This window comes from Antechinus flavipes, chromosome 4 (genome assembly GCF_016432865.1).
Source record: "Antechinus flavipes isolate AdamAnt ecotype Samford, QLD, Australia chromosome 4, AdamAnt_v2, whole genome shotgun sequence".
NCBI classification, from domain to species: Eukaryota; Metazoa; Chordata; class Mammalia; order Dasyuromorphia; family Dasyuridae; genus Antechinus; species Antechinus flavipes.
Window position 1 is genome coordinate 272,615,070 of NC_067401.1, and position 144,179 is coordinate 272,759,248.

Sequence of the window (144,179 nt, forward strand, 5' to 3'; positions counted from 1 at the left end):
CAGCAGTGACCATTGTGGAACTAGACTTGACATCTGAAAACTGACAAACTGTTCAGAAAGAAAACTCAAATTGCATTTGCCATTCCTAGCATGATTTCATTGAGCATAAGCAACATGAATGGAAAATTAATAATTACTTCAGTATTATTTTTGTGGGTAATAAGCTTGCCCTTAAACCATATCAGGGCTCATGATATGCGGTGACTTTGGGGAAGGGATAATGCATAGAACTAGCAGTGAAAAAGATACACTGAATTTTTTTCCAAATAGCTACTCCTGGATATGCAAAGAGAACAAAGCTATGCCATTATACATAAATGAATAGATAGCTATATGTTTAGATAGACAGATATAGATGTAGAAGTAAGTATTATATACAATTAATCCATCATTCATAATTTCTTTGATTATGTGTACATATATCACTTATTGTAGACTTTAAAAAGTGGTGTTTTGTTATAGATTCAGAGGACTTCAACACCAACATGCAGATGGTATTTTAAGAGTGCCATGGCAAGTGTTATCTCTTATAATTATGGCATTTCTATGACAAGGATTAATGATATCATTCTTACTTGTAGCTATTTGAGTTTCAGCATAGAAAAGAAACATTATTTTCAAATTTTCAAATAAGCTTATTGTTTTGGGAGATTGGAAAATAGTAGTTTAAAGCATTGACTCAAACCTAACACCACAACTAAGATAAGGTTTAAATGGGTTATGATTTAAACATAAAAAGTGATATTAAGCAAATTAGAAGAACATAGGATAGTCTACCTCTTACATCTGTGGAGAAGAAAAGAATTTGTGACCAAAGAATTGGAGTTCATTATCGAACACAAAATAGATAATTTTGATTATATTAAGATTAAACATTTTTGTACAAGCAGAACCAAAGCAGACAAGATTAGAAGGGAAGCAATAAATTGGGAAAACATATTTACATTTAAGGGTTCTGAGGCCTTCTGATAAAGGCCTCATTCCTAAAATATATAGATAATTGTCTCAAATGTACAAGAATTCAAGCCATTCTCCAGTTGATAAATGGTCAAAGGATATGAATAAACAATTTTCAGATGAATAAATTATAGTTATTTCTTGTCATGTGAAAAAGTCCTCTAAATCACTATTGATCAGAGAAATGAAAATTAAGACAATTCTGAGATGCCACAATACACCTCTCAGATTGCCTAAGATGATAGGAAAAGATAATGGAAAATATTGGAGGGTATATGGGAAAACTGGAACACTAATACATTGTTGGTGTAAGTGTGAATGGATCCAGCCATTCTGGAGAGCATTTTGGAACTTTGCTCAAAAAGTTATCAAACTGTTCATCCTCTCTGACCCAGCAGTGTTTCTATTGGGCTTATCCTAAAGAGATCTTAAAGGAGGGAAAGGGATCTACATGTGCAAAAATGTTTGTGGCAGCCCTCTTTGTAGTGACAAGAAAATGGAAACTGAGTGAATGCCCATTAGTTGGAGAATGACTGAATAAATTATGGTATGTGAATGTTCGGAATATTATTTTTTTATAAGAAACGATTAGCAGGATGATTTCAGGAAGGCCTGGGGAGATTTACTTGAACTAATGCTAAGTGAAATGAGCAGAAGCAGGAGATCATTATGCACAGCAACAACAAGATGATGCAATGCTCAATTCTGATGGATACGACTCTTTCCAACAATGAGATGATTGAGGCCAGTTTCAATGATCTTGTGATGAAGAGAGCCATCTATACTAGAGAGAAGACTATGGGAACTGAATGTGAACCATAACATAGCATTTTCATTCTTAAAAAAAGAGAAAAATAGTAGTTTATAATTATTTTACAGTCATTACCTAGACTGTAATGAAATGTTACTACTAAATATATGAAAAATTTAATTTAGACCTTAAGATGAAAAAAGTTTATTGAACTTATAAAAGGTGTAATATCACTTTTTATGTTTAAATCATAACCCATTTAAACCTTATCTTAGTTGTGGTGTTAGGTTTGAGTCAATGCTTTAAACTACTATTTTCCAATCTCCCAAAACAATAAGCTTATTTGAAAATTTGAAAATAATGTTTCTTTTCTATGCTGAAACTCAAATAGCTACAAGTAAGAATGATATCATTAATCCTAGTCATAGAAATGCCATAATTATAAGAGATAACACTTGCCATGGCACTCTTAAAATACCATCTATTCTATGAATACTTATTCTATCAATATAGATTACAACCTAGTAATTCTTTCTATTCTATTTATCTCTTGTCCATATTCTTCTATATATCCATAATGAAAATTCCCTTTCCCCCTCATATGCTAAATGCTTTCCTTAAAATATTTTAACATTATGTGGGTACTAGTGCTTATTTTCTCCATTTGTTATCCCTTGCTTCCTCCATGTCTCTGCCCAACTCATTTTCCAATCTCTTGTTTCCTGGATTATAGTCCCATGCATGCAAATCTCACCATATATATGAGTGATATATAAAGTGTCATTACTTTCACATATCACACACACACAATCTCTTGCTTAAGATTTACCATTATATACCCAGCTTCATTTATTTTTCACCAGCAACTTTATATGATAAGCAGTGAGCCATTATTTCCTTGGAAAAAGTAGACTTTGGGGTGACATTAGTCAGTTAATATCTTCATTTCACCTTAGTTAAATCCAAGTTTTGATTTCTGAGAAATCATCTCACAAAAGATTGCAGTTCTATTCTCTGAAATTCCTCCATTAAATTGTATTTACTTTCTGTTCATGGGGGTTGAGGAGAGAGGTATTGAAATGGAAAAGACTGGACCATGATCTATGATAAATAATTGATTTTGTGGATTAGTTCTTATGATATAGAAGAGCTTAAAAAGCAAATGTTATTTTAAGACTAGATGTAAAGCACTTGTTACTTTTAAGAAGTTACATAAGCTTAAGCTATTCTTCTAGCTGTGATAATTATTTCTATAATAAATGGGAACCAACATTACTTTCTTTCTATGTCCTCTAATGTGGGTGATTGCTGATTTTATTTCTGGTAAATTCTGAAGCTTTTTCTGACACAATCAAAAGTTTACCATATGTAAGGGAAAGACATTGGATCAATTTAGAACTTTTAGTAGTTTTGTGTAGAAATGATCTCAGTCTATTTAGTACTGGCTTTTAGGATATATATGTTAACATTTTTGGTATATAAATTTGCTCTATTCTGCTTGGTTAAATATATTTTTGACATGATGCTCCTTAACTGCTCATGGTGACAGCAAAAGTAAAAAGTAAAACAGAAAAAATGTTTCAATAACCTTGAAAATTACAATTTATTCAATATATTATAAATATATTCTTATTAAAATTAGTTTAGTATCAAATACAGGCAAGTCCTGATTAGTGTAAATAATGAATATCACTAAATAGTTAAAACATTCAAATTTGTAGTATTTGAAGTTATAATTAAGTGTAAAATATAATACTTGATTCCAAGAAATAGAAATAAAAATATGCACTATTAATTTGAATAATATGACTTTTTCATGGGGTTTTATTATTTGCACTAATCAAGACCTATTTGTATCTTCACTTAGAACTTTTATATTATTATTTTGTCACTTTAGTTTTCTCTTAGTAACACTGGAATTACTGAGAGTTACTAGAATATTGAAAAGTTTTTCTCCTATAAAAAGAAATTTTAGCAATGGTTTATACTTTATTGATATATTATACTTCCCATTGTATCTCTTTTCCTCCCTTTTCATCAGTGCTAACAGTTATAGTGAATATTTTTTTAAGAAAAAGAAAGAAAACTCAACAAAACTAACAAATGAGTAAATTATATTAAGTAAGTTATATACAGAGTTTCATACCCATGGTGTTTTACCATATTTCATTCTTAGTATAAAACTTAGTCATTATATTTCAGACATTATATTATATTTCAGTTTATTTTTGGTAGTATTTCCAATGTAGTGATTTTGTTTATTAGTTTTCTGGTTCTGCTTACTTCACTTTGCATTGATTCATATGAATATTTCCATACTTCTTTTTCTTAAACATTTCTTATGATACAGTAAAGTGTCATTACTTTCATATATCATAATTTGTTTAGCTTTTCTCCAATTTATGAGTATCCATTTTATTTTCTGGAATGTTTTGTTCACTTTAAATAATATCTCCACACTCTACTTTAGGCTATAAAAATATAATTTCTTTTTCTTATATTTCTACTGAAAAACACATGATCTTTTGCTAAACTCTGAAATGAATCTGTCTTGTTTTTGTTTATTTGTTTTGATTGTCATTTTAATAATAATCCTAGATAACTTGCTTTCTCTTTTTATAGCAATTATATGAGTATAATTTTATATTTGTATTATCTTTTATGTTCTTAAAAGGTACTTTTCAATATTTTCAATCAATTGGCATTTATTAAATACCTGCTGTCTAATAGGTACCTTGCTAAATGACAATGATACAAAAAACAAATGTAAAACTCTCTCTTCTGCTCTCAAGAAGCTTACCTTCTATAAGATATATGTATAGTCTCTCATTAGATTCTCACAAATAACCTAGAAAGTAACAAATATAAAGCAGGTATTATAATGCCCACTTATAGCTGGAGAAAAACAGAATAAAACAAGATCATGTGGCTTGCTCAAGATCATATAACTACTAACTGTTAAATCTCAGGTTGGAGTCTAGGCTTTCTGAATTTTAGTTAAATGATTTTTCCACACCACTTGGCTTTCACTCTGTTGGAATTACTGTAACTTATTTCATTTAAATATCTTTTATATTTACTGAATTATTCTGGTGATTTGTTATTTTCTTCTAGTTAGTGTACTTCTGGGTACAAAGTCAAGATGATCTAGGCACTAAAAATCCCAGGAGTGGATGGTGCTGCTTGTAGCCCCTATAAACATGATTAATGGAGACTGAAGGCAGTAGTGCTAGTGCCTCCTTTATGGTCTAGAGCTCCTTCCCAGGATGATTCCGTTCCAAAACAATATCAACAACATATTCACTATTCAACTAGGCAATGGGTTATCTACAAAATGAATGATTTAGAAATCATATCTAAATAGAATTTAAAGGGATGAACCCAGAGTCTTTTTCCTTCTTTTGTTTTTATCCAAAGCATTTAAGGATATTCCTATATAGCAAATATCTTAATATCTTAGAGTGAATAAAAACAAATGCAAAAACCAAGTAATTGTCTTTTATTCTATTTATTTGACCATGTATATCACCTTAGTATTTTTTCTTTTAGTTCTTTTTTTCATATATAAAATATAAATGTTTATGATTTTTCAAAACTTTTGACTGGGCTTTGATTATTTATTACATTTAGAATTTTAAGATTCATATTAATTCTTATTTGCAATAAACACTATACTTTTTGAGGATATATATGAGTTGCAATATATACAAAAATGTGTGTATGCTTAGAATTTAGCAGTTTTCCATGCTTTCACATATATATATGCATGTGTTGTTTCTAAATTTTTCATTTAAAAATTAAATAGTCGTAATAGTGAATTATTTCTAGAAATATTAGAAATTCTAGACAAAGTTACAGTAATTAATGCATAGGCACAAAAGTTTTAGACTGCTATAAAAGTGCAGATGTATTTGTATATATGTGTATATACTTATATCCATGTGGTATATCATTAAACATACATATATTGTTTTATGTGCAGATGCATGCTCATATATGCATAGATATACATATATTTTATATACATATAAAGGTTTTAGTAAATAAGATAATTTCCCCTAGAATTTCAATTTATTTAAGCAATATATACATGTATGTGCATATGTGCACATACAGATTAGTGCACATATGTTGCTTAAATAAAATTGAGTCTTTGTGGAATAGAATCTTATTTTTAAAAGTTCTGATGGCCAGGGAGGAGATTTTTTTGGAAATAGCAAAACTGTTTCCTTTTTCATCAAAAAATATACCTAATTATATTGAAATAATTTTTTTTCATAAATACTATTTTTTTCCAATTATGTGACAGGATAATTTTTAGCATTCATTCTTCTAAGATTTAGAATTTCACATATTTTCTCCTTTCTTCCCTCTCTCCTTCCAAAAATGTAAGCAATTTGATACTGATTATTAATTTGCAATCATGTTAAAATTTCTACATTAATCTGTCTTGTGAAAGAAGAAACAGAACAAAAAGGAAAATTCCCCCACCCCCCCATGTAAAAAACAAACAAAAAAGCAAACCAAAAAGTGAAAATAGTGTGCTTTGATCTATATTCAGATTCCATAGTTCTTTCTCTGAATGTGAAGAACACTTTTTACCATGAATCTTTTAGAATTGTCTTGGATATTGTATTGCTGAGAAGAGTTAAATCAGTCATAGTTGACCATTGTGTAATATTGCCATTACTATCTTTTGAAATAATAATAATAAAAAAAAGAGGATAGTGTCCTATACTTATATCCAGGTGATTATGTACAAAAATCCTTTGAACCGCTTCAAAGTACTTTATTCCTTTTTCTTAAAACAACATTACAATGTAATGAAAAAACAATAGACCTGACATCTATAGATATTGTATATTCATATTCTAGCTCAACTACTTTGTAGTTTTGTTTCTTTAATCACTCTGGGCTTCGTTTTTTTTTTTTCTTCTTCTTTTGTATAATATGCAAAATAATATCCATTCCTACATACCTCAAAAAGTTGTTGTGCCTTATAGATGATATAAAAGTGCTTTAAAACTGCAAGTCATTTTTATACTTTTATATTTCTAGTATTAAACATCAGAGAAAAATGTCTTTTCCAGATGTTCACAAATAATAAGTTTCATTATATCTATAATTAAAGCATACATTGACTGAGTTTAGTTTTAAAAGACACAACTTGTGTGTGTGTGTGTGTGTGTGTGTGTGTGTGTGTGTGTGTGTTGTAAATATCAGTTCTAGAAAACTCAAGGGAAATAATTTTAAGGGGTGAAAAATGAATAGAATTTCTAATTCTATTGCAAAGAAATAATTATCAAAACTATTTGGTACTTCTGAAAGCAGAAAATTAGATTAATAGAAGTTACTAAATAAGGAAGAATTGGAAAGAATTAAACCTAATATCCCAATGATAGATAAATTTGAAAATATGAAAAATTCTCTTTGAAGTTTTTTGACAGAAATTAAATATAAACTAACACTTCCCAATATATACAACATAAGGATTTATTATATGCCATATGAATAAAATGATTATATAACTTGGATATTAAAGTTCATACTATGAAAATACCAGAAGTGAACCATATTGGGTACCTTTTTATAACAATAGCTAAAAGAAGAAATTTTAACCAAACAAAAAGTATAGGAAATTACAAAAGATAAAATTCATCATTTTAATTATGTGAATTTGAAAAGCTTTTGTAAAAACAAAATTAACAGAACTATTATAAAAAATGAGGTCAATTTGTGGGGAAAAGACCTACGTATAGACTCTCTAACAAGCATCTTACATCTATCTTATGTAATGAGAAATGCAAATTTGGCAAAAGTGACAAAATACATAGTTTACATATATATATATAAGAATTGATGCAATCCTTCTGGAGATAATTTGAAATTATATTGAGAAAATTACTTAATTTCTCCTTACCTTTTGACTCAGAGTTTCTATTATTAGCAAATGATAAAAAAGAAAATTTTCATGTACACCAAAATATTTATAGTAATACTTTATGGTAGCTAAAGAATTGGAGCTAGGAATGGTTAAAACTATAATATATGAATTTGATGACTAGAGAGAAACATGGGAAAATATACAGAATGATGCAATCTGAAACAATCAAAAGTAGAAAAAACAATATTTACAATGATGACAACAATATAAATGAAAAGAACTCAACAAGAAAGTGATTAAAATTTAATACCATGATATTTTAATAATCAAGATTAGTTCCAAAGATGTTCTTTATTTGATGTATCTCCAGCTTTTGGCACAATTCCTGGTATATAATAAATTCATATTGACTTGATTTGATACCAAATTTTTGAACAGGGAGATTAGATTTGATTGGTATACTTCTGAGTACAGAAATATGAGCAAAGAATAGAAGTTATAGTGAGGCAGATTGAATCTTGTTTTAGGGCAAATGGCATGGATGTTTGAACTATCAAAAAGTGGTATGATTTTCAAGTGAACTGCTTGAAAACCACTTAATTAGAGATATTTAATAGAGAAAAGATTTTTATTCAGGTGCAAATAGAACTAGATGTTGGTTTCTGATCAAATGGGAAAGTGATAAAAACTTATGAAATTAATGCTTTTATAACTTAGGTGAAAAGAATTATATATAGAATATTTAATTTAAAAATTACATGGAGAGCACACAGATAAAATTTTTTGTAATTCTTAAATAGAAGGGAATTAGGGATCATCTACTATAACACCTTCATTTTATATGAGAGATAGGAAGGCCCATAGAAGTTGGGACTTGTCTAAGGCCAAAGAGCAAATTAATGGCAGAAATAACTAAAGGAAACTAGAGTCTGATTATAGTACAAGCTGTTTTCTTTCACAATACACTACTGTGCCAGAGGTTTTCAAATATTATCAAAATTTAAAAATCTTATTCTGTGGAGTAGCTATATCCTTTTGAAAGAGGACCACTAATGTTTCTTCTGATGTTAGGAACCTGTGATTCCATGATGTGGTATATGAGTTTATAGTATCGACCACATTTTCTTTCTGGGGACTTTCAGAGATATCATGATGCAATGCTAAGGATTGAAATAAGAATGTGGGAGAGGCAGCATTTGAAAATTCATTTGATAAACAGAAATCCATTCTGAAATTTAAAATCCTGAATAGTATATAAGAAACTTGGTATTTTTTATGTCAGGATGCTTCAAGATAAACACATAAAAGGTTTTTTAGATATAATACCACATAATAAAGATTGTTTTAAACTGATCACTTGGTCCTGGATCTGGTCAAATGCAGCCTGATCACACATAATAGAATCAAATCTCCCCACATTTTTTGCAGGGGATTGGTTCTATTGTATACATTCAAGTTAAATCAAGTGCACATTTCTTATAGTGGGCTGAACTTGGGTGGTCTTTTCTTGCTTTTGAAGGAAAAAAAGACCTAGATGATTTTACTCTATTCTATAATGGTATGAATCTTCTACATTCTGAAGTAGCCATACTTGTTTGCTTTTTCCAGAGAAAGTTGCAAGTTTACATCATCTCAAAAAGTACATTGCAACCATAAAAAATGTTCCCTGGTATTCAAATAGGAATCTTTTGTACCCAGGACCCCAACTGAGTTGTGAACACCCATTAAAAAACATTCCTCTAAATGACGATAATGACAGGGGAGTTGAATAGTCAGTGAAATTTTGTATTATCTTATTTTGAGTGTATTTTCATTAATAATTTATTGATATAAAAACAAGAATGTTTCATTCCCACAAAAGGGGATCTGTAATTTGTTCTCCCTCCACAAACATATTGAGGATGCCACCCGGCAGTGCTGATTGAATATTTATTTAAACAAATATCAGTATTACGCAACTAGCTGGAAAATCCACGAGTTTGATTTTGATAGTAGAGCATTTCTCCACAATTTATGTGTACATGCAAATCTTGGTGCTTTGGATATAGGCTAAAGTATTTGCTTTATATGTATTATTTTGTTTGAATACAAGAAAGCTGGTTTGATTTGTATGTTTCCCCCTTATAGAATTGTTCCAAGGCTCTGTCAGGGATCACGTAGAGTAATTTTTCCCATCAATCTTTGCTGTGCAGCCATGCACGAATGCAGTAGGAAAAAGGGGGCAGAAATCAAATCACTTAATTGCAGCATTTTTCATCTACATCTTTTGTTTTATGGTGGTAAAGGCCCCGAAGTAGCCTACCATGATTCATGGCTGTCACTGCTGCCGTTAGCAGTTCAATCCTTCATTCTAGGCATTTTGGTACTGAAAGTACCTACACAATTACTTTGATGAATATGAGTTGTTTGTTTTTTCCCCATTTTTAGCAGAGAGTGGTTGTGCTTAATACAGACATTTAAATAAGATAGTATTCATGCCTACTGCATCTGCACTGTATTTCAAAAGTTGTGTGTCTAGTTTAACAATAATATTGCCATTGTCACCAAGGTATTTAAGTTTGCTGAGCTCATGGGCTTTTACCTCCTATTTTTATGTTTATATAATGGGAAGGCCTTAAAATAACCCCCACTCTATACAAAAGGAATAATTCACCTTTAAAGATCTATGAGGCTGTGACAGATTCCTCCTAAACCTCATTTAAAAAAAAAAAAAAAAAGAAAGAAGTCATTTCATGAGTGTGGCATTACAAAGCCAGCAAACTAGTCTGCCTCTGCATTTATGCCTAGTTGATCATAAAATAATAACATTTTTGGAAATATATGCATGCATCTTAGGAAGTGACTTACAGTATTTGCATATTTGGAGAAAATGTCAGTGATGTCAGCAGGGGTTCTGAGGCGAGCTAAATGAGCAAGCTTTTCAAAAATTGCTATTTTATCAGCCATGCACTGTCAGCACAAAAATGCAACCTCTTTAAGGACGAGACAAGAAAAAGGCAAGTGATTTAATTTCTTCATTAGCGTCCCTGGTGCTAAATTACTAGAATACCTTGCAGCTTAAGACTACAGGCAGTAAACCTAAAGAAACCCATTCCACATCCCAATTTGCTCCTCCAGTCAATCTGGAATGTCATAAGTTTGGGTTAGGCTTGGAGGGAAGAATCCAAAAATGAGAATGGAATTGAAGTTTGCTCCAATTTTTCAGTGGCAATTTGTCACTATTTCTACTACTAGGGTACCACAGATCAACTTCAGGTCTTTATTTGGTTGTCTTTGCTTCATTCCTTTCATTTCTTTGTTTACTTTTGACTTCAAGCTCTAAATATATGTTCTGAATAAATGCATTCATGCCTAATGAGTGTATATACAGCTAGGAGATAGAACATGTCTATTATCCTGCAATGATAACAGAGCTCATTGCATTTGTCACCAGAGAGTAGTAAAAACATTCTATAAATAAAGTCATTTGAGGAGAGGGGGGAATCACCTTGCCCTAAACAAAAATAAACCCTGAGATTCAAGGAAAGCTTCAGGAACATACTTTAAAAATAGTGGATGTTATTAAACTTGCTCCAAACCCAAAATCTCACCATAAATCACATGCCTTGAAGAAATAAAAAATGAAATATCATCTATTCACTAATTAAATGAATTTTCAGCACCTTGAAAACTCATCATCTCAACCTTGTCATCACACAGATTACTGATCTGAATCTCAAACCAAAGGAAGATGGTGAATATGTCTTTTCTCCATTGAAGTTCATTTAAGAAAAAAGGAACTTAACAGGAATAGAACTACAGCTTTTCATTGTAGGTTGACCTTTCAAAACTAATTCACGTCTATTATAGTAAAACAAGTTCATGGCAAAATCTTACTGAATAAACAAATGACATACCATTGGTGACCACAATCTCTGTATTAAATAAATACAATTTCGAAGATTATTTTTGTTGTGCTTTGAAATATTAAGTTAGCAAACATTAACTTAATGTCACATGGCCAAAGCTAATCAATGAGAATTTATCATTGTAGCATTAATTTGCAATAATGAAAGCATTTTTACAACATTAAATTAAGATTTTATTTAGGTATGAATTAGGGATGCACTATCATAAATATTCAGCAATAGATGAACAGAGACACATTTTAAGTTATTTTCATTCATCTTATTATATTTTTTGATGATTTCTATATTGCTATCCTGATACTGTGGATTAAGGTATTTCATATTTTATCTAAAGAGAAATAAGTCCAAAAATAATAATAGTAATAGTAGTTCAGAATGTCTTATTGATATACCTCATTGAAACAATGGAATTGATCTTGAGTTTCAAAAGTTTTCAAAAGAGCTTCCACTCTGGAAGTTGCTATCAAGCTGAAAATTATTTGGACATATTTGTGGTGGTAACAAATTCAGTAGATCTGAAAGATCATCCTAGAAAAAATAAAGAGGCACATCAGTAATCAGTTATTTTACAAGCATGTATTAAGTATTTAGTTAGTGCTAGGCATTGTGTTAAATGCTATAGAGGAAAAAAGGCAAAATGAATCCTTCCGTCAGGGAGCAGACAATAGAAACATTTAGTTATACATATACAAAGCATGTACATGTATGTTAGAAGATAAGATTTAGTACCTGGAGAGACTGTGAAAGGACCTTTGCAAAAGATGACATATGAGCTTATTATTGAAGGATTGCAAGTATTTTTAAAAAGCACAGGTGAAAAGACCTAAATAACTGGGCAAAATGCAGATATAAAGATATGTTGCAATTGGATACATGACTGATATAAAAATTATATCACAACTAGAAGAGAAAGGTGAAAAATACTTTGTACAACTATGGTTTAGGGAATAATTCATGACCAGACAATGGATAAAGCATTTAACAGATGATAGAATGAATACTTGTGAATATACAAAAGTTAAATTATTTTGCACAAACAAAATCAACAAAGTTAAAATTAGAATGATAACAGTTAACTAAAGTGGTAGGATATGAAAATTTTGCAGCAAATTCCTCTGTAACAACAGGTTCATTTCCAATATACATAAGGAAAATATTTAAATTCATAATATTAAAGCATGCTTTTGTTGATAAATTGTAAGGAAGTAGGAACTTGAATATTTTAAGGTAAAAAAAAAACTGCTCCAAATCACTCATAACCAGAAAAATACAAATTAAACCAACTTTATACTTATGAGATTGGTAAAGATAGGGGGAAAATGGAAAGGCTTTATATAGAGGGTTTATAGAACAGACCACACTGTTTATGAAGCTGTGAATTGGTCCTATCATTCTTGGAAAAACTGGGCATGCATATAACCTTTGACTTTGTGAAATCAGTACTAGGGCTATATGCCAAAGAGATCAAAGAGGAAAATAAGCCACATGCATAAATATATTCTTGTGGTAACATTTATGGGTTGTCTTAACAAATTATGGCATATGAATATAATGGGATATTATAGTGCTGTAAAAATGATAAAAGTGATAATTTCACGGAAATCTGGTAAGACTTGTAAAAGCTGATATGAAATAAATTGAACAGAACCAGGAAACAATTTATACATAGACAACTTTGTAAAGAAAATGACTTTGAGGGACTTAAAACATCTGATTGATATTATGATTAACTTCCATTTAGAGGACCTATAATTATACACCTGATCTACTTTCTCATCAAGAAGTGATAGACTTAAGAAGATGAATAATCTATATATCTTTCACATATGAAGAATATAAAAATTTGTTTTGTTTTACTGTGCATATTATATGTAAGGGTCTTCTTTCTTTTTTCATCTGGGATAATGATTAAGAGTTAGACTGTTTATAGGGTGTGAATGTGAATGAGGTAAAGGAAGAAAAGAGGAGGAAGAAAAAGAAGAGAGAAAAAGGGTCACCCAGAAGGGAATAGGAGGACCCAAAAGCATCATGTACAATCTGCACTGCCTTGGAAGTTGCAAGTTAAATTTATTATGTATTTGGAAAACAAGTTATACAGAATAGAGATTTTCAGTTTTAAGTATTTACTATGTCATAGGTATTGTGCAAAGTACATTAGATAAAATACATGCCAGAAAAATAGTCTCTGATTTCAAAAAGCTTACAGTCTAATGGGGAAAAGAAAAAACCATAAAGGGAAGTGGAGGAATGGGGTATTTCATAGTATGGAGATAGCTGGGAAGTAGCATGAGAATCTAATTCAGACAAGATAATTTCAGTTATGAAAACTTGGGTTCCATAATTGGAGTCCCATTGTGTTAGAGGAAATGGATAGGTAGCATGGCATAGAGGTGGCTGAGAATTGATAAGGTATTGAAAACATTGCTCTTTCTTTGGGGTAAGAAAGTTTTGGGGAGGATATTTCTCACAGAAAAATTCCATTAAAAGTGGAAAGACATCCTTAGAGCAATCATTAACTTTAAAAATAATAAAATGCTTTATTAAGAAAGTGTATATTGGAGATGGCTGGAGAAGGCAGGATGGCTGGAGGTTCAGGGCATTCTGTCCAGCAGTGATTCCAGTGGGGAGTGGTATACAGATAGTAGAACCTCATGGTGCCCTTGGTCCAAAGACAAGGATGTTCTGAGTCAGTTCCAACATCTCGTTAGTGACCCTGTTCACATAGATGCAGTTGTTGTCTGCTTCCTGCTTTAAGTCACAGTTTACATGGGTAAAGAAGGATGTGATTCTCCTTTTTCTCTTTGGGGTAGAGCATGTTCCAACACTCCTGGCAGTAGCAGAATCTTCTGACAACCAGCTCCTATGTCCCATTGGGCTTTATGGCAATGGTGAGTGAACTGTCAGGTGCCTGGGTCCCATTGTTCTTGGTATTGTAAAGAAAGTAAATTCAGGATTCTTTTTGAGGAGAAACTAAGTTAAAAACCCTATTTGAGAACAAGGTGATTTGAATCTTTTTAAAGCAGCCCGGTTCTGTTGGTAAGGTTAAAGAGGGCCTGGAAACTGGCTAATTTTAGGGCACTTTAGTTTGCTGTGGTTTACAACCTGCTTAATGCAGAGAAGAAAGCTTGGGACTGTTTTGCCACCTCATCAGTATGTGATATGAAACAATCACAGTGGTTACCTAACAGTGATGAAAAATCCAAGCAGCGAGGGGAAAAAGCCCTGCAAATCTGATTGAACACAGGCATTTCAGGTTAGGAAATATGTGCTACCTACTAAAATGAGCTATCGACTAATTCAGAAAGAAATGTTATATGGGCTTAATGTTCATCTTCATCCACACTATAATGAGAAGGATTAGACTGGCTTCCATATGTGGAATATTTATTTCAGCAATACAAGAAAATGTATTTCCCTAATATTTTTTCTGTATGCACATGGTCCTAAATTTTGCAGATGTGATTAATGTTTTAATTTGCTGTTCTAGTTGGATACAAGTTTACCATACAATATAAATTACTTACAAAGAAATTTGCTTATATGGAGCTTAATTCATAAGCTGTTTAACCACCTTGTGTGGTGAAGCTCGGCCTTCTCTATGGGACTTTGCAGCTGTATGGTTTGATTTGAAAAATAAAAACAATCAAAGTCTACAAAGCATTTCTTGAACAACTAAAATTGACTTGTTAAAGAAGTATGCATTTGCTCAAATTAGTGCCATTTCCATTGGAATCAGATGAAAATTGAAATGTAACCACTAATTTATAGTTTTGTTGTGCTTTTTAAACCAGGCATGTTTTATATTGATTGGATTATCTTCACTGGTTTCTTCATGGGGTGATTATAACTAGAAAAATGAGGGTTTTATTTTTTATTTTCTTTTGTTTTGTCAGGAAACTGGGTGTGCTGATAATTGTAGAATTATTTGCAATCCATGATCACATTAAAAGGTGATTTAAGTTTGGTTCATTAAGTTATCACACATTTATTACTACGTGCCAGGCCCTTGTGTCTGACTCTTTATGATACCATAGCACACCAATACTGTCCATGGAATTGTCTTGGCAAAGGTCCTGGAGTAGTTTACTATTACCTTTTTTGGGGGGGAGGGGATTAAGGAAAACATAGTGACTTACTCAGAATCACACAGCTAGGAAGCATTAGAGGCCAGCTTAAATTCAGGTCTTCCTGACCCCAGGCCCAGCAGTCTATCTATTGAACTACCTGGCTGCCTCTAGACCCTAGGAATAACACCGACAATAAGTGACAGCATGTGGCACAATTCACCTGAAGTAAGGAAGGACTTACTCAGAGTCTTAATAGATATGTGATTCTGGCCAAAAAATTAAAACTCTACTTGCCTCAGTTTCCTGTCTCAGTGGGTAGTTACAATAGCACCTGACTCACATTTTGAGGACAAAATGAGATATTTGTAAAATCTTGCAAACCTTATCATATAAATGCTATTATTATTATTATCATCAATTAAAAGAATTTGTTTTCAAGGACCTTACATTCTATTTATTTCCCTTGGGGGAAACACAAAAAAACATAGGCACATTATAAGATATGGTGCTATCAGGCAAGAAAGCTCACATGTTCTCTTGTCACATATTCATAAGAAAATGTTTGTATGATAATTTTTGCCTTTTGGCATCAATCTATTTTGAGTATTTTTATTCATAAGATTGTACTCTCTTTCTCTTTCTCTCTCTCTCTCTCTCTCTCTCTCTATATATATATATATATATGTATGTATATATATATATACACACACATATATGTGTGTGTGTGTGTGTGTGTGTGTGTGTGTGTGAGAGAGAGAGAGAGAGAGAGAGAGAGAGAGAGAGAGAGAGAGAGAGAGAGAGAAATTTGAAAAGATCTGATATTTCCTCTCCTCTGTCCCCTCTCCCCCAAGAAGTAGATGAGGGTCCATTTGCAATAGGACCCTGGTTTTTGGCCATTATCTTGCCCAGCTTTCACAAGTCCCATGGGGATTTTTTGGTCTATAGGAAAGGGAAATCCCTTCAAACCAAAGAAATTAAAAAAAAAAAAGATTTAGTTCAAATGCACGAAATACTTAAAAGCCAAGGAAGAGAGAGGAAGTGAAATAAATAAGCCCTATAAAACTTTGGATACCTTGAAAAGAAGTGGATTTTCTCCCTCTAAACATCTGAAATGTTTTACCATATGAAATAACTTGGAACTCACACAAATAAGACATCTGCGGTGCTTCTGGCTGGTAGCTTAAGTCCCTAGAGCAGCTTTTTTTCCTCTCAGACCTCCTGTAGAACTGTTTATACCTCTCTGATGCACTAACTATGAAATATTGCATATTACAGCTATATATGTTATTTTGCTTCCTTCATAGAATATAAACCCCATGAGGGCAGGGGTCCAGGTCATATAAATTTTGCTCTGCACATAAGAAATGCTTAATAAAGGTAATTTTAATTCTCAATTCTGAAATAGCTCCTTATGCCCATACTTTCTTCTGAATGATGGTAACCAAGGCTTTATTCACCTTTTCAACTTGGGAGCACAGATCCTAGATTTAGAGCAGGAATGGAATTGACTTTATTTATGAGGAATTGGCCTAGAGTGGTAAATTGTTTCATTCTATCTCACACAGGAAATGTTTTGGATTGAATCAGGATCCGGATTCCGATCAGCCCCTTGGTAATTTATGATCAATATTGGAACAAAGTGAGATATTCATAGATAACTCATTAACTCAAAGATATTTACTTTACCAAAGCAAGAGAAAGATCAAAGAACTTATTGAGAACATTCTGAATTGATTTAGCTGAGCAAAATTCCTTTACCTTAGTTGTCCATTCTTTTCCATCAGTATTTTGAGCACTTCAAAATTTTTCTATTGTCAGGTAATCAGGAAGAAGTGTTAACAGTCTGTTCCGCCTAGCTTCTTCTACTATCCTTTAAAGAAAAATATGTTAATTTACATGGTGACTGGAGTTACAATTCTGGTTCTATCACAGGTAACAATTGGCAAAGCAAGGATTTAAACTTAGGTCACCAACTCCAAATTCTTCCCTCCTGCTACTGCACTACATTATTCACTGTCATAGTTCTTTCCTCCTTTGTTTCTGTCTCCTAAATCTCCTTAGAAAGGAATATTGATTTCTCTAAATTTTCTCTTACCCATCTATCTTTGAGAACAAAAAACAATAAAAAGCCCAACAACACAGAATTCACTTTTGAACAGGTACATATGAGGCAAGCCCTTTCTTTCCTAGGATATATTTATGCCAATCTCTCGATAATTCCACCTATGTAGAATAATTTTACCTGGACTAATAATCCCACTTGTGTGAGTATTCTCTCCAAAGAAACACATCATGGCCTTCTATGCTTGAATTCTATCAATTCTATCAATTATTTTCCTTCACATAGTTTATCCCTTGATGTCCAAACCTCTGGTGATAAACTGAATTTAGACTTATCCCTGGACAAGAGATACCTAGTTTCTTCCCAATTTCATACTGTATGGTTTCTGTGTTTTTGTTTTGTTGGTCCTAATAAGATCTTTCATTACAAAGTTTGTTAACATAACTTCAAGGAACTCAAATTTACTTCTATGGAAGATTAGATATATAAATAAGACTTTAGGGAAAGGTCCTACCAATAGCTATCTAAATATAGTAGTTTTTTAATAAAATGAACCATTATTTATGGTAATCAGATAGAATTATCAAAGATTCAGAAATAAGTAAAAAAAATCTCAAGTTCGATATTCTACTATATATATGTAATTATCTTCTAAAAGTATTTATTTTAACTGTATTTAATTTTCTCTTTCCTTCCCTTTCTGCCCTTGCCTTGGAAAGATCTTAATAATGAGTGCTAAATTGAAAAAAAAGAAAGATGAGAAATGGTTCTGAATAATCCACAAATAATTAGTTCTTGGTTTATTTTGAGATTTATATTAATACTATAGATATTCAGCATAAAATAAATTAAAACAGATTTATAATGATAAAAAATGGATCTCATTTATGGAGGTGTACCTTCTACAGATGTATATTACAATCCATATATATTTCCCCATCCCATATGGCAGTCATCCTTTCACAAATTTATCCATTGTGAGTTTATCCATGCTGTCAGGATCTTTCCTCTCTTCCTCTTGACAACATGGACCATCCATATTTTTAACCCCAATTCTATTTCTACATCATATTTTTGGATATCTTTTACACTATTACACTTTTATAAGTGTTTCTATAAAATATGTGAAACCAAAAATCCAAGAAATCATGGAGAGATTTAATTAGATGCCTTTATCAACATATACTGGCCACATTCAAAAATGACAATATTATAATTATTTTGACTAGTAAACTAGTAAGCACAAATAAAACTATTATATTATTTAGAGTCTCTAATTTCCCTCTCAAGATCTGCAATAAGGAAACCTATTCCCCAACAACAATTTTTTAAATTACTCTTTAGGAATCTACTTATATAATTAGTTTTACCTAAGTATATATTTTCCATATCCTAATATTAAAAAAATTATTATCAATATTTCATATTTTAGCCTTATCAGATCAGTCTGAATAAATAAATCTTTAATATTTGTTGCTTATTGAATAGGAAACATCCAATAGGCCGTAAATTCATAAGTTATTAATATTTTGATACTAATAAGAATTATGAAAATGACAACACCATTGAATTTTTTAGAATCTAAGAATAGAGACTGGCCCTGTTGTTAGTAGAAATAACTGCTTAAAAATGAGGACCACATACATGTCAGAGAATGGAAACAGCTTCATTTTATAGAACATAAACACCTTGACTGAATTGGGGTTTGAACTCAGGTCTTATGACTCAACATGTGGTGCTATATTCACTACATCAAGCTGTCTTCATTGTGGGTCCCTTGAAAATTATTTCAGCAGCTAACTCAAAACCATAACTCAAACTCTGGTTTATTATACTTCCTCTATTAGTTTAAAAAAAAAAAAGAGGTGTTATTACATCACATAATAGAGGTCAAGGAAAATATGTGTGTACTAAACCAGGGAAAGGAGGAAGGAAATCAGTTTTTTAAAAGCACCTGATATGTGTCATACATTGTGCTAGATACTTTATAAATATAGCATTTTTTTTTATCATAGCAACAACTGTTGGTGGTAGGCACTATTATAATCCCCATTTTATAATTGAGGAAATTAATACAAAGAGAGATTAAGTAATCTGCCCAGCTTCACACAACTAGAAGCAAGGCCAGATTTGAAAATAGCCTTCTATCTTTTATACTGCTCAGCTCTTTCTAGTTACAGGCTATTCTTCTTGCATATTATAAATCCAGTTCCTCTTCCATCTTGTAACCACTTTGCATCAAAGTTGAGCAACTCATGCTGCTTGCTTGGTAGTTGCTAAAGCTCCCAAATATATTTCCCAAGAAAGCAAAAGGACAATGGGAAGACTTTACTTATGGGAGGTGGTAAAAATATTTCTAGAGCTCTTGAGGTAAATTGAGAATCTCAGTACCAAAATTGCAAAGTATAGGAGTTGATAGCATGGCTAAGACAAGAATCAAAGTTGATGGATAAAACATCCTCTTCCTGCTTGGTACCATTGCATCTGATTGGCCCATTTGTAGCAAAGGAAAAAAAAGTCTAATGGGAGAACCTACCACTTATATCTTACTGCCCCAATGCCATTATTACTTTTCCTATTGTTTCCAGTTTTAAAGGGGATTAGATTTAAAGGGGATTCTTTAGCTTTTCCTTTCCCAGTTCCATTTTCAAAGCATGCTAGCTCAGATGTTTAGATGTTAGGTTATCCTAACATCTATGTTATCCCTCTGGGGTATAATGGTCACTAATCTTTCACTGTCATTAGAGTCATCTGGGTCCCCAAATATTGTGAGTGATATGCCTTTCTGTCATGGCTCCCTTACACACAGTATAGAGATAAAAATGGAAACAATTATTATACGACAGTCCCTTATCTTTAAGTTGTAGCCCACCAAAGATAAGTTTGTGATAATGACCTACAATTTATATAAGATCTTAGATTTAGATCTAGAAGGGACTTCAGACTTTTAGTCCTTTCATTTTATAAGTAAGGAAATGGAGACATCTGGAAGTTACAAGAAATGTTGGCCATGACTCAAGTGTTAAGTGTCATAAGGAGAATCTGATTTGTGTCCCCTGAACATGCCTCTAGAGCCAGTACTATGATTTTCATTGCCCTGTTTTCCTTTGATTATAATTGTATACTTTATTCCTCAATACTCTAAAGGCCCACAATTTTATAAGTGTGAATATTTTTGTAGTAAAACATTTCACAAATTCAAACTTTTTTAGATTTTCAAGAATTCTTATAGTTTAAAAAATAAAATAAAAACACTTCACCAGCTTTGTAATAAGCCATACCACACACACACACACACACACACACACACACACACACACACACACACCCCTTGTCATCAAGTCTGTATCTAAAGCTTTTCTGGCTTGATAACACCTGATAGGTCAAGGACATGGCAAGCATAGCCTTGGAGAACAAAGTGACCTCTATTTTAAATAAGGTATTTCAAGAGGACTTAAGTGTCTGTAACAGACAAGAAATAATATCTTAGTTGAATTAGTTCCTCTCATATAAAAACTGATGATTAACTACTTGTAGGGCTACCTGCCCATTGTACCAGCATTTTGTGAGCTATGCCAAGGAACCACCTGGCAGAAATAAATTTAGCATATTGTCTGTATAAAAGAGAGTGGTTTAAAATGCATGCTAGTGCCATTGTACCACTTGTTTAAAAAATGAGAAATAAAGAAAGAACATTTTTCCTGTGATTAGGAGATGTATGCTCTTCATTGAAATACACTTAACTAAATGTGCTAGGTTAATAGGGTTAAAGGAATCATCTCTAGTGTTTTAGAAGATTATAAAAAGATTTAATGATCAGTAACCAATCTCTATTCCTTTTGCCTTTGTAGATAACATAGCAAGGAAATTGCTGTAAGCCCTCTTTTATATTATTCTCTTAAGAATTATTTGTTTAAAAAAATAAAGAGGGGAAAAGAACAAAATGGAATTAAAATTATTTGTTAGGTATATATGAGCTTTGCATGAACTTATTTATAGTCACTAGGGAGGTCTATAAGTTCCATTCTAAAGTTATGCTGTTTGAAACACTTCAGAAGCATAAACATTCTATTATATAGGAAACCAGACATATATACAAAAATAACTTGGCAGAAATATATGGTTGTGGCTAACAGAGTGTGCACAGTAAACCCAGAATGAAATACAGAAAGAGTGTGATACTGACATCCCAAGAACAGCAAAGTACATTGAGGTGTCCTTTGTAGATGATAAAACAATCTCTTTTCCCCTATCCCAGAGACACAATATTTTCTTAGAAATCAATGTAAAATTAAATATTTCATCTGAAAATTATGCATTTAATATTCATTTTCATATTTACATGCCTGGGAAAATCTCCCCCATTTTAATATTACCTAAGGTGTCTTTTCAGCTTTTTATTCCCTCAAGACTTCTAGATGCTATATTACTATTAGTCCTACAGAATGAAGAAGGAGTAGCAATTGCTAGGAAAAAAAAAAACACAGGAAAGAAGGAATCAGTCACAGAGGTCATATTATTCACAGCAGACAACAGAGCATATAATCACAGCAAAAATATGGAGTTCTAAAACAAACATAAAAAAATAAGTTGACCAATCAACTAATTTATGACAAATCTTTGTCCCATAAAAATTGGAAGAAAGTAAATTTTAAATATGCCTATCTTGATTTAAAAGTCTCAAATATAGTTTGTTCTATAAAATGTGTCATCATATGTTCATAGACATATTTTATTAAGGAAATTACCCAGTGAGTCATATAGTAATTTTATTTCTATTCATGGATACCAGGATGCATGTTTATTCCTTGTATATAAAATAACTTTAAGTTACATGAGACTAAAAATGTGCATAATACATATGAACATGCATACGTATGAATACTCTACTCAAAATTCTGGAATCTGAGTTCTAGATATATGCCCCATACCCACAATATTTCTGATATTTTTACCATACAATAGTCTTTTACTATTTTTCAAACAGATCAATAACAACAGATTTACTAGTATTAATAAGCACATCTTCAAATAGATTATAAACTAGTCATTTCATTAGATGGGTGTTGGCCTTCCTACATAAAGAGGACCAAAAAAACATGACTATGTTGGAGTCAAAATATGTATGTCCTATTGCAGTTGATCAGATCAATAAAAGTTTAGAAGCTTCTACCATAGGTAGGACACAAATAGTTCATATGAGTGTTTGGTTACAGAGCATGTAGGAACTAAATTGAAAACATGCCCATTTTTGTTTAAAACTTTGATATATAATTTGTTCTATTGTTTTTGATGTGAGCATGCTATGATGGGTAGTCCTCTGCCATTCTTCCATATCTTGCAATCAATTCCAGAGTTGTTCAGAGAGACTTTGAAAACATCCTTGTATCACTTCTTCTGACTTTCTGGTTTTGTGAATTCTCCATAAAATAGACTTTTAACAAAACATATATTTGGCATTCAGACAAAGTGACCAGCCCTTCAGTGAGGTTTGAATACTAGGCAATTCAGCTTGATAAAGGATCTCAGTGTCTGGGACCTTATCTTGCTCAGAATCTTCTTGAGACAACTCAAATGGAACAATTCAATTTCCTGATGCTGGTATATTGCATTAGATACTATGGAAGAAATAGATATTTTTAAATTGTCATTCAGTGTTAGAAACCTAAGAATTATAGACTCGCATAATAGAAGGATTTTGATTGTGGTGGAAGGAAGATTTCCTAAAATAGGTGGATTTTCTCTGGGGTTTTAATTAGGGATACAAACATGAATTGGGGTGTTTGCTGTATTTATGTGTCAGCTAAAATTATTACATCTGGGAGGAAAGCTATGTTTGATTTAGAAGCAAGAATCAGCCTGGGGAGGGATCATATATAACTGACTGGATTCTGTCTAGATTAGGGACAACCAAAAAAAGAAGCTTCCTACTACAAAATATGCAGTGCAGCACAATAAGAAATATTCTTCTAGTTATTCTTAAGAAATGTGCATATTTGTAATAATATGAAGTATTATTCTATATGACAGGCAACTATTCACTTTGTATTAATAAAATTTTGTGTGCTATAATAAAGTTTCAAAACATCATATAATAATAATAATGTATATACCTATATAGTATCTAACAAGGGGTGAGAGCCTTCCTCTGAATACATTTTTAACCTTTGGGTTCATAGACATCATTTTGCTTGAAGTCAATTTTGGGAAGTATAAAGAGGTAAGGTAAATGACAGTGGGAATATAGCCTAATAAACACATTTTTATAGGTGTTTGTATCTATCTATATGAATAGATAAATAGGGTGTATATGTGTAAATATATGACTATATCAAAAAGGTATATATGCATATATTATATGTCATATACATATACATATATATACAGCATATATCTGTAGAGAGCAGGAACTCTGGAGAAGTATACTTGAAACAAGGTGTTAACTCAGTAGAATTGATGAGATAATGGTTCTCTAGTTCACATATATACTTAGTCCTTAGTATGGTGATGTAATGATTCTCTAGTTCACACATATTCAGTATGCTGTAATGATGTAATTATAATAGGGTATTTAAACTGGGGACAAAGTCAAACTCAGGGGGAGACTGGTTGAGACTGGCAGACTGGCAAACTGCTGGAGAAGACTAGGTCAGACTGAGACTGGGTAAGACTATGATAGATACAGATTGTAGAGGAGACAATAAATACTTTGGACTCTATTCTTGTCCATCCTCATGGACTATCCTGCTAAGACCAAGGCCCTTCTGGAGGACCTCCAGAAAGCTAGCCCAAACATTACATTTGGCACCCAAATGTGGACATAAGTAGTTTGACTAACGTGATCATAAGTTAAGTAAGAACAAGAAAAAAGGTGAGTAATCTAGTCATTTTTTTAAAGCTGAAATGGGGCAAATACTAAGAAAAGAGTCTCCACCATCCCAAGGGAAATATGAAGAATATATAGTTGGTTAATAAAATGGCAATGTTTGATTGCAAATTGGGAGCAGATTATTAAACATTAGAATACACATTTCCTTGGTTCTCTAAGGAAGAAACAAATAACACTAGATAAGTGGAAATTAGTGGGAGAGCAACTAATTGAATATTACAATGATAATGGTCCTGATTCAATTCCTGAGGAAACATTCTCTATATACAACATAATACAATTGGCTATAAGGAATTACATAAGTTCTAAATAAGGAAAAAGGAGAAAGAGCAGGAGGGGGATAGTACCGACAAAGATGCTGAAAAGCATGAAGAATTGGACAAGAAAGAAGTTAAATGCAGTGCTGATGAAATTAAGGAGTGTGGTGCTTCTCAGTCAGCACCACCCATGCAGCAGCTTTGTCCACTCCCTATGACATATTTACAAAGGGCACTAATTAAAGCTAAAAATGAAGGACAGGATATATCTGATTTAAAAATAGAAGCATACTCTGTGATTGAAGAGTTTGACTTTTCAAGTCAAGAGAAAAGAAAATACACTCCATTTAATTTGGAAGTTATCAAAGATCTGAAAAAGACTTGCACTCTTTATGGGTCTACATTGTCTTATGTTAAGATGTTATTAGAGAATTTGGCTTTTGAAGTTTTAACCCCTAATGACTGGAAATCTATTGCAAGGACATATATAGAACCTGGACAAAATTTGTGGCTTTCTGAGTATAATGAACTCTGTAGAATATAACCCAATGAAATAGGCAACCTGGAGTTAATATACCAGTCATCTCTGACCAACTAGCAAGTTTTGGTCTTTATGCATACATTTTAGCACAAATTAATTACCCTATAGCAGCATATGAGCAAATTGCTGCTGCTGCTATCAAAGCATGGGACACTCTTCCAGGAAGACAAGATAGAGGGGAAGCCCTCAAGAAAATAGTCCAAGGTCCAAATGTACCTTTTGCTGATTTTGTGGGACAACTGTAAACAGCTGTCATACTATTGGTGAAAATGTATCAACAGAAATCATGACTTGTTAAACTTTCTAAAGAAAATGCTAATGAGATTTGTAGAAGAAGTATATTAGGATACACAAGGATGCTCCTTTAGAGGAGATCATAAGATGCAGTGGGCACAAATACCTTTTATACCCAGACTATGATGCAGATTTTTCAAGATCTGAACATGGGAAGACAGGGTCCCTTTTAGCAAGGGACTTCTAGAGAGACTTGTCAATACTTTCAATGGGGTAAAATAGGGCATTTGAAAGCTCAATGTTGGCATAGAAAACAGGGTAAGAGAACAAGACCCAAAACTCTATGTCCAAAATGCAACAGAGGCTTCCATTGGGCATCAGAATGTAGAATGACGTAGGGAAATGGGAAGTGGGGCTTGGCTCCAGGACCTCAGGCAAAAAACACTTGGAGCATGATGTCAGCTTATGTTTACACCTAGAGAATCTTTAGAAGTTCAGTACTCCAACATGATCAATCAGCCAAGAAGCAACCTGATGGGGAAAAAAAGCAATGATCAATCCATCCAGAAGCAATCTGATGGGATAAAGAAATTACAATTGGGGAGAATAGAGTTGTATGCAACTGGGACTACGGAGATATCTCTGAAGAGGTGAAATCTGTTCCTGTCTGGCCTATAGATCCTTTCCCTCCAGGCACAGTAGGCTTGACCATTTTACCTCTTGAAAGTATTTACAAAATAGTATTCATCAGTTCATATGGGAAACTGGGGAATGTGTACTTACTATCTCAGTCACTAATACAGGTAGACAATGTGTGACTTATCACCCAGGAGAAGTAGTAGCATCAGATTTACCGATACAGACTCCTAATAGGTAATTTGGTGATATTTGCCCAGATTTTGACTCCCACCAACAGAATCCAGGAATATTCTGGACTGCAGCTGTTACAGCTGACCTTCAAATGCTCACTATTTATGTAAATGGCATATTATTGAAAGGATTGGTATACACAGGTGCAGATTGTACAGTCATTAGAGATGCCAATTGGCCCAGTCACTGGCCAAAGATTACACACTGGTATACCTTTTAATACTCAAGGACAGACAGTGTTAGAAAGGAGAAACAGAGACATCAAGACACTCCTCCAAAAACAAAAGAAAGGAGGAGTCACAGGTAACCATAGAGAATTTTTTAATTTAGCTCTATATACTATTAACTTTTTGATTTTTGATGGAGATGCATTGGCTCCAGAAGACAGATTTCATAACCCACCAAAAGTGTCCAGTGTGAGCAGCTCCACTATCTTTAGATAATCACCAGGTGATGTGGAGAGATCGAGAAAGTGGTGAATGGAAGGGACCAGATAGGCTAACTGCTTGGGGGAGAGGGTTTGCTTGTATTTCTATAGACGGAGAAGGAATCAGATGGATGTTAACGAGCTATATTCACCTTGTCCATCAGAGAGAGATGGAGGAGACCTTGAAACAAAGGAAAAGACCAAGAAACATTAGATGGTTCCATCTCTGACTACATGTGCCACTGAAAAAGCATGGCTATTTACTCAATGTGCATGACAATTGACTCATGAACATCAAAAATTGTTGATAAGGTTGTTACAGACTAAAAATCTGCAGGAATCATTGGATTCCCTGACATATGAAGTAATAGACAATAGATTGGTTTTGGACTATTTCTAGGACTTATGGACATGTATAATTCCTCATGTTGAGCCATGTTGTTTGTTACATCACTACTAGCCTGTGTTATATTATTATGTGCGTGTGCAATACTTCCCATGCTGATGGATTTATGTATACCTGTTTCAAGTAAGACCCTTCAGCCCAGAGGAAACCTGTTAACAATATCTGGTTTGGTGTTCTCACCTCCCTGAGAAATCTGGGAGGGCATGATTACCTCCTTTTTTGGTGTTTTTCACCTCCCTTCCTGAGAAATCAGGGTCACCTCTGTTCTAAAACAAAAGAAAGTGGGAGATGTAGAGAGCAGGAACTCTGGAGAAGTATACTTGAAGCAAGGAGTTAACTCAGTGGAATTGATGAGATAATGGTTCTCTAGTTGACATATATACTTAGTATTTAGTATGGTGATGTAATGGTTCTCTAGCTTACACATATTTAGTATACTGTAATGATGTAATTATAATAGGGTATTTAAACTGGATAAAGTCAGACTCAGGGGGAGACTGGTTGAGATTGGCAGACTTCTGGAGAAGACTTGGTCAGACTATGACAGACACAGACTGTGAAGGAGACAATAAAGACTTTGGATTCTATTCTTGTCCATAATCATGGTGACTATCCTGCTGAGACCAAGGCCCTTCTGGAGCACTTCCAGAAAGCTATCCCGAACATTACACATATCTATTGCATATATTTTGGTTTGTATTTGTGTGTGCGCATGTGTGTATATACATATATGTATTTATATATGCATGTATGCATGTATACATATATGCACTATACACACATACACAGACACATAAATTCAAGGATCTTTGTGCTTGATACAAGCAATAGGTAATCAGAAGGGACAAGGATTATCTAAGATCATGAGATAAGTAGGGAGTCCATTCGAGAGATGGATGACAACCTATTCAAGGTTGAGGAGACAAGAAATGTCAGAAACTAAAGTACTCTAGCTACAGAAACAACTGTGTAAGACTTATGTATGATAATGTATAATAAATACAGAAAGATGGTCTAGGGACATTTTTGTGAAAGGTCTTAAATACCAAATATCAATATGTCTTTGATAATAAAGGTAATGAGTTCTTCTAAGAGAATGATGTGATCAACTGATTTTTGTCGAACTATGCTGAAGACTGGGAGATGTAGGGTGGAGAAAGACCAATTAGAAAGATATTAGCTATTTGAGTTATAAGTTGTGATCTGCTAAGAACCTGAAACTGGATGACTAGGAGTGCAGAGAAAGGGATAAATTCAAGAGATGTTACAGAGAGAATATAGGTTGGCAACATTACTGAGCCTTGAATCTTAGTTCATAGGTCTTCATGGTTCCAGCTTCTTGGTCTGGGAATTTATGCTTTTATAATCATAAAATATGACAAAAACCTTAAGCCAATCCCTTGGACTCTGAATAGGTGATACTTTTACCTCTCAATACCATCAGGAAGAAAAAGACTGACTGACTCTGTCAGAAATGGAAAGAGACTGCTCCTACAGTGAGATGGAGGAAATCTTCCCAAAGCAGGTCTTTGATGACTATATTAGGTGATCTGAGCACCTCCTAAAAGTCTGCTACATATCTAAAACACTTTTCAAACTTCAGAGTGCTATATTAATGATTTCTATTATTGTTATTAAGTATTAATAATGCATATATGATCTAAGGCAGAATACATGGAGGTTATTATACTTCTGCTCTTTTGAACATAATTTATTCTTTACTGTAACCTGAGATTTAATATTTTTGGGCCTTGCAGTCTCACTGCCGACTTAGTCCATTGACCCTTTCTTCTTCATCCCCTCAATTGCTATACTTATTTAAAAATAAGTTTTTTAATTAAAGCTTTTTATTTTCAAAACATATGCATGTATAATTTTCAATATTCACTCTTGCAAAACCTTATGGTCCAAATTTTTTCCCTCCCTTCTCCCCACACCCTTTCCTAGATGGCAAGTAATCCAATATATGTTAACCGTGTTCAATTATTCTGTACATATTTCCCTAAATATCACGCTGCACAAGAAAAATCAGATCAAAAAGGAAAAAAAAAGAGAAAGAAAACAAAATGCAAGCAAACAACAATAAAAAGTTAAAATATTATGTTGTGCTCTCTCTGGCTGCAGATGGCACTCATTATCACAAGACCACTGGAACTGGCCTGAAACATCTCTTTGTTGAAGAGAGCTGCATCCATCATAATTGATCATCATATAATTTTGCTGTTGCTGTGTATAATGATCTCCTGGTTCCACTCATTTCACTTCACATCAGTTGATGTAATTCTCTCCAAGCCTTTCTAAAATCATCATTACAGAACAATAATATTCCATAACATTCCTATACCATAATGTATTCAGCCATTTTCCAATTGATGGACACTGGTCAGTTTCCAGTTTTTTGCCACAACCAAAAAAGGCTGACATGAACAATTCCTATACTTTTTGCATGGATTTACTTTACAGAGTTTCTGGGTGGCAAGAACTTCATAAATCTTATAATACCATATAAAGGTGAGTTATTAAATCCCTGCCAGCTCCTCTGGCTTCTACTGTAAACCTTGTGATCCTGGTCATTTTCTCATGTCTATAACTACTATATGTTAACAGTGAAGCCTGCCTGGATCTCTCTTGCTCATCCAGACTCAATGGTGGGAGTTCTTTAAATTCAATAACAGTCTTTTCATATTTGGAATGGAAAACCCTCTCCTGCCAGTTTCAGTATCCATTTCTTCTCCACGGAAAGAGGATATATATTTCATGAGGGTTTACATTTGATGACATTTTGCTCTCTAAATATTGTTGAATTTTTTTGAGATAAGTTTTCTATTTTCATCAGAGCCATGTTTCACACTATTAGAGGGCAAAGATTAAATCTTTTTAGTTCTTTAGAAATCATTTCTCCACTTTTAGCATTAAGTTCTGGCTCAGCTTTAACATACAACACACAATAAGCATTATTTCTTTATTTTATTTGGCCCAGCAGTCTAATGCATCTAGGGCAATTCTTAGGAGAATTTTAAGAAGAAGAAATTTTAGGAATACAGTGAAAAAAACTGGATCTGAGTTAGTAGAGCCTTATGGGTTCTCTTAGGGCAATACTTCTTAACAAATGTGGTCCAAGGAAAAGATAATGATGAGTATTGGAGGGGATGTGGGAAAACTGGGACAATGATACTTTGGAACTGTGTGGAATTGTGATCCAACCATTCTGGAGAGCAATGTGAACTATGGGCTCAAAAAGATATCAAACGTTGCATATCCCTTTGACTCAGCATTGGTTCTACTGGGCCTATATCCCAAAGAGATCTTAAAGGAGGAAAAAGGATCCATATGTGCAAACCTTTTAGTAGTGGCTAGAAACTGAAAACTGAATGCATGCCCATCAATTGGAGAATGGCTGAATAAGTTATGGTATAGGAATGTTATGGAATATTATTGTTCTGTAAGAAATGAACAGCAGGATGATTTCAGAGAGGCTTGGAGAGATCTACTGATGCTAAGTAAAATGACTAAATCATTATACAGGGTAACAACAAGACTATATGATGATCAAATTTGATGGATGTGGCTCTTTTCAACAATGAGATGATTCAAACCAATTCCAATTGTTCAGTGATGAAGAGAGCTATCTATACCTAGAGAGAGAACTTTGGAAATTGAGTGTGTATGACAACATAGCATTCTCACTCTTTCTGTTGTTTACTTGCATTTTGTTTTCTTTCCCAGTTTTTTTTTCTTCTTGATCTGATTTTTCTTGTGCAGCAAGATAACTATAAATATGTATACATATATTGGATTTAACATATATTTAACATATTTAACATGTATTGGACTGCCTACCCTCTAGGGGATGGGGTGGGGGGAAGAAGGGGATAATTTGGAACAGAAGGCTTTGCAAGGCTCAATGTTGAAAAATTACCCATGCATATGTTTTGTAAATAAAAAGCTTTAAAAAATGTCATCTGGACTGGGATATATGTATAATAAAAACTTAAATGTCTCCCCAAGGGCTGGACTACCTAGCTCCAGATTCTCTCCTTTGAAGAACACTATCAGTCATGTGCTCTAAGGCGATCAATGACAGAATAGAGGTCCCATATTATCAAAATTTTCATAGTCATACCTTTTGTTATAGGAAAAAAATGGGAGCAATGCAGGTTCATTGATTGAAGAATGGCTGGAAATTTGTGTCATATAAATAAAATGGATTATTACTGTGCTATAAGAACTGATAAATATGAAAAATTAAGAGAAATATGGGGAACTGAATATGAACTGATACAAAGTATGGTAAACATAACCAGGAACAAATACACTATTCATTTTTGTAAATAATAACAAACAAAAAAGACGAGAAAATGAAATCAGACACTGTAATTATAAAGACTAATCTTGCTCCTTGGGAAGTCAAAGGAAAGTGTACCTTTCTTTTTTTCTTGAAGATCAAGACCCATGGAGTAGAGTATGAGGCAATGGGGAAGACACTAAATCTAAGGGCAGAGATGTGGATTCAAATCTGTTCGCTTATGCTTCTACTTGTTTGATCGTAAACAAATTCCTTAGCTTTCCTGGGTCCCAATTTCATCATTTGTAAACTGAGGGAATTCTATTAGATAGCTTCTGCAGTCCTTCCCATGTTTAGATATATGATCCTATAAAATTGCATAAAATGGATATTGGTCTCTGTGTTGATTGATTTTATGTAACTTTTTCTTTTCTATAAGAAAAGGCTCTTTGGGTGGATGGAAAGCAGTGGATGGTCTATTTAAAAATAGCTATCAGAATATCCTCCCTAATTTATCTCCATGGATCAAATTTTTCCCTCTTCAAATTGTGAAATTTCTATTCCTGTAGTACAGATTTGACCATGGGACATCTCTGCTCAATAAACTTCAGGTGCTCTTCATATCCTCTAAATAAATATTAATTCTATAACAAAACATGCAGTTCTTTGAAATATGATTATTTCTAGTCTTATTATATAACTATTACAGTCCTTCATGTATACTGTAATTTTTTTTTTTTTTACAAACTGGCCTACTTTCTAAATAACATCTCCTGTCTCCACGCTTTTTTATAGGGTGTCATCCAGATTGAAAATGCTGTCCTATCTTCCTCCTCCTTAGCTCTCACATTTAATCTCTCGCTTCCAAATTCAGCTCAGGTACTATTTCCTTCAAGGAGCCTTTCTTAATTTCCCTACTTATTAGTATTGCATCTACTGAGATAACTACTTTTTTATATTGAAGGTATGCTAGATTTATTTATCTTTGAACCTATTGTAATTCTTGTAAAGAAAATAAACTATCAGGGCAGTATCTTTATTTGTTTATTTATTTATAATTTCTGTGTGCCATCCTAATGTTTGGTACATGTTAGGCACTTAATAGATGCTTGTTGAAGGAATTATTTTACAATGAGTTGAAAATAAGATATTCATTTAAAAAAATAAGAAAAAACCAACCTTCTTAGATCATTCCCTGACTTTTGGAGGGATTATGGCAAGTTCCTTCTTCTTCATTTTCCATATGGAACTCAATTAAAAACTGACTTCAAGTGGCTTATGAATCTTAATCTGAGGCATCTCTCCAGGAATGGCCTAGTTATGATTGTGCTGATTTCCTCATGTAAGCAAACTTCTCTCTTCCTTTAGTACTCTAGTCAAATTATATGGAACAGAGATTATGCTGATCAGCATGGGAAGAAGAAGCTCCAGGAACCCCTACACCAATGAAACCACAGATGAAATCCTTATCTCTTATTTATTTCTTAATGAGAATAAATATTTATCTATTCATTTCTCAATGAAATGGTTTCTGATTTTACTTTATGGTATAACTTTGGCCAAATCACTTTTCTTCTTTAACTCTCCTTTTTTCCTAAAATAAAGTTTTAAACTACATATTCATTCCTTTCTGGTATCCTAAATTCCCATAACTGAGATGTTACTGGTCTTCTCCCTATCTTCCTTTGTTTATTATTTAGTTGCTGCAGTAGCTGGGGGTCATTTTCTTTTATTTGGTTTCCTTAGGTACAGTTGTATTCTTAACAGAAACATTTTTTTTTCATTTTATTTTATAAAATGCCCTGGAATTGAGGGAAAAAAATGTAGTTTCATGGATTGTAGTATTTTTTAATTACCTGAAAACTTTTGTGGGTTAGAATGTTTTAATCCTAAAAGCATTTAATTTTATTTCAAACATTTATTTTCATGCATTTTAAATTAACAGTGCCAATTTCATTCTTACAAATTAATTTGTTTTGGAGATTCCATATCCGAGAAAGACATTCTTACTAATCAGAAAAACAAAGTGAATCCTGAAAGTGGGATTAGCAACATTTTCTGGCTAAGTGACTAATCACAAGTATATTTATTCTTTGCCCTCTGGAGGAAAGGTAACTAGTTCACTGAAATCTTTTAAGATGATTCAAAAAATGGAATAGAGCCAGGGCATGGTTGTAGACTTTATATTTTGGCTGCCGTTGTGTTCTGAATTATCTGGTGATATTTGACAGTTTATGATGTTCAAATTAATTATAGATGTATAAGCAAATCTGGCCTTTTGAAATGATTGTTCTTTTCTTCCCCTGCACTTCATAATTAAAATGAAATCTTTCTAATAGATTTAAATGTAAATACTTTAAGGAATGTTGGCTTTTGAAAAGATCAGGTTTTCAAGATTCTTTGACCCTTCTTACCAGAAGCAGTTAGTTGTGATTGGGACAAATAGTATGAAATAGAAAGGCTAGCATATTTCTAATAGTCCTATAGATAAATATAGAATTTTTGAGAGAGTAAGAATTTCCAAAGATTGTCCCTGAAAGGGTTTCCATGAGCAGATAGTTTCCCAAACTAGTCAGAAAGACATTCTATATGTTCAATTAATTCTTGCGTATATCCAGTAAAGGGAAAGCATAATCACATGTCCATCTTTGAATTGTTACTTCAAAAACGTAGACAATTTTTAAAAAATCTTATACTTCTTAGCATTCTCATAACATTTAATTTGTTGTTTCATGAGTTTGCATTAAAATGATAATAGTATAGTTTAAAACTTCTAAAATATAGGAAACTGTGGAAATTGTTTTAAAGGTCAAAGGAGAGAAAATACATAGTATTTTCTATTAATTCAATTGACAACTCTTTTAAAGCTATTAGAAATTTAGTGAATGTGAGATGTACAAATCTATATCATATTAATTTTTATTTCTAGACTTTTAATTGTGAGAATTTTGTAATTTCTTACAGTTTTAGAATGTTCCCAAATGGTGAATAGTCATTAATTTTGTAAATTTTATCTAAATTATTAGTACTCATCAGTAGATTGAATAATTGTACTTTGGAGAAGTTGGTTGCTTTTGTAAAGAACTTTTAGTAAACTTGCTTTAGAAAAGTTCTTCTGAGATAAGCTGTAAAAGAAAAACAGTACTATATCCATTGAGAACTATATTCTAGTGAACTTGTCTACTCTTGGAAAATAGTTGACCTGCAAACTATATTGGGAACTAAAATTATTCCCTCACATTAACTGTTCACTAACCCTTTGTCTTACTTCTGAAATGCAGAAAATTATATATGTAGCTTGAGCCAGATTAAAAAAAAAAGGTTAGGTGTTTATTTTATGGCCATATGATATGAAACACCTGTTTGTAATTGTAGCATTATAAAGGAGAGGATAAATGGGGGGAATTTTTTTTAATGGGTTGACTCCTAGGAAAATGGAAAGTTTCATGTGGCATTCTTGAAGGAGATTGTTGAACAAGGTTTTTGTTTACATAGACTGACATGTAGTTATCAACACAATCAAAACTTTTTAAAAAAATTTAAAGTGATTAGCCAGGGCTGGGAAATCACCTTATCTCCCTAGAACACAGGTACCAACACAGAGTAAATATTTTGGTAAACAGTTCTTTTGCCCCTTGCATATTCAGCAGTGTGCTAAATTATGCATAATCTTGCATAAGTAATAAGTGAAGGTAGCTTAAATTCAGGGTTGTGTGTGTGTGTGTTTTTTTACCTGACCTATTTCTTTCAGTGCTGTTAGCTGCTTAAATCATGTATGAGCTTTCTGTAAGGCTTCAATGAGTTGCTCGAGTGGAGAGACTTCAGTAATAAATTTCAGGAGAAGACAAGTTTTTTGACAGGCATAATGCAACACATACAGAGTTTGGAACTCACACTCTGGGAATTTAGAGCAATCCTTGCAAAGCAGCTTTTCCCTGTTACATTAATAGAGAAAATGAAGTATGAAAGTCCTCAGGAATTACTGCTAGGTGTAATTTAAATAATTTACCAGAAGACAGTTCAGCACATGCATAGAACAGGGGCACACAGAGTTTGCCATAAGCAGTTTATAAATAAACTATATTCTGCTGAAGTAAGTCAGGCATAAATTATAACTATTCCTTTTGTGGCTGTACTCGGTTCCTCATTGTAATAGTTATTTAAAAAAAAATTCTGGGTTATGACCTTCTACTGGAAATCACAGACATTGCCTGCCTTGTACCTTGCTTATGAGCATGCTTATGTCTAATGGTTTGGCTGCTCCGAGATTAAAGTAAAATTACTGCTCCTGAAAATAAAAAAGAAAAAAAAAGGTATAAAACATCTTTAAACAGAATTCAGGGGGAATTCTTCAGCCTGGTAAGGGGAAAAACTGTCTGTTGCCAAAGAGTATGGAAGGGACCCGGACCATTTTATGGAACCTTTTTTTACAGGTGGTTTTAAGTGAGTTAAACTATTCAGTGCCACCAGTATCATAGTTTAAAGTGTCAGGTGAATGTGAGGGAGTCAAAAGGAAATATGTCACACAAGGGCTCAGACTATGCAGAAATTGTTTGTAAAGCATGATTGTGAAAAGCATAAGACATCTCTGGTTTGGTGCATTCATGTTAAAGACAGAGCATTCTCTCATGTCAAGGAAGGTTCTCATAAAATATACTGTTAGTGCTTTGAAAAAGGATTTAGAGGTAACATGTCAGAGGATCCAGAGAGCCTAATTTATTCCCAGTGATCAAATTAGAGCACAGCATCAGATATATTTTACCTTCACTTCTGGCTGTCTTAGCAAAGAGTAGGAAGTCCTTTGAAGAAGCCACTGGTTCTTCCCACTCTCTTTTGGCTATGTCCTTGTGCAACCTGTGATACACTAACCTGCACTCTCATTTTGATCTCCACAAATCTTTTCCCACAGTGAAACTGTATCCTTTCCTCCCTTGCCTGGAAGCATCGGATTTATTAATCCCCTTGGAACAGTACGCACCATGGTTTTCTTGACTCTCCACACATGAGTATGTATATGTATCAGTGTGCATATAAATCATATCGTTGTGCGTGCATGTTATGCATGCATATGTTGTAATGTGAACCTGAATACCTTCCTGGGTCCAGAGTAGAAAGAACAATTGCATAATATGATCGTTTTTATTTTCCTTCATATTTATGTTGTCATTAATTGTATCACTATGAATGAATTTCTGAGATGTATTATTACATTTGAAGACTTTGCTAAGTCTTGTTCACCATATGAAATGCAAATATACTTTAGCTTTGTAAGGACTATAATAAAAAAAAATCCTTAATTACATAATAATCTCTTTCTCTCAGACACTTCCCCACCCAATCCAATTTCATTTTGTTTGTTTCTTTTGGCACTTTTCCTTTGTGCTTTATGTTTGTGGATTTTTATTTGTTTGTTATGTGAGGATCATGAATTACCTATTTTTTATACTCTCAATAGTACCTAGTATAGTGTGTTGAATTTATAGGTGCTTAATAAATGTTTAGTGAATTGCATCCAATTATAAAACAAAAACATAATTCTTTAATGCCCTAGTTATTATGTGATTCCTTCTATAAAGCATTGCTAGCATTCATTTATTTTTGGCTGTAAGACATCTCCATTTTCATCTGTGCATGTAAAAGTGATACTTACGTCACTAGGGCTCATAGTTTATTTTGATGAGATTCCACTAACAAACTTTCTCAGTCCTCCTACTATATCTCAGCATGAATTTGCTAGATACATTTCTAAGATTTTTTTAAGAATCTAATAAAATGAAATGTAATAGAAGTAAATATAAAATCTTAGACTTGAGTTCAAGATATGAACTCTCTAGATTTGGGAGGAGGGGACAGGGTATGTGAACAGATTGTCTGGAGAAGAATCAGGGATTTTCATAGACAGCAAGCTTACCATAATGTAACCAGTAGGTTAGGGCAGCCCAAAAGTTAACATAATAATGAGTGGCATTGTGAGACACAGCTTCTAAGAATAAGAAAATGATAGTCTCATCATATTCTGGCTCTATCAGAGTATTTTTGAAATATTGTGTTCAATTATGAGTATAGTATTTTAGAAAGGATATCAATAAGCTAAAATCCACCCAGAGGCATGCAAGCAAGTTGGTAAGAGCATCCAATTCATATCATATGAATTTCAATTCCAAATGGAGGAGAAAAAAACTAGGAATGTTCATTCAAGAAAAGATTCTGGGAGAACATAACAACTATCAAATATGTGAAGGGCTTTCATATGAATGAAGGATTGGAACTAGAGGGTAAAAATAGGACAATAGGTATAAATTACAAAGAGAAAAATATAGGCTCCATGTCAAGAAAAACTTTCTGACAATTAGAAATTACCAAATTTGAATGGTGATAGTGCTCTGCGTCCAAAATTACTTCTTATTGATTAATTTAACTGATGCTTAATACAATGTTCATATATAGTAGACATTTAATAAATAGTGATTAAATTTGTATTTTTTTGACTTAATATTTCTGGTATTTGGTAAATAGTAGGTATTCAATGCATGATGATTCAATATGTATTGCATTGAGTTAATATATTTGGTACTTAGTGCCTGGCACATAATAAATAATGTGTATTATATTGAATTAGTATATCTGGTGCTTAGTATACGGGCTTGCATATAGTAGGTATTTAATAAATGATGATTGATTATGCATTATATCGAGTTAGTATATCTATCTAGTGCTTGGTATTCTGCCTGACATATAGGAGACATTTAACAAATGATGATTGATAATATATTTTATATAATTTCATATCAATACAATTTTCTCCCTACTAGGATATAAGAATAGTGACTAACTTTTGTCTTTGTATTTCTAGATCCTGGCATGTGGAATTATAGGAGTATAAATTTAGAGCTATATCATCTAGTTTTACCCCTTGCCTCACAGATAAGTAAACTGATGCCCAGAACAGTTTAAGTGATTTTCCCAATATAATAAGGCAAAGTCATAAAGTCAGGACTTGAACCTAGATCCTCTGACTCTGTTATCAGCAATAATTGTACTGTCATGGTCTTTGAAGCAAATGATTCATAAAGACTTATGGAATTAAATTGAATTACCTCTTTTGAATTTTATATTAAAGCTAGATGACTACTTATCAGAGATGCTATTGCAAGTATGGTTTAAACTATGTGTACCTTTAAGAACAGAACAAACTAGATTCATTTACTGGCATATCCAGGATTGCCTCAGTCGATCTGGGAAAAATCTAGAGGTAACTCTCTGTTCCCAGTAATAATGGGCAGCAGGAATTTCATCACCTTTTAGGGAAAAAAAAAAAAAAAAAAAACCAAAACCCAAAGCCAAGGAATGCTGATTAAAGTGGTTTCAATGACGTTAATATCGTTCAAGTGATAGGGACATTACAATCTCCCTTGTCTGTATTCTTTATAAATCTGGCTTTTATGGGACAGTAAAAATTCTCACTGATTGTCAGGTAGCATTGACAGGGATGATAATATCTAGAATTACAAGAGCCAGCATTGGCCAGGACCAAATTTTTTCTATTAGGCATAGCTGATTTTGGTGCTAAGGAAAATTTTGGTTTGCTCTAATATTCTAGATGTTCCTAATTTGGGTATCCTAATGTATATGATACATGATGGAGAGAGTTAGCATACTATCATGACTGGAGGGATGCCCTTACAGTTTGGAACATTTAGATTCTTGTTTTATCTTTTTCACCCTACCCAGGTTGTATGATCCTTAGCAACCATCTAACTTTTTAGGGCTCTAGGTCAGTGATATCAAACACAAATAGAAGAGGGTTCACTAAATCACATAGAAAGATCCTCATAAGTTGTATTAATTAGATTGTATATTAATTTAGATTGTGCAGAATTGTATATTAAGTTAGAAAATTAAAAATTAACATTATTTATGTTCTGCATTTAGGTTCTATATTTAAAATATTAAATATTTCTCAATTATGTCTTAATCTGATTTTTGTTCCCCCCTCCTATATCACTACCACCCTTCAAGACTGTTATCAGAGACTATGTAATGGTATAATTGACACTTCATTTTTGTTTTTGTCTATATTCTAGATAGTTCTTTCTGAATTGCAGATCAAAGTTGGGATTACATTGATATGTAATTTAGATATGTAATTTAGCTTATTATGTTAATAAATACCTGAAAAGGTACTTATACCAATGAAATCGCATGTTCAGTACCCATTTCTTTACCAAATAATGACAATTATCCAATAGTCATCTATCATATGAAAAAATACATAGATTCACAGGCTTATGTAGCTAAAGCATAGTTAGGTTGGATTGATTAAAAAACAGAACATCTTTCTGCAAAAGGTTATTCATCTAAGATATTTGTGAATTAGCTTTACAGTGAAATGGAAATCACAGTGGAACTGAAGTTGAGTGTAGCTTTAGCCTGTCATTACCAAACTGGATATTAGAAGACACAGAAAAGAAAAAAAAAAAAGGAAAGACCTGAAGTACCATCATCATCATCATCATCATCATTGCTAATATAACTTTTTAAAATGCTTTACAAATATTATATCATTTGATCCTCATAACAACCATCACAGGTTGGTGCTGTCATTGTCACCATTACAGATGGAAAAATTGAGGCACAAGTTAAGTGATTTTCTTAGGGTCACAAAGTAAAGTCAAATTTGAACTCAGATCTTTCTGATGCCAGATCTATCACTTTCTCATCTTTTTCAGCTACCTAGCCATGATACAATCATGATGCCCAAAGAGCACTACTCTTAGGACTGAGGCAAATGAAGGAGAAATGTGCAAAAACGAGATAAAATATCTGATTGTTCTCTTGGGTTTGTGTCCTTATTAATGTCTACAAAATTGTAGACAAAAAGTCTATAATTTCAACCAAAACACAGATTTCAATTCATTCATGTCTGATCTTATATGATTCTAGTTTATATCTTGAAAGTAAATGATAATAAGTAGTATTTTTATAGTGCTTTAAGATTCATAAATTATTTGATACATATTATTTCACTTTATATCTACAACAACCCTATGGGGTAGGTGATGTTGTTATCTTCTTTTTTCAGATGAGGAAACTTTAGCTTATAGAAGTTAAATGACTTGTTCAGGATCACTCAGCTACTAAAATTTAAAATCACATCTTCTGATTCCACGTCTAGCTCACTATCCAGTAAGGGAAATAATGAGAAATAAAATCAAGTTTTCCACATGGCTAGATCTGGGTTTGGCAAAGCAATTTAACTTCCTATCATTATATTTGTTCATCTATAAGCATATCATCTTAATAATAGAGTCCTTCCTTACCTATTGATAGGTCAGACACTTGTTTGACATCTTAACTCATTTATTGCTCTAATAGAAATGATCCTACTGATGTATATTCTTTATCAGTGATTCTTTCCATGTTAACATGGTGAACTTGTTACTCTAATGGAATGTTTGGCAGCTTCTCTCATGCTACTTAAAGAATCCTATCAGAGAAATAAATCAGTTTAAATAGTGGGCTGGGATCCATTGGAAGCTAGCAGTAGTAAGATGTAGTATTTTCATATTTTTATTGAAATCTCTGATGTCTGCTGCTTTGAAGAATGTCATATGTGGAGAGATCTCAGCAAATCTGATCTTGGGTCCTCTGTTTTCCTATTATTTCTTTCATCTACTTCCCTGAATTTTCAAAAGCCAGGTTTTTGTGGTTAACTCATCCCCTCCCCCATTCTTTTTCTTCAGGGAGCAACCCTGAACTCTTGGGATTTGAAAAGCTAGAATGCATTCACTTGTCATCTACTCTATTAAAAGGCCTATGAAAAAATATATCTGCTCTTTGCCTGATCTTCACTTAACTATAGTTTTTTTTTCCTGATGACTTAACTTTAAAACATGATGTGAATTAAAATACCCTGCTCCTGGTTAAAAGGTCAACTGGTTTGAGTTACTTACTTAGGGTACGGAAGGCACTTTAGTTGTTTTCTTATCCAAACCTCTCATTTTACAGGCGAGGCAACTAGGGTCCAGAGAAGTTGCATATTTGCACATGGTTATGTCATGGCTAATAAATGGTTCAATGTGGATTTGAACCCAGATTCTCTGACAACATTTCAGGGATCTTTCCACAACAAACTGCTTACCTCTTACTGAACATTCAAACAAAATTAAATCTTTAGTTTGTTAAAAGAAGCAGGGGCAGACAAAAATCATAAATGGACAATAAAAAAGACAGAGGAAATGAAGAAAGATAAAATACAAGAAACATAGAGCCAGAGAAGAAACTCTAAGACACCCAGATAAGAAGAAGCTGATTTCTCTTTATGAGAATGTTTTTTTTAATATCAGACCAGATGGACTTAGAAAAATGTTTTGCTTTTACTTAGCAGTAAATCAATGTAAATGCAGTATGTAACTATTTTGATTACTTAACAACTAAAATAAAGTGAGATAGAGAGGACCAAAGTGGTAAAATAGAAGAGAAATAGCTTACATTTATGTAGCATTCTTAGAAGATTCACAAACTACTTTCCCAAGAGTCCTGTAAAATAGTGCAAATATCATTATCCCCATTATATAAATGAGAAAACGGGCCTAGAGAGGTAAAATGAATGAATGAAAAAGCATTTACTCAGTATTTTATATGTGCATAAACTGACTAAGCATTAGGGATACATAGAGGAAAAGGAGAAGGTCCTTGCTTTCAAAGAACTCATATTCTAATTGCTAAATGAATAGATAGAAGATCAGATAAATATAGGAAGAGATAATAGATAGAAAATAGTTGAGAGAAAAAGAAGACAAGATAGACCAATGATAGAGAAACAGAAGATAGAGATAATAGAAGATAAGTAGAAATATAGATTGACAGACCAACTGACAGACTAACTGCTAGACAGACAGGTAGATACATAGATAAATAGATAGATCATGCTTTACTATTTGCTAGGTATAGTAATAGAAGGAGACAATATAAGCTATAAATTGAATGAAAGGAACCTATAATGCTAAGGGTGAAATAGAAAAGCACATACAAAGCATCTTCCTTAATGTCATTTCTATTGATAAAATCATTTTCTTTTTTTTTTTTTTTAATATATTTAACCATTTGACATTGGAAAGGACTTTGCTGGAGAGAAGGATTTTTCAAGTTTTCAGTACTGGCTGCTGAAGAGGCAGGGGCCACAGAACTTCTTGGGGGCATTTAGCAATTTTCATTTCTGCAACGGTTACTTCCCTTTGTTGGTTAATTAAGGGGAAGAAAAGTTGATGTTCTTGGGGAGAATGTAGTTCCTGGGGTTCTTGGTTTTATCTGCTGGTGGTGGCAGTAATGGCAGATCCCTTCTCCATTGAAAATTACATTCCTATGAATAACCTAAATAAATGATCAACTAGAGCCTGATTAGTTAAAATATGTCAAATTTTGATATTAGGAGGAATCACTTCATCTAAGACACTCATTTTAGAGACTAGTGCAAAGCATATTAGAGTGACCAAATAACTTGTCCAAGATAGCAGAGCTAATTAGTAAAATCCAGTTCAGTGTTGTTTGTAAAATACCACAATCTCAGCTAGATGTTTGTCACTTTAGATATATTATCATTAGTCTGTAAATATGTTCACATAATTATTATCAAAATTTTCTGGTGTGGTAGAAAGAACAACTTTCCAGATAACTCTGTTATCAATAAACATTTGTTTAGTACCCAATATGTGCCAGTTATAGAATGAGGTATGGAATTCTATTTTTATGCTTCACTATATTCTTATCTAAGTATTTAATGTTGCAGTATGAATGCATCAAAGTTTTTTTTTAAATTTTATATGTATTTTAGGCTATAAAAGTGATTTATTTCTGTCATATTATCACTATTAATAATGTGTTTACATAAAATTGCTGATGATAATATAAAGTGGTAGAAGCTTCTTTTTGTCACTTTCTATGTCCACAGTTTTTAGTGTTCTATTTACTGCCATCCAAAGGTTAGAAAACACAAAGGAGTGGTAATTAAAGATAAGGATTAAGTACTAGAAGGAATTATATTGCCTCTTTAGGACAGTCTTAAAACCTCAGGCATAGATGGAAAAATATCACAAAACCATTTGGGGAAAAGAAAGTGGATTATTCTACCTGGAAGCAAACCTCAGAAGTGTTCTCTACATAAGCTTCAAATCAGCTATCATCTAAAAAGTAGATTGAGGAAATCAAACCAATTATTTTAGTTTGATTTAGTTTAGTTTAAACTGAGAGAATCAAACCAATTATTTAATACATCCTCTGATATCAGTTTTCTAGGGTGTTTTCTCAAAAGATGAGTCTAAAGAGCATCATTTATTCTTTTAACTTATGAAGGATATACCAAATAGTGGTGAATGTGTCTCTTAATGTTTCTTGTCAATCATTAGTACATAAATTATAGCATTATCTAATATTAACAATGCATATTCTCAGTGGCTTTACCTTTGAAAAATAATCCTTAGAAGGTACTTCTTTCCACTTAATTAAAAGGTAGTTAGTAAGTTACTTGTTACTTCTACAGTGGAATGCCACTAGGTACTTTTGTGTGTGTGTGTGTGTGTGTGTGTGTGTGTGTGTGTGTGTGTGTGTCCATAATCCAAATGCATAGTCTTACGATGCACTGTATTTATTTGTTCTCATTTGTACTCAAATTAGTTGGAAATGGCATTAAAAACAGGCTATTTGAACTCTGATTTAACGGTGATGCTCTTAAACAGGGCTTTTTATTATCTTATTGAAAAGACAGTAGATTAAATAATGTTAACAAGAAATTTCTTCTTAATATGCAATAAATAGGCTGTGGACCCAATAAAAAATAAACAATTCAGTTCAAAAAAATTCATTAACATCATCATTATGATCGAGAAAATAATGTGCAAAATAAAATCACTGTCATGATCCTGGACCTTGTTTTGCAAATTAAAAACAGATCAAAGTGTCACACCGTTCCATGGTTCAAGCGGGGTTCACTGAATAGAACGGTGACAAAAGCAAATGTTTTGTCATTTGGAGTCTCTTGCCATGAACGTTTTTAGCACATCATTAATGATAATCTGCTCTTTAATGTGTGGATATAAATGAACATCAAGGTGCCACTGAAGCCACAGAAACAGTATCTTTTGCGATGTAAAAATATTAAAGCTGTTTCTGCTAGATAGAAACTTGGGGCTAGGATAATGGAAAGTGTCAGAAGTACCACAGTCAGAGGACTGGAGTGAACAAGGACAAGAAAAAAAAATAATGTTGACTTCACTAGAACGTCCAATTAAGTCAAGTGATGAAGCATTTATTAAGTTCCTACTCTGTGCTAGGTATTGTGCTAAGTGCTGGAGATGCAGAGGCAAAAACAATTCCCTCTACCAAAGACCTCATAATCCAATGGAGAAGACAACATGTAAACTGGATATTTATCTCAGAGAAAAGATTCTCTGGAATCTTTAGGGAGGATTAGAAAAGGCTTCTTTCTGAAGGTAGAATTTTAGCTGAGACTTGAGGGAATCCAGAGAAGGTGAAGAGGAGGAAAATTGTAGGCAAGAGGATGCCAGTGAAATTGCTCAGTTTTGGGAGACAAGAGTACCTTGTACAAGAAACAGCAAAGGGGTCAGTGTCACTGACTTGTGGAGCATAAAGGGAGGTGGGAGATAGAGGCTTTGAAAGATAAGATGGGGTCAATTAGTAAAGCAAAACAAAACATTGTCATAGCTCTATTTCTCCTTGCTACCCTTACTTGTTTGTCAGCCTCCTGGAGTGAGTATTTTCTAATTTGCTTAGGTACAGACTATAGGATCATAGATTTAGATCTGGAAGAAACCTTATGAGTGATCTAGGCAAAATCTACATTTTATAAAAAGGGGAACTGTGGCTGAAAAAAGCTAAGTAACTTGTGCATTGTAAACCAGAATAAGATGAAGCATTATTTGTTTAATTCTCAAAGGCACCTACAGGATGAAGCACTTAGCTTACTTCTGTGGTGAATAAAATGACACTGAAGCAAACTGAGGCATGATTTCCTGCAGGATTTTAGTTTGTGAACAGTGATGCTCATAGCTGTTAATTAAATGAGTCAGTTACCATCTCAGCTAGCCAGAGACCTGAGCATGATCAGTTTATTGGTTAGACTGGCAGTAACCAATAAATTGGATCAATAGCCTTGCTTATTGACCAAAACCGTCTAATGAAGGTTAGCAGTGTCTTTATCTAGGTGTCTTCTTTCTGACTGACCTGTTGCCCCCTCCTAGGAAAGGTTAAACCATCTATTGGTAGATATTTCAATGAGGAAGTGAGTTCAGTTATCTCATCTCCTCCCTATTATTTCCTCTTTGTGAGAAGGGAGTAATCAGGTGATAGGATTAGTTTTTACAGAACAGCTACTCCAATAATCTTAGCCAGAAAATCACAACCAATCACGAAATTTTCCCACATCTTTCTTTACCCTTGGAGACCAAATCACTCTTAACTGGGATTTGGAGAAGGAGGGATTATAAGCTGTCCCCAGGAGAGGGGCCCAGCCCAAAATGGTTCTTTGTTTACCTATAAACAAAGCAAAAGTCCCACTTTGTAATTCTTCTGCATAATTCCCATCCCCCCCTCAATTTTTCTTCTACCTTTCATACTTGATTTTTAAAATCCTTTTTGAGGATTTTTGAGCTCTTTCAAGAGGACTTTTTAGGCTTGAGACCAATTCATATATGTAGGTATTTTGACATTTGTGTTTTGAGCTTCCCTATTACCAATAGTAGCTTTCTATAGTCAGAGCTTTTTGCTTTGTTTTTGTTTTGCTTTGGTTCATTTTGCTTTAAAATGTGAGTGCTTTGAGCACAGATGGCATTGTCCCAAGCTTCTTATGCTGAGGGGCAGGAGTCAGGTCACTGAGTTTCTGAGCCAGAGCCTCAGGTGCTTGCAGCATGCCCACTGTGCTGAAGTGGCCCAGTCTAGTAGCCCCCTTGTTTCATGATTCTGTGGCAGGCAATGCTCTGAGGCTGGAGGCCTCACAGATGATCTACTGAACCAGGATTGTGGGACTTTGGTTGCTGATCTGTGTTGTGACTGAGCATCTACCTGGCTTTACTGGACATTGTCTGAACTGGATTGTGCATCCCCTCCCCCCTTTTTTTTAACTGAAGTGAAACAGATTTTTTCTGAAGTTCTTCTAAATTATCTTAAACCGTAAAGTTGTTTGCTCTGTCTTTCAGTGGGTTCTGTCACTCCATAATCCATTTGATTTTATGTTGTTTTCAAGGAAAATTGTGGAGAGATCAGACAACTTCCTAGTTTCTCTTTTCCATCTTGCCTCTATCTCCAAGGATCCCACTTTTAATTATTAGCCAACAAATGCACTAGAAGCTGATCAAATTGTTCAATCAAGTCTTTAGTTCAATCAAGTACTCTCCAAGTACTTGGAGAGACTGTATTTTGAGTTGATAGGGTTTGACAAAGTAGGAAACAGTATGGATTGTAGAGTGATACTGATTATTAAATGATATAGCCTAATATTCATTTTCCTTACTTCTTTAGATGGATATCAGGCAGTGTAGTATAGGGAACACAGAGCTGGCCTCAGAGTAAATCAAATTCCAACATTGACATGGTTATTGTGCTGGCCAAGTTACTTAAAATCTCAGTGTCCTAACCAACTGTCTAAGACCTTAAATTGCAAAGATGTGGGACTACCCTGATAGGAGTTTCCTTGCCAAGGATTTTCCTATGAAAGTAAAATAAAATATTCAAATCCTATTACTTTCATGCTTCTTTATTATTCCCTCCATCCTCCTACACATGCTTTAACACCTAAAAATCACAATATAACCTCCTACTCATCCCTACACACACACATACACAAATACACATACATACACACACACAAACACACATCTACATGATGTGGTATCCACAGTGACAGTCATCCAATACTCTAAAAAAAGCACTTATTTGTTCAAAATGAGAACTGCTTTTTACTGTTTTCTACTCATATAGGTCATTTTGGCTTTGCCGCGTCCCCATTAGTAAAACAAAAAGTTTGTCCTGCTATATTGCTGATGAGGAGCAAGACTAACCGAATTCAGTCTTGGTATTGATAAGCACTGGTGTTTTTTCTCTCTTTTAGAAGAACTCCAGTGGCATCATAAGGAAATGGCTTGATTCAAGCTTAAATTGGATGTGAGGCAGAACTGCACAAACTCACCAGTTTCACTCTCCTTTCTGAAGTAATCCAAGTCTAGTGGCAAGACAAAAGTCAGAATGATTTGAGATGGTCTGGGATTCAGTGGGTAACCTTGGCATCTTAGATGTCTTAACAAGCTCTAAGTCCTCCATAGTGCCTACTTCAGTAGCCTTCATGGTTGTTGGAACAAATTATTCTTATCTGTTCATTCTTCCAGGGGATGTTTAAACATGCTTCTAATTCATCAATGGATTCGAGTGTTTACCCCCAGCCTGGTTTAGTCCATTTACCAAAATAGTTTGCCAAGCTGTAGCTGCTATACATGTTATATAGCTTCTTGGAGCCACAGATGAGAGTTGAGTGCCAGGTAAACACCAAAAGTTGATAAACATCCCTGAAAAGAAAAGCAATCCCTCATATTAGAGGTGTTAGTCCTTCTTGAGCACTCCAATAATCTCAATAAACTGTATGACCAGAGAGGAGCCAATGATCCTCTCCAAGCATTCTGTTCTCGTCTGCAAAATTTAGGGATTGAATATATGAGGTTCACCAAGTAGGAAAGGATCTCAGAGATCTGACTGAGAATCCTTTAGGCAATTTAACAGGATAGTCAATCAATCATTCAACAGCTGCTTGAAGGGGAATTTTCCAGCAATTTGAAGCATCTTTCTCTCTTTTTGCATAGTCCTATTTGGCAGGAAGTTTTCCCTGCTATTGAACTTAAATGTGTGTCTCTGTTACTACTACCTATTATTCCTAATTCTTCCATTTTGACTTGAAGAGTCATATGATAGCCTTTAAATATTTGAAGATGATTTATGTTTTATTGTATTCCCTGGGTTGGTATTAAACATCTTCCAGAATATTGTAACTTTCTATCTCATCAACTTGCTTAATTACTACTCACTTCCATGGATTCTCAGCTCTCATCTGAGAATATTCCCCTAGTATACATCACTATAGCTCTTTTTTTTTTTTGAACCACAAATCCCAACCCTCACTTATATATTCCTTTGTCTTTTGGAGTCTCACTTAAGTACAATGCCCTCTACAAGGTCTTCCTTGAGCAGCCAATCAATAATGACCTTTGCCTTTTCATGTTTTAAATGATGCTTGAGACCCTCAAGGTCTGAGTCTTATGATCAGTGCTTCAAGTCATTCTCACTAGATCTCTTAATTGGAATAGATCTTTTCTGCTTTCCAACCACTTGTTTTTATGATAAATTCCAAAGTGATGTGACATGCTTTATGATCCAGAAGTGACATTATTGTACTTTTCAGAGCTATTCAGCTTTTCCCATGCACAAAATTTCCTAATTTCATCCATACACTATCTTCAGCAGCACATTCTATTTTTCTTTTAATTATGCTAATTCAAGGTATTTCTTTACCAAAGATCATGCCTGTGAGGAAAATTCAATGCAAATGTCAAGGCAAAAAGTGTAAGAAGACTGGTCATGATGTTCTCAAAGATAGACATTACAGTTCCTTAGTATTCTAGAATTCAGTGAAGGAGATGGGGCAATCAGGAACCACTGAAGAGGTGACCAATGTCCAACTCAAGCTTTAGTGTACTTTTACACTCTCTTTCAAAGAGAGTGAGGTATCTTAGTTTAAATGACATTATTCTCTTTCTACATGATTTGCCAAATCCTCCCTTTTATTCCTCAATTTATTCTTCTGAAACTCTAGGGGTTGGAGGAGGGAGGGAATAAGAAGATCTCAGAGAAAAAACTTCAAAGTCTATCAGGTTCAACTTATTCCTGAATTTCTCCAAAATTCCTAAAAAATAGTCATCTAGACATCTAATAAAGATTTCTAGATAAGAACATTACCTACTTAAGCTATTCTGGTTACTTAGAAACCACTTTATTAGAAAAACAAATTGTTTGTATTTACCTGAAACCAGATTCTTTCCAGTCTCTCTCCAAGCTTATTTCTCCTAGTTCATCTCTGGAAGATCAAGCAGAATAAGACTTCTTCCATGTGGCCAGTCCCCCTATCTTTTCTTTTGCAGGCTGAGTATTGCTAATTCTTTTAAACTTAATTCTCATTTGGCATGCACTCAAGTTTTTCAAGCATCAGAGTTAATGTCCTTCTTAAATTTTTGTCAGCCATTTCTAACCATTGGATCATAATGAGTTTTCAGTCCATTAACATTTCTAGATCTTGTTCAAACCACTATCTGGCTATTCCAGTCATACCTGCTGCCTCTTATGAAATTGATAGTGCAGACACTAGTTTAGAATTTTACATTTATCTTATTAGTTTCAGCTCAGCATTTGATTCATTCAAGATTTATTTTTGGAACGTGAGTGTCCATCTTACCTATTTTTTCCATTGCTGAGTGATTAGAAAGCTTAATAAGCAAGATAAAATTTGTTTTTATCAAAATAATTTATAAAAACCATGATAAAAACAAGACAAGGATAATTATAGATCCTTGTGAAATAACATAAAGATTTGCTTTTGTGTCAATATTAACCTATATGACTACTTCATTCCATATTATTCAACCTGTTCTAAATTCACGTCACTGTAATTTTATCTAGCCCACATTGCTCCTACTTACTGTCCGTAAGAAGCAAAAAAGACTTTACCAAATTTTTGCTGAAATCTAGGCAATCCTTTTCTTGATATACTAGTCATATAACACCATTAAAAAAAAGGAAATTGGCATTATCTGTCATAGTTTTTTAATTAACAAATTTGATTTCTGCTACATGATAGTGCTTTCACTAAAATAAAAGTATAACAGCTAATTTGTTTTCTTTTTTCCATTGGTATCAAATTATAGGATGAATTCAGTTCTTTTCCCAGTTCAAAAATTTTCTTCAGCTCTCCCCAACTTGTTACTGGCACATGCCTGACTATTTTGTGAGATTCTTATTTATATTTCCCCAAAATTTACCATATAGGGTTTATCCATCTTACCAGAGGCCATCTTCATTTTCTCCTGACTTTACTGTGGTATCAGTGGATCCTTCTGGTTGTCAACTTATCAATCTCTTCATTTGAAAAGTGATCAACCAAGCTTTTCTTCTTATCATACTGTACCTAAATGATGTCCTTCATTCTTGTTTGTTTTTTAAAATTACTTTTCAGTTGTACATTGTGGCTTGCTCATGCTATTGTGTGGCCCTCTACTATCTTCTTTTTAATACTTATCTTTAGTTCAATCAGTGACATACCATTACTTTCCATAATATGGCAGCACTATTAAAATGGTAATATTAGAAAGAAGGATTTTTGTTTTCATGGAAAGTTTGTGATCAGTAAAATCACTTAACGATTTCCTGAAACCAATCTAATCTACTCTCTTTCTTTTCAATTCTGGGTCTAGCTCATTGCATAGTATGGACACATTAAAGCAAACTCAGACCAAACTAAAGACCTTAGTGGACTTAGGAGTGAGCTTAGACATTCTTTATCTCTATAGTATATCTTAATGACATTGCTTTACTTACCAGACTTCAAATTCCTTGTGTGGCATTCATAGACATCTATAATTTGATTCTGGCCTTGATCTCTAATTTTATTTTACATTTCTTTTTTTATATCCAGGAAAGCAATATTTGTCATGTATCCCAAATTGTTTTTTCCAAAATTTTCCACCACTGTGCTTTTGATTATGCTATTCTTTTTGCCTGGAATATCTTCCTTCCCTGTGTATTCCCTTCTTGAATAGTTCATTTCTCCTTATTGAAGATTAGCTCAATTATCACCTCTTCTAAGAAGCCTTTTTCTTATCTCTATAACTGGAAATTCTCTTTCCTTACCATAAACTCACATATCACTCTTATTGGCTTATCATATTCTATTGTGTATAATAGCCTTCACGTAAAATTCTATGAATTTTATTTCTAATATTAAATTGTGAAATCCTTAACATCTAACATGATCATAGAAATATAAGATTTACTACAAAAGATACATGAGGAATTGTCTGATATAATGACTTATTCTTCACATGAGGAAACTAAGGCCTGAAATAGTGAAGTGTTTTGCCTAAGGTTACACAGTAAATAGCTGAGTCAGACTTTGAATTCAAGTCCTTTGACTAAATTTATTTTACTTTCTGATACTTTACTCTTCCATGCATCTTACTTTTGAATTACTTCCAATATCTTGCATATTTTAGGTGATTTGATGTAGGTTTATTGAATACATTAACCAGGCTTAAAATTAAAAGACAAAGTAGAATTATTAGCATCTATAAAATGCAAAAACTCACTAGTTTGGTCTGATAGGAAATCCATGTGAGAGTAGTTATTATAAGATTTTAAAATAATTATTATATGATATATGTAATGCTTCGAAACAACATGGACAGAAGAAATGCTTTCAGGACATTTTTATACTCAGCTTCAAATGATGAATCATAATTATTGAAAGCCAGGAAGTGATAACATCCAACCAATCCCCAAAGACATCAGGAATGGGATAACTCTTTTCCAGCAAAGCATCATGTAGTACATGAAATAGGGAGACAGATTCATCAATAGCAGTAGGATGTATAAAGTGTCAGTAGCTACAAATCAAAGCACAATATTTGCACACACTCGTTCTGGAAAAAAAGTTACTCATATTTTTGTAGCCTTTTAACTTGTATTCACAAAGAGTTGTCTGTGTCATTTTCTTAAAGGAGAAGGAAGAATGATATACTAAAATATCTGTCAGGGGTTTATCAGAAAATCTTGTATGAAAGAAGTTGTTGACCTGTAATGCAAATGGCTCATTGACCATTTATTTCTATATTCTAGCACCATGCATATTTCCACTACTCCCAGGCTGTATATGCATAGAATGATATTCTGACTATAAGAGAAACCAGAACATCCTTGAAAATATCATCTGGCAGGCCTTTACTTACATTTATTCCAGACTTTTAATGTTTTTTTCTTCTCTTGTTTATATTTATTTCTTCTAAGTTAAGGGGAGTGGTATAGAAGAAGAGAACCAGCATTTTGTTTATTAAACACTTTCTATATGGTAGGCACTTTCTTAATCACTTTACTGGTATAATCTCAATTCAAGTAAGTAAGAATTTAAAAGTAAATTCTATATAGATACTGTCCACAGCAACTCTATATTTCATTTCTTTCTTTCTTTCTTCTTTAGTTCTCTTCAAAATGAGGAGTTTCATTGTGAGACATTTTCAATATTTTGCTGAAATATTTCTAAACTCTTTGTTTTCCAAGGTCTTTTTTATTTTCCATTTGTTGCTGATATTATTATTAACTTTTTCTAGAATTTCCCTTTGAGGCTGAAAATATGTCAGGCTGTAGGCAATAAGTTGACCTTATCAAGACCAATATCTATAAGTAGAAGTTAGAGAAAGTAGAAATAACTAAGAAAAAACAGGAAAGCATTGTGGGAAAATATGGATAAAATCAAACAGTCATTCAATGTGCCTTTACTACATACTTACAATATGCCAAGCACTGACTATATGCTAAGCACATTGCACTTTGCACTGGGGGTACAAAATCCAAGATGACCAGACATAATGATTTTTAAAACTCTAAGTATTTTGGCTTTAGAACTAATGCTAGATTATAGTTGGGTAGAATTAGGAATTGAATCCAAATTGATCAAAGACTAAAAGGTAGATAATTACAAGGATGATCTTACTTATAGCAAAATCTAAAAGGAAAAAAAAATCTTGTTTTAAGAAGGAGTCATGATATCTGGTGTTGTATCCCACTAACGGAGCTTTTACCAAAAAGAAAAAACAAATGCAAGGAGATGAATTGAAAAAGAAATAAAGAAGAATATGGAAATCCAGTGAGAATAGATGCATCAGGGTAGTGACAGTAACCTTTCTGTGAAGCATCTGTGATTTTTTCAGTATCAGAAAGTGCTGGCAAAGGAACGCTCTTTGTAGTGCAGATGGCCATGTTTGTGACTTAAAAGATAATCCTAGAGAGTTGTCTGTAGTATGTGGATGTTAAATGATTTACCCAGGATCATTCAGCTAGTTCCTATCAGAGATGAGAGAGAGAACTCTTATCCTCCTGACAATAAGTTCTCTATTTATTACCTTTAGCTGTCTTTAAGCATTTTGCTAATATCAATAATAATTTGCTAATATAAACAATAAAATCAACAACAATAATAAACCATATAATCCAATGGTTCCAAGACATGTTTTTTGTCTGTATGGAAATTGCTCTAAAGTGACTGAGGCAAGGAGAAGTTAAGTGACAAGCTCCAAATCACACAGCTAGTAAATTTCTGAGGCCAGGTTTGAACCAGGTCTTCCTGACTCTAGAGTAGAATTCTATTCTTGTGTTAAATCTATTTGCCTCAATGATGGTCATCAGAATATACTTTAATAGCTGATGTTATAGTATATCTTATTTACAATTTATAGTTTAAGAGTTACAAAAGTACTTTCCTCACAATGATGTGGAGGCTCAGAAAGAGAAAGTGATTTGACTGCAGTCCCCCAAATAGTGTAGATTTGGCATTTGAACCCAGGTCTCTTATTTTCAGTACTTTATCCATTTTGTCACACTGTACCTCACTAAAATAAAATTTCTTCTTTTTTCCTCTTCCTTCTCCTTTCTTCTTTTTCTTTTTGTTTCTTCTTTCTCTCAACATCTCTGTCTCTCTGTATCTCTGGCTGTTTTGTCTTTTTTTCCTGGGGAATGAAGTTGGTTGGGGTGGGGAATGAGGGAATGGCAGCTCGCAGCTGACCATATTATTCATCCTTTACCTTTCTTTGCAATGGCAACTTCTGGTCCTATCAATTCCAGGAGGTCCAGCTTCCATATTAAACTGGGCTGAGAGGTTTATCCGTTTGCAAATGGGTATGGACTCCTCAAGTTCAAAAGTTCAATCCCCACACTGCTGCTAAGATTTAAAACAGGAAAAACAGAGCATTGTGCCACACATCTGTCATTCAAACCGAGTACACTTAATGGAACTATGACAAAAGCAAATGTTCCCTCCTTTTCAGACTGTTGTCATATAAAACGGTAGTGCCTTCTTAATGATATTCTACTCTTGTCATCCCCTGCCATAAATGCTACAATAAGCATTAAAATGTGATTATTGTATAATATAATAATTTCTTGCTTCCAGCCCCACATTGCTCCAGATGTAGCTCTACTTCTGATACATTGGTGGATTGTCACTTATTTTCAGCTCCTGATGTTCCAGGTGCCACAGAATCGGCTCAATTGCAGCTCATTTGCAAGGTGTACCTGAGGCCCCAGCATAAAGTTTGTAGCTACAATTCCATATATTATTTTATAGTATACAAAGTTTGTAGACACAATTCCATATATGATTCAGTGAATCCTGAAATTCATTGAGACCAGGAGCTATGGCCAAGAGCCATGTCCTTTCCTGGCATTACTCAAATGACCTTTAATGTACTTGATCTGCCTATGAGTCACTGTTTCTGAGAATCAGACTTCCTGTAGACTGGTCACCTTGTAGGAAGGGGAATGAAAATATAACTTTTCCTTAATCATACCTCGATGATCTCATCCATTGCAGAGAAAATTCTATAAAGTTGTAGGAAAAAAATTTTTTATATAAAAAAGCATGTCACACTTTTTTTGATTAAAGTAAGAGTGTTTTGTTGAGTTTTTTGAAAGAAAGAATAATTTTTAAAATTAGCTAGCAATTTAAGGTAGACAAAGAGCTTTATAAATAAGTCATTTTAAAGAAGGTTGATACTATTATTACCATTATTATCAAAATCAGGAAATTGTGTTATGTATGACAGGCTAAGTAACTTGCTCAGAATCTCCCAGGAAGTGTTTGAGACTGAATTTGAACTCGATCCTTCCTGATTTCTCTATCCACTGTGCCAATCTAACTGCTCAAAATAAAAGAAAAAATAAAATAAAGATAACTAGCTCCATTGTTATACCTAAGTTTCAGTTCTTTGGTGTTTCAGGATACATAAAAAGGGAAGAATTTATTAAATGCTTGACCAGCTATGCTAGTGTTGCTTTGGATATCTCTTTCCACTGGTCAAGATCTTCCATTTTATAATGCTCAGACTTGATTATGTAAGTGTGAGACTATAAGATTAGAGATTCTAGAAAAAGGAAGCAAGAAAGCAGCCAATAAATATTTTATAATGCTTTTAATCAGTCCTACCATATAAACAAATCTTATGTTGCTTTGAATAGGAACTTACATATGGTTAATTTCTGCTTTCTCTACTGGGTGCGGATTGGGGAGAGGAGGGGTGAACTGAGGAAAGAAAATGTAAATGGTGGTCTGGCTAGAAAATAATTCTTAAAACATTAATTAATTTTAATGCATGCAACTTAAAAGTTTTAAAACATGACATTATATTAAAATATGCAATTTTCTAGAGAAATTACAATGAACAATTATCTACCTCTTGAAATAATAATTTTCCTTATTACTTAGCTTTATTTGGAATGGTCTGTCAAATATCCTTAAAAATCTTTTTATTGATTCAATGACAGAAATGCAAAAATTAATAATAGGAGAAGGAGATATAAGCTAAAAGGATAAAATAAGTAAACAAGAAAAGAATTTTTCCCGGGTCATATTTATATGGAAAATATTTAAGAGGTCAAGGAGACAGAAAATGGCTTTTCTTATTTTGATTTTTATAGAACATAGAGTCCCTTCCATTGTAAGGAAATAAAGAAGGACCAACCCAGGGAAAAAAGGAGACATAATGTCATTTTTAGAGTTTAATCTGGGAAGTCATTTAGCATAGACAAAAAAATGAAAAAGCAGCTTAAGTATGATAGTAAAACTAGTATTTATTGTAGGTAAAGTCTATTGAGCTTATTCAGCATTTTCATTGTCTTACCCCCAAGGCAGGGACACTGCCTCTCATTCTCCCTGTCTCCTATCTTCTCTGGTGTCCTTCAGATACCAACTAAAATTCTATTTTCCACAAAGAACCTTTTCTAATCCTCCATATGTGCCTTCCTTCTGCTGGTTATCTCTGAGTTATTCTGCATATTTCTTGTTTGTACATCCTTTTTTTCATGTTGTCTTCCCAATTAGGCTGCGAGTTCCTCAATAGTAGGAACCATTTTCTGCCCTTATTTATATTTCCAATGCTTTACTATAGTGCCTCACATATAGTTGGTACTTAATGAATATTTAGTGACTGATGGACCTTTTTTTTTTCAATTAGAGCTTAACATGATATGCTATCAGCAGGTATAGTTATCCTAAGCACAGGAATCTAGAAAAATTCCCATTTATATCTGTGTGTTTCAAAGTAAACTGTTTTAATCTTATATCATAAATAGATCTTTATGATGACAATCTTACATATGGGACTTTAGTAGTTTGACTTAGGACTACAGGTTTCTTTTAAATGTATAAGATATTTTAAGACACCATAGAAAATTACTTAATTGAGATACTCAAGTTGGTGGGATGTTTTGTTTTGGTTTCTTTGAAGGAATGAGAAGATTGTTTACAAAACTTTTCTAAAAATTATTCTTCTAATTTTCATTTTCATGAGTTGTCTCCTCATTTTCTTCTAATATGTGTTTGTGGGCACAATTAGTATATATAAGCATATATGTATCTGAAGGTATACATACTTACACATATGTATACACATATACATGTGTGCACATATGTATACCTTGTAAGAGACAAACTAAACTATAGATATATGTCTACATGTACATATATGTATAAGGAATAATTCACAATAAATAACCTAAGAACTCTTGTCTGCCAAGAATTATCCCTAAAGTTTTTCTGTAATTTGCATATCAAACTTGTTAATTTCAAAGATTTAAAAGACAAATTATATAAACACAAATACTGTTGTAATGAAAACTTTCTTTTTTTACAAAAACCTCAGTGGCACATATGTTCTAATATTGGTACAAAATTTAATAGAATAAGCTTTATTTACTTTACTTTATTTATTGCAAAAGAATTCTAATAGTCCTTTTGACATTCATATTGGAATTTTCTAATAAATAAATCAATGATAAAATAGAGTTCCCTTTATGCTATTGTAGAGCTAAGATATTTCTTTAAAATTTCCTAGATGCAAGTGACCATGGAATGTAGGGGAAATTATTTATCCTTTTCAACTTTTCCAAATGATCATGTTTTCTAAATATCATTTGCATTTTAAAAAAAAAAACTTACTCAGAGATTTTCTCATAAGTTTTGATTGGAAGGGTTATTATAAATGTTTTTTTAGAGATTCACCAGTTTTATAATTCTACCCTGAAACTGTTATTTATAGAAATATCCTGAGTTCCTTCCTTAGGTTAGGTCCACCTTTCACCTCAATCAAGAAAAAAGCCATCTATTATGCCATAATCCAAAATCCATACTCAGCAGAGGATTCCTGTACTGCTAGTCTTTGGATGCTCAGGGAGATCTCAAAATTGTATCTCTTCAGCAACAATTTTGAAAGATGACTAGATATCCTGCTTCCTTTGTAAAGAACAGGATACTTCAATACAGAATATGGAAAACTTGAAAACTGAATCTTTACCATTGAAGTTTTATTAAATGTAGCTTAGCAAAAGCAGAGTGGAAAATTGCTAGAGAAATGGCTATTCAAGTTCTAATTATTAGCATAAAAACAAATAAGAAATAATTTTCGGTAAGTGAGGCTATTGACAAAAGTATGATGGAAAGATTAATCTATTGGATTATTGAGTAAATGGAGATAGCTTGAGTAAAATTCAGCCCCTTTGCTGTTCAATCTTTTTTTTTTTTTTTTTAACAGATGGCTAGTTGAAAAGTGAGAATCTGTGAATAATGTGAGGAAAAAACAGTACACAACTGCTAAAAAAGCAATACTATATTTACATCTAGTTGTTCTCTAAAAATGTAGTTGGTGATGACGTAGGCTTTTGAACTGTTAAATAAAAAGAGATTTCCTAAAACTTTATAAAAAGAGTGATGTTCAGAAATGATTAAGGATCTGGGTTAGAATAATAATTGATTATATTATGCAGAACAGATTTCCCTATTGTTCTTTTTTCCTTTGGAACTTTTTTTTTTGACCTCTTTTGATTTGTCTTTGTCAAAGATTATTTATAATAAAGACAAAGAAGATAGTCATAATTTTCAATCACTATTTGGAATATCTAAAATCATAGGATCACATGCTAAAATCTTGAAGGTGCCTTAGAGTTAATCGAGTTTACCTCCACTTTTTGTTTATTAAAGAAACTGAGATCTGAAAAGATCGACTGAGTTGCTAAAAGTCTCCTAATTAGTAAGAAAGAAGTCTAAAATCACATCTCACTTCATGCCTGAGATTCTTTCCAGTGCTGTATGTTTCTTATATATGAGAGTGAAAAAAAAAAATCTCCATCTCAGGATTTCTGGATCAAAATAAAATGTAGTAATTATTGGTGGGAAAAACATATTAAATTATTATTAACCATTTTAGGAAACCTGTTTGAGGAAGATAAGAAATTGATGGTAAGAATCTTAAATTCTGATTCCAAAAAGATTAATTGTGTGCTTTAAGAATAGTGTACATGTGAAGACTTAGGCCAGTCTAGACTAGTAGGGTTTTCACATGACCTAATTTAAGTGTACATTTAAATCCTTTCTCGTTATGTAATATATTTTATTTTAGCCAAAAATAAGGTATTGCCTTCGCTGGAAATTTTACTTCATAGTCCTTAGAAACATTTTCTTATTCTCTACTACTCTACCCCTGAAAGCACATATAAAAATTGGAAGGTGAAACAAGTCTTAAAATTTTAAAAGACATTGTATAACTTAGGGTAAATTCTTTCATTTCAAAACTGTATTACTTAATCTTCTGACTTTGATTAATTCTATTTTTGATTGATTATCTTTTGTAAATAAAGTTTAATTGGCAGATGTTTGGTCTGACAGATACTGATAAGATCTATACCATTATCTAAAATTATTAGCCTTCTAAAACATGTGACAGAAAATAGAAGACAAATTGTTATTATTTCTGAAATCGTATTCTCCTTGGTCCTAAAATTCCCTTCATGCTTAGGGTGCTATACAACCCAAGATATCTGGAGCTCAAATTCAAAATTCTAACATCATAAAATAAAAGTGTAGAATTTAATTTGTATTAATGATGGGCATAGGTGCCTGACTGAGATATCAATAGAGGTGATCAAGAATGTAATACTTGTTACAGTACTATATGTTGCATAGCATAAGCCAACCCCAATTGTCCATTAGTCTGAATTTATTATTCAATTTTTAAGTCAACACAAAGATAGAGGAAATTTTTTTAATCTTAAAAGTTGTTTTTATGCACGATATATCACAATATAAAGGCAATGAACTAGGGGATTATGGCATTGTTTTGTCATTTGGTTGTATGCACATGCTTTTCTATATAAGCTTCCTAAGAAACCAGGCAGAATACATTTAAGTCTTATATTGAAGAATATGGCTATGAATTGCCTTGAAATTTTCAGATTGTATGTGAGAACTTGGATAGGGCTTTCAAAATCATTTCTTTCCCAGTATGTCTATTGTTTTTATTCATATAATTTATTCTGCAATTTTGATGTTCTTGGATGTTCTTTTCCTACCTTGATTCAAATTTTTTTTTCACATTCAATACATGATCATCTAAATGGTAAATGGTAAAAATGGCCTTAGAAACAAAGCAGCATTTATTTGAAGAACTAAGTATAGTTTTGCCTCAGTAAGCTATGATACTTTTTCTCTCTCATACATATACATATACATACATATACTTATATACTTAGGCATACATTCATGTATATGCATATATTATTGAAATATAGATTCTATTGTTTATGGAAATGCACAGAGTCAAATCAGTATCTCTCAAGAACCAGACAAATCCATGCAATTCCTAAAACAGTGACTCTCATGGGTGGTCATATAGTTTCTGTGGTCTCCATCAAGAAACACTGCTGAGACTCTTCATCTGTATGCACCAGTGAAAAATATTTTTACCATTGATTTTCCTCCAGCATTGATCTGCCACCTGACGCCATCAATAATGAGGTTTGTCAGCTGATTTCTCATGCTGTCTGGAAAATGTTTTCTTCAGGAAAAAGAGAAACTGGTACAAAAGCAGAAAGAGAAGTTGATAACTTGAACTTGAGCATTTGCAACCAAGGAAAAGGTTTTGCTGAGTCATTTTTCCTCTACTTATGCTCAGCTTATTTCCATGATGGAAAGTATTCCAAAAGGGCAGTCTTGCCAATAACTTTGTTGCTAGGGTTTAGTGGAATTAGAATGCAAAAGAAATGAGAAACATACATGGGAGTTTATTTGAGACTTGGATGAGGATTTTCTTGCATGTTTTTTTTTTTTTTCTTCTTAAAAATCTGATGGGATATAGAAAGTTGATTCATTCTAATTATTTAGTGACAAAACTATTTGTTTATTACCAATAGCAATTTTGTTTTTCTAGCAAAACAAACCTAGACCACATAACCATTTCCCTATAGCAGAGCAGAGCCCTTAACAAAACAGCATATGGAATAAAAGTAGAACGTGGAGAGCCAGTACTCCCATATCTCTTATAAAATATAATGAGAATGCAGATACCCTTCTGTCAAGGTCCTGCTACCAGACAGAATAATTTATCAAAATTCTGCAAAGCACGTTCTGGGAGCCACATCTCTATTACTATGCATGAACTTAACTAAGTATTGATCACTCTGAACAGAACAGATGGAAATAGCCATTTTCCTGAATTCAGGTTATTGAATTACGAGGGGTCAAGGGAAAAAAAAAACTCACCGACAGGTCAAGACAAAATTGCTAAAGAAACACCATTATCTAGCAGATGATTTTGTATGCAGGGTGTCTGAATGAAACCAACCTTTGATGACTTAGGACACATTAGGAAACTTTTAAGCATAGTATGTGGTGTATTTTTATTGAAAATGTAGATGAGAATATGACAGCTGCCAATAATCCACTCTCCAATCAATGTTATGAAAAACATACACACTCATCTGTCTCACTTAATTATACACATTAAGTTATCTCTAAAATAGTGATTGGTGTTTGGTGTATGTGTTCGGCATTTTATTCTACTGTGAAGAAAGCTGAAAAGGTTCCTCTAATTGGTTGATCTGCATAAGTTAAGGCAGGCAATTTTGTATGTAGTATATTTTACTAGAAAGTGAAGGTCATTCATCACTGAGGTCTATTTAAGTCACAAAAGTTTTATAACCATTCCTAATTCTTCAAAGAATCAAGGGTCTTCCCTTAATTATTCTTTTATTTTCTTCCTCAAGCAAAATGTAGAACCAAGGCAATTATCTGGATAATCCTAGTTTTAAAAAAGACATTTCTGCTTAAAATGTCTTGCAAAGAAGAACAAAATCACTGATGTGCTGTTGTTTGAATATCTTCTATCCTTGGGGAGCCTACAATTCAAGAGGTTAACTGAGACAATAAAGATTACTGTTAGTGTCCTTCTTAGGGTTAACAAAGAGACAACTCCATAGGTTCCCCATTACCTCCAGGATCAAATATGAATTTCTCTATGTGACATTTAAAGCATTTTTCACCCTAGATTCGTCCTACCATCCCAGGCTTTTTATATTTTATTCCTTTCTATCCATTCTGCAATAATAGTCTCCTATCTGCTATTGCTTACACATAACACAGCATCTCTTGCCTCCAGGCTTTTGTCCTAGTTGTCTCCTAGGCCTGGTACGCCCTCTGTTTTCTTTCCTACTTTTCGGTTCAAATTCCACCTTAGGAGAGGGGTCATATCCCAGTCCCTCTGCCTCCTTCCAGGAGACCTAAATAGTTGTTTTTAAGTGTTTCTGGCCACAAAACATTTTTGATCTATGTTGTGATCTAAGTATGGTGACAAAAACCAGAACTGTCAAGATCTATAGTCACAGTTAAGCACTGCTCTGATGAAGATTTCATTCATGAGCCCTGAGCAATGGTAGAATTTTATCAGAAGGTAAATATTTCTGAAAGGAAACCACAACCAAAAAAAACCGTAGTATAGGTCTTCTTCAGCTTTTCTAACATTTTTGGATGGGTATAGGAAGGACTAGCCACAAGAGAACACAACTTTGTGAAAAACTGTAAAAACTGAGATGAATAGCTTAGCAGGGAAAGCTAGGTGAATAAGTCAAGAAGTCAGAACAGAGTAAAGTGAGTGAAGGCTGGGTAATAGTCAAAGGAAATCTTCACTAAGATTTTATTTTGAAAACCTTGGCAATTTTTCTGGAATTGATATAAACTCAGGAACCTGTAGTTCAATTTATTCCTGAACACTAATCCCTTCTACTATGAAGCTAGCCTCTGCTTGAAGACTTCCAGAGATAGAAGAACTTATTACCTTCTAAAGCAGTCTGTTCCACATTTAAACAATTCTAATTATAAGAACGCCCCCTTTTCCTCTACTGAGAAAATTTTGAATTACCCTCTTACCATTCCTTCTTCTCTGTTTGTCCCATTGCTCATAATTCTGTCCTTCAGGACCACTTCAAACAAGTCATCTTTTTTTCTTCAGACCAGTGTGTCAAATACTTGAAAATAACTAATGGATTCCCTGTAAGCCTGCTCTTATTTATACTAAATGTCTTCAATCAAAAAATACACAAAAAACTGATCTTCTTATGGCATGGTTTTAGATAACCTCTATAATCTCATATCCATATTATCCAGTCTGAAACACTTCTCCAAATTCTACATAGGAATTGGAGATATGCAAGTTGGAAATGTTTGTAATTTTTACATTTCTGTTGATAGCACAATCATCCTTCCAGTCATTTAAAATGAAACTTTGGCATGATCTTTGACTTGCCCCTTTCTCTTCTTACCCCAATATCCACATCCACATATGCAATCAATTGTTAAAACCTGTTGATTTCTCACATTAGTCTTGTAATCTCCATTTAGACTTACCAACATTGTCTAGTCTTCATAATCTCCTGTTTAGATAATTAAAATGTCCTCTCAATTAATCTCTTTGCTTTCCTCCTCTCTATTCTCCAAATGCTTCTTACCAATGTTGCCAACCCTACTCAAGGACTGTCAGAACCATTCTTTATTTATCTAGGTGAAAATACAAACGCTGTAGCTTGACTTTTTATCAACTGATCAAGAAATCAGAGTCATTTGACGATAGGTCCATTCTGCTGATAAGCAGATGAATAGATCTGTGTGTAAAATGTATAAGATCTTTTAGGATCTTATGTAAAATACATAAGATCTCAGAAGAACTAAATCACTGTACTGAGGCCAGAAAAGATTATTGGCACTCATATTTAATCAAGAAATGATAGGTAAATCTTTGTTCTGAATGAATATTTAGTTTATTTTCTGCATACTATTTTCAATAACAGCTGGTTTCCATGTTTTGTTATGTTCCTATATACATGAATTCTATAGCTAGTTAAGGAATACACATAAAAAACCCAAGATTTATATGTCCAAGTATGTGTGTATCAATATATCTAATTGTATGTATTTCTTCTTATTTAATAAAAGTTAAGATTTATTGGTTGATTTGTGTGTGAACATCCATTTGTCCAGAACAAAAGAGGAAAAAATTATACCTATGCCCATATGGATCAAATTTCTATGCCACTTACCACTCACAAATACAACATGGAATTAGCCTTAGAGCGTCCAAAGCATCCCTTGGCAAATGACCAATTCTTACTACAACAAGTAATCTGGATGAGGAGATGCTACATCTTTGTTTAAGCATCTCAAATTCAACTGTTTAAATTAAAATTCATTATATTAATCTCCAAACCACTCTTTCCCCCCCAACTTCCTTACTATTATTAAGGACAACAACACATTTTCAGTCATCCAAATTAGCAAACTCATTTCATCCTTATTTCTCAAACTCTTATCTCACAACAATCCAGTCAGTTACCAAATCTTGTCATTTCTATTGCCATAAAATCAAGACAAATCCCCTTCTTTCCACTAACATAGTCATTGCTTTAATTCAGTCCCTCATTTCCTCTTAATTGGAATATTACAATAAGTTCTTAATTGGTTTCCATGCCTTGAGTTGTTTTTCACTCTCTTACAATCTCCATCCAGTTCTTAAAAGGATTTTCCTAAAACTCAAAGATAATGCAAAAGACAGGTTTCAGCTGCAAGTCAAATGAAAATGTCTCATCAACTTTAAGGTATTGTATCAAAAACATTTCATTAATGTGATTTCCACAGACAAAATCATATCAGACCCTGATATTGAACCGTTGATATTGAACCACTGAAGACTGATGGGGGAAACAGTATTTTCTAGGTCTTCCATAACTATGGCTGTAGAACCTTCAGGAGAAGTTGCCAGATTGTATCTCCATAGGGATTGCTTTTCAGGATGATGCTTGAGAACACTTGAGTTGGGGCTATTGCTATTTCTAAATCTCTTGTGTAAAATGGTTATGAAATCTCTCCATCAAAGTCTGCAGGAAGGTTGTTGTCAAGGCAACCAGATAACTTACCTAGCACACTGCCTCCTATCTCTCCCTCAGATGCCTTGCTACATCTTTTAGGGTGATTTTCCTGTACTGTGGATGACAGCTGCTTGGCTATTGATAGGGATGGATGATTCCTTTTTCATAGGAGCTGCTTTCTTGAATGATGGCCATAAGGGCAGGGCTAAAAGCAGGGCTGGTGGTATTTTGAGGAGAGGCAGTCCTACCAGTCTTAAGGCTCATGTATCTACTTGCTTATTGGTGGCAGTTGGTCATAACTTATTACTACTGGTACAGGGATGTTTATAAATGGGTATGTTCTTTCTCACCCATTTATTTAATTTATTTGCAGATAATTATATACTTCTTTTTGGTCTTAAGGAGTTCATAAGGAGTATCATTTACTTTTTCCTTGGTGAATTCTTAATTTTTTTCTTTATCCTTTTAGCATTGCTACAAGTTGTCTAGAATAAGTGTGTGTGTGTGTGTGTGTGTATACACACATATATACATACACACATACACCCACACCCACACCCATAGTCACCCAGCCACACCCATACACATACACACACTCATGTGTGTTAATAATAGGTTTCATTCCTTTTACTGTTCCCCGTAGGTATTATTTCCCTCTTCTTCTTATAGTAAGGACATCATTTTCAGCTATGTAAAGCTTTATCTCTCTATTTTGCCTTTCATTTTTGATATGAAGAGTATATATAAAATATAATTTTATTGTACAATGTTGCATTCCTTTCTGGTTCTTACCGTTATCTTTCTGTCAATGTTGTTAAAGTAAAGGCTTGTCTCATATTTCTTAATGATGTGCTTTCAAAATGTGGGTGACATCATTAAACACATGTATACTCAGCTATCAATTTTACAAAGCCCTGCATTTTAAGATCTCTCCCTCAATGCTACCCAGAGGGAAATTAAAGCATATCAAAAGGATAACTAAACACAATATTTATGTGTAGTGTTTCCCCCCATTTACCCAATTCTTTTCAACAGGACTGAAATTTAATCAAGGGACAATGCCTTAAGCCAAAGCAATAGGTCTCCAATGAGAAAATTATAACAACAAAAAAAGCCCAATGAGGAAGATGTTTATTGTGGAAAGATCACTGGATTGATAGTCAGGAGAAAGTATTTCTTAAGTAAATTATCTGTGAGACATTGGGAAAATCACAAATGAGCCACAGTTGCCTCATCATTCATATGAGCAAGTTGTATGACATGGTCCCCAAGATCCTTTAGAGTTTTAATTTTATGTTATTTTAAAATTTGAGATAGAGGGATCTTTCTCTCTCTCTCTCTCTCTCTCTCTCTCTCTCTCTCTCTCTCTCTCTCTCTCTCTCATTCTTAACATCCTGCTTGCTCTCTCCCTCATCTTGACATACATAGAAAGCAATAGACCATGTGAGTTATTCATCTGCATATCACTATATGACAGACAAAACATTTTTAAATCAAGTATCTGTGATAATATGGTTTATACAACATTGAGGAATTAATTGTTATTAATGTCATGGGCCACTGATGAATCTCTTCATTGTCTTTTGGATGATTTATAACTTTTACTACTCAGACATTATAGTATTCCAGAAACTGCACCCATATAACCTCATTCAAAGATGAATATTGTCATCAGAAAGATTACAATTTGTTTCAGAGAGAATTTTGATGATCACTGAGAGTATAAAGGCAACATACCTCATCGTTTTCCTCCTGTTAAATTCTGAGTCCCACTGCTTGTACATTCTCAAAGGATGTCCAGGTTACATCATGATTGAGTAACCAGTGGACCATCTATCAAACTACATATGGAATTTTATATTTTGTATTTTCATCTAATAATTATTTCTCTGTAGTTAGGATAATTTTTTGAGTAATTTATATCTCATTATGCAACTACATGGTATAATAGATGGAGTATTGAGCCTAGAGGAAGATTTGCATCAATTCTGGTCTTAAATGATAAAATAGTTTCATGACTGTGAACAAGTCACCTGTTTGACTCAGTTTCTTTATCTGTAAAATGGGGACAAAATATCATCTATTTCAAAGGGTTACTGTGAGGATCAAAATGTAAAGCATTTAGTACAGTTCTTGGCTTCTAATTCTGCTCCTTTTCCTTTCATTTTAGAGATTCCATAGTGTACTGAAGTCTGAAACAATCAACTCAATATCATCCACAGACTGAAGCAACTAGATGATCTTACTTTTTATAATGAATTCATCTTCTTTTTGGAGTCTTCTCCTGGATATCATCCAAGAAGGTGGCAAATAGTTTTGGTGAATATGTTTCCATGTTTTATGCCTTGTTTGACATTAATAATTGGGGTATAGTTCAGCAAGGACTCATAAGATATTAAGACAGGCATGTGAGATATATTATCTGATGACAACCTTTGAGGCTAAATTTTGCCTTAGCATAAGAATTACTGATAAATTTTTTATTTTTGAGACTTTTTGTCTTTATATCACATTATTTTAAAAATACATTTATCTTTATTCTTTCATCCTGAAAATCACCCCTTTCAACCAAAGTTTTAAAAGCAAGAGCTTCCAAAGAAGCATGGAAAAAAACTCATGTAAAGAAAAGTAATTAGATCTAGGAAAACAATATACATAATAACTAAAACCATGTAAATGTTGGAAAAAACCTCCAAACCTCCCCCCCCCAAATTTAATGCTGTAAAGGCAGGACAAGCAACTTTGGTCTCAGAAAAGAAATATGACAAGCCATATTCCCTTCACAGTGGTAAGTGGACTATAGGTATGACAGCTACATATAACATTTCTGGGATTTCACTATACATAATTTTTCTTATATTAAGAAATAATTCTTCAGGAAAGGGAGAAAAAAGTGTACATTAGGAAATGTATGTTATATAAAAACACACAAAAATCAATAAAATTTCCAGAAAATGGTTTGATAAAATTAACCCATATAGCTACCATACTTGAAGGTATATTCAACATTCCTTACTCAGAGACGTTCACTTCTGCAATAAAAAGGAAAATGGTTACAGTTAACTAATATTCAGATTAGGTCATTATAATTTTACTGCATTAATTTTTTATTTTAAAAAATTTTATTTCCATTATTGACATTATATAAATTGTCCCTAGTTTTGCTTACTTTACTTTTTATGAATTTATGTTTTCCCATATTAATTTGAATTCTTTGTATTCATTATTTCCTATAACACAGTAATGTTCCATTATATTCATATTCTAAAATTTGTTTTACACATCCAAGAGATTTTACTTTATTTCTAGTTCTTTGCTACCACACTAAAAAATATGCTGCTATAAATATTGTGATGTTTATCACATGTCTCTTTTTCTTTTTGACCTCCTTGAGGTATATAACTAATAGTGGAATGTGTGATAAGCTTTCCAGAATGATTGGAACAATTGATACCCCCGACAACAATATGTTATTGTACCTGTGTTCCTTGAACAATTCCACATTGACTCATCTTTGCTAGGTTTCTGTGAGTGAGTGAAAATTTCAGAGTTTCTTTGATTTTCAGTCCCCTAAATACAATAATGTGCCCCAAAGTAATAATAGAAATCAAACAAGACAGATGACCAGAGAGTGGCTTAATAAGGCTTGATGATATTTTTATAAAGAATAGAAAAATAAAAGAAAAGCATATTCCACGTAAGATAAGTAGAGGAAAGATAGGGGAACCTAAATCATATAATCAGAATGTAAAAGTAGAAGTCTATGTAAATGAAGAAGTAAAAGAATAGGGCATCATTTAAACATCACAGTTTTATCTGAACTGATCAAAGAAAGAGCAAACATATAAATAGAAATAGAAATATATTCAACTAAAGAACTAAACAGTAAGGGCCAGGTAGAAAGGATGGGGACTAGGAACAAAGAAGATAGATCCAGAGTAGGGTTAATATAAAGCAAAACAAATCCTGATCTTAGAGAGGGGATAATGCATTCTAAGGAAAAAAAAGAAAGGATAAGAATCTATGAGAAATAGGTGTTAGAAAAAAAAAACTTGAAAAATTATAAGAGAATAGGTTGGAAGTTTATACATAATTAATGATCATAACTGGAAATGGGAATGGGAACAGATAACCCATAAAATGGAAAAAAGGATAAAGGAATGGATTAAAAAGTTATTAGAAGGAAGAATTCAATAATATTTTATTTTTTTTATAAGAAACCCATTTGAAACATAGAGCCTCACCATGGATTAAAACAAGAAGCTGGATTAAAATTTAAAATTAAAAAAAAAAGTGATAGTAATGATGATGTCAAACAAGATAGCATAAAAATGGACTTAATTCAAAACAAGGAAACTACATTTTGCTGAAAGGTAACTTAGACATAAAATTGAAAAAAATGCTAATATGTATGTTCTAGGTAGCATAGCATCTAAACATCTAAAGCAAAAAAAAAAAAAAAAAAGAATTATAAGAAGAAATAGCAGTAAAATTACAGTACAAGGGATGAAGGCTTAGTATACCTCTTTCAGATCTAAATAAATCTAACATAACAAAAAAAGAATTTAAAGACAATGAAAAGAATTGTGGGAAAGTTAGATATGGCAAAGCTATGCTGATTATTGAATAGGATTACAAAAAAGTATATAATAATCACCTATTCAACTTTATAAAAACTGACCTTACAGTGAGGCATCTAAACTCTCAAAGATAGAAAAGCAGTTATGCTGATTATAAACTTTAAATACTAAAAATCAATAAAATTATGTTGTATAAAGGGTTTGTAAAGAAAGAACTAAAATTATGTGAGGGTTAAGGAACTTAATCCTAAAGAATTTGTGTGTTCAATTCCAAAGGACTGCTGTTGAAAAATGGTATTTTTATCCAGAGAAAAAACTGGAAGAATTTGAATTCAAATTCAAAGCATCCAAAACTTTCTTCTTTTTTTCCCTTTTGTTTTGGCCTATGTTTTCTTTTGCAACATGACCAATATGGAAATATATTTTGCATGAATGAACATATATGACCTCTATCAAATTACTTGTTTTCTCAATGAATGAGGAGGGGAGGGGTTGAGAGAATTTGAAATTTAAAATAAAAAAATGATAGAAATTATTTTACATGTAATTAGCAAAAATATTTTTTTAAAAATAATTTTGTTCTGAAGAAAAAAGTCATATAAACAGTAGACAATTTCATTAAATATAGAGATAACAATATGAACAATATATGAATATTGTTGGGATATAGCCAAAACTGCCTTTAGGAAAAATTTTATTAACTAAGGAGAATAGATAAATAAAAGCTGTGTAACTAAAAAAAAGAATAACTTGAAAATTAACAAATTAACACTCCAATTAAACACTAATGAAAAATAAAAAAAAATTATCGATAACTAGCAAAATCACAAGCAATATATCGACTTAATAATTGGAATCTGTTTGGAATAATACAATATATAAATCATTTTTTAAAAAAGGAATAAGAAAAATGAACTATCAATATCAAAAATGAAAAATAAAAACCATTTTTGTACCTATCTAAAAAGAAATAAAGAAGAAATAGCTGATGTTTTTAGAAATGTTTCCCAAATAATATATATGCAAGTAAAATGACCAATGAATTAGATGAATATGTAAAAGATAAAGTACTCATGTTAATAAAATAAGGAATATAGAACTGAAACAACATGATCTCAGAAGAAAAATTAATAAGGCATGTATAAATTCCCAAAGGGGAAAAATAGCCCAGGATCAGATAGATTTCCAAGTAAATGCTATTAAACATTCAAAGAATAATTAATTTCAATAACACATAGACTGGTTGTAAAAAAATAGCTGAAGAAAAGATCCTAAAAATTCTTTCTGTAGTGTGATACTTTAACAAAAGAGCATCAAAAGAGAGAAAGAAAATTTATGGATCAATATTATTATTACTATTAGTAATAATAATGATAATAGTTAGCATTTATATTGTGTTCATTATATGCCAGGCACTGGGCTAAATGCTAAACAATTATTATCTCATTTAATTCTCACAACAAAACTGGGAAATAAGCTATTATCTTCATTTTATAGATAAAGGAATTGAAGCAAATAGAGCTCGTGACTTGTCAAGGAACATATTGCTAGAGATATCTGAGATCAGATTTAAACTCAGATTCCTGGCATTCTAAACACTCTACCACAGCTACAAAAATATAAAATTAAATATTAGCAAAGAGGCTACACTAACATATTAAAATCCTTTTGGAATTACAGAATAAATGCAGCATTCATTTAAAATAGGAAAATCATAAACATAATTAAACACTTTAATGGCAAGAATAACAAATTGTAGGAGTATTTCAATAGATGCAGAAAAAAAAAAAAACTTTTGACAAAATATAACACCTATTTCTGTTAATTACAAAAGCAACCACTAGAAATAATAGGAAGAATTTGAGCTTCCCATAATATAGGAACAAAACAAAATAATAGCTTTATGTATGATGGAATAAGCTAGAATCTTTTCTAATAAAATCCAGGGTAAAGCAAGGATATCCATTTCTCATGGCTTTGATATAGTGCTAATATTAATTATAGCAATGAGAAAATAAAAAAAAAAGTTAAAAGAATAACAGGCAGAAAATAAACAAAATTTTCACATTTTGTAGATAATATATATATATGTGTATATATATACACACACACACACACATATATATATATGGAGAGAGAGAGAGAGAGAGAGAGAGAGAGAGAGAGAGAGAACCTTAGTCAACTAAAAATAATTCAATAATGATTAAGCATAAAATTTGAAGTATATAAAAAAATACACATGAATCTTCTGCATTTCCATATATTATTAAGAAATCCTGGAAAGAAAAGGTAGAAAGTGAAATTCCATTTTATGTAATTATAGACTGTTTAAAACAGGAGTTTATCCAACAGCAGCAACCATATGAAAATAACTATACAAGAAGTATATGAGTACAACTACTCAAAAGTTTTTGTGGAAAGAAAACAGACCTAAATAAAGAAAAAATGTTCAGGTCATTATAATAAAAGTGCTGAGTCAATATCATAAAAATTCATTATGGCCTAAATTATTTATTCAGTGCCATTCCAACCAAACTATCAAAGGAGTACTATCAAAGCATAGGAACATAGTAGTAATAGATATTAAATTACATTACAAAACAGTAATCATCAAAACAATTTATTAATGGCTTGAAATAGAAAGGTTTATCAGTGGAACATATTAAGTAAAAAAAAAATAAATAAAACTACAGAAGTAAATGAATATTTTTGTTGATAAACAGAAAGAATCCAGCTACTGGAGTAATGATTTGCTTATGTCAGAAAAAATGCTAAGAAAATTCAATGGTTTTTCTGAAATAAGTCTTATTCTATAAATTCATATCATAGATCACAACATAATAAAATTACATGTATAAATAGATATGTAAATGGACACATGACATTTGTTATTGTCTAATGATTTTAGTCATGCCAGACTCTTTGTAACCCTACTTGGGTTTTCTTGGCAAAAACATTGCAGTGATATGCCATTTCTTTCTCTGGTTCATACAAGATAAAGAAATGGAGGCAAACAAAGTTAAGCGACTAACCCAAGGTCATTCAGTTAATACATGTCTGACATAGATATGAGCAAATTAATGCAATAAGAAAGAATTTACTGTTCATATCTATGGATAGTGAAAGAATGCACAATATAACAAAGATTAAAATAGATCACAGAGGCCAATTTTGATTACATAAAATTTAAAAAGGTACTGCACATACAAATACAGTGTGACTAAAATTAAAAAGAAACAATTAACTAAGGAAAATTTTTCTTTAAAGAATTTGCAAATTTTGCAAATAAATTTTGCAGAATAGGGGCAGCTAGCTAGTTCAGTGGAAAGAGCACGAGCCCTGAAGTCAGGAGGATTTGAGTTCAAATCTGGCCTCAGACACAGCACTTCCTAGCTGGTGACCCTGGGCAAGTCACTTAACCCTAATTGCTTCAGCAAAATAAATAAATAAATGAATAATTTTTGCAGAATGTTTCTGATAGAGGCCTCATTTTCAAGATGTATAAAGAAGTAATTCAATTTATATTGAACATTTATTTATAAGAACAAAAGTTTATAAGAATTTTTATAAGAATAAAAATAAAAGCCACTGACAAATCAGTAGTCAAAGGATATTAACAGGTAGTTTATAGTAATAATCAATAATTTTTGTTGTTGTTCAGTCATTTTTCAGTTTTATCTGATTCTTTTTTATAAAACCATTTGGAATTTATTATATTATAATGCACTATAAAAATTATCTTTTGAAAAACTTAAGGACTGATGGCAAAGAATGCTGCTCACAAATTCAAAGAAAAATAAAACACATTTTTGTACCTATCTAAAATGGAAATTTGTTTTTCTTCTTTATGTATATTTGTTTTGAGGGTTTTTGCTTTTCATCTTCCTTCCCCCCACTCACAGGGAGAGGAAAGTGAGAAAAATAAATACTTGATAATTGAAAGATATTAATTGACAGAAATATTTCACAGTTTTAAATATTTAAAAGATGTTAATTGGTATGTGTATATGTGTATTATAATAGTTTTTAGTTTTTTACATTTCCAGTTCCTTCTGAGTATTCCCTAAATAAAGTAATAACAATAATAAAGAATCATGGAGTCTCTATGTAGCTTGCGAGCCTTTACATCTTTCATTTCTTGAGCCTGAGTTACATTTCTATTTTTTCCTATATCATTCCCTCTTTTTCACTTAAGTGAAACTTAAGTCTCCAAATATTAATGCACATGTTGACCCAATTTGCATGATCTTATGCCAGTCAAATCAACAAGTATTTTTTAAAATTTTTTACTATATGTCAAATAATATACCAAATGCTGGAAATACAAAGAAATTTTAAAAAATAGTTTCTTCCCTCAAGGATCTAACAATCTAATGGGAAAGATAACATATAAATAACTATACCGAAACAACATTTATAGAGAATAAATTAGAAGTTATCTCAGAGAAAAAGCACCAGCATTAAGGGAGATTGGGAAAAGCCTCTTACAGATGGTGAGATCTTATTTGAGACTGAAGAACTGCCAGTAAAATCAAGAAGTGGAGATGAATAAAGAGAGAATTCCAGCCATGGGGCACAAAGAGTGAGTCAGATGGAATAGGTCCAAGATGGCAGAGCAGAAGCAAATCGTTACTCTCAGCTCCTTAATTTTCTCTTCTCTCCATTAAATAACAACCTGATTACCTAACAGATATTGTCTTGCTTTTTTAAAGAATAAAAAAGAAAGGAAAAGGGGCAAGGGTCAGTGGGGACTCAATGGGAAGGTATGCCTGAGGGATGAGAGTGAGATCCTTTGGTCTGAAAATCTTAGTGTTATTTTTTAAAGATTGTAAACAACAGAAGTAAATGAATGATATTTCATTAAAAAAAACGGACCTGGAAAGCACAGCAAAGAACATGGAACTAGATATTCCAAAGGGCAAAAGATAAAGGTGTAAAACCAAGAATAATGTACTTACTGAACAAATTGAAAATAATCCTAGGATGGAAAAAAAAGGGGTGAAGAGAAAAATAAAGTTGTATGGTTCAATTAATACAAAACCTATAAGGGAAAAATATTTACTATTAGAAGAAAGAAACATCCCCAGATATGACTACATGAACATTGAATCAACTAAAAAGAATTATTCATTTACACTTTGTGGCTACATTTATCTTTATTTGTTGATACTACAGTCTTGGAATCTGAGTTAAAAATGAACCTACTATATTGAAATTATTATATTAAATATATATATTTATTAAATATATATATTAAAATAAATCTTTCTACTTGTATTGACTTTTTTGGAGACTATTTATAGATGTGACCTTTTAATCTCTTTAATTCCAGGAAGTGTGATATTTATAAGATAGTTAATAAATTTGAGTTGGGATGTGTGTGTATATGTGTGTGTGTGAGAGAGAAAGAGAGAAAGAGAGAGAGAGAGAGACAGAGAGACAGAGAGACAAAGACAGAGTGACAGAGACAGACGAGGAAAGGAGAGGGGAAGAGAAGGGAGGAGAAAGAAAAAGATAGAGAGAGAGAAGATAAGGGAGAATATTATGTAATACTCTCTCTTTATATATAAAGAATGAGAATATTTTTTCAAGGGACCAGAAAAGTTTAGTGCTGGATTGTAGAATAAGTAGAAGAGAGTAAATTATACAAAGACAAAAAGATAGGAAATGGATAGATTACGAAGGCCTTGGAAGTCCAACAAAGGATTTCATCTTTGATTTCAGAAAAAAAGGGAGCCTTTGGAGTTTATTGAATAGAAGCTGACATGGTCAGATCTATACTTCAGAAAGTCCTTCAAAAATATCTTTACTTTTTCATTTTCTGAAGCACATTTTGGTTTATATGATTCGGAGTGTCAATTTTAATGTTAGAAAAACTAATGTAAATCTCATTTGGCCCATTTCTGCCTTTGTAACTTTAAGCCACACTGTTCTTTGGGCAGATGGATTTAGATGAATTCTAAGGTAACTTTAAGGTTACGATTCCATGAGCTTCACAGTGATGACTTTGCTTATGCTTATCATAAAAAACTATAATGTAAGAAGGATACATGTCTCACGAGTCCCATTATGATCTTTGTGTACACACATGCATGTGCACACACACACACACACATACACACACACACAAAACCTCAATCTTTCAAGTTGTCTGCTTGAAATTTTTAAGACAATGCACAACTCATCCTTCCACCTAAATTCAACTTCTTTGTTTTTTTTTGTTTTTTTGTTTTTTTTGGCTTAATTTACAGTGAATGTCAATGTTGACATAATTCAAATACATCTATAATATGTTATTTCATTTGTCATTAGACATGCATTTAATGTTTAAAGTTAATGCTTGTGTGCAATTTAGAAAGTGAATGATTCTTAATACTCTGCCTCACCCCTTTTTATCAATGTGTTGTTTCAAGAGAATGGAGACTGCACAGGACTAAGAACCAATTTTTATTTTTCTGTTTCTTGTATTGCCATGGTCAAAGAATTGGAAATTTTGGGCAGCAAGGTGGCACAGTGGATAGAGCATCAGCCCTGAAATCAGGAGGACCAGAGTTCAAATTTGGCCTCAGACACTTAACATTTCCTAGCTGTGTGACCCTGGGCAAGTCATTTAACTCCAATTGTCTCAGCAAACAAAACAAAAGAAAAAAAAAAAACAATTGGTCATTTTGCCAGTCTACTGGTGGGGAGTATTCCTTAATGCCTAGAATTTCTGTGTAAATAAAAATCGATAATTTTCTATGTAATTTAAACTATGGCCAGAAGATGCCTAACTCACAAATCTCCCTGTTGAAATTTTACATTTTATTCTTTCAGGTTCAAAAGTTATTCTATTAAAGGGAAAAATGAAAATACTTTTAGGAGAGGATACACACTAAGCTTATTAGTAATCCATACTTTGATCCAATTTGATTTTTTCTTTCTCTTTTTCTTCCCCTCCAGTCCTTAGAGCTGAGATTTGTTCAGTGAGAGAACAAAGATTTTGAAGGTATATCGGGGGGAAAATGAGATAATTTTGAGAGAGATAGAATCTGAGAAATACAGACTTAGGTGGGGTATGACACTGAAAAACTTGGATATTTAGGAAGATATTTGACGTTATTGGACATCTTGAAAAGAAAAAGGGAATGAAAAGGGCAACTATTAGATAAAAAGAAAAATGCAGAAAAGAATGTAGAAAACACTGAAAAAAATTACCATAGTTTTGTGGAGACTAACCTAGCATTTCACATAAGTTTGCATTTCTGACACTTGGGAAATAATGTACCTCAATGAATTCTATTGGTCTATCAATGTTCAATAAGAGTTCCATTATCTACAAACATGAATTTCAAAATTTAAAATAGAACTCTCAATAGACTCCAAGAATAAAGAGACTGAGAAGTCTAAAATAAGTGGTTAGTGTTTACATTGGAAATGATATCTTAAAAGCATATGAGCGATGTGAGAAAAGCCTGCATAGAAAACAATATGCTATTTAGTTGAACAAGTAAATTGCAAAAATAATCTTAGTCTAATAGTCTACTTATAATAGCCATTGTAGCTGAATTGATGACCTATTTTCTCATATGACTATTATACTTGTAATCTCACTTCTAGAAAAAAAGCCTAATATCTGAACCAAATAATTAAATTATACAGTTTTATTTTAAAATTCTTAAATTTCTTTTAGATAGTAAAATGTCACTGTCTCGGGCATATCACATTTGATTTTTTCTGTTTTTTTTTCTTTCTTTTTTTCCTTCTACTCCCCCTCCTTCTTCTCTTTCTTTCTTCTTCTTTCTTTTCCTTCTTTCTCCTTTTTTTCTCCTCCCCCTCTTCTTTCTCCTCCTCCTCTTCCTCTTTCCCCTTCTCTTTCTCCTTCTCCTCCTGCTGCTGCTGCTGCAAGGTAAATGAGGCTTAGTAACTAGCCCATGATTTCAAAGCTGCTAAGTATCAAGTGTCTGAGGTTGGATTTGAAAGTCCTCTTGTGTCTGAAGGACGAGTGCTTTATCCACTATGGCACCTAGGTGTTCCCACATTTAATCTTATTAATCCTAATTACCTAATCACTACTATTGACTGTGCTCAACTATTTGATTTCAGGTTTAGTACTGTTCTGTGCTATGCAGAGTATAATAAATTATGTTTTGAAATTTTTGAATCAAAATGTATGATAATGATAATGATTTTGAACTATTAATCAGTTTTTAAAAAAAATTATTAGCGATCACATATAACACAGATTATATTTTACTTGTTTCCTTTTTTTTCATCAAATGGTACTTTGAGACTGCTTGTTATACTACTGCTACTGGATAGATAGCAGATATCTTAGCTATATTTTCAGGTAAGTAAAGGGAGAAATAAGTATAAACTCACTAGCTAATATAAACAATAGTAGAAACATCTGAATTTTAGTTTTAACAATTAAAAATGGGAAAATAAATTAAACATGGTTAAAATAAAAGACTACCTCTTGAATAAAATGGTGTTTAATAGAGGATAGAGAATAAATTTCCAATTTGGAACTGTTTTAAATCTTATTTTTAGTGTTGAATGACCTGTATGCTTAAGAAATTTATTCATGGGGCAGCTAGGTGGCACAGTGGATAGAGCGCTAGACCTGAAGTCAGGGAGGACCTCAGTTCAAATCTGGCCTCAGACATTTAACACTTCCTAGCTGTGTGACCCTGGGCAAGTCACTTAACCCCATTTGCCTCAGGAAAAAAAAAAAAAGAAAGAAATTTATCCTTAGCTTACAAAGTATGCATTCTACTTACCCTGTGACTGGCTTTAAAATATTATGAATTAGAAAGATTTTTCAAATTTGCATCTATAAATAGAGACATTTTTAGTTGAACTCTTAAAAATATAAAAAAAAAATAATTTGAGGTAAATTGGTTGATTTTACACATTCCTTACACAGTTTAGAGGAATGAATGCTAGAACCAAAGTCAGATATTCAGGATCTTAATCTCAACTCTGCTACTTATTAGCTTTGTGACCTTGAAAAAAATCATCTAATGTTTGTGGTTCTCTGCTTCCTCATCTGTAAAATGAGAAAACTGGACTAAATGGCAGCAATTGTCATTTTCAGCTCTATATCTATGATCATATGATCACTGTCTCCTCCTCCTACGACCAACTATGATCAAATCAGATTTGTAAATGTATTTTATTCAAAACTTCAAGTTTTTTTGTTAAATTTTAATGTTGGATGGGATTATAAATACATTCACACATAAATATGTACCCACATCCATACATTTATGTGTGTATATATACACACATATATACACATACATACCTCTATGTATACATGTATATACATACAAATATATGCATGTATATGTTTGTATGCATGTATATGTGTGTGTTCCATTAACACAACACCATCTCTTAAAGTGTTGGCTGACATTTGATGCAAATTAATCAGTAAACATCTAGCAGCTAGTTATCTGATGATAGTGGAAGCTGGGGTGATTTAGAAGCTGGCCAGCAGGGAAATTACTGATGGGAAAATGACTCTCAAGGATTTTTCATGCAGACAAGTGGCATCAAGCTGTGAAATGATTTTTGTCTCTGCTAAACCCCTAGAAGAAAAGGAAGCAATGAAATTGGAAGGGTAAATGGGACTTTACTCCAAGAGTAATAAAGTTGTTTTCTATTTAAACTTGAAAAGAAAGTCAAGGTTGGCTTAAATATAATGATAAAAATGGAAGATTAATGAGAAAGATACCTGATTATTCCTTGGCATTTTAATTTCAGTATGGCATTAAATTAACACACACATACACATATAGGCTAACATCATTAAAATATATTTTTATTAATGTCTTTTGTTTTCACATCACATATATTTCCCAATAAATTACCTTTCCCTAGAGAATCATTCCTTTTAACAAAGAATAAACTGAGAGTAAAAAAAATAATTAATGCAAACTGGCCAATACATTTTACAGGCCTGACATGATATGCAGATCCACATACCCATAGTCTTTTCTCCTTCTTTCATGAAGAATGGGGGTGCCTTCACACATTTCCTTTTTTTGGACTAAGTTTGGCCATTTATTCTATAGCTTTCAATTTCAGTTGTCATTTTTATTCATACTTTTGAAACTTTGTATTGATTTTTCCACATTCTGCTTACTTCACTTTTCATCAGTTCATATGTCTTTACATGCTTCTTTGCATTCATCATATTTATTGTTCTTGCAGAGTAGTGATAGTTCAATATATTCATATAACATGAATTTCTTTTTAAAAGCTATTTCTTCCTCAATGACTATCTGCTTTTTCTAGTCCCTTGACACTTTCAAAAGTGCTATTATTAATATTGTGTCACATGTGGAACTTTTCTTTTTCTCAATGAGTTTCTCTGTAGTATTTGCCAAGTAATCAACTCTGGATCAAAGGATATAACCATTTTAGATACTTTTGCATTGTATTCCAAATTGCATTCTTTAATAATTGGACCACAGTTCTAGCAGTGTTAGGGACACATTAAGTGGGTTAATATGCCTGTCTTTCAATAACTTTTCTAACATTTACTATTTATATCTTGTTATCTCTATTTTGTCGAGACTTATTTGAAACATCAGATCTGATGTGGCTTCTTTTAGTGATTTGGAGAATTATTTCATATAATCATTAATTGTTTGTAATTGATTTCAGAAACTGTTCAAATCACTACCTAGCTATAGTTATGAAAAGTTCCTAGTCTGGTTCTCTACTCCCCTTACATCACCTCTTTTTCTTCACCTTTTAATATATAGGCCACATATACATTTTAATTCATGCTACATTATGCAAAATATTATGTATCTGCCAAATGTATTTTCAGTTTCCCTAGTACTTTTGCCAAATAGAGAATTTTTCCTCAAATAATTTACTTTTAGTTTTATTGAACATTGGATTATTGAGTTAAATTATTTCTGATTCTTTGTTGTTAATATCTTCAATTTTTAATCAATATTAAGTAATTTTGACAATTATTGTTTTACAGTATAACTGTATATTATATATATATATTTCAGTTTTATGGATATACATAATTTATTAAAGTTATACTTTATAGTATAACTGTAAAGTTTGATATTTCTCCTTCATTGACAGCTTCCTATTGCTTTCCTCAATATTCTACTTTTATTTGCTCTGAAAGTTAATTTTGCTATTTTTTCAAGATCTATAAAGTATTCCATTGATAATTGATTGATATTCCATTGATATTGTTTTAAAACTAAAATAATTTCTGTAATATGTTCAATTAGCCACAAACAATGAATATCCTCTAGTTATTTAAATCATTCTTGATTTTAAAGGAAAAATTCATAAGTACATTTATATGAATCTTGAAATAGTTTTGGTAAATTGATTCTAGGATATCTGAAATATTTTAATGATATGGAATGTAATTTCCCTTTCTCTTTTAATATCCAGAATATTTTTATTGGCACATAAAAGTGTTATTATTTTGTGTGATTTTATTTTGTATCTTGCTACTTTAATGAAGCGATAAATTGTCCTAATTAGTTCTTTTAGTGATTTTCTGGGATTTCCTATTACATCATTAAATAGGGTCAAATGGATAGCAATAAATTGCTCTTCCCCTTTTCTTATCTTAATGCCTTTAATTTAGTTTTCTTGTGATATTGCTATTGCTTATATTTCCAGAATTATGCCAACAGAGAGGAAAGGTGTTACCCTTGACTTACTTTGGTATTTGAGACAATTTATAATGTATTATCATCATATACAGCTAGGTGGTGCAGTAGATAAAGTTCCAGACATGGAGTCAGGAAGACTCCATCTTCCTAAATTCAAATGATGTCTCAGATACTTAAAAGCTTAGTGTCTTTGGGCAAATCATTTAACTACATTTGCTTCATTTCCTCATCTGTGAAAGAAGTTGAAGAAGTAAAAGATGACTCATTCCAGTATCTGCAAGAAAACCCCAAAATGAGGTCACAAAGACACAGTTTAAAAGTTGAAATAACTAGCCTCATAATTGTTAATTTCAGTTTTATGGAGATAATTATTTGGTTGTAATTAAGTCCTTTATAACTATGCTTTATAGAGCTTTTTTTTAGCCTAAATGAGTATAATTATCAATTTTTTCAATATGTATTGATATAACCATATGATTTTAGACAATTTCATTTTTAACCTGATATACTATGTTAATTTTCCTAAATGTTGGACCACTTTTGTTGCTATGGTAAAAATCCAACTTGATCATTGTGATTGGTTTAAAAAAAAATCATCTAGTCTTCACCAAGATATCTAGTTATCTATCTATCTACCTACATATCCACTTATCTACCTATTTATTTATCTACCTCAAATCAATATTCAATAATGATACTATCTTTAATTCTCTTCATTTGCCTTATCCTTCTGCTTTCAAGTATTAAGATTATATTTGTCTCCTAAAGGTCCTTTGCAGAATATTTTTCTCAATTTTCAAGAACCATTAATATAGTTTAGGCATTAGTTTTTCCTTAAAATTTTGACAGACTTCTCTGCATCCATTTTGTTTTTCTATGTTTATACTTATATTGCATATATATACATGTATATGGATATGTGCCTTGGACACCTATGGTAACCCATGATAACAACATGGTAGAAAAGCTTAGGGGAGATATTCCAGTGCCGGTGGACTTCAGAAATATACTATATTAAAGTTATATCAAGAACCAGAGAGACAAGTCAATGAAAGGAAAAATGTCAGGACCAGAAGCAGGGTCAAAAAAAAGAAATCTAAAACAATGCCCTTAATTGAACCAATTAAGAGGCAAGGTTTCAAACTACTAGAATTAAAGTCTCATCAGCTAGACATAGTGACAAAGAATTGAGCTATACCAAGATAGTGAGTTCTTTTTCTTAACATGTTCAGAAGTAAATAAAAATAGAATTATCTTTCTGAGATAAAATCTTTGTGGCGAAATATGAGTTTGTATAATTTCAGGTAAACTGTGCTTTACACAAAATTGTGTAATCAGGTCCTCACAATAATCCTGTGAGTTATGAACTGTTATTGTACCAGCAAGAAAAAAAGAATAAGAAAGGTTAAGTGACCTTCCCAGGATCAGTGTTAGTGTTTGAAAAATGATTTTAACTTAGGGCTTTCTAACTTCATGTCTAGTATTTTATCCACTATGCCACCAAAAAAAAATGAATTGTCTCTTTCATGAGAAAAAAAAAATAACAATTGATAAACATTTCTCTTTAATAGTTAATATTTCACATGCCTTCAAAAATCATTATTCCAGAAAGAGTTTTTTTCTCTCTGAAGTGCCATAGCCTCAAGATACAAACCGCCACTCTTGCCTCTAGTGTTGTTTAATAAGTGGTTTCATTTTCTTGTCATAGCTGACAGCAACCCTGGGAAGAAGATTCTGGTATAATCAGTGTTTAGAACACATTTTCTAAATTCAATTTTTTTTCAATTGTGGCTTTTAGAATTATTAGGTTCATATCCACTTGAAAAAATTTTCATTTGCTGTTTTTTTTCTGTTTTAAAAAAATTAATTGAAAATTCAATCCATTGATCTCTTATTTCTCTCTTTTGTTGATGATTATGTTTGGAAATGTAAATTTTCCCTTACAAATTGCTTCACAATAGTTAGTTCGTGTTTAACATGCCTTCAAACACAATCATTCCAGAGGGAGTAGCTCTAAGGCACAGTAGCTTCAAAATACCTTCATCTTGGGTACAGAATGTCTTGATAAAAGCTGTAGTCTCTAATCTCAGCTGATGACCACTTTAGGATAAAGATAGTGACTCTAGGAACACTTAGATCACATTTTCTGGGTATGTGTAAGAGAAACCACCATGCATGGTCATGGAGAATATGTATACATATAAAATATACATAATTAATAAAAATAGAATATGGTGAAGGAAAGCCGTAGCATTTAGGGAATTTTGTGTAAATTATGTTACTTGTACAAAGTTGAAAGGAACAAGTTATTTAGAGGAATGGAGGTAAATATTCTGATCTCCATTTTTTTTAATCCTTCATATCTTCATTCTTTAGCTCTGGTTCTTTTTCTGTTTAAATTTCTCAAATCTTTCTCCCAAGAACCATTGAAATGAGTTTCTGTTTCTCCTTTTGGTATATGATATTATCTTCACACATATCTCAATTTAACATCTAGTACATTCTAGGCTTCTCCATGGTAGTTTGCTATACCTTTAACTTTCAGTGAAGGCAAGATCTAGAGTAATATAAATTTAACCTATTTATATGCATGCAAACTGGTTTGAAGAAACTACGTTAAGTCAAAATTCCTTTTGGAAACATTATCAAATGATGTTATAAGGCCATGAATCAGCAAATACTTTGATCTTCAAAGAATAAATCCATGGAATAGAAAGACACGGAATGCATGACAATTCTCAATACTTATTAATTATGATAATGAATAAGTCAGATGTGATATAAAAAAAAAAACATTATCCAAAATCTGTGTGGCTACAAAAGCAAGAGGACCAATCATGTATCAAATTCAAGTGAGGATAAACGGGCAGCCCAAGTGAAGGCTTCTTTTGTATTAGTTAGCTTCTTTAGGTCATGCTTAGTTTTGTATCTATAAAAATATAGAGAATATACATAGGGAAAAAAAAAGTTTTACCAAGGAATTAAAGAAATTTTGAATGACTTTTTATTAATTTCTTTGAGCTCATTCAGACCAGTGCATAACTTTAGCAAATTTAGTGTATAGTTTTTCAAAATCGCTTTATGATTAATGTAGTTTTTTGTCTCAAACCAGTTCATGTGTTTATGCAAACTAAAGAATGAAGCCAATAGGGATCAAAGGATCATAGATTTAGAGTTGAATGAGGACTTAGAGGGTTTCTAGTCCAAAACTTATTAAACTGTGATTTGTGACCCCATAGAGGATCACATAACATGAAATCATGAAATTATGATTTGTTAGCAGTGAATGTTTGATTTGTATACCTATTTTATCTACCTATCTACCTATGTATCTAGGATAATACAAAAATTTCTTGGCTGAAAAGGGATTAAAGTGGAAAAAGTTTAAGAAGCCCTGATTCTAGTCTAACACCCTAGAAGACTACTTGTAATTTAAAATATACTGAAAATATCAGATAAAAATATCTGTTATTAGCATTCATTCTAAGCATATTCACATCTGCAATTATTCCTCTGCATGTATATGATTGTAATATATTTATCAGTTGTTTAATATTATTTATTCTGCTTCAGAAATAAAAATAAACAGAATGAAAATAAAAATCATATTAGTTCTTAAAATATTATATATGCAATTATGCAAACTAATTTCATATGTTTGTATTGTTATAATAACCATATATACTGAATCAAACCTGTAGACAAGTCAAGTGTGTTCTATAAAAGTTACATTGAATGAGAAAATGTATTCTTAAAATTCCTCTTTCAGAATTAAATCATCAATAATATACTTATTTTAGCATAAGAATTATTCAATATTTATGATTCTGTTGCCCTAATAGTTAAACTATTTAGTGACCACTGATGATGTGATGGGTAGTCTAAAGCCAAATTTAGAAGTAGGGAAGAAAAGGAAAGGAAAGGAAAAAGGAAGGGGAAAGAAAGGAAAAAGGAAAGGAAAGGTAAGGAAAAGGAAAGGAAAGAAAAACAAAGCAAAAGTTAAAGAAGAAAAATGTATATAAATTCTTAGAAAAATAATCCAGAGACTAAAATCAGTTATCAAAGAGCATTCAGATCAGTTTTATAGAAATTTGGATATATGTTTCTACTCGTGATTGAAACAATAAGCCAATGTTATAAATGTTGATTAGAAATACAAATTGAATAGAAATCAATTGATTTATGGGAGTTAAAACAAATCACCTAGCCTAATGCTTACTTATAGGATCCTAGTTTTAGACTTGAAAGAAATTTTAGCATTTATGAGGACTGAGTTCCTCATTGGGCATATAACAGAAAAATGACACAGAAAGGTTAAGTGGGGTTGGATTTACACCCAGATCTCTCAGACTTCAAGTTTAGCCCTGTCTTTACTATAATATACTGCCAATTCTTAATAGAGAAGGAAATCTGAAGAAATGTACTAGTTTAGATATACACAGATCCAAAATCACTAGTCTTTTTGATCTGAATACTCTAAAGTGATAAATGGCAGTTACTGTTTTTTGTGTCTCTATCTTCATTACATTTATATTCCATGATAAAATTAGGTATTTACTGTTTCAGGTTTTTAGATTCTAATTAAGGCCATGGTTAACAGATTCATGCCCTTTTGAAATACTTTATTCCCCAGACCAAATGTTTCTCACATGTCTCCAAGAAAAATTACATAATTATAGCATATAAGAAGTTCTTCCAAATAACTGTATGCTTGTACTATTATATTTATATTACCTCTAAACATATTTGGTAGTTTTCTCAAGAAGTGAGCCACAGTGCCTGGCACAGAATAGACTCTTAATAAATGCTAAATGATAACTGATTAGTGCCCTTACCCACTTAAATGATGTTTGCACTTTTCTCCATGTAACTTATTCTTTAGGAAATGATCCCAATATCAGTGTTACCTTGGGTCATGATGTTGTTAATGGTGCAACAAATGATGTTATTAGTGACACAAACAAAATCTTCATTTCAGAAATAAGGTGGGAAGACCATTGGGAAAAATCAAAATGTCTAGTAAATCTCAGTTGAATTCTCATATGCCCTCTGCAAAGGAATGGGGGAAGGGAAGAGAAGGAAAGAAAAGAGAGGGTGGCTTTCTGGTCTCTTCAATTTAAGGTGAAAAGACTGACTTTGTCAACTCTAACAGCTGCTCTATAGAAACTCATGTTTTGAGGCTTTTTAGTTTCAGTAGCTTCCTGGGGAAACACTTGATTTTTTCTGGGAGCGTCTTCAGTGCTTCATGTTATGTATATAGAGTGCACTTAAACGTCCTACAAGAACAGATGCTTTCATGGTCCTTTTCCTTTTTCAATACAGCGTTTTGTATATGTCTGGAAAGGCACTCAAAGGACGTGCTTTTGAAGTATGTCACTTAAATTAGGTAAAGAAGCATGAATAGTGAGAATATACTTCTGAATTATACTGACGCATGAATGGCTTTTTTCGGTACTGGGTTTTGTGCTGAATATAAAAAACAACAGTGTTGCTTTAAAAAAGATTTAGCAATGCATTGATAAATTACAATTAAGTCACTGTAATTTTTATATACAATGATTTGTGAATATATTACACCCTCATCTACTTCCTAAATATAACAAAGAAAATCAATGAAAAAAGGAAGGAAGGAGGCAAATGAGAAAGAATGAAGAAAAAAAAAAGAACTAAGGAAAGAAGTAGTTGCAATTATTATCCCCATTTTACAGGCAAATAAATGAAGATAAACAGAAGTCAAGTCACTTGCTCAGGGTCACAGCTAGTTTGATAGGACTAGTGAGTTCTTATCACTGTTTCCCTGATCCTAATCCAGCTTTATTCCCTCCATGCAACCTGATTAGACCTACTTTGCCTTTTCTAATCTGGCGGGGGATAGGGGAGGAGGGTATATTAAGGTCCTAGACTTCTGTAAGTTGCCATAACTGGATGACTGACTGAGGGAATGTATTTCTCAGGGAAGCTATATTGGGAAACGTCTTAATTCTCTCATAGCTAATAAATATCTAAGACTGGATTTGGTCTCAGTTTCTTTGCATTTGGCCTCTTGCTGACTATAGGCTGAGTAAACTATGATGTATACAATGTTTTACCCCCCTCAATTTTCTTGTCTCTTTACTGAGAAGACAGAGTTATGTTTCATTATTTGTTTTCTAGTTCTGCTTATTTTACCTATATCTGTTGATAAAAATATAAAATATGCATATATTACATAAATGCATGTGCATATATATATGTGTGTGTATAATATATCACTTTCTGTGAATGTATGTGTGAACACAAGCAAAGAAATAAGATTAACATGCAAAACTAACCAAGATCCATCAGTGATTCAAAAATTCTCCAATAGGTATGCAATATTATTAGGAAGATTCCAGGTATTTAATTTTAGCTTTCTCAATTTCTCCTTTCCCATATTAAAATCTCTTACTGTTCCTATAGGAACAGGAAAAAAGAGGCAATAGTGATTTTGACTAATGATAATATAACTATCTCAGTCCTTGGTCTTATTACCTCCTGTCTTCTTTAACCATGTATTCCATCCTTTACAGATAGTAGGGGAACTCTAGTGAGGTACAAGATCCTCCAAATCAAACACGTAAGCAGGTTCCTTTACTGGGCTGGAAGGTCTTATACTTATACCTCACCCAGAGTTCTCCCACTATCTATGAGCCTCTATAATCCTTCATTCCTTCTCTCTTATAGTTTTAACCTGAATCTCTAGATATTCTGACTTTTACCTATGATTGTGTGATTCTAAAATATTTCTTTGATATTACTATTTCTTTAAACTATTATTTGCTACTCTATATCTAGGAAGAATGTCCTCCAAAATGCTTCCATTTCCTTTCTACCCAGTACATTATTGTTTAGCCCATTGCAATATGATTTCTACTCTAAAACTAACAAAATTTCTCCTCCCATATTCTTTAAAAGACTTTTTACTGATACATCCAGTCTCTTTCCCCCAATTCTCACTGTCCCTGATCTCTGCATCATTTCAAGTAATAGGCTACTTCTTTATTTGATGTTCTTCTTTCCTTTGACTTTGTATTGCTGCCCTTGCCTTGCATTTCTTCCAGTTGTTGATATCACCAACACTCCTCTGTCTCTTTTCCTGGCTTTTCTTTCCCCTCTAGATATTGTCTTCTCTCTGCCTTTCAGATTCAAAGTTATTTCCCTTTCTTCCATGCTCATTTTCTTTTTCACACACACACACACACACACACATTATATGTCTATATATATTATATATATATAATACATATATACATACAACAACATATATGTGTTTTAAACATGCATACACTACATTTATTTCATCTGTTTCCAAATTTTCAACCATCACATTTAGAGTTATAAGTCCCAAATGTATAAATCATGTACTGAGCTCTAGAACTAGACTTTCTATAGACTGAGTCACATCTTGAATGCAAAATCAGTTCAGAGAAGTACAGCTTTAGATCTGGAACGGACCTTAAAGGTCATGTAGCCCAACACTCCTCCTTCCTACCTCTACTTATTTTCCAGTTGAGGAAACAGAATTTAAGATGACTAAGTGTTTAAATGACTTGTCAAGGTGACCCAGGCTTGTCTAAAACTAAAATGCATCATCTTTTCTGCCCTTCATGATTCCTTATTTCCATTAATGGCATTATTATACTTGTTGGCAATCCATTAACTGCTTTCAATTGTGGAGCAGAATAAAGATTAGAGACAACATTTGATTCTCCTTTTAGGTATTTTCTTGTTTTCTATTGTGTACTTTTTACTTTATTATTTTTCCCTTTCTCCCATTCCCCAAGAGGGCTACAATTAGGCATGGATTTATGTGCATATACACACATGCACACAACACACATAATATACATATAACCATACATGTTTATACACATACGCATATACACATACATGCACATATATGAAAGCTATACTACTTTCTACTCGTCCTCTCTTTCTCTGAAGGTAGATAACAACTTTATAAATTCAAATCTTTCCAAATTTTTCTAAATCTACTAGCTAATTGTTTCCTATACCACAGCAATATCCCATCCTTATACTGTCTAGTTTTTCTTAGATCATCTAAAATGATATTGATTAATGACATATAGTGTAGTTTCCCTATTTTTCTCTTTTGATTAAATCTATTTTAGCTTTAATTTTCTTTGAGATTTTGATTGCTACCCTTACTGTTTTTGCATAATAAATTCTTCTTCTGATATTTATTTTATATATGTCTGTATCTCTTTTTTACATTTCCTGAGAGCAACATATTGTTGAGTTCAAAATTTTAATCTTCTGTTCTATTTTATGTATAAATTTATCAAATTCACATTCTAAGCTATAATTACTTGCTATTTATTTTCCTCCTTCCTGTTTTCCTCATTATCCCTCTCACTCTATTCCTCTGTTTTGCTTCCACCCCTCACCTTATTGCTACCCCTCTTGACTCCTTTATTTTACTGTTCCTTTGCCCCCCTGTTACTTAACTTGCTCCTTCCAAAGAGCCCTCCCTTATCCTTTCCCTCTTTCTTGCCTTCTGTAACCAATTCCCAATGAAAGCAGGATTCTAGAACTCTCAGCCCTCCTCTCCCAACTAAGTGCTCTGTATCAATTCTTCCTCTCATACATCATTTGAATGAGATAATTACTCTTTTTATCTGAGCCTACACAGTTTTGCTTTATAGAATTACATCATACTCGGCTCTATCCCAATCTTTCTTTTGAACTATTCAATTATTAATGACAATCTTAGTGATAACTATCCTTTATATTTTTTACATATAAAAGTAAATAATTTATCCTTATTTAGTCTCTTGTAACACGTCTTTGATATTTACCTTATATTACTCTTGGATCTTGTATGTCAGATTTTCTATTAAGTTCAGGAATGTTAGCAACAAAATCCTGAAAATCTGATAATTCATTAGATATCCATCTTTTTAAAATTCATGATTATGCTTAGCTTTGCTGGATATGATATTTTTTGGCCACAAATGTGGTTATTTTCCTCTTCAATATATAGTATTGAATTTTGTCCTGGGCCTAACCTCTGCACTCCTTTCCCTCTCTAAGTCAAAGATAGGGCTCCCTGGTACAATATATTGGAAATGTCCTTGCTCCCTGAGAATCTTCTAGTGACTATGACCTTCAATTTTCCCCTTTCCCCAAGACCACAGCAAAAGTTGCCTCAATCATCCCCTTACTTGGACTCCTAATTCCCCACATTGTCCAGGTGATGAAAATTCCTCAAAGTCCATGTTACCTCCCAATCTAGCTACCTCCAGGACTTACTACTTGCTGTTTCAACTGAGCTAGGTTGAAAGTTTTTACACTTCACTTAGACCAAACCTTGCTATTTTTTTAAAAATTTCTCCAGTTATTCCAAAAGGCCCACTGTTCAGCTCCAACTCTTATTTATTTTTGCCATTCTATGTTCACTTTAAGTTGCTATTTCATCTTGTTTGTGGGGAAGTCTAAAGAATTTGGAATTTTCTGCTTTACATCACTCTCTTCCCAGAATTCTCTTCTCTCTTCTCAGGTATTTTTGTCAAACAATCTGAAGTTCTTTAGATCTCCCCACTTTGGGCATTAACCATAAAGAAATATGATTATTTCCCCCTGTTATGTGGATAGTAATTGTTACTAGGAAGTGCAGTTCATAGAGTGGTGGACTTGAAGTCAAGTCCCACCTGTAACACTCTTATTAGCTATATGAACCTAGTCTCAGTTGACTCATTTGTAAAATGATAATGATAAAAATCTATTTCACATGGTTGTTGCAAGATTGAATAAGATAATATATGTAAAATACTTTGCAAAACTTTAAGGATTTTTACATGTTACATATAAGCAATATCAATTATTGTCATAGTCGACCAAAATTTAGGATGCATTTTCTATAAACCTTTTTGTTTGTTTTAAATGAATACAGGTGGGAGAAAAATAAAATATATTTTCTTAAAACTGGAAAAAATAAAATTAATTAAAAATAGAGCATACTTCCTCATCGAGTAACTCCCTATACTAAAACAATTACAAATTTGGATTAGAACAAACAAAAATTCTAGAGGTGAAAAAGTTCTTAAAAGCTAATGAGTTTACCTCTCTCATTTTACAGATGAAGAAATTGAGACATAGAGGATTTAAATAGCTATACTGAGTCACTTAGATACTTAATATTCCCAATGAGATTTTAATTCCATCTCTAATTCCAAATATATGTAGTGATTTTTGCTTCTTGACTACTTAAAAGTCTAGAATATTTAACCTTTTCATTTGTGTTGCTGCTGCTCTGAAGCCTTGATATCCTAATTGCTATGTGTGCACTACCAGTCCCAGCCAATTCTAGCCATATATGTCTTGATTTGTTCCTTATATTTACTCTGCTCCCCATTCCAAAAATCTTTCTAGTTCTAAAATCATAGTTAAGTCAATGTTGGCATCCTACTCAAAAGAATGTGTCAATCTCTTTTCTCTATATTTGAATGTTAGTTCCCTAAGGGTATGCTTTGTACCCACTAAACACTTAATAAATGCCCATTCATTCTGTTATTCTGTCTCTTCCCATAATAACACATTATCCTTCTTTTGACCCAAACTGATGGAATGTTCATTTACTTACTCAACATGAACTATGCCTTATTGAGTCTTATGTCTTTTCAATTTTCTTTAGAAGAATATAGGACTTGGGGCAGCTAGGTGGTACAGTGGATAGAGCCCAACCCTGAAGTTTAATGTTCAGGAACTTTGTGGCTATGTCAAAGACCTCCAAGTTCATTACTATATGAGAATATTATACACAAACTGAGGGAAAGGGGTAAAAAATTCCCCTACAAAAATCCAATTGTTGTGAATATGTTGTAAATATATACACAAACTTTATAATGACAATAACTACCATTTATAAGTACCTACTGTATACCAAGCATTGTGCTGTGTTTTTAAAATATTAACTCATTTGATATATATATATATATATATATATGTATGTTCATTTGCAAAACCACATGAATATACACACACACACACACACACACACACACACACACACACATATATATATATGTTATTGGAGACCCAAAGCAGTTTTTTTTTTTAATTTGACATTTCTATTTTCAAAATATTTTGGCTAATCAGCCCAGGATAGTTTTTTTTTCCCCCTTCCATATTCTCTTTCTAACACTATTGTTCAAGTAAAGGTTCTTGGATATCTGATGCTTCCTCCATAGTGCTAACTGGACAATACTCTGACTAATAATGCATGGATTTCAAATTACACTATGTACATGACTTTTTATATTCTCTTTTATGCAATTTGGGCTCAGGTTTTAGCTTCTTATTTTACCATTAGAAAAGTGTGATATTTAAATGAACTATTCTTTGGCCAGTAAGAAGAAAAAAAAAAGGGGGGGGGAGAATCTGAAAACTACATTAGAAGTATACTTGATTTCCTCACAATTACATGTAAAATAGTTAAATCCACAAAGTTTATCAGTCATGTAGGACAACAGCTAGATTTGATAGATTCAACTGATATAGAAAAAAGAAACTGCTTAAAAAATTTTACATTACACAGTGTCACATTATATAAAGTTATAGCTACATCAGGTGACACAGAAGAAACCCATATTACATGACCTGATGCAAATTCAAATGGGAAATTTGGAGCATACAAATGGATTAAACACCCTTGAAAAGCAGGTAGAGTACAATTCCAAAGGATTTCAGGTCATTCCGAAATGCTATTACCTCCCAGCTAAGAAATGTTGACTGCATTGTTAGTGATCATACTGAAGCATGAAATTGGGGAAGAAGACTGTTAATGGGTCAGTTAAGGTAAAAAGGCAGAAATATTATTTTAAGGTGGAATGTTGCAACAAATATGCAGCAAAATGTAAAATTACCTCTGGGTAGAATCTGCATTTATTTTTAGTCACTATTTCTAATTTCTAAAAAAAGAAAATGATGACTGGAAAATCCTACCTAAAATATTCTTCCCTTTAAAGGCCCCCAGATGGTTTCTAAATAGACCCTCACCATTTTCTAAAATTATTTTTTGACAGCTATTTATAAGCTCTATGAAATATAAGTATTTGTCTCTGAAAGGAACATAATGTGATATGTTGTATATGCTAGTTGTACAATATTTTTAATAAAGATACTCACAAAATACTTTGAAGCAGTGCTTCTTGACTTTTCTTTGCATCATGGACACCTTTTCCAGAATCTTATGGACCTCTTCTGGGAATATTTTCAAATGAATGAAATAAAACACATGATTATGAAGAAAACCAATTAAATTGGAGGGTTTTTTTTAATAACTTCATGGATCCCAAATTAAGGAAACCTACTAGAGAAGAAAGAATACAGAACCTAACTTCTATGGGTATGGAATTTATGTCTCCCTTGTAGAATTCTTTGAACACAAGCATTATTAAATATTGCTGACAGGTTTACTAATTGTTAAAAAAACATATTGGACCTTCTTAACTGGAAGAGGTAGCTATACATCAGGAAGATTATATACTTTCTTTTTAAAACAAAATTTTGATTTTCTGAATACATATTATATCACTCATTTGCTACTTATCTAAACTGAAATCACGTTCTTTAATTTCCCTTAAAAAAAGTATTAAATGTCTTCTCTTACCATAGTAGTAGTTTTTTTCAGAGCAGATCATTATTTGATTTTTATTTAATGGCATGTTAGGTAAATGGATCTAATCAAATATTGAAGATTTATCAGTTGGTAGCTCTTAACCTACATTGTGCACTGCAAAAAAAAAATTTTAATAGAAGAGTTTTACTGGAGGAAATGAGAAATTTCTTCCTACACACTTGAGAAAACTGTATGGAACAGCTAACCAGTGAAATATTTACATGGCTATAAAAGCTTAGCAGTTAAAATTATTAAAATTGAATAATATATTTTCATTTACTTCACATGCAAGGCATACATTCATAAATTCAGTGTCAGTTAAATATGACTTGATACTCAATACCACACTTTTGGCACTATTGCTGTTCTATCTCATATTGTCATCATTTGCATGTGTCTTATCTTCCCCCATTATATTATAAAGTATTTGAGAGCATAAATCAAATTGTATATTCATCTAAACAGAATCTATTTAGAACTCTAACCAGAAATTTTGGTTCCCAAGAGTATGAAATGCTTCTTCAGATCAGTTTTGTAATTCTTGCCATTCTCTGTTTATTATGCTGTGACTTTGAGGGAAGGTTATTGTTGTTGTTACATGTTTATTTGCCTTTCTATGTCTAGTTTTATTACAGTTCCTGGTAGGAGTATATAATAAATTCTCATTGACTTGACTGTCAACCAAATGACATGGCCCTCTGAACTTCGCTACGCAAATGGCAGGCATACAGTCCATCATGGAGCCCAGCTCATAGCTTTTCTCTTTATAGGATCTGCCAAATATCGTGGTGTCCACTGAAATAACCTTTGAAAGTTTGTAGTCTTCATCAGCAAGTAACTAGAGTAGGATTTTGTAAGAAAATTGTAAGTAAGCTTACAGGTACCAATGAAATCACAGGCTTAGTCCCTCTCCCTTTTAGATAAAATGATTTCATAATTACTACCTTTGGTAGCAAATAATAGGAATCTCAGTAACTAAATGTTCATGGTTAGGTTATATAATTAATTAAATATTGCTTATTAAAGAGTTCTTGCCTTCAACTAGAGGCAGCTACATGGTACAATGGATAGAGTACCTGGCTGGGTGTCAGGAAGACTGGGATATTTACTAGCAGTGATCCTTGACAAGTCACGAGCTTCTGTTCCCTTATCTGTAAAATATATATAAGGATAGTACTTACCTCTTAAGATTGTTATGGGGATCAAATAAGATAATAATTATGAAGTGCCACAGCACATAGATACTTTATACACACACATATATGTAGTGTGTATATATATAGTTGTGTATGTCTATACTAGTTATTATTAATAATCTATCTTATACCATACTCATTTCTATTGTGAATAGTGCTATAGGGTCCATTGTACATTTTAAAATACACCAAAATTATTTTTAAAAGCTCATTTTCATTTCTTTAAATACATTTACAGGCCTCTCTTGATTTACCCTTTTTCCAAGACTTCTAACCATATTTTGAGCATATCTTCAAATTATTTTAAAATTAGTTTTTTAAAACATACATTCACAAGAGATGACACAGATTAATCATTAGCACAAAAATAAAATTTAATTTATTTAAATGGCTTCCTCATATTCAAGTCCATACTTGAAATATAATATTTCCATATGCTTCAAAACATTAACCTTATGTAGAATTGATGAAAGCAAGTTACATGGCCTAGTAGGATCTTGAAAACCTGAATCCTGAAAATGAACCAAATTAGTTTTGTTTGTTTGAAAATCTGAGGCGGCTGCTGCATTTTTCAAAGAAGATGATTATTTCCTTCAAACTGCCAATGAATAGATTTAGTAGAAGCCATAAGCTGTACAGATGAATCATTAATAAAGAGAACACAGAAACAAAGGAAAATGAGTGGGTTAATTACAGTTAGTATAATTTAAGCATCCACTTTGGATATCTTAGAAATACAAAGGCAAATGTGAAGAATATAGTTAAAGAATTGCTTAATGAAACCCTTATAAGGGCAGAATTGTTTTGCATACATAATATGTTTACATTTATAATGATGCCCAATAAATATTTGTTGATGGTGATGCTAAGAGTTAAGATTTTAAAAGAATGTTTAAGTATAAAAATAATTGTGATTTGGAATTGCTGGCCAGTGATAACGTCAATTCTTGTTCCCACAACTCGTATTAACATTGTTTCCCTCTTTTAAAGGGAACAGAAAAAAAAAAACAAAACAGAAAATGATCTATTGGCAAAAAAAGCATTGAGAATATTCTGTTCCTTCCATTTAGATAGCACTGCATTTTCTTCATTTTATTTTTATAACATCTCTTCTGAATATCAGTAATATCTAAAGTACTTTCTATTTTTCTCTACTTTTTCTACCTATTTAGCTGATTATAAAATATCTCAAATGATTAAATGTTTTTGATGTCATGAAAACTCAGCTTTTATTGAAAAAAAATTTTTTTGTCCAGACTAAATTTTAACCAAGTGCTTGTGGATTCTGATATATAGCTATTAAACAAAAGAATAGCCTGGTATCTGAGTTGAAGTTTGCTCAGCCATGTTGATCTGCAAATGCATTAGGAAGCATTTTCACTAACATTTTCACAGACTGTGATTATTATGAGCCAATAATACTCCTTTATTTTCTAGGTTCTTGTTGTTTCAGGTCAATGAAAACTTACATTCTTCAAGAAGCAACTAACTCAAACCAGCTAGCCCAAAGAAGCCTGGACACTGACTCTGGCTTAATTGAATGGCAGATCCATTACGAAAAAAGGAAGAACAAAATTCAAATCCCAAATCAATTCAATGTCTAAGTGAAATTGCTTCAATTTATTGTTTTAAGTAGGGCCATAACTTATATAAAATGCTTTATGGTTTGCAAAGCATCTTAAAACATTGTATTTTCTTATATATACAAGTAATTAATACTCAGCTATTCACAGCAAAATGTGGCATTGAGGAACTCAGATAGGGGATATATAGAGGATATAGAGGATAAATACTGGAAGGTCAATTTGTTCCTGGCATAAAGAGAAGAAATTAAATACTTGGTATCACTTCTAGAGAACAGTAGCACACTGCTGTCAGAGGCCAGCCTTTGGCAACATTCAGTGAATGTTTGTGGAAAAGTACAGGAAAAACTAACCAGCTACGGCTATATCTGGTTTGGTTGTAATAGTATTCCATGATATTTTTTCTATATTGGTTCTGCATAATCCAGATGTCAGCTATTTTACATTCATTAAGAGCTTCTGTGGTATGTCTTAAATATCTGTTGAAATTTATGCTACTTTATCTAAAGATGAGACATAGGAATTCTGGCTCATTATGAGGCATGGCATAGATTTAGTCTGTTTATCTGTATATCTGATCTTCCACAAAAGGTCTAATTACTATCTCTCTGCTGAGAATTCTCAAATCTCTGCTGATCTCAAATCTCACCTTTTCAATTGACTTTCAAGTATTTCAATCTGGATATTCAGTAGATATCTAAGAACTAATATATCAAAAACTGAAATTATTATTTTTCCCCCCAAATTTCCCCCTATCTTCACCTTTCCTATTACTGTTGAAGTCAACACCATCTTCTCAGTCCCTCAGGCTTGCAACATAGGAGTCATATTCCACTCCTTACTATCTCTCACCTTCCATAACCAATCTGTTACCAAGCCCTTCCAATTTCACCTTTGCAAGATCTCTCAAATACTCTTGACTGACACTGCTACCACGGTGATGCAGGCCCTCATTACCTCATGCTAGGGCTATTACAATTGCCAGCAGGTGGGCCTATCTGTTTCAAGTTTCTCCTCGTTCCAATCCATCCACATTTCAACCACTAAAGTAATTTTCTTAAAGAACAGGTCCAAACATTTTATTCCCCACCTAGCTCCCCTTCCCAAATTCCACTGACTCCTTATTGCCTCCAAGATCAAATACAGTACCCTTTGGCATTCAAATCCCTTTATAATCTAGTCCCCTCATACATTTTCAATTTTTTTTCACAGTATTCCTCATCATGTATTCTTCAATTTAGTGATACTGACTTATTTCCTGTTTCACAAACAAGGCAGTCTGTCAGCTGTAGACATTTCTCTGATTGTTCCTAAAGCTTAGAATGCTAAAGAATTACACTGGGTGTTTATTAGGATTCTTTCAAGTTCTGGAGTTATGTTCCAAAGAAAAGTAGATATTTACTCTCCTTGGTTTTATGTGTTACCTGTCTGACTACTCCTTCCTTAAAACTACTTTGATTACGCTGTTTTCTTTTTATCTAATTATGTTTTAGCCACAGATGATCATCCTACATGTGGGTTCTATTATCTTCTCTAAGTAGGTTGTTCCCATATCTGTATATTCAGTTCTGATCTCCCCAAAATTATACTCTGTAATTGCTAGTGCTGAAATCAACATTGGCTTCCCTATCTTCCTTAAAGTTCTGTAAGGAACCCTTTCTTAACACTTCTTCATTGTAATGCATTCTTTATTTTAATCATTTCCTATTTCCCCCTAATTTTATTTCATATATATGTATATTGTATATGTATGTATATATGCATATATACATACATATACATATGTATGTGTGTGTGTGTGTGTGTGTGTATTTGTTTCCTTAGATTGTGAACTCCCTGAGACAGGAACTTTTTTGATGATTTCATTTTGTATCACCAGCATTTAGCACGAAGCATTTGGGACAAAGAAGGCATTTAATATTGCTTGATTTCTTAATCCTCTACCCTTAAAGAAGGAGTAGTAAACATCAGGATGCCACAAATATCTTTAATCCATATGAACAAAAAATAAAGAAAATGTCTTATGTATTTTCATATATCACACAGTACTTTATTTATGTTAGACTTTTAGTAAATATTGGCTGAGTTAAATAATCAACATTTTTTTATTTCAAAATATCAGTTAAGAATTTCATTTTCTTTTACAAACCAAAAAAAATCATTGAATCATAACTTCTGAATATTTATGCTTTGGGGATTTTTGTTTGTTTTCTTGGCATCTTAAATCTTTTTTAATACTTCAAAATTGTTGTGTCTTTTGGAGACTGTACAGAGCAAATATTAACAGTTATTTAAGATATTTAAAATTAAGAGTGTCAAGATAATTCCAAACATTTAAACAAAAACTGAAAATGTTTAGAACTTTCATAAATGTTCTTAAACTCTTTATTCTAAGTTCAATAGAGTGAGACTTCAGTTATTGAGTCTTTTGGAAATACAATTTTTGTAATGAATTCAATTATATTTGTGTAATATGGCAGTAGCTGATTAATTTATTGGCCCCTCGGTCCAATTGATGAAATTACAGAAGGGACAGTTAATAGGGATAACAATGTATTAAATGTGTTCAATTAAATGCTAAGATATGAAGATATTCTATTTTACCTTGAAGAAAGTGAATATATTCTGTAAGATGGAAATTGAGTAGAACTAAGGTATTGATAGCCAAAGATAGATAAGATCTCCCACGGCCTTTAAAAGAATAAAATATCTTCCAGTGATAATCCAAAACTTTGATTCCTGAAAGTAGAAAGGAGAGAGCAATAAATATAGGGAAAAACCTGTTTCTGGAATCCTTTATGCCTCTAAAAAGAAAAAGTTGAGGATGAAGGCTGGGGATAGATTTCTCTCTCTCCTCCCTACCTTTGTCCATGGTGTTTTTTGCAGTGCGGCTATTGATCCAGTAGAAGGCACTATGCTCAACAAAGAACAGGCCCAAGGAATTAGAGATGTTCAGTGTTGGTGGGGACCACTGGCAGCAAAGTAGAGTGAGGATTATTTCTGGTGCTTGAAAGTTAAACTGCAGAGAGGAGAAGACCCAGGGAATGATCTACATTATAGAAATTCTAGGCCCAGGAGCAGAAGAATATATTGTCTTGGTCATATATGCATATGAATTATTAGTCTATTTTAGATATGGTCTCACTCTACATTCACTTTCAGAACCCTGCCTCTCCTGCTGTCTCAACCTGGGACATCCTTCATCACTTGGGGGCCTCTTCACCCTAAACTCTCCCTTTCCCTTTCTCCCATCCGAGGGCAGCAGATTTTCCAGGGAAACAGGTGAATTCTCCTAGTAGTTTCTTTTTCTATTCTTTTTTTTTGAAGGGGATCAACCTGGCCTGCCTTCACTCCCCTCCTGGTCCTGTTTCAGAGTTCTGGCTTCCAAATTTCCCTTCCTTTCTGCTTTTCAGCTCCTCTTTATTTGTTGTCTTCCACCATCAGAATATAAATTCTTTCAGAAGAGTAACAACTTTCTTTTACTTATATATTGTTCTCAGAGTTTAGCACAAGGCTTAGGATATTCTCCTTCACTCTTTCCTATCCTCTTTTCCTTCCTTCGTAGAGTATTGCCTATCTTCTTCACTTCTTCCTTTCCTACCCCTTTTCCTTGACTTTTCCTCTCCTTTTTTCCTTACATTTTACTTTCTTCCTTCTTCCTTACCTCTTATGTTATCTCCTTTTGTCCTTTCCCCACTCCCTCATTTTTCCTCCTTTTCTGCCTATTTCTTTTCTCTCACCTTTCCCCCTACCTTCTTCCCTTCCTTCTTTTCTTTTTGCCTCCTTATGTTTCTCTTTTCTCTCTTTATTCCTTTCTCTTCCTCTTCCCTTTCATCCTTTTCTTCTTCCCTCCATTCTTGGTCTCCCTTCTTCCCTTCTCTTCTTTGCTCTCTTTTTTCCTCCTTTCCTTCCTTCATTTTTCTTTTTCTATTTCCCTTCCTCTCTCTTCTTTCCCTTTCTCCCTCTCTGTATTCCTTCCTTCCTTTAGGACTTAAAACAATTAGTGTCTCTTTGGGGGAAAGTTTAGTAAAATCATAAAATATTAGTTCATTTAGTCTACTACCTATCCATAGAAAAATATATATTCCAATTTTCAGTATAAAGTCCCTGTTGTCAGGAGCTAAAGGGAAGAAGAGACAGAGGAGGAAGTAGAGGAAGAGGAGGCACTATCTGTGGGGGAAATGAGATAGGTAATATTCTATGGCAAGAAATAGCTCTTTTTTTTTTACAGTCCCTAAGGTAATGGCCCTTGAGATACACATGGCTCCCTCCTATGCAGCTTTGGGATATTTGTTTTAGGAAAAAAATGTCACCAATTCAATCATAATCCACTCTGACCCACCAGTTCAGACAATTCTTAACATTTTGGAAAAGGTTAGACTCTCTGCCTAAATTTATTTTTATATCCATCTTCAGCTAAGTTCCTTATGACTGAAGCAAAATTCAAATTACCTAAAGCCTTTGGGTGACAACATATTAAATTATTTTATAATATCTTTGTATAGTTGTTGTTATTCAGTTGTATCCTTTTTTTTTTTTTTTAATGATCCCATTTAGGGCTTGCTTGCCAAAGATACCATAATGGTTTGCCATTTCTGTCTCTAGTTAGAGAAGAAAATTGAGAAACACAGGATTAAGTGACTTGTTTAGAGTCACATAACATAAGTATCTGAGGCCAGATTTGAACTTAGAAAGATGACTCCAGACCTAACAGTGCATCCATTGTGCCATCTAGTGGCCTATCTGTATATACATAGACATGCAAAGGGTAAGCTAGAAGGAAGAGGTCTTTTTCTTGGTATTAAGATTCTAAGTCTTTACTAATGGGTCCATTGGTGGAGTCAACCTGTATGTTTTATCTAAGATTCTTATGAAGTCAAGTTTCTTCTTGACATTTTCTTTCTCCTTTTGCTGGTTACTCCAGTGTTTCCATTTCTTAGTTTAACTCTGTAAGACTCCTTTCCTTCTTCATGTATTTCTAGACCCTAAATCTGTCTAATATGGTTCTGTAAGAACTCCTCCATTTTATACATATTCCTTAGAGTGTGATCAGTTCTCTCAAGCAATGGGGTTGATTAATTCAAGGAATTATATAGCCATGTTCACACAGGTTCTAATTGGTTGATTCAATCAAGAAATGTTCTTGTCTAACAAAGATAATTACTTTGAGGTGAGATGATAATCAACGAAGCATCACTTTGTCATGAATCCTTCTAGGAACTGGCTGGAGGGAATGCCACTTAGAATCAGGACAGACACTGCTTAGATTGTGGTCATCTATAGCTGTCATCATTCAAAAAGGGTAACTTCTTAGAGGCAAGGGAACATTACCTCCATAATTGGAGAAGATTGAAAGAATTGCAAATCATTTCACCTAAGGGTTTTTGTTGTTCAGTTGTCTCTAACCCTTCCTTTTCCAGTTCATGTTTCAGATGAGGAAATCAAGGCAACGGGAGCTAAATGACTTGCTCAGGGTCACACAGATAATAATTTCTGTGGCCAGATTTGAACTCAGAAGGATGTCTTCCTGACTTTAAGCCTGACACTCTATTATATCCTCTAACTGCCCACCTAGAAATTTTCAACCATATTTAAATTCTGCAGTGTGTTGAAGGAAGAGACTGATTTAAAAGAGGTAGAATTGGTGCTCAGACCATATAAGAAGAAGACTAAAATACTTTAACTCCTCTTATTTGAAAGGGAACCTCTGGGTGGAATGAAAGAGAAAGAAAATCCATCTATATCTCTTCTAATATTTTTATTTTATTTTGTTTTAATAATGGATATATTTGAAATTCTTAAAGTTTGAATGAAATTTCATTATATTTTTCAATAGTGATTTCTTTTTTTTTTTTTTTTTTTTTTTTTTTTTTTTTTTTTTAATTTTTTTTTTTTTTTTTTTTTATTTTTTTTTTTTTTTTTAATTTTTTTTTAATTTTTTTATTTAATAATTACATTATATTTACACTCATTTCTGTTCCGATTTTTTTTTCCCCTCCCTCCCTCCACCCCCTCCCCTAGATGGCAAGCAGTCCTTTATATGTTGGATATGTTGCAGTATATCCTAGATACAATATATGTTTGCAGAACCGAACAGTTCTCTTGTTGCATAGGGAGAATTGGATTCAGAAGGTATAAATAATCCGGGAAGAGAAACAAAAATGCAGATAGTTCACATTCGTTTCCCAGTGTTCTTTCTTTGGGTGTAGCTGCTTTTGTCCGTCATTTATCAATTGAAACTCAGGTCTCTTTGTCAAAGAAATCCACTTCCATCAAAATATGTCCTCATACAATATCGTTGTCGAAGTGTATAATGATCTCCTGGTTCTGCTCATTTCACTTAGCATCAGTTCATGTAGGTCTCTCCAAGCCTCTCTGTATTCATCCTGCTGGTCATTTCTTACAGAACAATAATATTCCATAACATTCATATACCACAATTTACCCAGCCATTCTCCAATTGATGGGCATCCATTCATTTTCCAGTTTCTAGCCACTACAAACAGGGCTGCTACAAACATTTTGGCACATACAGGTCCCTTTCCCTTCTTTAGTATTTCTTTGGGATATAAGCCCAATAGAAACACTGCTGGATCAAAGGATATGCACATTTTGATAATTTTTTGGGCATAATTCCAGATTGCTCTCCAGAATGGTTGGATTCGTTCACAACTCCACCAACAATGCATTAGTGTCCCAGTTTTCCCGCATCCCCTCCAACATTCATCATTATTTTTTCCTGTCATCTTAGCCAATCTGACAGGTGTGTAGTGGTATCTCAGAGTTGTCTTAATTTGCATTTCTCTGATCAATAATGATTTGGAACACTCTTTCATATGAGTGGTAATAGTTTCAATCTCATCCTCTGAAAATTGTCTGTTCATATCCTTTGACCATTTATCAATTGGAGAATGGCTTGATTTCTTATAAATTTGAGTCAGTTCTCTATATATTTTGGAAATGAGGCCTTTATCAGAACCTTTAACTGTGAAAATGTTTTCCCAGTTTGTCGCTTCCCTTCTAATCTTGTTTGCATTAGTTTTATTTGTACAAAGGCTTTTTAATTTGATGTAATCGAAATTTTCTATTCTGTGATCAGTAATGGTCTCTAGTTCATCTTTGGTCACAAATTTCTTTCTCCTCCACAAGTCTGAGAGATAAACTATTCTATGTTCCTCTAATTTATTTATAGTCTCGTTCTTTATGCCTAGGTCATAGACCCATTTTGATCTTATCTTGGTATATGGTGTTAAGTGTGGGTCCATGCCTAATTTCTGCCATACTAATTTCCAATTATCCCAGCAGTTTTTATCAAATAATGAATTCTTTTCCCAGAAGTTAGGGGCTTTGGGTTTGTCAAACACTAGATTGCTATAGTTGACTATTCTGTCTTGTGAGCCTAGCCTTTTCCACTGATCCACTAATCTATTTCTTAGCCAATACCAAATGGTTTTGGTGACTGCTGCTTTATAATATAATTTTAGATCAGGTACAGCTAGGCCACCTTCATTTGATTTTTTTTTCATTAATTCCCTTGAGATTCTCGACTTTTTATTGTTCCATATGAATTTTGTTGTTATTTTTTCTAGATCAATAAAATATTTTCTTGGAAGTCTGATTGGTATAGCACTAAATAAATAGATTAGTTTAGGGAGTATTGTCATCTTTATTATGTTCGCTCGGCCGATCCAAGAGCACTTAATATTTTTCCAATTATTTAAGTCTGACTTTATTTGTGTGGAGACTTTTTTATAGTTTTGCTCATATAATTCCTGACTTTCCTTTGGTAGATAGATTCCCAAATATTTTATGGTATCAACAGTTATTCTGAATGGAATTTCTCTTTGTATCTCTTGCTGTTGGGTTTTGTTGGTGATGTATAAAAATGCTGAGGATTTATGGGGATTTATTTTGTAGCCAGCTACTTTGCTAAAATTATGAATTATTTCCAATAGCTTTTTGGTAGAATCTCTGGGGTTCTCTAGGTATACCATCATATCATCTGCAAAGAGTGATAGTTTGGTTTCCTCATTGCCTACTCTAATTCCTTTTATATCTTTCTCTCGACTCTTATTGCCGAGGCTAGTGTTTCTAATACGATATTAAATAATAATGGTGATAGTGGGCAACCTTGCTTCACTCCAGATCTTACTGGGAAAGGTTCCAGTTTTTCCCCATTGCATATGATGCTTACTGATGGTTTTAAATATATGCTCCTGACTATTTTAAGGAAAAGTCCATTTATTCCTATGCTCTCAAGTGTTTTTATTAGGAATGGATGTTGGATTTTATCAAATGCTTTTTCTGCATCTATTGAGATGATCATGTGGTTTTTGTTTGTTTGGTTATTGATATAGTCAATTATGTTAATAGTTTTCCTAATATTGAACCAGCCCTGCATTCCTGGTATAAATCCTACTTGGTCATAGTGTATTATCCTGGTGACAATTTTCTGTAATCTTTTTGCTAATATTTTATTTAAGATTTTAGCATCAATATTCATTAGGGAGATTGGTCTATAATTTTCTTTCTCTGTTTTCAGCCTACCTGGTTTAGGTATCAGTACCATATCTGTGTCATAAAAGGAGTTTGGTAGGACTCCTTCAATCCCTATTTTTTCAAATAGTTTATATAACATTGGAGTTAATTGTTCTTTAAATGTTTGGTAGAATTCACATGTAAATCCATCTGGTCCTGGGGATTTTTTCTTAGGGAGTTGATTGATAGTTTGTTCTATTTCTTTTTCTGAGATGGGACTGTTTAGGATATTTACTTCTTCCTCTGTTAGTTTGGGCAAGCTGTATTTTTGGAGGTATTTTTCTATTTCATTTAAGTTGTCGAATTTATTGGCATAAAGTTGGGCAAAGTAACTCCTAATTATTGCTCTAATTTCCTCTTCGTTAGTGGTGAGTTCTCCCTTTTCATTTTTAAGACTAACAATTTGATTTTCCTCTTTCCTTTTTTTAATCAGATTTACTAAGGGTTTGTCTATTTTGTTGGTTTTTTCATAGAACCAACTCTTAGTTTTATTAATCAATTCAATAGTTTTTTTACTTTCAATTTTATTGATCTCACCTTTTACTTTTAGAATTTCAAGTTTAGTGTTTGACTGGGGGTTTTTAATTTGTTCCTTTTCTAGCATTTTTAATTGCAAACCCAATTCATTGACCTTCTCTTTCTCTATTTTATACAAATAGGCCTCTAGAGATATGAAATTTCCCCTTATTACCGCTTTGGCTGCATCCCATACATTTTGGTATGATGTCTCATTATTATCGTTTTCTTGGGTGAAGTTATTAATTATGTCTATGATTTGCTGTTTTACCCAATCATTCTTTAGTATGAGATTATTTAGTTTCCAATTATTTTTTGGTCTACTTCCCCCTGCTTTTTTGTTGAATGTAATTTTCATTGCATCGTGGTCTGAAAAGGATGCATTTACTATTTCTGCCTTACTACATTTGAGTTTGAGGTTTTTATGTCCTAATATATGGTCAATTTTTGTATAGGTTCCATGAACTGCTGAAAAGAAAGTGTATTCCTTTCTGTCTCCATTACATTTTCTCCAGAGATCTATCATATCTAGCTTTTCTAGTATTCTGTTTACCTCTTTGACTTCTTTCTTATTTATTTTCTGGTTTGATTTATCTAATTCTGAGAGTGCAAGGTTAAGATCTCCCACTATTATAGTTTTACTGTCTATTTCTTCTTGCAGCTCTCTTAGTTTCTCTTTTAAGAATTTAGATGCTACCCCACTTGGTGCATATATGTTTAATATAGATAGTGCTTCATTATCCATGCTACCCTTTAGCAAGATATAGTGTCCTTCCTTATCTCTTTTAATTAGGTCAATTTTTGCTTTAGCTTGATCTGAGATCAGGATGGCTACCCCTGCTTTTTTGACTTCACCTGAAGCATAGTAGATTTTGCTCCAACCTTTTACCTTTAACCTGCATGTATCTCCCCGCTTCAGGTGTGTTTCCTGTAAACAACATATTGTAGGATTCTGGCTTTTAATCCATTCTGCTAACCGCTTCTCTTTATGGGGGAGTTTACCCGTTCACGTTTATGGTTAGAATGACCAATTCTGTATTACTTGCCATCTTGTTAACCCCGGTTTATGCTTTCCTCCCTTCTTTCCCTTTCCCCCCCTTCCAAGTATTAAGCTTGTGAGCACCCCTTGCTTCTCACAGCCCTCCCTTTTTAGTATCCCTCCCCCCTCCTTAGAGTTCCTCCCCCTATCTTACCCCTTTCCCTCCCAGTTCCCGTATTCCCTTCCCCTTAGCTTATTCCTTCCCTTTCCACTTTTCCCTTCTCACTTTTCAATGAGATGGGAGAAGTTTCACCATAGATTGAATATGTCTTAAGATTTTTCACTTAAAGCCAATTCTGAAGGCAGTAAGATACCCACTATATTCATCCCCCCTCCATTCTTTCTCTCAGATATAATAGGTTTCCTATGCCTCTTCATGAGATGTACTACCCCCACTTTACCCTTTTTCTGGTACAATGTCCTTTCCACATCAATTTCTAGAACAAGGTATACATGTATTCTTTATACATCTATATAGTCAAAATATAGTTCCCAAGATTAATCTTTACCTTTTTAGATTTCTCTTGAGTTCTATATTTGTAGATCAAACTTTTTGTTAAGTTCTGGTTTTTTCATCAGAAATAGATGAAATTCGCTTACTTCGTTGAATGTCCATCTTCTTCCCTGGAAAAAGATGCTCATTCTCGCTGGGTAAGTTATTTTTGGTTGCATACCAAGTTCCTTAGCTTTTCGGAATATCATATTCCAGGCCCTTCGATCTTTTAATGTGGATGCTGCCAGATCCTGGGTGATCCTTATTGTGGCTCCTTGATACTTGAATTGGGTTTTTCTAGCCGCTTGCAGTATTTTTTCTTTCACCTGAGGGTTCTGGCATTTGGCCACTATATTCCTTGGTGTTTTGATTTTAGGATCCCTTTCAGTGGGTGATCGATGAATCCTTTCAATGTTTATTTTTTCCTCTGTTCCTATGACTTCTGGGCAGTTCTCTTTGATAATTTCCTGGAAGACAGTGTCCAGGCTCTTTTTTTCATCATGTTTTTCTGGGAGTCCAATGATTCTCAGATTGTCTCTCCTGGATCTGTTTTCCAGGTCTGTTGTCTTCCCCAGAAGGTATTTCACATTTTTCTCCATTGTTTGATTTTTTTGGATTTGCTTGACTGATTCTTCTTGTCTCCTCGAGTCATTCAATTCCACTTGTTCAATTCTGATTTTCAGTGAAGTATTCTCTTCACTCACTTTTTTAAAATCTTTCTCTAATTGTCCAATTGAGTTCTTTTGTTCTGTGGAATTTTTTTTCCATTTCGCCAATTTTGTTTTTTAGAGAGCTGTTTTCTGTTTCCAGTTCACTAATCCTATTTTTCAAGGATTTTACTTCTTTATCCACTCTCTCTTTAACTTTCTCCAGACTCTTTTCCATTTTTCTTCTAGCTCCCTTGTGAGAGCCTTTTTAATCACTTCTATGAGGTTCATCTGTGCTGAGGAACAGCCGATCTCCTCCTTTGGGGAATCACCTGGGGACTGCCTGTTTTTAGTCTCCTCAGGATTTAGAGTCTGCTCTCTATCTGTATAGAAGCTGTCAAGGGTTAAAGTCCTCTTCAGCTTCTTGCTCATTCTGTCTATTAATCAGAGATAAACTACCAAAGAAAAACAGAAAAAAACTGGAGTCTTTCTTTGGGGGATGGGCTGGGTGTGTTATCGAGCTTCCTCTACAGACTGCAGGAGGCAGCAGTGAGGCACTAGCAGGACTGTGCTGCGCCTGCGCTCTGAGATCCCAGAGCGTGCTGAGTCACTGAGGGGGGGAAGGAGGGGGGGGCCAGGTCCTGAGAGACTTCAGCTGTTTGCGGTTGTATTCTTCAGCCCCGGTGTTTTTAGCTTTTCTGCTGGGCTGTTGACTTGCTGCCGGAGGAAATTATCCAAACCTGTAGCGAAGCTCTCCCCGCAGAAACGGCTACGATCACTCTCCACCCCCTCTCCAGTCTGCTCCCGTGCTCTCACTGCCGCTGCCCTCAGCCTGTGCCCGATCTAAAACCGCCCCAGCCCTCCAGTAAAGACAGACCTTTCTTGGCGGATCTCAAGGATGGCTTCTCTTGGTAACTATTTGTGGGTTTTTTTCAGTCAAGCATTGATTCAGAGGCTTGTAATGAAGTGGATAGTGAGAGAAAGCGCGGAGCTTATGCAACTGTGAGCCTCCTCTCCGCCATCTTAACCGGAAGTCCTTCAATAGTGATTTCAATATTTTATAAATAGAATTATTTTGTATAATAGTCCCTTTTATTGCTTTTTGAAAATGTATTTCTATGATTCTTATGTCATTTATTTTCTTATTGAATCATAGGCTTGATAATAAAGTATTAGGATACAACTTCTGGAGATATCACTAAACTTCAAAATATTTCTCCCCTTTCAACTTAAAAAAATATACAACAGAAATTTTAACAGAAAAAGAAAAAAGTAGCATTCTGAAATAATGAAAAGCTTTATCTAGAGATTAAAAGTTTCCAAAATACTTTGCATGCATTATCTCTTTTGCTCTTTGCAAAGATTCTTTAGGGTGGGTGTTAGCGTTTTCATTTAAACGATGAGGAAACAGTCTCAGAGAGATTAAAACCTGTGACATTTGATTCAATAAGTTGAGTAGGCAGAATATGGTGGTGTTTAGGGAATCTATACATCATTTATACTGTGATGTATCCACTCTAACACCTACACTATCCCTACTCATATTTGAGTTGTATTTCAACGATATTCAGGTATAATGCTGTACCAAAAAAAAAAAAAAAAAATTCAGGCGACTGGTTGCTACCAGTGATTGGACTGATTTACCAGGATATTCAATTGAACAAACATTTGTTATATGCCCATAAAACTATATGTTGGAAATGTAAAGATGAGAAGTGATGTCTTCTAAGGGCTTGTAATTTAGGAAAAATATTAAAATGTGTGCACAAATAACTGTAAAATAAATTCAAATAGATGTTACACATAAAGTCTAAAGCCACAGTTAGGAAAAGTTGCATATCTAGCAGTTGATGAAAGTTTTTGATACTAAGAAACTGTAAGTACAATCTAGAGAACAGAGCAGAAGAGGCAAGTTTGGAGAATAAAAAAAGATGCCAAGTTCCACTGAGGACAAGTGGAATTTTAAGTGCATAAATATAGACAAATGCTTGACAAAAATGAATTTCTCCAGTGATCTTTTCTCGACCCAATTCCTGTTCTATAAAATAAGGCTTTCATTCACATGAAAAAAGATAGTTGGGCATCACTACAAATCACATTAGCATTTGTAAAGGGTAATAGGTAATTTGTAAATAAGTAATAGGTGAGCATTGCATTGATTTGGGAATGGCCTACTCACTTGTCATTTATAAATGTAATGGTTATACTATAATAAATGATGAGTAGGCTGATTTCAGAAAAAACTCTGGAAAGACTTACATGAACTGATGCAAAGTAAAGTGAGCAGAACCAGGAGAACATTTTATACAGTAAGAGTAGCACTGTATAATGATCAACTATAATTGACTTACCTCTTCTCAACAATATAATGATCCAAGATAATTTCAGAATTTTCATATGGAAAATCCTATCCATATCCAGATAAAGAAATGATGAAGTCTGAGTACAGGATTTCACTTTCAAGATTTTTCTTTGATTTTAAGACTTGATTGCTTTTCTTGAATCTTAGAAACCTTCCAATATATATAAACCCTTTTAGATCCTGTTTAAAAAACAAACTAAAAAAAAAAAACCCAAAGATGAGCCTTTTTTCAATAAATAATGATTTTAAAATACTGGTTTGACATCACTATGAATCCATATTACATAGGATTACACAGAGCAACAGCAGATCTTAACATTGACAAAATTGAACTTGGTTATATAGGCCTGAAGTCCAAACCTGTTTCTGCCCTTTTGAATTTTGTGCCTTGCCTATTCCAAAAATTAGCTTATATCTTTAAGGAAGACAACTCTCCACATTCTAAGTCAAAACCTGACACCATTCCTAATTTTCTTTTCTCTTATTTGAGTCTTTGATAATTACAAAATCCTTCCCAAATCCTTCTGTTTTCATGTTGCCCTATCACTCTCTAATTTTCCAATTCTTCCTACCTGCTTGTTCCTTTCCTGTTGCCTCATAGCATTCTATATTTCCTTTATATTTAAATAACCTTCACCTAAACTGTACCATCTTCTCAACCTATTATTCTATGGTTCTCTTCACCCACTCACAGCCAAAGTCCTAAAGAAAGCTGACTATACTTGTCTCCCTTTCCTCTTCTCTCATTTAATTCTCAGTCCCTTACAAACTGGCTCCTGACCTTATCAATCAATTGAAACTACTTTCTCTAACATTACAAATGGTCTCTTAATTGCCCAGTGCAAAGGCTTTTTCTCAGTCTTCATTCTTTTTGACCTCTGCTATTTTTGACACGGCAGAACCATTCTTTCTCCTGGAAGTTCTGTTTGCCCTGGGTTTTCATAACTATGTTTTCTCTTAGCTATCTTGGAAAGGCTGTTCATTCTTAGTCTTCTTTCCCCACCTTTTTTAATCTGGAGAGGGTACTTTGCTTGTATTCACTGCTGCTACACAGACATGAAGATAGTTTTCAGAATTTATATTTTCCAAAATATCTACCAGTATTCATTACGCTTTTCTGCATTCGATTTAAAAAGCACAAAAAGGCATATTTGTAGTAAATACGTGCAGAACTCTTTCACATTTCTGTGAAATCCCAAAAGAAAAAAAGAGTAAAAGTGAACAAAGCATATTAAACAGATCATGGGATCACAGATCTAGATTTGTTTTTTACAGCATATACAGACCAACCCCTCATTTTTACAGATAGATACTGAGTGGCTATAACTTATCCATGGTTACACAGATAATAAATTTAAGAAGCTGGTTTTGAACACGGGTCTTCCTAAATCCAAAGTCCAGCCCTCTAATATACCACACTGCCTCTCAGCCTGGTACCATATTCTTATTATTACATGCATTTTACTTTCTTTTAGCACATATATACTATGTGCTTATGTATATATGAATGAGTAATTTTCCATCCTGACTTTTATTAAGCTTCCTGAAGTCAGTGACTATGCCTCTTCCTCACTCTCTCTTTTGTCTTTTTATCCTATACCCTTAGCATAGTGAATTTTATAACATAGAAACTTAAAAAAAATTGAATTAAATTTATGAATATTTATGAGGCCTTCCTTTTAACCCCTCAAGTCCAAACTGATTTGATAATATAGAAATAGATTTTTAAAAAAAAATTTGCTTGAATATTATATTTGGGGAAATTTTTATACTTTCCTAGTCTCATATACTGTATCTCTTAGCAGTTTACTATAAAAGATTTGAAATTGAGTAAAAATAGGATTTTTAAAATATGTATTTTCTTCATGAATTCCTTATTTTCTTGCATACATTGGGCTTTTTTTGTTTTGCTAAGGCAATTGGGGTCAAGTGATTTGCCCAGGGTCACACAGCTAAGATGTGTTAAGTGTTTGAGACTAGATTTGAACTCAGGTCCTCCTGACTTCAGGGCTGGAACTCTATCCACTGGGCCACCTAGCTGTCTCTATACATTGGCTTTTTAAAACACTTTATGATACCAAGTTTTAACAATTCTAGCAGTATTGATTTTTGGCAAAAGATTTGCATTTACATAATTTGGTTACCCAAATTATTCCCCTATAGTTTGAAGCAACAAATTACATTTAACATTCATAATTGTGAACACAGAGGTTACCTACAGTATTTCAGTCAGAAATTGCTATGTGAATAAGCTGCTAGAGGCAAATTTTCATTCAATAAAATTGTGACTATATTGCAAGTATTTTTCTTTCAAAAGAAGTCCCATTTTTTGGTATGTGTCACAATTATAATCTTTTAATTAATTTGGTGGGATATACAGCAGAGTCATGAATGAGCACCAGTGGCTGTTATTGCCATGGTGCCCAGAAGGAAGCCGTGGTTTTGCCAAAAAATGTTCTGTCACTAATGTGAAGCCTGTTGACAAACTGTTGTTTATATGTTGTCAACATGATGCCAAGCCGATTGTTTCACTACGGGAATCCTGGCTTAGCCCCAGTGGCTGTCTGAGCCTTTGTAGACAAACAGATACTTTTAGGGAAGGAAATAAAAGGCAAAGGCTCTCCAGACGTTTGTCTTTCTCTGGTTGTAACTAATATATGAAAAGAACAGGAAATCAAACAAGTTCCCAAAGAATGTCCTTTCCCTCCCCCTTTTGTTGTACTATAGGCTTTTGGAAAGCTTTGAATTTCTCTGGCCACTAATTAAGAGATGAAACAAATTGTGCTAGATACTTAATATTGTTATAATACTGTTTTCAAATCATAGCTTTATTTGGAAAGATATTGTTGTTGGAAATCAGAATTCTCTAATCTGTCATTGTGCAGAGGTTTGAATAATAATCCAGAACATCAAAAGTTGTGAGAAAAAAAAATTGGTGCAATTGCTCTGGATCAATTCTTCCTATAAGTACTACTTTAATACAATAAATCAGTATGCATTCATTAAACACCTATTATATGCCAGGCATGATATTAGATATGGTAGAATAACAAAAATCAAAATGAAACACTCCCTGCCTTCAAAGTGCTTACATTGTATCCTAGGAAACAATGTGTATACATATAAGATGTAGAATGCTGGTGGTAAATATCTAACAATGTTCACACACTCTTCATGTGTGTGTCTGTGTGTGTGTATGTGTATATTATATATATGTATGTATCTTCATGAATCCATTTAGAGTTTTCTTGGTAAAGATACTAGAATGTTTTGCGATTTACTTCTCCAGTTCATTTTAAAGATGAGAAAACTGGGGCAAATAGTGTTAAGTGACTTGCCCAAGGTCATACAGCTGACTATCTGAGGATAGATTTGAGCTCAGAAACATGAGTGTTCCTGGTTTCAGGCCAGGCACTCTATTCATGGCACCACCTATTTGTCCCCATTTATCTTTAATAATATCTTCTGTTCGATTTCTATTTCATCATTTTTCTCTTTTGTAATGTTATAGTCTATTCATACCCATATACCTTTCTATTGTTATCTAGCTTCTACATATTTAGAATTCAATATCAACTACAGTGTTTCAAGACTCACAGAAAGAATATTGACATTTTTTTAAAAGGGCTTTTGTTTTATGGAATAGCTTGAAGTCGTTAAAAGAATTTACCAATTTTTCAAATTTTATCCAGCCCTATCTTCCTATCTTTTCTTATTATTTCATTCTAGGTCAATGTGGTTATTCGTAGTATCTGTGCAAATATATATATATATATATATATACACACATACACACACACACAAATGGATAGACTTTAGCGTGTTCATTTAACTGAAATTGAGGAAATCTTTCTACTAGGAAGCTATTGAAATGCTAGATTACTTTGATTTTATGAAATGCTTTAATATAGCATAGAGGTTGAGATGGGAAAGGAAAAAAGTAGAATGTGAACCCAGATATTATCATTAAGACTTAAAAGAAAACCATAACCACTTATCATCTATCAGTACATTATTTTAGAGATTTTTTTCCTCTTATGAAGACTTTTTATAACAGACAGCTAATTGTTCACTTATTCTACTTAGGAGACTGTCATAGTATTAAATGATTTCCTAGGAACACATTCTTCATAAAAATAAATTGCAATTACTTATCAATTTATTCTTGCTCACTTTTCTGAATTCTATTTTTTAAAGTTCAGGATCAGAAACACTTAATGTTAATTTTAATTTTAATTCATAACACATTTCCTCTCTCTCCCAATCCATTGATAGGCTAAAAAAAAAGCAGATTTTGTTCAACTGGTCTTTCTCTATCCAAAAAGCTGACTTGTTCCTAAATACAATTCATTCTCCCTTCCTTATTCTCCCTCTCTTTTATTAACCTCCTTAACTTTATATCAGAAATGTCTTTGTTTTGAAACATAAAATCTAAATGGTGGCAGTCATAAGCTTTGGTGACAGATACCTAAACCATTTGAAGTTTTAATGCTTTTCTCAATTGACATTTTCTCTCTTAAGACTTTTTTATAATCATATATATATTATTATCAGAATTTCTATAAATTTTGATTTTGGATTCTCCACAGAAATTAAAATTGTGGAAATTTGTCTTTAGATCAAGGGAAAATGTAATGGTGATATGTGTAAATCTTAAAATGATGGAATTCTGAATTTGTTATCAAGCCTTTTGGCATTATATAATATTTGGTGTTGTATGTAAATTACATTAGTGTGTTTGGCTAGTGAGCTAAATTTGTAAGAACTCTAACAAGTGCAAAATTGTGTTATTCTTCCAGTTCTATAACCATAGACTCATTCTCAATCCTGGTCAATTATTTTTCTTGGCCACTAGGGGGATTGGGAAAGAGAGTGAAAGTAAGTCATTGCCAATTTTTGCTACTTTATAAACTACAAACCTCATTATTTTTATTAGTAAAGTTAAAAGAAAACTGTACCAGTAATTCATCATTGTATAAAGAAGTCTATGAGGAAAGTCCCTCTACTAGTGCAGATTAATAACTTTTCCCACTTTTTACCATATATTCAGAAAAAGGTGATTAAAAAAAAACCCTCAAAGATATCAATAAAAATAAGAGAGAAAAATGGAAAATAGACACTCAGTTGAGAGATATAGTGAAAGAAGCATAACCCATCTATTTTCTGGGAATTTTTGATCAGAAAGAAAGAAGGAAAGTTGTTTACAACTAAATACAAAATTAATATATATATATGCAAAACAAAAAAAATAACAATTCAAACTTTGTCATGTACTCAGCAAAACATTAGAGAGGATTCAAAATATGTAGAAATAGATTTCTATTTCAAGAAAACATATATAATAATATAAGACATTATATTAAAGACTGTCCATCACTATGCCTAAAGGGTTATAAAATTGTGCATACCTTTTGACCCAGCAATGCCATCATTGGGTCTATATTCCAATAAAATCATAAAGGAGGGAAAAGGACCCACATATGCAAATATGTTTGTAGCTGCTCTTTTTGTGGTAGCAAAAAATTGGAAAATGAGTGGATGTCCATCAATTGGGCGATGGAATATTATTTATCTATAAAAATGAACAAGCTGATCATCAAAAGGCCTGGAAACATTTATATGAACTGATGCTGAGCAAAACAAGCAGAACTAGAAATACATTGTGCAGGGTAACAGCAAGAATCTGTGATAATCTACTATGAAAGATTTGGTTCTTCTCAGTGATCCAAAGGAATTCCAATAGATCTTGGACAGAAAATGACATCTGCATTGAGAAAAATAACTAAGGAAACTGGATATAAATAGGCATATATTATGTTCACTTTTTAAAAAATCTCTCCCATGGTTTTTCCCTTTTGCTCTGATTTTTCTCTCCCAACATAATTCATAAAGCAATGTATATTAAAATGAATAAACTTACTACAATAAAAAAGAAATAGAAATGTTAAATTGCAAAGCAACAAAACATATAACATATATGAAGGAAGCTCAACTGAATTCCATTATTCTTTATTCCTATTCAGATTAATTATCATTGGAAGAATGACACACTGTATAATTTTCCAATGAATATGAGCAAGAGATGAGAACAAAGATGTTCATTTTATCAGTCTAAATTGCTCAAGATTAAATTTCAGGAAATGAAAATTATGTGAAAAAAAGACTATCCATCTTTGCTTCCTTATAGATTTTTTTTTGTTCTCTTCTGTGTACTTTTTACTTCATTTTAAGGGTTTATTAAATTTATTTATTTAGTATTTTCCCCAGTTATATTAAAAACAAAATTTTCACATTTGTTTTTAAGATTTTTGAGTTCTTGTTTTTTTCCCTTGTCTCACCATTAAACCACATATGAAGTTATACAAAAAATTTCCATCAAAATCAAGCTGTAAAAGAAAATAGATCTCCCATCTTAATGAAAACAAAAACCCAGTTTTTTAACTTAAGAATAAAATTTCTTTCTTTCTTAAGAATAAAGAGATAGAGAAATAGAGAATACCTTGATTTGTATTCAGATTTAATCAGTTCCTTTTCTAGGTCTGAATAGTATTTTTAATCATAAGTCCTTCAGAGAAGTTGTGGATGACTGTACTACTGATAATAACAAAATCATTTATACTTGATCATCCCAGAACATTGCTATCACTTTATTTATAATATATACATATATCAATTTGTACTTGGAGGATTTTCCAGGGTTTTTAAATTTTTTTTTTCCCTTGAGAGCATCCTGCTCATCATTTCCCAAAGAACAATATTCCATCAGAGAAACTTGCTTTGAAAAATTTTTAAACAATTACTGTTGCTAACTGTAGTTCTCCCATTTACTCTCTCTCCTTTCACCCTGTCCATCTTCAGAAGTGTTTTGCTACTGATCAACAAGCCCTCTTTTTTATCACTATCCCCCCTTCCCATATCCCATTTCCCTCCCATTTTCTTTCAGGATAAGATAGATGTCTATACCCCTATTGATATATGTTATTTCCTATTTGAGCCAGTTCTGATGAGAGTAAGATTTACTCACTTCCCTTCTTCTTTCCCTCTTCCCTCCCCTGTAAAAGCTTTTTCTTGCTTCTCTTTTTTTATTAAGATAATTTGCATCATTCCACTTCTCTCTTTTCCTTTCTCCCAGTGCATTCCTCTCTCACTCCTTAATTTCATCATTTTTTAAAAGAAGATGTTATCACTTCATATTCAACTTATACCTGTGCCCTCTTTCTATATATACTTCTTCTAACTGCCATAATAATGAGAACATTCTAATGAGCTACAAGTATCATCCCAACATGTAGGAATGTAAACATATAAATCTTATACGATAATCCATATGATATCACTTTCCTAATTACCTCCTTATGCTTCTCCAAAGTTCTATATTTGAAAATCAAATTTTCCATTCAGCTCTGGTCTTTTCATCATGAATGCCTGAAAATCTTCTGTTTCATTGAATGGCCACTTTTTCCTCTGAAGGATTATACTGTTTTTCTGGATAGGTGATTCTTGGTTGCAATCCTAGTTCCTTTGCCCTCCTGAATATCATATTACAACCCCTCCAGTCCTTTAATGTAGAAGCTGCAAAATCTTGTGTTATGCTGACTGTGGATCCACTATACTTGAATTGTTTCTTTCTGTATGCTTGCAATATTTTCTCCTTGACCTGGGAGTTCTGGAATTTGGCTATAATATTCCTGGGAGTTTTTATTTTTCAGGAGGTGATTGGGGGATTCTTTCAATTTCTATTTTACTCTCTAGTTCTAGAAGATTAGGGCAGTTTTCCTTGATAATTTCTTGAAAGACGATGTCCAGGCTGTTTTTTTTTTTAAATCATAACTTTCAGATAGACCAATAATTTTTAATTTATCTTTCCTCTCCTGGATCTATTTTCTAGGTCAATTATTTTATTGAGATATTTCATATTTTTTATTTTATTTTATTGTATCAATTTCACATAAAATCATTAGTTTCCATTTGCTCAATTTCTAGTTTTTAAGAAATTATTTTCCTCAGTGAACTTTTGTACCTCCTTTTCCAACTGGTCAATTTTGCTTTTTAAAGTATTTCTTCTTTTCCTTAGCTTTTTTAGCCACCAGCATGGCTGCTGATTCAGAGTTTGGATGGGGCCTCGCTGAGGCTGGGACTGCACACTGGACTCACTCCTTGGTATTACAGACTTTTTCTGCTGAGCTAAGTTGCCTTCTTCTAGAAAATGTTCTACTCCATCTTTTGTGAAATTCTAATGCTCTAAAATTTGTTTAGAGTTATTTAATGGGATTTGGAGCAGTTTGAGGGAGAGGTTGGGAAAGTTCCTACCTTTACTCTGCCATCTTGGCTCTGTCTCCTACTTTATTATTTTTTTCCCCCTTTCATATCCTACCTTCCCCAAGCTGGCTACAGTTAAGCACAGATATATTTATGTATAAACACATACACACACACACACACACACATATCAATCTACCAACACATATATCTATATATGCATATATATACCTACATACTTTCCTCATATAATATATATATATATATATATATATATATACATACACATATATAGACATGCATCTAAAATAATATTAATATGGCTGACAAATAATTTAAATTTCTTTCTTGATTGAATTCATAAGTTTGACTTTGTCTGAAATCAATGATTACTAGTCCTACTTTTTATCCTAAATTTTGCTTCTAATCCTTGTTATTGCTTTAGTTCTGCTAACTTTGCCTTGCTATTATTCAGCCTCCCTCCACCCATGAAACCTACCCTTATCTTCTCCCCCTACCTTCCCTCCCTCTTTTCCTCTTTTCCATTAATATATTCTTAGGATATGTAGCTAATAAACATATATGTATATGTATGTATGTATGTATGTATCTATATCTATCTCTACATCTATATCTAAATCTACATTCCGTCAACCAAGTTCTAATATTGTTTTGGACTGTGAGATAATACTTAGCTCTTAAGTGTCAGTTCTTTAGTGCTATAAGATTTCTACCTTATTTGTAATCCTATATGCACATCCAGTCATATACATGTAACAAGACATACATTTATTATGGCCAGAAAGAAGCCAGTAACATATAATTCAAGGACTAGAACTTCAAAATCATTGACTTCAGAGTGTATTAAAATGTCATTGGGAAGGTATATAACTTTCAGAAGAATTCTAAGCACATATTTGGGGATTAAAGTGGAGATTAAATTTCTACAGCATCATTTATGAGTTAAAATTTCTAATTCATCTGATAAACAAACACATTCTATAGGAGTATATGTTTCTAAAGCTCCTGATACATTAGAGCTAGACATTAGACAATAGATTGAAATGTCTTTAGTTGGCAGCCTACCGATGCCTATTGTCATCTTTCTGTATAATAGCTATGAGATTTGTGTTTATTTTTTCTTTTCTCTCTCAAAGGGTACACTGTTTCATTAATTTTTCAGCTTCATCTGTGAAAGATCTAATCTTGAACTTCTATTTCCTATTTTCTTTAAGTTTTTAATAACACACACTGTGAGACATCGTGGCAGAACTGAAATTGTTTCTACTGAAAGTAATAATACTATATGGCTAAGTTTTATTTACTTTGAACTCAAAATAGGTACAATTAGGATATGAAAAATTAGAACTCTATATCATGATGTCACATATTTACAAAGTTATTGAAGTAGTGGTAGCTCATGAGAAATTCATTCTTAGTCATTTTTTCACATGCATATCAGATGCCACATAAGTAGACAGAAAGCATAAATAATAATTCAGAGTTCAAAATATTTCAATTAATTGTGTAAAATAAAAGAAACAATTGATATTTTCAACAAAATTCTTATAAACTCTAGAAAACTAACATTAGGGGAAAGTATTTGAATTATTGATGTCATATTTTAATTTTGGGGAGACTTATGTTGATCATCCACACACATAAATTGTTTGGCTTCTATGAGGGTCAATTTGTTTAAAATAAATTTAGTTAGTTCAGTGAAGCTGCCAGAAAATTATTTTCAACTGCTCCTGCTATACAGTAGATTTAAGTTTTACATATACATACAAGCTTAAGCTATCAATGACACATTCCACCTCCTTCCCATCTGTGAAATTTCATTACTTAAAACTTGCCCTTTCCAAGACTAGCTTTAGATGACTAAAGCTGAGCAACTGTCTTGAGTTCCATTGTATTAAGAAGATTGTCTCTTATACCATTATGATGATGATGATCACCACCATTACAAAATACAGTTAAACCTAGATTTTCCTGGAAAACTGATGAAGATGCTCGACTATAAATGAAACAGGGAAAAAAGACCTCACAGCTTTACATTAAAGATCAGTATGTTCCTTTTCATACTATATGGCTAATTCATAATTCATTTTAACACCTAATTGAAAGCAAAACACCTTATTAAAGAACTATCCCTGTAAAGTTTCTCATGTATTTGTAATACACATTAAACGATGAATTAAAGTATCTTCAGATTTAAAGTCATCATAGAACAACATTTTCCCAAACATTAATATCCTTCAGAAGTCAATCAGTAGTTCAATTTTATCAATTTGATTTGATGCCAAAATGTTGCCAAACAGAGTTTTAAAAAGTCCTCTCCTGGTTCTTGTGATGCCAGTACTGTCTTCAGCACTCACTCACCCTCCTTAGTCAGTTACTTTCATGATAACAAGGACCCTGCATGTTTAATCTTCATATCTCTCCCCAATTCTAGTTAAAACATACCCTCCCAGAGTAGGTGCTTAACAATCATTTGTTGAAAACATAGTATTTTCATTTTTATTGTTGTTTGCTTGTTTTTTTTTCTTGTATTTTTTATCTTTTTTCTATTTTTGTTCTGATTTTTCTTGCATAGCAAGAAGAATGTGGAAATAAGTTTAGAAGAATTGCACATGTTGTTGCTTGCTGTCTGAGGGAAAATAAAGGAGAGGAGAGGCAGGAAAATATTGAACACAAGGTTTTTTTTTTTTTCTCCCTTTCTTTATTTGTTTTATTTATTTATTTATTTTTATTATAGCTTTTTATTTACAAGTTATATGCATGGGTAATTTTACAGCATTGACAATTGCCAAATGTTTTGTTCCAATTTTTCCCCTCCTTCCCTTCCAGCCTTTCCCCCAGATGGCAGGTTGACCAATACATGTTAAATATGTTAAAGTATAAATTAAATACAATATAAGTAAAAATGTCCAAACAGTTATTTTGCTGTACAAAAAGAATTGGACTTTGAAATAATGTACTGTTAGCCTGAACACAAGGTTTTGTGAAGGTGAATATTGAAAACCATCTTTGCATGTATTTGGAAAAAAAAGCTATTAAAATAATAATCATTTGTTGATGTATCACTGGAAATGAATTGAATGAATTTTTGATTACCTTCTGTGTTATTTAAGAAAACTCAATATGATAGACCCACAGACAGTTGAAAGGAACCATAGAGATTATGTGTTCTAAAGACCCTGTTTTACAAACAAGGAAACTGACATCTAAAGAAGTAAAATGACCTGCCTTGTATTCCCGTGCTCCCATAGAGCAGAGCCAGGATTTGCATCCATATCTTCTGATTCCAAGTTCAATGTTCTATCTCCATTTCAGTACCTAGCTTTTACACTATCTCCAGAGATAACTGTGGTGTTTGGGTAGAAGATTAGTTTTCTTTCACTTGAAAAATACCATATTGTATTGACAAGAACATTGCTTTTGGAACCAGATAATCTGTGTTCAAGGTCTTATTCTGAAACTTGTCAAATAAGTTTTCTTGAAAGGATAATTTGAGTTGCTCAGGTCTCATTCACTTCATCTGTAGTGGGAGAACTAACTACTCCTCTGCTTTGGTGAAGCCTGGGATTAAAAAAGCTTTTGTTATTGGAAGAAATATTATGATTTCTTCTACTAGCCATACTTAAGTGTTCTCTTGGAGTCCTATTTTTAATCTTATTTAGTTTTAATTGCCAATTACAAAATTTCTTTTGAGGAAGAATTATCTTCAGTTGTGAGGAATAGATTCTCCCTTGTCCAAGAAGTTAGGTAGCATAGTGTATAGAACAATCCCCTGAGTTCAGATTTGTTCTCAGATTCTTACTAGCTTCATATCTTCAGACAAGTTTTATATAACTTCTGGGGACCTATCTTGTTGTGAGGGAAAAATGAGATAATTTTTAAAAGTTAACAGTGATGTCTAAATTGCTAAATCTAATGATCTTTTCTCAATTCTCATTTTCCTCTATCTTGCTTCAGCTTTTGATACTGATACCTTATTTTTGATACTCTCCAGGCATTCAGTATACTACTCTTTCTTTGTTCTACTCCATCCTATCAGATTATTTCCTCAGCTTCTTTTGTTGGATCCTCATATAGAACACACTAACTATAGGGATCACACAGGATTCTCTCTTAGATCTTCTTCTTTTCTTCTTCAGTTATTATTTCATTGATGATCTTATCAACTTCCTTGCATCTAATTATTATTTCTATACTAATATAATTTTATCCTATACTATTTCTAGTACTAAATCTATAACAGATTCTCAAATGTATCCCCCTTGATCCAACTTTCTTGCTAACATTTACTCTCTCATCTCTGTCTTTTAGATATCTCTGGATGTCCAGTAAACTTTTAAGCTTAACATGTCCCAAACTGAACTTATCTTTCTCCTAAATCTTCTTCCATTCTCAAATTTCTTATTACTATTGAATCCCCTGGATCACAGCTTCGATATTCATCTTCAGCTTCCTACTATCTCCTACCTGTTCTATTTAAACTGTTGCCAAAATTTATTAATTTGAACTTTGGAACATTTCTTGTTCCTTTTTTCCTCTAAAACACCACCACTCTAGTGTAGTCATGAACTCAACCCTGAACTATTGTAATAAACTCGTGGTCTGGTCTACCTCAAGAATCTCCCCCCACTTCAATCCATTCTCCACTTAACCAATAATGATTTTCCAGAAATGCAGATGCAACAATGTTACCTACCTATTCAATGAATTCCAGGGTTCCCTATTATTTCTAGGATCAAATATAACATCTTTTTGGTGGTTAAAGTAATTTATAACATAATTCCCTCTTAATTTTCAAGTTTTTTTATCTTACCATTATTTTGAATAATATTTCCTCCTAAATGCCAGAATTGCAGGGACAGGTGGTTTTCAAAATATCCCATAGACTCCCTTCCTAAAACATTAGCCATCGCAGTGAACCTGGAATCAGAACTCCACAGTTGGTTTTATAAAAAAAGTTCATAAAACAGTGACCAATTCTTAGTCCAGAGGACAGATGGTGATACACACTTGCCTATTCTCTGAAGAGAAGTATAAGTCTGTGGAATATTGCTTATGCTGAAAGATATGGCATTGTGGTGTCAGCTTTGACTTGTTTTTGTTTTTGTTGTTGTTGTTGTTATTGTTTTTGTTTGACCAGATAACTTTGGGGTAGGGGTGAGTTTTAGACTAGAGGTGAGTAAATATGGAAATTACTATGTATAAAAACAAAGGGGATCAACAAAACAAAAAATATATTGCCCAGGGTATGGATGAATGAGGATGAATGAATATGTTCATAGAATGAACATATAAAAATAGAGTTTAAGGTTGAATGCTTAGTATTTCCTTATATTGCTATTTCAGGGCTTCTGTGAGTGAAAGATTTTTCTCCTTCTCCAATCTAAATAGGTAGAATCCACCTCAGAAGCTTCTTGGAGGTCAAGTATCTCTCATAATGAGAAGTTATTTTTCTATTGAAAAGTACACTAAAAAGCTGTTTCTATATAATCAAATTGATTAGACCACATCTCGGTTTGCAATGATTCTGTAAGTTTCTAATGATTACTTCAGTAGAATAAAGTCCATTGGGCATGTTGTATGCAAATTTTTGTTGGGCATAGCCATAATTCCAATCAATGAGAAGGTCCTTATGAGCTGAGGAGTGAGTGATGGAAGACTGGCACTTCCCACAGTCTTCATCTAATTAAATCTCAAATGTTTGGAAAGATTCTTTCTTGGTTGGTGAATTTTTATGCATTAGGGAATATTCTGTAAATGTTATAACTACTTTTTATTTATATAACTTTTTCATTCTGAACTAGCTCATTTAGACAGATACTTCACCATATAGGTATACTAGATCTGCTGGAATGTGCTAGCTAAATGATGATGGTCTATAGGATTGATGAATCTATTTTGTGACTGGGTTAAAAAAGCATATGTTAATTCTTCCATAGCACTGGTTAAGTGCCCATCACAAAATACTTTATCAAACATTTGGAAGGAAATCCTCTCTCACAAATGGTGATTTTGTAGGAAACAACTATTGTTTAGTGTACTTTGTGCTCTTCATTGTGTAATGCAAGTCTCTAGTACAAGTTAAATTTATTAGAAATGTATATAATACATTTTCTCTGAAAATTTTATAAGTGAAGATTGAAAATGTCATCCATAGCTTATTATGAGCAGTTTATGATTTAATACCTTTAAACTATATTGCTATGGGCATTCAAAAAGTATTAATTTTTTTGTTTAACTGGTATCTTTATGCATTTACAATAATTTTCTCTTTAAAGAGAATGAATCTTAAAAAGCAAATGTTAAAAAAAATTCTCAAAATGGCTTATTAGGTTTTCCTTTAACCTAAACCAAAATCATTTGTACAATGGTTGGTTATCCATGACTTTTTCTCATTTCTTCTAAATCAAGCATGTATTTGATTCCCTTTTTTTCCCATTGGTAAGTGCACATTTGTAGTTTATTTAATAAATGCTATCAGAACTATGCATTAAAAGTTCAAAAGCGTTTAAATGCCATGTTACAGCAAACTGAGAAAAAGATTGACATTAAATATGATAGACAGAATATTTTGGGAGGTTTCCCCCCATAAATTACAGAGGCTTGGAAATATATTGAGTGAAAATGTGTTTTCTTTGAAGAGCTGCCTTATAGCAAATGGAGGCCAAGGTGATGGATTGTGGGGTGAGCTCTATCTTGGCCACAAGCTTGCATTGGCAACAGGCCGATGGCCCTTACTATTCCTACAGAATCTAAGCAGAATGATTCAGTGGAATAGACCTGATAGTAGCAATAACCTCATCTGAACTTGTTTACTTTTTCTAGCTACTAGGAATATACAAAGATAACAAGGATAAAAATATTAATACCCCCAAACCAGAATGAATAGTTGTAAGACTCAGGGTAATTGTTAGCAATAGGTAATATAACCAACATTACAGCTTCATTATTCATCTTACATCATGAGATATATTTCTGAAATGAACAATTTCAAAATGTGAATATGAGGATTGAAAGAAATTGTGAAAAAATTCACATAGGAACCAATTATTCTGGAAAACAATCCTGGTTGTCTTGATGCCATAGTTTCTGAATTTGACATATTATTTCCATGTAATACACAAAATTATTAGGCCATGAATCATGAGCTTTGGAGACACAAATATGTGAAAAGTCACTAAGTTTAAAAATTGTTTAATTTCAAAATTAAAAATCAAATGAATCAAAATAAGCTTGAAAAGGTCCTAGATTTAAAGATATATAGGAGCATCAAGTTTTATCGGGCCCATATGCCAATTGGAAAATAGAGTGAAATATAGATACCCTTTATGTGAGAGCAAATCATCTAATATAATGGTGAACTTTAGGAATTAACTCAATTTGTAAAATTACAGTTGTTGAACTCACAAAATTTCTGGGTCATGTCATTCTTCAGACTTCAAAGTAAAGTACCTGTCTCCTCTGACTGTCTGCCAAGATTAAACTCTTTCATCAATTAATCCCTGAGAGGAATCAGCTTTAATGTGTCAATAGACAATAATAAAAATAATATCCTTATGTGAGGAGAATAGTAGGGCATTTTAGGTGGTGTCAATTACATCAATGGAGGTTAAAAAAAGTAGGGGGGCGGCAATGGAAATGAGAATGAAAATTAAATAAACCAGATTTGCCAGAGCAAAATGTTGGTATAGGAGAATGATGAGTAGTTGAGATAGGTTTAAGCAATAGTTGTAAAGGTCATGCTACCTTGTATTTATTCTTATAGATAAATCAGAGTCAATGGTGGTTTTATCTTGAGCAAATAAGAGGGATGCAAAAGAAAGTGATGATTTTAGAAAGCAGTTTTAGGACAAATTTGAATTATTTACCTGTTTTTAATTACTCAAAATGATAGTGAACCTTGGGCTTCCTGATTTCCACCTATTCACTCATCTCTATACAAAACTAAAGCTCATTTGGGGTTGTGGTGTGAGGCCAAACAATAATCAAATATTTATGGAATACTTATGGAATGCACTAAATGCTGTGGTAAAAAGAAGAAGAAGAAGAAGAAGAAGAAGAAGAAGAAGAAGAAGAAGAAGAAGAAGAAGAAGAAGAAGAAGAAGCATGAATGAATCTAATACACATCATTTGATGATATTTGCCTCATGATCCAATAGTTCCTGCTTTCAAGAAGTGTGAGGCATTGTTTCCCAATGATTTAGTTGGAAAACTACAAGGAAGGAAGTAAAGAAGGAAGAAAGGAATGGAGGAAGGGTGAAAAAAGAGAGACAGAAAAAGAAAAGTTAGAAGGTGATAAAAGGATTTCTTAAATTCTTGCTATGTGAAAACCTCAGGGATACAAATTTTATAATATAATATATAATATGATATGATATGACAAAATGATGAGGTTAGTGGCAATCAGAAAGTTGTGGAAATCCCCTTTTGGTCAGTTCACAGGTTAAATGTGAAAGAATTCACAAATCCTGAGATATTAATTGGCAAAAATGGAATTTTATTATTGGATAGGAAGACAGTTTTGCTAAGACACTGACTTTTTTAGTGGCAAAATTCTATTAGGAAAATGGAGGCTGGCACTGAGAAGAGAATGCCTTCTCAGGGGACAGGGTCCTGCTTTGGACCTTCTGCAAAGAATGAACTCAGAAATTGTCCTTTAAAAAGGAATCTTTGAGGCTTGAAAAGAAAGTCAAAGTCCCTAAGCCTAGATGCTTATCTGTATCAGGCACAGATATCCAAATGGAATTTAAAAGGATCTGGCAACCCCAAAAGATCAATAAGGTACGTTTTGACCAAGATTTCTAATTGAATAACAACACTTAACTTCTCTGGGGAGATATGCTTTTCCAGGAGGACCTGAGACTCCAAGATCAAAAGGGAACACAGTTTCACTCCCCCTTCAATATTATGTCATATCATATTATGTTATATACACATATACATACACACACATACCTGCATAGTTTCTTACCTATAAAGGACTATATACAATACAAAATTAGTAGAACAGTAAATAAATGTGTAGCACCCCTTACTGATACTCATATTGCTTCCCTCTGCCCCCAACCAACATACATCTAAGGTTTCCAGACAATGATCTGAATATCTACTCTGCCATAGTATCATGATTTAGACATCTGTGAAGATATTCTGGACAATCCTTTTAGGAACCTGAATATGCACATATACCCTTTGACTATTTGCAACAATATAAGAGTCATCATCACTGGATTCAGTTCTTACTGACCCCCCTTCCCAGGTTACTGAGCTAAGAAGAGGTAATTTAGCAACCTAGTTGTGAGTGATACATAGAAGCATTCAAAGGATTTTGGTATGTGGTCCAAAAGGGGCAAAAGAATGAGTGAATCCATAATCTCAAATGCAATTTTGTAAGAGTTGTGCCACTAGGGAAGCATTACAAAATATTACATGAATTCTGACCAAATGGATACTACAGCATTGTAAGATAGCCAAAAAGGTTTTTATTATGGAAGGAAGGCATGATCAGATTATGAAAAACAAGTTTTAAAAACACATATAAGAGGGAAGTGTTTTAATAAAGAAAAAATTTATCATGCAAAAGTTGTGACCTTATGTCAGAGATTTGGAGGACATTGAGTAGACAATGGGATAGGGGGGAGAAGAGCAAACTAGAATGGAAGATTTGAAAGGCAAAATAATAACAATAGCTAATATTTTCTCATTTATTCTCACATCATCTCTGTGAAAATGGTATTATTATTATTATTATTATCATTATCATTATAAAAAAAAGAGGACTAAGACTAAGAAATTTAGATGATTTGCTTAGAGTCATATGAGTAGTGAGTGTTTTAGCTCTAAGATTCTATTCATGGTACCACCAAGCTGCCAAATGGAAGATAGAAGTCAGATTTTCAAGAGATTACTATAAACATTTAGAAGTTTGTATATAATCCTTTTTTTTTATATAGCAATTGAGGGGTCTTGAACAAAAACCTCTTAGGGGGATGAAAAGTCAGGGAAACTTGCACCCAAGTCCTGCCCTAAAACATCCTAAATATGTTTGATTTGGGGCAAATTATTTAATCTCTCAGTGGTCTGAGAAACTCTACAAACTACAAATTGCAAAGAAGCTAAAGATTTTCATTAGTAAAGTGAATTTCCTCACTGGGCATTCTTTATGTCAGAAGAATCAAATGTCTAGTCCCAAACTCTTAGGACATTTCTGAAGATGAACTGGAAAGAGAATACATTAGGAGAAGGAAGACAAACTTTTCTTGAAAGGCTTTTCTTCAACATACCAAAATTTATGAGATTCAGCCAAGTGGTACTTAGGAGAAAATGCATATATTTAATTGTTTACATCAATAAAATAGAGAAAAAGCAGATCAATGATTTGGTCATGTAACTAAGAAAAAAACTAGGAAAACAGCAAATTAGAAACTAAAAACCAAACTGGAAATCCTGCAAATCAAAGGATAAATTAATAAAGTTGAAAGTAAGAAAACCATTGAACTAAAAAATAAAGGTAGTTTTATGGAGAAAAAAAACATTAAAATAGATGAACCATTGGTTAATTTGATTTTAAAAAGAAACGAAGAAAACCAATTTACTAGTATCAAAAATGAAAAGGGTATCATTTGGAAAAGGAAACAGAAATTGTCTAAAAAACTCCTTAAATAGATTTGGAAAATGGAGAAAGAATACAACTCCTTAAAAAATAGATTCGGTGAAATGGAAAAAGAAGACAACTCTTTAAAAAACAGAATTGGTGAAATAGGAAAAAAAATAGCCAATGAACAAAACAATTCATTAAAAAGTTCAATTGGCGAGAAGAGGTAAAAAAGCTAACCAAAGAAACCAATTCACTAAAAATTAGAATTGAACAAATGGAAGTGAATGACTCAATGAAACATCAAGAATTGGACAAACAAAACAAAAATAAAAATAAAAATAGATGAGAAGGTAAAATACATCATTGGAATAACAACTAACCTGGAACATAGATCCCAAAGAGACAAGACTACATGAAATGCATGATGAAAAAAAGAACGTAGATAACATGTTTGAAGTAATCATCAAGGAAAACTATCCTGATGTCCTAGAATCAGAAGATAAAATAGCCATTGGAAGATTCCAGTGATCACCTCCTGCAAGAGGAAACAAAATGAAAACTCCAAGAAATATCATAGATAAATTTAAGAATTATCAGATCAAGGAGAAAGTACTGCAAGCAGTCAGAAAGAAATAAATCAAATATTAAAGAGCCACAATCAGGATTACTTAGGATGTAGCATTTATTTCTGATGAAAAGACCAGAGCTGAACAGAAAACTTGATCTTCAAATACAGAAGTCAAGACAATCATTAAAAGGTAAAAAATGAAGAAAAAACAGATTTACAAATGAATTCTACCAAACATTTAAAGAACAATTAATTCCAATGTTATAAATCTATTCAGAAAAAATAGGGACATAAGGAACCCTAACAAATTCCTCTTATGACAAAGTTATAGTGCTGATACCTAAACCAGGTAGGGTCAAAACAGAGAAAGAAAAGTATAGATAAATTTCCCTAATGAATATGAGGCTGGAGAGTAAAAGGTGCAAAATCTATTATGCTTTAGCTGAAGTTTAAAAAAAAAAAGCAGGAATAACAATCCTGATCTCAAATCAAACAAAAGCAAAAATAGGTCTAATTAAAAGAAATAAGAAAGGAAACTGCATTTTTGCGAAAGGTAACATAAATAATGAAGTAATATCAATACTAAACAAATATGCACCAAGTGGTATAACATCCAAATCCCTGAAGAGAAATTAAGAAAGCTGCAAGAAGAAATAGACAGCAGAACTGTCATAGTGGGCAATCTCAACTTTGCTGTATTAAAACTAGATAAATTGAACTATAAATAAGAAAGAAATTAAGGTGATAAATAGAATTTTAAGAAAGTTAAGTAGAATAGACCTTTGGAGAAAATTAAATAGGGACACAAAGAAATTTACTTTTTTTTCTCACTGGTACATGGAATCTACATAAAAATTAACCAGGTATTAGAGCATAAAAATATCCAAATCAAATTCAGAAAGGCATAAAGAGTAAATGTATTATTTTCAGATCATGATGCAATAAAACTTACATGTAACAAAGGGCCAAGGAAAAATAGGCCAAAATTAATTGGAGACTAAGTTCCTATCCTAAAGAATGAGTGGATGAAACAACAAATCATAGACAGAATTGATAATTTCACCTAAAAGAATGACAATAATGAGCCAACGTGACGAAATTTATGGGGTGCAGACTAAAGTAATTGTTAGGGAAAATTTATATCTCCAGATGCTTACTTGCATAAAGCAAAGAAAGAGAAGATCATTGAATTGGGCATGCAACTAAAAAAGCTAGAAAAAGAACAAATTAACAACCCACAATTAAATACCAAATTTGCAATTCTGAAAACAAAAGGGGAAGATTAATAAACTGAAAGTAAAGAAAACTATTGAACTAATAAACAAAACTAAGAGTTGTTTTTATGAAACCAACAAAATAGATAAATCTTTAGTTAATTTGATTAGAAAAGGAAAGAAGAAAATCAAATTACTGGTATCAAACATGAAAAGGGTGAACTTTACACCAATGAAGAGGAAATTAGAGCAATAATTAGGAAATATTTTGTCCAACTGTTTGCCAATAAATCTGATAATCTAACTGAAAGAGCTGAATATTTACAAAAATATAGATTGCTCAGATTAACAGAGGAAGAAACAAATTAAATAGTCCCTGTTATTTATTTGTTTGTTCCTTTATTTATCTATCTATTTATTTATGTTTATTTATTTATTTTGCTGAGGCATTTGGGGTTAAATGACTTGGCCAGGGTTACATAGCTAGGAAGAATAGTTCCCTTTTAGAAAAAGAAATTGAACAAGCTATTATTTTATTCAGCTTCCTAAGAAGTGCACGTTACATGTGAATTCTATCAAAACATTTAACAATAAATCATTAACATAAAACAAACATTTAAAGAACAATTAACTCCAATACTATGCAATCTTTTTGGAAAAATAGGAAAAGAAATAGCCCTAGCAAATTTCTCTTATGACTTAGATATAGTGCTAATAATTAAACCAGGTAGGGTCAAAATAGAGAAAGAAAATTATAGACCAATTTCCCTAATGAATATTGATGCAAATATCTTAAATAACATATTAGCAAGGGGATTTCAGCAAATTATCCCAAGAATAATACACCATGACTAAGTAAGATTTATAGCAGGAATGCAGGACTATTTCAACATTAGGAAAACTAATAGCATAATTGATTATCAATAATCAAACTAATAAAAATTATATGATTATCTCAATAGATGCAGGAAAAGCATTTGATAAAATCCAATGTCCATACCTATTAAAAACACTAGAGGGTATAGGAATAAATTAAATTTTAGATGCATGTTTACATGTACCGTGTTTCCCTGATAATAAGACTTATCCCGAAAATAAGCCCTCCCCTTACTGTGTAAGATTCCTCTAAAATAAGCCCTCTCCCAAAAATAAGTCCTATTGAGATTGCTACTGTAGTGAAGGTGATCCCCTGCGCTACACGCTACATTACGGTACCGTCTCTATGCACTGTCTGAGCCCTCCTTCCCCCCCCCCCCCGGGGTGAAACGCATGCCGCCTCCGAGCCGCATCCAATCAGAGCTGCAGCAGTGAGCGCGTCATCCTGTTCTTCCCCAGTGATTTGCTTGCTGGTGCCATTGAGAGCAGTGCCGTGGAGGAGGGCTGAGGCAGGACAACATAAAAACCTGGTATGTAAGCGGGAGTGAGGGGGCATGATGGAGGATAAAAAAGGCATGATGGAGGATAAAAGAAGAACTCAGAGGGCATGATGGAGGATAAAAGACGAACTCAGCCAGCACTCACCGCGCTAAAGAAATGAAGAACTTTTTTGCAGAAAGAAGAATAGATCAAGTAATGATTCCTGCAGGAATGACTGCCTATCTCCACACCCTTGATATTGCAATAAACAAGCCATTCAAGGACCATTTGCACATGGAAGTCAATGACTACAATGAAAATAGAATGGAAAGAAATCAGCGTGGAAACTTTGTGAAGCCCTGTCTGCAAAAAGTCATGACTTGGGTGAAGAAGTCATGGGATAAAATTACTGACAGCTGTGTCACCAAGGCACTACGAGCAGGTTACCTGGACAAGACATGTTCATTTAAAGAGAGCTATATTGCTGGACATGACAGATTGGGTCCACTTCTTCTGAAGGAAATTCCATCTTGCACGGAATTCAGGGTATGGACACTTATGACGATGTTGTTGAAGAAGATGACATGATCATTATTGAATAAAGGTACTTTTTTTTGTTCACATTTACCTGTTTATTAAAATTGCTGTCAATGTTCATTAAAATAGGCCTTCCTCTGAAAATAAGCCCTCTGGTGTTTTTCTGTCCAAAAAAATAATAAGACAGTGTCTTATTATCGAGGAAACATGGTAGGTAAATGTGTGTATTTATGTGTGTGTTTGTGTGTGTGTGTATGTATAAATATATCTCTATTTATAACCTACATGGGAGAATAGGGGAAATAAAGGAAAAATAAAATAAAAACTGCACAGCAGAGAACAAAAGAAAAATCTACAAGGAAGCAAAGGAAAGATAGACACTCATAAATATAATCTCATATATTATTATATATGCTTTCTTGAAATGGAAATTATACATTTTGAATTCTCCCTGATGTTCTGTTGCCACAAAGAAATGTTTTATTTTGTTTTGTTTTGTTTTAATTTTCTGTCCTTTTTTCTATTCTTTTTAAAAAATTTCATATTCATTTCAATTAAAAAAATGTAGATAACCAAAATAAACAAAAGCAAAATTTAATGTTTCTAGCATAACAATAGTACTTTGATTGTGAGGTTATCAGAACTTTTAAAAATACTCTTATTTTCAAAAAAATTGAAAAAGGTGATTGAGTTCAATACTAACTAAAAAAGAGGAGAGTTTGTAGTGACATTGCATAATTTTATGAACTATATCAAATATATTTTCTCAGTAACAGGTTCTGGTTGAATAGTCTAATAATATATGTGAGAGAAATTCCAAGGGACTTATTGCAGAATTTGAAGGAATTAGTAATAGATAATTCCACTTCATCTGTGGAGCTTTCTAATTTATTCAGTTTTAGGAATTGTAGTTAGTAGGTATATAGACTTCAAAAGATGATCAGATTACTTGACTATAGTTCTAGGTAAATTGAAATAAACTTCATGTTGAAAGTTTTCTATCATGGAAGAGATCTGTCTGTAATTCCTGAGGGAATAAATATCATTCTTTTTTCCCCTTTTGTTATATTTGTTCTCCTTCTAATAGAAGATTTTCCTTGCAATGGGAAATAAGTACAGAATAGAAACTTAAGGCTCTTGAAACAAGCATTTAAGAGATAACTTTCAACAAAATAATATCAACAACATGAACAATTAGTGATTGTTATTAAAAATAATATTGAAAGATTGATATTATAAATGAATTACTAAATGAAAGACTTTGATGTTTTATACACAATTGAATCTATTATGAAAATGAATTCTAAATGTTTTAATTTACCATGATCTGTGATTTTTTGTGTACAGGGACAAGGAAATTCCCTTTATCTTGAAACTTATCATCTTAGAAAATTACCTGGAATTTTTTTTCTTGTAACAGGTCAGGTTGGAATTGGTCCAATCGAATACTCATTTTCATTTTCTTTTTAATTTGTCACTGTTGATTTTTGCTTTTAAACAGCGAAAGTTGGAGATTCACCAAGCAATTACAATATCCTCATCATTTTTACAATGGGAAAGGGCATCCAAGGGGATATACATATATATATATATATATATATATATATATATATTTTTTTTTTTTCTTAGAGATATGCAGGAATTTGTCCAGGACAAGACACTATAAAGTGTAATCTGAGCTGAACTCCTACAGACTCTAGCTAAAGTTCTCAAGGCAGGAGGACCACAAAAAGTTAGAATACTGACATCATGTCTTGGAGATGGCTAGAAAGAAAATGATTTTTTAAATGGAAAAACTATTACTGATTGCTCCAATTTACCTTGTATTTATCTTGTAACTACATACTTACTTCCATGTTATCTCCCCATTTAGGATCACTGTGAATAGGAATAAGGACTCTTTTTGCCTCTTTTTCTATGGTATTTCCAGTATTTGACACAGGGCCAGAGACATAGTAAGTGCATAATAAATTCTTGTTGAATTGACTTGCTACTATTAAAGTTCTTTTTTATATCAATAGTATTTGTAGAGTTAGCTCATTCACCTGTTAGAATAAAATAAACACAAAATTCAAAGAAAAATAATAAGAAGAAGCTGGTATGATATTTTGTTGTGGTAACCCCACCTCACCCATCTAAAAAGTATGGTGTGTTTCGAAGTTACTTTAAAAAAAAAGAAAATGTGTGTATCTGTGTATATGTATATGTGTGTATGGATGTGGCTTTATTTGAAAAAATGGCAGGAAATACAGGGAACTGGTTAGGACATATAAAAAGGTTGAAAAAATGCAACTATATACAAAAATAGTATAGGAAGTGCTATCATTTGAACTTTAGTTTCAACCAAAGTGGACATGAGAGAAAACAATTAAAACTTACTTTAACTAAAAAATACTTCTTTATCAAGTGGAATGAGATGGAGGCAAGAAAAATACTAATTTGGAAGGTAAATCCTTTAGTAAAAGGCTTGGTAAAAGCTTGGTAAAAGATTATGAATAGTATCGCCTCAAAACTCAGAAAATACTAGGAGGAAGAACAACCAAATAACCCAATAAAACAAAATAATCATAAGGACACAATTAAGGGCAAAACTGGAAAGGAAATGACAAATGGGAAATGGAAAGAACTATAATCATTGATGTAAAAAATGTCTTTCTTCATCAATTACAACACAACTTCTACATTTGAACTCTCATCCTTGATAAAGTTGACAAAGAAATAAAGAAAGCAAATATGAACAGAGAAGCTGGACTAGACCTAGTATCCAGACAGGAAATCTGTGCTAGATTTAATTCAAGTTGAAAGATAATGAAAATGAAAGTATTGATTGTAAAGATACTAAAGGGTTATGGATGCTAAATACATGTTAAAATAGATATCCTGACTTTAGCATTTTCAACTATAAATTTAAGTATAAAATACAAATAGCTATATATTCATATGCCTATTTCCCAATGCTACAATTATAATTTATTCCTTCATTCCTTCACTCAGCTATCTATTTGCCAATTTTGAATGCTTTCCATCTTTGAAATCACAGGTTTGAACAACAAAAAAATCCACAAAAAATCAAGGGAATTCTCTAGGAAGGAAATAAGTAGACTTTTGAAAACAATATTCTATGGAAAACCAAGTCTTAAATTCATATAATTATATAATTGGAAAAATAATAAATTATATGTATATATACACATAATTAAAGTCATTTTGACAAACATTTATCAAGTGTTTATTATAATCAAAGTATCGTGTTAGATTTTGGACCTATAAAAGTTCAAAACCAAACATTTTTTGGAGGATCTTACATTTGCTTGAAAGACTATGCCAAGTATTTAGGTAATTGTAGAGTGTAGCAAAAGAAGATACCACAAAAGGCCTGGATAGGAAGAGGTAGCATGCTTGGCTTTCATTAACATCTAGGGATTTTAAGAAATAGTTTTAAGGATAAAGTTTTTTTCTAGATTTGAGTCATAGTCTGAGCATGGTTATGGAGGCAGAAGATCAACTGTCATGGATGTGTAATAATAAATTGGTCAGACAAGTCAGAATGTAGAATGCATTGGGAGGAACTATGTAAAATAAGTCTGTAAAATGAAGATAGATACATACAATGCAAAAGATTTTGAATGCCCACTAATGAAGTTTTTAATCTATGGTGTGTTACAAAGTCCCAGTAACTTCTTGAGCAAAGGAATGACAAGGTCAGATTTGATCATTACAACAATTATTTTACTGTTGTACACAAGTAGTAAAGAGTTTGCAATAATCTGTAAAATAATGTCATGTTTCTTGCTATTTTTTCTGCCTAGAATATGTTATTTTTCATAAAAACTCTTAACATGTAATGTTTATTATTATTGTTTTAATAAGACATAAATATGTTTTATTTTTTTATTTCAACTTATAATAAGGCATATTGATAGTTATGATTTGCATAAACAAAAACACTTTTAAGTTTTGATCATTTTTCATGTAAAAAGGGATCCTGAAAAAAAGTTTGAGAATTGGTACAGAAAACACAAAATCAAAATAGATTTTTTATTAATTAACTTTAAAAAGTTATTTGTTACAGCAAAATTTCACTTTAAAGGATTTTCTATGTCTTTCATGTATTTATATTAAAATCATATTGATATCTTTAAAGATCTAAAAACTGAGATAATGTTAATTTGCCTTCCAAATATGAATATAAAATTAGTTTAAAAAACATATATTCCTTTAAGATTTTTGCTATTATTAGAGAATATATCCTTTATAGGTATTGAACAGAAAAAAGGATTTACCTAGATGATGAGGTCTTCCTGATGTTTCTATTTTGGGTTGGCATTTTACTGATTATTTCAATGTCCAAAACAAGACAAACATTTTTAAATGATATGTACAATCACTCAAGATCAGTCAAATTATGCAAGAAAAAGGTAATGGATGAAGACTGTTCATTGACCAGATTATGATAAATAGTTTTATAGATAGACTGTAGAGCCAACACATATAATTTGAATAGATATTAAGGACAGACAATGAAGTATATCCAGAATTCAAAAAAAGGGGGGGGAAGAGAGAGAATGACAGAAAGAGAAAGAGAGAGAGAGAGAGAGAGAGAGAGAGAGAGAGAGAGAGAGAGAGGGAGGGAGAGGGAGAGAGAGAGAAAATTAGGGGCCAAGAATCTCCCATTAGGGCCCACCAGAACTCATTCAACTTATTTAGCTGAAATAGCTTAAGTGAGATGGGAGTCATCAAACATTTCTTCTGGTGAGATGAAGGATCTTAGACTTTACCATCTGTACTTCTCTCTCCTAAGATTCTCTTGATCTTATCTTCTGCTCTATCTCTTTATTCTTCAGACCCTGGCACTGTCATATGACCTATTGACTTAACCCCTGGACCTTGCCATCTGCCCCTCCCACTATCTCCTAGGACAATGCAGATGAATTTTCTTTCTTTTTTTTTTTTAAATATATTTTCTCCTCCATTTAGGTATGACATCCTTGAGAGCAGATACTGTCTTTTTTTTTTTTTTTGAACCTCTACTGCTTAGAACAATGCTTGTCTTATAGTAAGTCCTCAATTAATGCTTTTTCATTCATTCATTCAAAAAATGAAGGACAAAATTTATGGAATAAGAATAATAGATAGATACTCTTAATACTCTATTAGTATTCAAGTAATGTCAAAAGATAATTCTTCTTTTGAGGAAGGCTCTCCAAATATTGTATGATGAATTTATGAAAGTCTGTAGAAAAAAAGTTACATGTGATAAGAAGGTGATGATGGTTTGTAATCCAATCAGTTCTAGTGAATTGAGGAGTCATGTGGATGAGATCAGATCCATCAAAAGACCACACTGTCCTCATGATGATGTATTGAAGAACAATTGCTTCCTTTTTTCACACAGTTATACAAAGCCCATTGTATTGTTTTTATATGCCTAAACTAAATACTTTCAAATATAGATAAAATTGGTAAATTAATATTTAAATTCCTACTTTTGGGTATTATTTTTTTTTCATTTTCATGAAAAATGTCTTTTTTTCCCTTTAAAATTAGTATTAATTCAATGCTCCTGGGATCTTACCAATTGTACTTTTATACTGCTGCCTTCACCTTATCAAATCATAAACCTAATATAACTTTTCAATGACTATTGCTGCTTTAAAATTACAATAAATTTTAAAATTAAAATTAAAAAATAAATTTTAAACTTAAACTTATATGAAGACTTTTGGGACAATCTATATTTTGGTTAACTTGGTGAAACATAACTAAACTAGGCCTCAGACAAAAGAAATTTCTGTCTTCATAGGAATTGTCATAGTTTGCCTTCTAATGACACTTAATGATTTGTTGGGGTATCAATATAGGGTATATTATTCATGGGGAATAAATCCAAGTCCTTAGTTTCTTTTTTTGTATCTATATATAAGATACATACGCACACACATACACACACACACACACATACATATATATATTTCTGTTTTGCATATAACTTGTTCACCAGCTCTCCTGGTAATTCAATTGACTTCATTTTAATTATCCTTTATTAAATTTTTAACATATACATCATATTATTCTAATACCTGGTGATGTAATGATTGAATAAAACATAGCCTGTATTTCCAAATATGTTAAATTTAGTCAAATAAATGTGTCTTTGTGTTCAATTGTGTCTGATTCTCCATGATTCCATTTGGGGTTTTATTGGCAAAGATCCTGGAGTAGTTTGCCATTTCCTTCTCTAGCTCATTTTACAAATAAGGAAACTGAGGCAAATAGGGTTAAGTTACTTGCCCAGCATCACACAGCTACTGTCTGAAAGAAGACTTTTCCTAACTCAGACCCAGTGTTCTAGTTACTGCATTACTTGTCTATCCCAGAAGAAATAAAATATACAAATAATATCAATACAAATAGAATGTGATTTGATATAAAAGGAAGATGAAACAAAAGTTCTATGAGAAAATCAAAGGAATACATTTTTCAATTAGAGCATCAGGTTAAGAACTTTAAATTGGTCGCTGTAGGAAAAGATTTCAATAGATATGCATGATTTGGGGAACATAGAAATGCATAAAGATAAACAACCTGATCAGGGTAGGATGAGAATTGGGGATAATGTATATCAGTTTGCCTGGAAAGCAATATATAGAAAGAATAGTAGGAGATAAGCCTGGAGAGCTGTGTTAGAGACAAATTGTAGAGTCACTCCAATGCCAGGAACTAAATAACAGTACTATTCTTATCTAAGACTTAATCAGAACTCCTGATGATTATTGATTAATATATTTCTATACTCTGTTCATGTAAACATTTTTCACTAAATTAATTTTATCAGATATTTTGATTCATAAAAGGAGTTAATATTAAACAATTTTATGTAATATTAAATAGTCCTTTACCCTGTAGTTTAAAATTTCAACAATGATTTTGTGATCCTATTTTGATACATTATTCCATATCTTTATTTTTTTAAGTAACATTAATTAAATAACAATTTATAACCTCAGACTTCTAGTTTTAGGCCTGATGGAAAACTGCAAATTGACTTACAAGGAACTATCTGAATGGAAATGAGGCAGTATAATGAGGATTTTAAAAAAAAAAAAAGCTCTTGTGACTATTTTTGACTGAGGCATATATTTTAATTATTGGTGCACTAGTATTTTTTTTTTCCATTGTCAATATCTTCTTATGTAATCTAGAAGAAAATAGCATCAAAATCAGACAAAGAAAAATGTTTTTACTTTCCTGCAGCTCATTCCCTTGATTTCCTGACGTTTAGTTACATTTGGGCATCTGTTTGAGGAACTCCCATTGTCTGGAACCATATGCAAAGTGAAGTGTGCATTCGGGTATAGACATCAGAATGGCATCTTCACTGGGATATGCCGCCCGGCAGCAGCAGCATGTGAGGCTGGACGAGCTTGGTATACTTAGCACTTTTCATTTAATGAACTGTTACTTTATTATTTTCTGCAGCTTCTGCAATCCACATTTATGATTTAAAAAGCGCCTTGCATCCTGCCTCGTAGGAAGGGGACCTCATTTAGATTAACCTGTGACTTCAACAGCAGGTGGTAGAATGAACCAACTGCTTCAATTACTGCATTTGGGTCTGACTTTCATGTGTTGCTAAGATTATCAGAGGAACCTGATTACATCCCCTTAGACACTATTGTTGGCATGATGATTAAGCTGTTATTTTTTTTCCTCCTAGACTGGGAACCTAAAGAGCTTTTTGGCATGAGGCAAAAGCCCTGTGTACAGAGATCAGTAAGATAGTGTGTATCATTGCCCTGTAGCTTATCTCCACATATACAGCTCCCTGGTGGATCCCTATGATAAACATTATTGGAACAATTAGCTGCAACTGACATAGAATCCAGACACAATGGCTGTGGCCAGCAGCTCAGAGCCAAAAATTATGGAGCCAAAACCCATAAAAAGCAATACCAAGCTCCTCTCCCCATTCAACTGCTGTCATAAAACCCTCCCAGTGCTATGTTTGCATAGCTGGCTTCACCGATATGGCACTGTTAACACAAAAGGAGAAGTCACAGCACTTGTCTTTGTTTAGCTGAAATTACAAGTCATTGAATTAGTATGTCATCTTTATTGTGCTGTCACGCAGCAGAGGTGAGGAAGGCTCCCTGTAATGGATGGAAGAGTTTGATGGCCTAAAAGACAGCCTCACAGATGGTTGTCGATATAAAACAGCCCCCCATCCCCCGCCTTAAAAAGAAAAAAAAAGAAGAAAGAATGGGGGGGGGGGGAAGAAAGGCAGAAAGCTTGCTTGGATTAGGTCTTTACTGATTTGTGATAGAAGCCACAAATGGTATTCATAGAGGATTCATCTTTGGAAACTTGGATGCCCCAGCAAACGTGACTATAGCAAAATGTCTTGTCCTGACTTTAAAATGTAACTAACAGTGAGGAAGCTGATCCTAGAGAAGGAAGAAGTAAGGGCGATAGTCATGAAACTGCTTTGTTTTCTGGAGAAAGTTACTATTTGACCTGTTTTTAAGTAATGTGTCTTGTTCTGTAAAAATGAAGCAAGTTTAAAGTAATCCTTAAATAAATTAAATATTGAAACTTAAATTATTTTTATTACTGAAAAAGGGAAAAAATCGTTTAGAGTTTTTTTTTTTAATTTAAGTTTGCATTTATATGCACATAATACCAATACATCTGTAGACATGCTTATAGCTGAATGATTAGGTGCCTGTTTATAACAGGCTAAAGCTCTAAAACTATGTTTACTAACTAACATAAATTAATTTGATCAAATATTGTCTGCCAAGGGGAAAAACAGTTTTAGTAATAAACATTTGTACAATAGAGGACAATGCTATATTTGAAGTCAGAGAACTTAGGTTGAAATAGAGATTTTTCACTTAGTATCTCTATGATCAATGGCAAATCATTTAACCTCTGTGATTTCCAATTCCTCACCTGTAAAATGAGGAAATTGAACTATATGGCTTCTGGAGTCCCTTCCATTTCTATATCTATAATTCTAATTAATATTTTGATTCTCTCCCAAAGCACACATGCACACACATATACACATGTATAAACATACATACACAACCCCACTAAGATTTGCAAAGTAATAAAAAGAACTTGTTTGTGAGCTTTTAAAAACAATAACAAATAATCAATTTGAGTGAAGTTTTTACAATTTGTTGTATCATCACTTAGATACAGCCACAACAGGCAGTTGATGGCAATATCTGCTTAAATGTCCAAAATCAAATCTAAGAATGTATTTCAAAAATTAAGTTCAGTTACATAATGGAGCTTCTATTTTGTTGTTAACTATGGTCATTATTTTGGTGTAACAATGATGTGGTAAAGTCAAAGGACGTTCCTTGTCCACTAGGACTAGATCCTGTTATCTCTTCTTTGTATTTTACAGTTAATGAAAATGAAATATGAGGTCTTGGAGTGACATGTAGAACAAGTTCTTGAACTTAACTATGGTCTTCTAGCTCCAAATTTAGCATGCTTTGAGTATATCACGTATTTCATATATATACACACATATATATGTATATATATGTGTGTGTGTATATATATATATATACATATATATGTGTGTATATATACATATATATGTGTGTAATATATATATATATAATATATATACATATATATGTGTGTGTATATATATATATATATATACATATATATGTGTGTAATATATATATATGCAGGTACCTATGATATTATTCTTTTCTAAATCTGATGATATGTCTCCAAAAAATTATATTGAAATCGCAATGCTCTTTGGTAATAGAGAAGACATATTGACCTCAGACCTACCATCTCAGGTTTTACATGAGTGTACTTCAGTCTTTGCTTTCAGTGAGAGCACATTAGGACTTGTTTCTATCTAGCAGCACAAGCAGTCACTTTGATCTGCTTAAGAACTGCTTTGGTTATTCCTCAGAACATGGAGGGTCTTTCATAAGGTTGCAGGTATATTAGGTTTTTTTTTTTGTTTTGTTTTGTTTTGTTTTGTTTTGTCTTGCATATGTTTTAAGCAAATTATACATTATAAAAAGCATTACTTCTGGATCACTATCATTGTGAGGAGATGAGAGGGAAGCTCAGCTATGTTGTATTCTATTTTAGAAATGTTACTTATTCAAAAATATGTATAGTTAGCTTTTTGTTTTTGTTGAATTTAGTTACTTTAAAGAAAAATGCTGACTTAAATAATATTTCTTCCATATAGAGAACTTTTGGAAGAAAAGACTTGGAATTTATTTAGGACTTTATAATGAAATAATAAGGAACTCCATAGTTCTTGTTGCCTAAAATAGAGCCTTAATACTCATTAGTTCTGTGTATTTAGTAGCTGTGTTGCAATTATTAACTGCTCTATTTTGTGTTTGTTTTTTCCTTTATGTGGTCACTAATTGACATATTAAATATTCCACTGTTTGTTAAATTCTTGTTGCATTAGTGGACAAGATTTTTCCCCTCAGCTTAGGCCAATTGAAGAATCTTCTTATTAACCTCAAAAATTGGAGATGAAAAGTTGCAATGTCATCAAGACAAAGTATTTTGCTTTAATTACTTGTGTGGTAGTATGGTATAGCACCAATATAGTATGGTATAGAAAAGAGAAATGGATCTGGATCCAGAGATCCTGGTTTCAAATTCTGTCTCTGATGATTACCAACTTTTTGACTTTAGCCAAGTCACTTGATCTCCTTATACCTTAGTTATTCATTTGGAAAACTAATGGCTAGAATTATATAGTCTCTAAGTTCCCTTTTACAACAAGAAATCTGATTTTACAAAGTTGGTTTAATCTCATTTTGTAGAGAATGTAGAAAGGCTCGGGTTATTATAGTTTCTATAATATAAATATATATATATAAATACTATATATAATATAGATAGATAGATAACACATATGATATAGATAGATAGATAGATAGATAGATAGATAGATAGATAGATACTATATGGCACTCACGTTAAAGTTGGTGAAATACATTCAATGTATTCTACCAACCCATTTACAAAATAAAAAAAAATATTTAGAATTTGGATTTTTCTTGTTCTGGATCGTCCGAGAGATATCATTCAAGATTAGATTTGATGCACTGGCCAAAGCACTTGATTTGAAATCAGAAGATCTGGTTTTTATCTTGAACTAGTAAGAATTATTTCAGTGATTATAATAAGCTAGTCACAAACTCTTCATGAATAAAATGGAGGTAATATTCATTCCATCTATCATACAGGGTTACTTAGCAT